Consider the following 121896-nt stretch of genomic DNA (forward strand, 5'->3'; position numbering starts at 1 on the left):
CAGTAGGGTTGCCAGGGAATTTGTTCACTCTGGGAGCCCAAGTTTCTTCTGCCAAGTGGCTTCTTTGCCTTTTCCAGGGTCTCAGGGTCCTCAATGGTTCCTTTGCAGGCAGCCCACAGACAGAGAACCTAGAACTTTCTAGGAGCCCAGGCCAGAAAGTGTTATGTCTCATTTCCGCCCACATTCCATTCTGCAGAGCTAAGTCTCGTGACCCCACCCAACTATGAAGGTGGCTAGGAAAATGTGGCTGCCTACATGTCCAGAAGGAACTGGACAGGGGCCACAGCCACCCTCGATTCCATCTTGCAGCCCCATCCCCCCCGTCCTGTCTTCAGTTGTCCTGACCTTGCTGTCACTCAACCCATAATTCAGGGATCGGTAAGCAAAGGCCTGGAGGCTGAAATCATCCCCACAGCCTGTTGATCTTGTTGCTTTGACTTTTTAATGTTCATTTTCAAGTATTTAAAATAATACCTAAAAGTATAGAGTCCAATGAGCACACATAGATTTAACAATTTTTAACATTTTTCCATATTTACTTCATACAAAATATATATATATATACACATGCATGCTATTTTTCTGGAAGGCCGGGATGGATATGTTAATATCACATAAAAATCATAAAGTGAGGAAAGAAGGCTACGTTTTTATGTAAGGGGCTATAATTCAGGGAAAAGAGCATTTAGGAATATCTGGATGCCCAATAATATGGCATCCACATTCTTTTTATACTATACATATATTAACTCCCACCTCTGAGAGAAAACATAGTATCTGTCTCTGTGTTTGCTTTGTTTCACTTATCATGATAACATCTAGTTCCTTCCATTTTGTTGCAAATGTTAGGAGTTCCTGCCTTTTCCATGGCTTTTGTAAATAAAGTTTTATTGAGATACAGCCACACCCGTTCTCACTGTCTGTGACTGCTTTCAAGCTCTGGTGACTGTTAAACAGCTTTGTCAGAGACCACATAGCTGGCAAAGCCTAAACTATTGACCATGCCAGCCCTAACCAACTCCTGGGAAACTGTGCCAGCTCTCCAAATTCCAAAGTGAGCTCTCCTGTGTGTTTTCCTCTCCTGTTTTCGGTCCCCTTGTGGGTCACCTGCTGCACTGGGGAAACCCCTGGCTGAGAGAGCCTCCAGAGAAAAGTTCCAGAGTCCTAAGGAAGAACTCGGATGCCCCCATATTCCTGAGGCTCACTGGGACATTTTGGTTATTTTTGTAACATTGTTGAACTTTTTTTATGTTTTGAGGTTTCAGGACGCTCCTTGTGAATTTAATTCTTTTCTCTTATTCAACCCCCAAATGAAGTTGTCAAACGTACCTGCTATGTGGGTTTTCAGCTAATGGAACAGAAAGCAAGCAATTTGAGTGTGGCAACTAAAGCATTAAAATGTGGTTCTAGGGCGAGCAAAAATTGGGGAGGGATGAGAACTGTCATGACAAGTCTCACAGCCTGCAACCCAGCCCCACCCCTCCCATCTCATCTCATCGCAACTGACAGCAGATGGCTGCAAAGTATGAATTATTGCTTAAACTGTGCTCTTCGTAAATTTGGAGATGATATATAACAGATTATTTTATTAACAATGGTTATATGTTGCTTCATTGTCCTTTATTCTGTATGTAATGTGTTAGACATTTTTAAAAAATTATTTTGTATTTATTTGAAAGGCAGAGTTAGAGATAGATGTTGGGGCAGGGAGGACTCTTCCACCCACTGGTTCACTCCCCAAATTTCCTCAAAGGCTGGGATCGAAGCCAGGAACCCGGACCTTCTTCTGAGTAACCCACGTGTGTACAGGGGCCCAAGCACTTGGGCCATCTTCTGCTGTTTTCCCAGGCACAATATCAGGGAGCTGGATCAGAAGTGGAGCAGCTGGGTTACAAAGTGGCGTTTGGGATGCCTGTGTCACAGGCAGAGGTTTAACCTGCTACACCACCATGCTGGCCCTGGACTCTTTAAAAAGAGAGAGAGACTTGGAGCCTTTACAGGAACCTACATCCTTCTCAGATGGCCTCTTCTTGCCTGGCCTTCTCAGCAACCCAATCCAACCCGGGGCCTCTGCCAAGCCCTTCTACAGTGTTTCTAAGTGTGCAGGTTTGGTTTCAGAAAGAACCAACACCTCCTTGTCCCTCTCTGAGCTCTGAAATTGAGTTTCCAACCTCCCAAACAGCTGGCTTTGGCAGTGCCAGGCCCTGTTGGTGGGTGTGTGTGAAGAAAGCAGGACCCCTGGCCCGCATTCTGCTCTCGGCTCCTGGGGTCGTGGTAGGACCCTGTGGCCCCTGCCTTCCTAGGCTCTGGGAAGACCCTGGAAGGTTTGCAGCCTCTTCTGATCTCCAGAGCATGTGAGGATTATTTGCTTCCAGCTTTTTCAGTTGGGACAGTTGCATCTCATGTCAGAGTGCCTGGGATAGAGTCCTGGCTCTGCTCCCAGTTCCAGCTTCTTGCTGCTGCACACAAGGGACACAGTGGTGATCATTCAACTAATTGGGTTTCTGCCTCCCACATAGGAGACCTGGATGGTGTTGCCAGCTCCTGGCTTTGGACTGGTCCAGCCCCAGCTGTTGCAGGCATTCGAGGAGTAGACCAGTCATTGTGAGTCCTCTGCCTCTGACTCTGTCTCTCTGATTCTCAAATAAATAAAATTTGGATATGGATGGCCTGTCTCAGAAATAGGCAGAAGCTTTGCCTTCAACCCTCACATATCCAATTCCTTCCCCCAATTTTTTAAAAAAGATTTTTGTTTATTTTTTTGAAAGAGAGAGAGATCTTCCTATCTTTGGTTCACTTCCCAAATAGCTGCAATGGCCAGAGCTGGGCTGATCTGAATCCAGAAACCAGGAGCTTCTCCTGGGTCTCCCACATGCATGCGGGGGCCTAAGTACCTGGGCCATCTTCCACTGCTTTCCCAGGCCATAGCAGAGAGCTGGATAGAAGTAGAGCAGCCAGGAACTGAACCAGCACCCATATAGGATGCAGTGTCTTTACCCATGACACCACAGTGCTGGCTTCCTTCCCCAATTTTTAAAAAAAATATTTATCTATTTGAAAGGCAGAGCTACAGAGAGAGAGAGAGAGAGAGAGAGAGAGAGAGAGCGAGCTTCTATCCACTGGTTCACTCCCCAGATGGCCACAATGGCTGAAGCTGAGCTGATCTGAAGCCAGGACCCAGTTCTTCTGGGTCTCCCACGCAGGTGCAGGGGCCATAGGACTTGGGCCATCTTCTGCTGCTTTCCCAGGCCACAGTAGAGAGCTGGATCAGAAGTGGAACAGCCAGGTTTCGAACTGACATCCATATGGGATGCCAGTACTGCAGGCGGCAGCTTTACCCAATAGGCCACAGTGCCAACTCCACTGACCCCACCCCCCATTTTTTGAGGGGCTGCCAGTATACACGAAGTAAATGCTCAATATTATGTCCACAAATGCATCAAGTTTGTCATTGGGAAAGATTTTGGCCATAAAGAATACTGAATCTTGAGAGATCTGTTCATGTTAGTGGTCCCAGCTAAAGTGTGACTCCTGGCTCTCTAAGCTGGGTTTCCGCTGAAACGCGGCTGCTGGGTGTTCAGAACCATGGGGGATGAGGGTCTGGAAACCTGAGCTGGGCAGTGCTGGGTCCCTGGATCAGAACAATGCTGGAAGGGGGAGAGGCGCATCTTGGAGAAGAAGGTGGCGCCATGCACTGTTTTCCTTTTTCAGACTACTTTCTCATTATCCCGATTAGTCATTACCCACCCCTGGCTCCCTGTTAGAAGGAACCCCTCCACAGAAAAAGCAACTGGCCTTTTAGAAATGTAGGCTTTAGAGGTTTAGACCCATGACTGTCCCATCTGCGACGTTCTAAAAATGGCCAGCAGTTCTGCGGTGAGCTGCGTGGACCAGAGTAGCGTTTCAGGGGGTCACTCTTCCTGATCCCTGCATCCAGGCCTATGAGTCGTCTCACCGCTTGTTCAGCTGCTGAGAACTCTGTCTTGCTCCTTTGTTCAGCCGTCTTGGTGAAGGGAGGAATAATATCTGTAAAGCAAGCCTCCTCACTCCATCCCAGGTCTCTATACGGTGTAGCAGGAGATGCCGCGGCTGCAGCTTCCTGGGCACAGAGGACCAGGGCGCTCCCTTTGGGCCCTGAAACTCCTGGTGAGCCTCCTCCACTGGGACAGGCAGCTCTCCTCAATGGACAAGGCTGTCACGGGCTCCCGTGGGAGCAGGTGGCACTGTGCCGTTCCTGGCACGCTCAGCCTGTGGTTATCAGCAAAGCAGTTTAACTTGGAGAATAAAGAAGGGACTCCTTCCTAGGGGACTTGTTCAGCTGGCGGCAGGTCTGGCAGAAAGTTACCTGTTGGCACAGGAAGCAAACAGCAGAGTAATTTTGTGAACTCTACAATCAAACAGTCATCCCTCTCCGAATGAAGGCCTAATGCTGGCGCTAGCCGGTACCCATCAGCAGGAACAAGCGGGCCTATTATGGGACAAAAATCCCCACCTGCCTGCCAGGAGGCAGCTCGCTGGCTGCCAGGGATTGAATGTGCTTTGCCTGCGTCTCAGGGCTGCTACTTTCCGGGTGAGTAACCGAGAGCAAGTTGTGTCAGCTTTCTAGGCTTCCATGTTCCCATCTGCAGAATAGAACTAACAAAACCAGCTTTGTAGGCTTTGGCAGAATGATGACGTGGGGTCAAGCATGGCTTGCAAAGTGCCTGACACATAGTAGGTCTTCATTATTACTAGTTTCTTAACATATTTGCCCTCCCTTGTGCCTTTCGCTTTTCTGCTGGCTCTTATGAAAGTGTGGAGAATGGGAACTAATTTCAGAAGAAATACAAGTTATGACAAAAAAAGGGTGCGGCTGACGCTCCGCCTGCAGTGCCGGCATGCCATATGGGCACCAGTTCATGTCCCAGCTGCTGCTCTTCTGATCTCTGCTAATGGCCTGGGAAGGCAGTAGAAGATGGTCCATATGCTTGGGCCCCTGCATCCACATAGGAGACCCGAAAGAAGCTCCTGGCTCTTGGCTTCAGATTGGCCCAGCTCTAACCATTGTGGCCATTTGGAGAGTGAACCAGCAGATGGAAGACCTCTCTCTCTCTTTCTGTTTCTCCTTCTCTTTGTCTGTGGCTCTGCCTCTCAAATAAATCCTTTTTTTTTTAATATGTATTTTATTTATTTGAAAGGCAGAGTTACAGAGAGAGGTAGAGACAGAGAAAGAGGTCTTCCATCCACTGGTTCACTCCCCAGATGGCCACAATGGCCAGAGCTGTACTGGTCTGAAGCCAAGAGCCAGGAGCCTCTTCCAGGTCTCCCACATGGGTGCAGGGACCCAAGGACTTGGGCCATCTTCCACTGCTTTCCCAGGCTGTAGCAGAGAGCTGGATCGGAAGAGGAGCAGCTAGGACCAGAACCAGCGCCCATATGGGATGCCGGCGCTTCAGGCCAGGGCTTTAACCCGCTGCGCCACAGCGCCAACCACTCAAATAAATCTTAAAAAAGGAAAGAAAAGGGTATTCCGGGCAGGGAGAAAGACAATGCTGAAAGGAAAAGTTTGAGAAGGAAAGTTTAGGATGTCCAAAAACTAGAGCAATGACAGCATTTTATGTTCTAGTAGATTCCATGGAGGATATCTCTGTGGGTTTTTTGTTTGCTCAATATCCTTTCTCCCTGTATTACCCCAAAGCTTAGCAACTCAGAGCAACACACTTTTATTTTGTCACAGTTTGTATGATGAGGAGTTTGGGTGAGGCTTTGCTGGGATATCCAGCTCAGGGGTTCTTACAATGCTACAGTCACAGAGTTGTCCAGGGCTGCCTTGGGCTCCTTCCAAGTTCACTCAGTTGTCGTTGGCAAGATGTAGTTCCTCAGGGGCTGCTGGGCTGAGTCTCAGGTCCTCATTGGCTATTGGCCAGAGGCAACCCTTGGTTACTTGTCCTATGGATCTTTCCATAAGACAGCTTATAACACAGGAGTCGGCTTCATTAGAGTGAGCAAGAGAGGAGAGAAAGAGAGTCACCAGCTTTCATAAAACAATCTCAGAAGTGATGTTCCGTGTTTTATTCAATAGAAGTAAGTCCCTAGGTCCAGCCTACACTCAACAGGAGAGGATCACCTGAAGGCTTGCATACCAAGAGAAGTGATGACTGGGGGCCATCTGACTACCCCCCTGCCCTTCTGCTAAAAGCCACCCTCCTTCCTCAGTAAAGCCACATATGCTTCTGGTGGGGCTGCCCTCCATGATACTTGCTGTCCTCACCACATCCCCATACTGGAGGAGCATGAAATCCAGATTTGGTGAATCATCATGGCATATCCCCTTGGTCATAGCAATTGGTCCAAGAAGCTGTATGACCCAAGCTTGGCCAATCAGAGCCTTTCCCTGGGACTTATATGTAATGAAACAAAAGGGGAGAAATTCTTTTTCATCTGAAATCACTAACACGAAATGATGTAAGTCTACGATTTCCTGTGCCTGTATCATGTGCTAGCCCTCTAAAGGAATTCTAAATATCCTAGGAATGGCTGGCGCCGCGGCTCAATAGGCTAATCCTCCGCCTTGTGGCGCCAGCACACCGGGTTCTAGTCCTGGTCGGGGCACCAGATTCTGTCCCAGTCGCTCCTCTTCCTGTCCAGCTCTCTGCTGTGGCCCGGGAGTGCAGTGGAGGATGGCCCAAGTGCTTGGGCCCTGCACCCCATGGGAGACCAGGAGAAGCACCTGGCTCCTGCCTTCGGATCAGTGCGGTGCACTGGCCGCAGCGTGCCGGCCGCGGCAGCCATTGTAGAGTGAACCAACGGCAAAGGAAGACCTTTCTCTCTGTCTCTCTCTCTCTCTCTCACTGTCCACTCTGCCTGTCAAAAAAATTAAAAAAAAAAAATCCTAAGAACAAGAGAAACCATCACACTCTGAAGCAGAGACAAAGGATTTGAGATTAAAAATTAAGGCACAAAAAGAAACTGGCAACAATTTTTTTGAATCCTGGAGGATAGTTTCAATTCTGCAACCTAATAGATCTCCCCTTTTTGCTTGAGATCATTTAAATTGGTTTCTGTCACTTAAAGCAAAAATAATATTGATTAATTAAGTCACAGTTTTTTCATCTATAAAATCAAGGAACTGAACTAAATGATCTTGATATTTTTTCATATTTCAAGTTCCAAGACTGTGATTAAAATATTTGATCCTTTCCTAAGAAACATACTTTTCCAAAGCGGAGCAAGAGCAGGAGGAGCAGCCTGAAGGAAGAGAAGTACAGAAGAGTGAGACTGACCACTCCCAGGACCAGTGGGAGCCAAAGACCTACTCTGCCTTCTCCATGACTTGGATAAGGCTCTCGTCTTTAACTCAGCATCATAAGAACATCACCAAAAGGACTCAGGCATCTTGTGATCCCATGTAAGGGCCAGGCATATATTTCTCTTATTTGCCTTTGGAGCCAGGATAAACAATGCAGAAGGGCATGGTTTAGATGCAGTAGCCTTGGACTCCATGATCATAGTAACAGCAGTGTTTACTGAGTGTTTACCATATACTTGACAAGACTCGGTTTCTTTATTTACTACTTGTATGACCTTATGGAAGTGACTTAACCTCCATAAGCCTTTGTGTCCTCTTCTGTAAAATGGGTAATAATAACAGTTCCCTTCTCATAGGGCTATTAGGAGAAGCGAATGAGTCTAATGCAGGTAGGGCACCAGAGTGCAGCTCTGGCACACACTGTTCTTACAATGTTCTGTGACTTTTACACCCAGCCCAAATAGCAGCTATTCCACCAGCCTTCTCCAATTACTGTCCACCTCCTCTGTTCCCACACAGTGCTTTACTCCTGTCTGCCAGCTTTCCAGCCCTGTGGCTCTGTGTCTCATTTACCTATTCACATATCCATCGCTCCTGGATCACCACACCTTCTCTTTGGGTTCCTGAAGCCTAGATTAATGCCAAACACATAGTAGGATTTGAACAAATCCAAATGGATTGAATCAACAATATTATCACTCTCAAGAAGAGCAGACAGTTTGATCAAGACATGCCACACCTCTGGATTCACCACCTCATTCAGCATTAAGGACTTTTGTCGGGTGAAACTCTGATGTGAGGTTGTAAGGCTGCTTCTCAAATGAAATCACCAATTGCTCAAGCTAAAAGTAACAATTCCTCACAACTGGCAGGCCAACCCAGTGGCAACCAGCTGTGGAGCCCTGTGTTAACGGGTGCGGCACAGCTGGTTTGGAAGTTGACCAAGGAGACAGTAAACATGACGGTTGCCTGGTGCATAAACACATAACTGCTCCTCCTCATCTCTCCCCCGGCACACTCCAGTCCCAACATCAGGGACCTGCAAGTGGCTACTAGTCAGTGCCAGTCAAATGTAGCAGCGAGGGCCTTCCACCTCCTGAATGTCAATCTTAAGCACAACATCACAGTAACTGAGGTTTTTTGGGAAGCTGAACAGTGTGTGCATTCAGAAAAAGATTTTTCCAAGGCAAGTCTAAGTCAAGGGCCTGGGTTAAGAGAGGAAGCATTTCCCCACATCTGAGACCACATTCTTTTCACCAGCTAGAGGCTGCGTGGGGCTAGAGGAACTCTGTTGGAAGCACCCACCCAGCTGACTACAGAAGGGACCTCTGGGGGACTCCATTGTGCCACATGGGCTGACTGTGGTACCTTATTTCTCATCAGTGTAAATGCTAGTCAAGGAAATAATGCAAAGACTTTTGAAATCTGTCACGCAAGGAGAGTAGGAAAGGAAGTGAGATGCGCAGTTGGCTGGGTGGTGTGGAGGTTTCAAAGTAAATAATGGGATAAAATATTTTAAATACAACTTTTATTCCCCTGCATTGATCTGAATTCAACTCCAGGGCATGGTGGTGCTTACAGAATCACAGTGGGTGGTCTCCCAAATGACTAGAAGCCAAAGTGGAAAAAAAAAGATCCAACCCTCTCTTGCCCCAGTCCCTCTTCCCCATCTGTTTGTTTCTATTTCCTGCTGAGCTCTGGAAAGCCATGAGGCCTTATGCTCTGCAGGCACTGAGGAGTTAGCAAGTTTTTAAGCAGGACACCTCCATGATCAAATATGATTTTTAAATCATCTAAAATCAGCACTGAGGATAAACTTAGAGAAGTCTGAGACTGGAGCCACCCAGATGAGTCCTGATTAAAGACCATGGAGGAGAGAGCCTGGAAATGTAAGTGGTAGAATGAGCAGAATTTCTTGGGTGGCTGAATGTGGGTGGTAGTAAAAGGGAGAAAAAAGAGGGTAAAAAATAACTAGGAAGTTTCTTGTTCAGATGACGTGGTGAGTGATGACAAAGCAGGTTGAGAAGCCAGGAGGAGAACCAGTTTGGGAGATAAAAGCTTGAGGAACGGCTTTAGTAAAACGCGCCACACAAGGGTGCTGAGATTCTATCGTGTGTCCAGGCACCAGTGTAGAGAATGTGCTAAGAGGTCAGCGGTTGCTCAGTGGTCCCCTGTGGGCTGAGCTCCAGCTGCAGTGCTTGAAGCTGTCTGTCCTACATGCACAGCTTGTCCTGAATGTGCCCCACTGGCACTAGAGGAATTTTGAGAATGTGTGAATGGAGCAGCAGAGGCCCCGGGACACCCTTAGAGACCCAACCAGAGCCACATGGGCTCTTTCACATCTTCTGAACAGTTAGAAGTTGGGCAGAAATCTGTCGGCAGTGGGAATCTAGAGTATATTAGTTGATGATGTGCAGGGTGATTGTCCGCAGGCCTGTCGGCCCAAGTGTGACTTCATAGCTTGAGAGAGGCAATGGGGAAAGGAGTCCTCCTGTCCAATCGGCCCGGTCTTCTCCCTTTCCCCCCTCCATCAGAGTCTCTGCTGCTCCTTCCGTGTCCCAGAGGTCTTCTCTCCACTGCAGTCAAGTCTAATCTCCAGGCAGTTTCCTGGATGGGAGAGTTGCTGTTATGTATTGGTGCGACCTACTACTGGACTTAGTCTATCTGCCTGTAATTGCTTGCAGAGAGAAGGCTTTTGTTTAGCTTGAGAATTTTTTGTGTGTCGTCTATTCTCATCTTGTTTTTTAAAATATTTCAGGCATCTTGGGTGTAACAGGCTTCAAAACAAAACAGGGCTGGGAGTGCCTTTCCTGGGCTGAGAGCCTAAGGTGCAAAGGTGGGGGCGCCCCCTGCTGGCTGGCTTTTGCTCCTTCAGCCTCTGTAGACAAGGCATTAGCCTTGGTGAAGTCAAGTGTAGTTTTGGGGGAGAAAGTCCCAGCATCAGAAGCCACTCCTGCCTTTCAGAAACAAGTGTGAGTGTGCTGTTAGACTGACCTTGCTAAAAACTCATTCCATCACTTTCTGCCCTTCCCTTTCATTAACTCTTGTGCAAATGTTCAGGTTCCTAATTTGTTCATTTGTAGACATTGCCTGGGCCTTGCCGCTGAGTCAGACCCTCTGCTAGTGCTGGAATCCCCAAGGCAAATGTATGAGATACATCCTCTGCCTTTGGAAGGCCAGCATCAGCCGAGCTGCCCCCTTCAGAGGTTAGTGGTCACCAGTCCAGGCTGGGCACACAGCCTAAAGGAGCCCCACGGGCTCAGGGCCCCAGACTCAGGTACATTGGTGGAAAGGGAGTATTTTAGCAGGAATCAACTTCGCTGTTATCTTGGGCCTTCCCCCAGGCAGAGGCAGGACCAGGCTGACCCCTACAGGCGGGAGGGAAAGCCAGGAATCCTGAGAGCCGCAAGCCCAACTGGCTCACCCCACCCAGGTCGCCCACCCTTGAGGGGTGCTCGGTGCTGGGCAGGGAAGCAGTCTTCCTTCTCAGCATGTGGTCTGTACATCAGCAGCAGCAACAGAAGCACCTGGGACCCTGAGGAGGGTGGATCCAGCAGTTGATCCAGAGGGCAGACCACACGGCCACCTCTGGGAGCCCTCCTAGATTGCTCAAAACTGGGCCTCTTCTGCCTCCCATCAGCCTCAAAACCACTGCTCTGGGAGGTCACCATAGCACCCCCCTGCCCTTTACCAGTGAGGATTGCCCCAGGCAGTTCCAGGAAAGGGACCTACCAGGGTTCTCAGACCTACCTGCTGGGTTCCCAGAGCCCTGCCCAGTCCCTCCCAGCTCTGCGTCTCCCTGGTCTGTGAAGCTTGGGACCTTACCACATAGGCCCTCTAGGCCCTCGCTTCGGCTTGCTCTCCTCCTGGGTGATGTTGCTTTCAGCTTTCTCCCCTTAGACCACCCTTGTCCTAGCTGCCACTCAGGGATGAAAAATGAAGGCCCCGGCTGTGAAAGGGTCACAACAGGCTTTGGGTTTTGTAGTCAATCACTTGCATCCAAAAACACTTGTCAATATCACAGAGAAAGGAAATCTCTAGAAAGACAGAAAATGTTTTAGAATGGAAACCCATGCCTTCTCAACTGGTCATGGCATACATGGCTTTACAGAAATGTGCCAAGCGGGCTAGAATCGAGGGAATGTTCTGTTCACTCAACACATAGTATTCACAAATGCTGATTTTTTAAATATATATTTTTAAGATTTATTTATTTGAAAGGTAGAAAGACAGAGACATATCTTCCATCCACTGGTTCACTCCCCAAATGGCCACAACAGCCAGGTCTGGGCCAGGCCACAAGAGCAAGGAATTCCATTTGGGGCTCCTACGTGGGTGGCAGAGACCCAAGTATTTGGGCCATCATTTGCTGCTTTCCCCGATGCATTAACAAGGAGCTGGATCAGAAGCAGAGGTGGAACTCAAACCTAGGCATGCTGATCTGGGTATCCCAAGTGGCATCTTAATCACTACACCAAAGAACCTCCCCAAGTTTGTTTTTCTGCAAGGAATGCAGAGGGAGGGGAAAAAGAGAAAAGAATTGCATCTTTTTTCTTTTTCATTCTTTTTTTTTTTTTTTTTTTTTTTTTTTGGACAGGCAGAGTGGACAGTGAGAGAGAGAGAGAGACAGAGAGAAAGGTCTTCCTTTACCGTTGGTTCACCCTCCAATGGCCGTTGCAGCCAGTGCACCGTGCAGATCCGAAGCCGGGATCCAGGTGCTTCTCCTGGTCTCCCATGCGGGTGCAGGGCCCAAGCACTTGGGCCATCCTCCACTGCACTCCCAGGCCACAGCAGAGAGCTGGCCTGGAAGAGGGGCAACCGGGACAGAATCCGGCGCCCTGACCGGGACTAGAACCCGGTGTGCTGGTGCCGCAAGGCGGAGGATTAGCCTATTGAGCTGTGGTGCCGGCCAATTGCATCTTTATTAGTAGTAATGTCTTTGTGAAAATCAACAGAGGGCTTTGGTCCCCTGGGGGGACTGGACTTTGAAGACACAGCTCTCTCTCAAAAGAAGAGAAAGACAACAGCTCACAGTGTGAGCAGGTCCACGTGGGCTGCACGGCAGCTGGTGAGGTGCTGCCTCAGTGTCAGGAGGTCTCGCCACACTTCACTCACCTTGGTCTTTGCAGTGGGTCCAATGGTCCTCCATTTGAAAACACTGCCACACACGCTCTGGCATCTCCTCCCTAACCCAGTGGGCAGGGGTAGGGGAGCACAAAGGATAAACTACACCTTCTCACTGCATGTGGGGGAGCCGGACTCTGAGGGGGCTTTTGTGGAATGTGCTAAGTGGGTTTGGGCAAGCAACTGTTCTATTGCGAGGTGTTTCAGGGAGTATAAGCACCGTGGCTGGATTTCAGGACTGTAATTAAAAGGAGCAAAGGAGAGAATCTTGCAGCTGGCTTGGGAAGGGGAGCTCGAGGTATACAAGGAACCCCTCCACACCCCACCCCCTGCACACTCAGAGCCACTTCTGCTTTGTTTCCAGAGATCCCACCTCCTCTCGTGCAAGAAGTGGGCAGCCCTTCCATTTCTTAGTCTCAGAAAGAATAGAAAGCGAGTATTTCCAGAAGATGAATTCTCTTCCTAGCCTAAATGAAAGTTTAATGCCACTGAAGATATTATATAAGATACTCTGCAAGTGGGGGAGCGGCATTTGGGGAAAGGATGGGCTTTGAGCAGAAGGAGGAAGAAGACTCATGGGGTCATCAGGGACTCGGACCCACACTCTGCTCTCCCCGTGTCCCAGGAATCCAGCAGGGCCTCTGGCAGGGGTGGCCTGGGGACGTGCCTTGGGGAGTGGGATAAAGCATGGGGATACCCAGTTCACATAAAGACAGAATGGCAGTGGGAAGAATCACATAGCCCTGCTTTGAGCCCAAGCTCTGCCCCTTCTGGCTGTGTGACATGAGTCCTCACTTCTTTGGATTGCCTCTGTTTCCTGGTCTGTAAAATATAGAATACCTATTTACTCCATGAGTCTTTTTTTTTTAAGATTTATTTATTTGAAAGAGTTACAGAGATAGGTAGAGGCAGAGAGAGGCCTTCCATCCACTGGTTCACTCCCCAGATGTTCGCAACGGCCGGAGCCGAGCCAATCCAAAGCCAGGAGCCAGGAGCTTCTTCTAGGTCTCCCATGTGGGTGCATGGGCCCAAATACTTGGGCCATCTTCTATTGCTTTCCCAGGCCACAACAGAGAGCTGGATTGGAAGAGGAACTGCCAGGACTAGAACCAGCACCCAAATGGGATGCTGGCACTTCAGGCCAGGGCTTTAACCTGCTGTACCACAGCACCGGCCCCTCCATGAGTCTTTCTTGAAGTATATGCCAAGAACATTTCTAAGGATTGGGAGACAGATGTAAACGAAACTAAAACCCTACCTTCATTCACAGTGATGGAAACTCAAAGCAAGTTATGCCTTCCGGTTCACGGAACTGTGGCACTCAGGACTGGTCCACAAGCCAGGGCTGAGACAGAAAACTGAGTGTGAACAATGCAGCATTTATAGCAGAGTCAAGATGAAAAATAAATGCTGTCCCCATATTATATGAGGACACAGGCAGGTGTGAGGCTCCCTGGGACTCTCAAGGCATTACTTAAAATCCTTTGTAGGCCATATCCCAGAGCAAAATACATTAAGCATCAACCTTGGGTAGGCAGGACATGCGCAGGGAACTGCTGAATAAGGGTCTAAAACAAATTGTGAGCCAGTGATCCATGGATGGAATCACAGCTCCAGGTACGCTCTGTCTGATCCACAGGGTGGCCTGTTTTCTAAACTCATCTATAACAATTATCTGTTGAGTGTGGTGTGCTAGGTGCTGCTCTAGGCAGATGGCATACAACGGTGAACAATGGAAAGAGGACATTCTCACCCTGAAACACTTCAATTATAGTTGTTGGAAATAGGAAATCAACAAGTTCTTAAAATCTATTATTTTGGAAGATGATAAATAATATGAAAAAAAAAACCCACAGGGAAATGAGAGCAAGCAAAAATGGGAAAGAGGAGGCACTGCAAGGGGGATCGGAAGAGGACTCACTGAGAAGGTGACACCTGGGCAAAAGCCAGACAAGAAGGAGAAACAGTTCCAAGTGTCTAGAAAAGGGCATCCCAAGCAGAAGGCACAGCAAGAGACAGGATACACATATGTTTGGGAGACAGCAAAGATGTCTGGTCCTTATTGTTTTGTTCATCTGTATTAGCTGCCAACATTTAAACATTGAGAGTTTCACATCAAAATCTGGATTTATTGCTTTTCTTGGAAAAAAAATAAAAACTAAGATCTGGCAATTCTGGTTCCATGTTATTTTAAAGAAAAATGGGCTAGATGTGAGTAGCAGCTCTTCTTCCATGATGGGACCTGCATCTCCAAACCAATGTTGTCCCCCTTCGGCACCTCTAGAGTCTTCTCTTAGACTCACTCCCAACTGCTTCATTTCAGTTACTGGGAGAGCTTCTGCAGGCTCTAACCCCTTGTGGCCGACCTGGGTCAGCAAGGCCATGGTCATCAGCAAACTCCCAGAACTCTCTTGATTAATTTAACCAAAGATTAATGTCTTGTTCACACAAAACCCAACAGAGATAGGATGATTCTTCCAAGCTGTGACTCCTGGATTTGAGTTGTTTACGTCTTGTGACTTTGTGAACTTTACAATCGGGAAAAGAGAGCTTGGCGCCATCATGTTGGCTCCTACATACTTCACCTTGTAAAAGTGGTACATGTCACTGTGCCTACGTTTTAATGGCTAGAACTAGTCACATGGCCAGCCCTAACTACGAGAGTGCTGGGAAGTATAGTCTTTGCATATACGCAGGGAAGGACAAAGAACCAGAAAAAGTATTGTTCTCTTCCATTCCCCTGTTTAAAACTGTGTTTAGAAACTTCACATGGTCTTAGCCAGAGTTACCTGGTTATAGCTTTATGCTGTGATAAGACAGACATTTCCAGAGAGCTGAGCCTCCGAGCCATGTGGCTGATTTATCTAGGCAATCTTCAGTAATTACATACCTGACACTGAGGTTAAGTACAGGGCTCTGGAATCGGAAGCCTTGCTTTCAATTACAGCTCTGCCAATGCTGATGGTATGACTTTGACCAAGTTTTTCAACCTCTCTGAGCCTGTTTCTCATCTCTAATTCGAAGATAATAAGAGTACCCATCACATAGGTTTTATGTAAAGATTAAAAGAGATTATACATATAAAGTGCTTTGAAGAATACTTAGTAAGTCCTTAATAAATATCTATTGTCTTCAATAAACATTGCATAGTGTTTTATGCAATGTTTAAAACCTCATATTATGAAATAACTTCCAACTAAGTTGCAAAAATAGTACAAGGAATTCCCACGCACTCTTCACCAATTGCCTGAATGCTAATACTTTGCTTCACTTGCTTTATTATTCTCTCTCTAAACACACAAAATTTTTCCTGAAATATTTGAAAATAAATTATAGATGTGATCCCCCTTCACTTCTAAATATTTCAGCGTGTATTTTCTAAACACAAGGTCATTTTTTTTCACAACCATAGTATAACTGCCAAAATGAAGCATGTGGCATTGAAGCAGTAGTATCGTCTAATCTACAAACCTTATTCAAATTTTGCCAATTGCCCTCTAATGTCTTTGTGTGTGTATTTGTGGTCCAGAATCTATTTGGAATTATACATCACATTTAGTTGTTATGTTCTTTAATTCTTTTTAATTTGAAACAGTTATTCTTTCTTTGTCTTTCATGACTTTGATATTTCTTTAAAAGTAAAAATTAATTGTTCTGTAGCGTGTTCTTCAATTTGAGTTTGTCTGATACTTCCTTGTGATTAGTTTCAGTTATGCTGTTTTGGAGGTCAGGAATGTTCTAGAAGCAACGCTGTACTCTTTTCAATGCTGCACACCAAAAGGCACGTGATGCCTATTTGTCCCTTTAGTGCCGATGTTCTCTTTGATCGCTCGGTTGAGGAGGTATTGGCCAGAATCCTCCACTTGAAATTGCTACTTCTACCTTTTCAATAAGTATCTTATGGGGAAATATTGCAACTGTATAAATATCCCATTTCTCATCATTCTTCCACCTACTAATTTTAGCTTCTATTGATGAGTCTTGTCTGAAGCAGTTATTACTGCAGTGGTGACCAAATGATCATTTTCTAATGCCATCAGTCCTTGTGCGTGTCTTCATTAGTTATCATTATATATTAACACATCTTGAGTCTCTTAAAGGGATAGTCCTCTGGTGTGAGACCAGGAGCCTAGTCCTTAAATTCCAGGTGGTGGAGGTAGGCTGAGCACTGAAAGACTGTAGCAACACCAAGGACCTGTGGAATATTGTCTCTATGGAAACTGATGACGTAATGTTAACATGAATAAACGTTGCCACCACCACCTCCCACAGCCTTCCAGACTGGTGAGTTAGGGTGGAACAGTCTGATGCAGACTTGCATACCTTTCAAAATCACCCAAAAGAAACTGTGCCTCCCGGGACTTAGTATACTCTTAGTCACACTGTAGAAGCAGGCCTTTTTCAGGATGCATGTGAATGAATGAGAAATCAAGGTTCTGGGTCTTGGGAGAAGAGAACCCATCCTAAAGGGGAATCTTGGGCAGATTCCACTTTTACAGCACATGAAACCATGAGCCTGCAAGAGAGAAAGACCAGAGAGGAGGGAGTCATGTTGTGCTGTGAAAACCACGTGAGAATGTGAAGCGAGAGAGAGTATCCAGTGCTGTGTTCTGCTCCTGGTATAGTCTTAGATCTGGAATAACTTGACGTGTTCAGACTAGAAAGCTTGGGGTAGCCATTATCAATGTGCCTAGGTCCTAAATTGCATCGTGAGATTGGAAAGGACATCCTGAGGCCTGAATTAACCAGGTCAGTAAGGCGGAGAGCAATCCTGGAGACGGGTGTGACATGCTCAGAGCTCCTGCCATGGGAAGATCTTTGGTACAGTTGATGAGCTGAGAGACAGCTCGGATGTCTGGAGTGTAAGAATTGAGTAACCTCCCTTGTAGGCTCCAGGATTCTTGTCTAACACCTTTTCCTCAAAACGGAAGCCACATGGCTGCCCGTCTGCTCACGCAGCGCTACACCCAGACCCACTAGAATGCACAGGACATGCTGACCCGGTTCTGGTAACATGACCTGGGAGCCAGCTCTGTCCCCTCCACTCAACACGAAAGGGAACACAATCCAAGGTCCTGGTGTGTTTGGCTCAACTTTACCTGTGTAGTGGCTGCTAATTAAATCTTCCCTTCTGCTCTGGAACCCATTCACGTCCCTCTCGCTGTCTATCCCCACTGGCCTTCTTTTCGAAGTACGACCAGAAGTCAGGAGCATTAAGCATTTCAGAGATGAGCAGGATGGGTCTTTGATTGCCGGTACTTAAACATCCATTGACAAACTGTGAGAAGCTGGTTTCAATCAAAGTGTGATGATGTCTGTCTGAAAGAGGTTGGGAAACATAAAGCCGATAAGGAAGTAGAAAAACGGACAGCAGCCTACAGTTTCTAGAATGTGTTTGTAAAAGGAAAGAGAGGATAACCATGTGACAGGGAAGCAGGGGGTGCGTGGGCACAGGCTTTCCCAGCTGGGCCATTAGGGTGTCTTCAAGGAGCTAAAGGGTGACAACCTGGGGAGGCCAGAAAGAGGCAGAGAATGGTGGGGGGAGACAGGCATGGAGAAGGATTGGCAAGGTCAGGGATTCCAGGTAAGATTCGCTTTGAAACAAGTATAGGTTGCAACTTCTCTGGAAATAGGAAGAAAGAATGGAGGAGAAACAATACACAGATGATGATCCAGACAAAATTGTGACAGTGGATTGAGAAAGTAAACTAGATGTGGAAGCCATCTGTGCGGCTGGGGCTGTGGGAACTTCTTTGGGAGGAATGAAAAGAGGTTGGCATAGCTTCCTGGAAAATTTCAAAAGAAAGTCACTTAGACAAACATGCCTGAGGATGCATCAAGTACAGGTTCATTTGTTCCAGAAGAATTCATAGGCCCCTGCTGATTGGAGCCCTTGTTGGAACATCTATCTGAATGTCGAAGTCTGATAGAAATCTTTGGCAGGCAAACTAATGGCTGAGGTAACTATTAGTGTGCACTTTTCAATACTTAAAGAAATGAAATTTTCCACTCACAGCATGCTTTGGAGAAATCCTAATTATCTCCTTGGAGCCTGGCTCTCCATTTCAGAAACTAGCTCCTTTGCAAAGGCAGGAAATCACATGCACAAGTACCCATTCATACACATCATGAATAAAACAAACCGATCTCCACTTCCCTCCCCCTCTGGTAAGGTACTCTTAAGTCACTCCTTGACACTCTGACTTGCTGGTAATCCCATTATTGATTGTTCTGGACAAAGTAGACTTCCCGCCTGTGACCGTGAGAGCAGCAGCTGTTTTCTGCTGGAGAACACATTCATGTAGCTGTGTAGAACCTTTACTCATACTCTCAATGCCTCCCCTTGCCACGTGATGGCCAGTTAAGAAGGAATTGCCAGTTCCTTTTCTCCTGGACTTTTGTGGAGAGACTGAGGAAATCATTTCCTGGAGAAATGTAAGGGAAGAGGTAATCCTTCAGAGAGGCGTAGGAACAGGTTGGTGGGTGGGGGAGGGCTGGGGGTATAAGGTATGGATGTCAGAAACAAGGTACCAATGTTCCGGCTCTGAAAGGGCTTCTCCGTGTTTTTCAGCCAATGGCAGCAGTCAAGCGGCTAAGCAGTGAGGGAAGTTGCCCTCCTTTGGTCCCGAGAACAAAAATGACGTGGCCTGGGAAACCCCATTCAAACAAGACCCTTTGGCGGGTTGTCTAAAAGAGAACCTGGAGCAGGTGTTTGGTCTGGTGGTTAAGACACTGACTGAGACACTCTCATCCCATATTGTGTGCCTGGGTCCAAGTCCCAGCTCAGCTCCTGATTCAGCTGTCAGCTGAAGTGCACCCTGAGAGGCGTTAGGTGATAACTCAAGTAATTAGGTTTCTACCACCAGCCTGGGGGACCCAGATTGAGTTCCAAGCTCCTGGCTTTGGTCTGGCCCAACCAGGGGCTGTTGCAAGCATTTGGAAAATGAACCAGTGGATATGAGCTTTCTCTCTTTCTGCCTCTTTCTCTTTCTCTCTTGCTCTCTCTGGCTCTGCAAAAAATAAAAGAGAGGATGTTAGAGGAAGTTTGGGAAGCAGTCTTGCTTGAGTGACAGGTGAGCAAAAAGGAGGGAAAGGGAACAAAAATCTTCCTCCTTGGTCACCTGCTTGGAAGATAGAATTCATAAAATTAAGAGACTCAAATATACTCTACAAAAACTTAGAATTGCAGTACTTTGTTATTTGGGAGTTGGTATAGTTAGATGTGAAGTTTAATATAGAGACTCAGATATTACAGTAATTTTTAGAGATACTTTGCCATTTGTAAAATGTGCCTTGTGGGAAACTATCATCCCCAAATATGTGGAACAGAAGGAGTGATTCAGTGAAGAAAAGAAAGTGACCATAGCTTTAGTGCTTGAAAGAAACAAATCAAGTGTGGGGGCAAAGTCACCTTTAAAGATTATGCTGATGACTTGAACAGCCCTTGTCTTGACTGTCGAGGAAAAGTATTTTTTCCCCCTTAATGGAGAATGGGACTGGGATTGGGAGAGGGAGGAGGAGGAAGAGGGGTGGGAGGGTGGGTACGGTGGGAAGAATCACTATATTCCTAAAGTTGTACTTATGAAATGTGTACTCATTAAATAAAAGGAGGGGAAGAAGTTAGACTGGACGTTCCAGGTGTGCATTAGGAATCCTCTAATGGGAAGTGGGAGGGGAAGGAACCAGCAGGGCTATGAGGATAGGGATGTTTTGGTGACATGGTCACGACAGTTAGAGTACAAAGAGGGGCGGTCATTCCGCTCAGCACTTGAGTTGCCCACACTCCATATGCGGGTGCTTGGGCTTGAGTCCTGGCTCTGTTCCTGATTCCAGTTGTTTGCTAATGTGCACCCTGGGAGGCAGCAGGTGAGGTGTCACATGAATGGGGTTAAATGAATGCGAAGGTAAATAACAACCAGACAGGTGATAAAGTGTTCTTTCCCAATGCTGGCTTTTCTCTAGTTGGACTGTTTATCTCCCAAGAACACTTAAGTAATTACAAAGCAAACTGTGAGCTGAGAATTGAAATCTCCGGCACATCCACTACCAGCCTCCTGTTGCTACAGACCCCTCAGGATGGAACCAACCATGCAGGCTGAGGTTTCAGATTAAGACATAAAAGAGTTGGGGCCGGCACCATGGCTAACTTGATTAATCCTCCGCCTGCGGCGCCACCATCCCACATGGGTGCTGGGTTCTAGTCCCAGCTGCTCCTCTTCCAGTCCAGCTCTCTTCTGTGGCCCGGGAAGGCAGTGGAGGATGGCCCAAGTGTTTGGACCCCTGCACCCACATGGGAGACCAGGAAGAAGCACCTGGCTCCTGGCTTCGCATTGGCGCAGCGCTGGCCATGGCAGCCATTTGGGGAGTAAACCAATGGAAGGAAGACCTTTCTCTCTCTATCTCTCTCTCACTGTCTATAACTCTACCTGTCAAATAAAAAAAAAAAAAAAAAGACATAGAAGAGTCAGTGGCTAAAGCATTCAGTCGGGAAGAGATGGATTAACATTGGGCCTCTCTCATCCAGCTTGGGTAACACTGATGGCCTAATAGTAGGGCGGTGGGAAGTACGAGGCCTGCCCATCTATCCAAGCATCGTCCCATCTACTCGGCTGCCCTCTCTACTTCCTTCCTCCTTTGCTCCCAGCCCTTTTCCAAGGAAGCCAACTGCACTATGGAAGTGCTTTCTGACAAGCTGAAGTTATTGTCACAGCCCTAAGAAGGCTTGCTCGCCCTTTGACAGGCTCCAAACTTACTACACTCTTTTCCTTCCAGTTTCTAGCCCACTCCACACACAAATTCTTGAGGAAGTCATGGTGTTGTTTGTCATAGCAAAATACCACAGAGACATCTTAGGGGCAAATAACATGGGGATTGGTTACAAAGAAATGTATGGAGGCCGGTACTGTGGGGTAACAAGTCAAACTGCTACTTGGGATGCCAGCATCCCATACCCAAGAACTGGATTGAGTCTCCATTGCTCCACTGCCAATCTAGCTCCCTGATAATTCGCCTGAGAAGCAGTGGAAGATGGTCCAAGTACTGGGGTCCCTGTCACCCCTGTAGGAGACCAGGATGGTGTTCCTGGCTCCTGGCTTCAACCTGACCCAGCCCTGACTGTTGCAGCTATTTGGAGAGTGAGCCAGCCAGTAGAAGTTCCTCTCTCTCTCTCTCTCTCTCTTTTTCTTCCTCTCATTCTTCTGATGCTCTGCATTCAAAATAAATAAATAAATGGTTTTTTTATAAATTATGGTTACCACATTAAAGAGTACTATGCAGCCATGAAAGAATAAGGGAAATGTATGCAGGGGTGGGGAGTGTCTGGCCCATGGGCCATATAAGGTCCATGAAATTATTTGGCCTTTTTTTAAAAAAATATTTATCATTTAAGAGAGAGAAAGAGAAATCAATCGATCTTCCATCTACTGGTTCACTCCCCAAATGGCTGTATTGGCCAAGGCTGGTTCAGGCTGAAACCAGGAGCCAGGAGATTCTTCTGGGTCTCCTACATGGGTCCAGGGGCCCAAGCACCTGGGCCATCTTTTGCTGCTTTCCCAGGTGCATTAGCAGGGAACTGGATCAGAAGTGGAGCAGCCAGGACTTGAACTGGTGCCCGTATGGGATGCTGGCACTGCAGGCAGAGGTTTAACCCACTGTGCCACAGCACAGGCCCTAAAATTATTTGGTCTTACCTTGCCAAGGCAACCACAAGTGGGATTCAAAATTCAATAAATCTATAGCAGGCTAATTTTTAAATTGCTAATTTTATATGGCCATATGACCTGTGAATGATGATGTTATAAATATACAAATGCTCCTTGGCAGAAAAAAAAAAAAAGATCCCTCATCCCTGAAATGTCAATAATACATGGATGAGTTTTTTTGTTTTCTTTGTTTCTTAAGTAGAGGCAGGCATTTGAGCCACCAATTAAGCTACCTGCATCCAAATCAAGTGCCTGAGTTCAAGTCCCGGCTCCAGCTCCTGACTCTAATGTCCTGCTACTGCGACCTTGGGAGGCAGTGATGAAAGCTCAATAGTTCGTCACTGGGTTGCTGCCACCCATCCAGGAGATCTGGACTGAGCTCCCGGCAACTAGCTTTGGCCTGCATTTGGGGAATGATGGGATTTCTCTCTCTTCCTCTCTCTCTCAAATTAATTAATTAATTTTAAATTTACCTGAAACTGTTCAGGAGAAGATGATTCCATAATGGGGCCGGCACCATGGCTCTCTTGGTTAATCCTCCGCCTGCAGCACCAGCATCCCATATGGGCACCGGGTTCTAGTCCCAGTTGCCCCTCTTCCAGTCCAGCTCTGCTGTGGCCTGGGAGTGCAGTGGAGGATGGCCCAAGTGCTTGGGCGCCTGCACACGCATGGGAGACCAGGAGGAAGCACTGGCTCCTGGCTTCGGATTGGTGCAGCGCCAGCCGAAGCGGCCATCTGGGGAGTGAACCAATGGAAGGAAGACCTTTCTCTCTGTCCCTCTCTCTCACTATCTAACTCTCACTGTCTAACTCTGTCAAATTAAAAAAAAAAAAAGATGATTCCATAAATAAAATAGAATAAAAACTATACAGATGTCTTGAGCCCTCCAAAGTTACCACTGAGGAGCAACAGGTCATCTGGCTTGGCTAAGGCCCAAGACTCTTGCCTCCCTGAGTTGGGTAGGTGTAGGAAGCAGAGAACCAGAGCCAGCTCTGGCAGGAGGCAGGACTGGGAGAAGGGATGAGCAGGAGCAAGGCAGGAGGGGAGACCATGAGAGAGATGCCACAAAGAGAAGAATTACATGCTTCGGGGCTGTCTAACCGGCTACTCTGAAAGCCACTTCAGGTTTGGGGTATCATCCCCACTTTCTAGAGCCAGTTTCTTGGTTCATAGTATTTTTTATTTTTTTAGATTTTACTTCTTTATTTGAGAGGTGGAGTTATAGACAGAGAGAGAGAGAGAAAGATCTTCCATCTGCTGGTTCATGCCCCAAATGGCTGCAACGGCCAGCACTGAGCCAATCAAAGCCAGGAGTCAGGAGCTTCTTCTGGGTCTCCCACACGGGTACAGGGGTCCAAGCACTTGGGTCATCTTCTGCTGCTTTCTCAGGCCAAAGCAGAGAGCTGGATCGTAAGAGGAGCAGCCGGGACTTGAATCAGCTCCCATGTGGGATGCTGGCACTGCAGGCAGAGAATTAACCTAGTGTACCACAGCAATGGCCCCCACAATGGTTTTTTTAGCATACTTGGAAGCAGTATTCCTTGTTGAGTTTTAGATTTACAAACTGTCGGAAGAATTTTTATCTAGTTAGTCTTAAACCACTGCAGGAGGAAAATAACGAGGCTGGCATTTGACCTGAAACACCAGAGATCACAGTGCATGGTCTTAAAGAAAAAACACCCAGAACAAGGTGGAAATCGAGAAGAAAAACACGTGTTGGATGTAGTGTGCCTATCTCTTCACGTGACGGACAGGTGACTTGTGAGCCAGCAGCATCGGCTACACTTGTTCTATTACCGCCCGTGACTGTCTGGGCCTTTATCCCAGGCTTCTCTGTGCGTGCAGATAAAAGGGGGTTGCACTTCCCACGGGTAAGCTCTGTAGAAAAACCATTTGACAACATTGGGGTCCTTGTCTCAGTATCATTAATGACAAGAGAGAAATCTGTACTTTGATGGATATCAGCCTGCAGACAAATTTACTCTAATTTGAGACCTTTGCCACCTTCCCAGTAGTCAGCTAACAGGCTTTTGTTTAGTTCATCACGTCTGCACTTCAGCTTCCTTATCAGCAAAGAGCAGGGCACTTGACACACTGGTGAATAAGCAAAATATTTTAGACTCAAGTGATTTGTTTCATAGACTCCACTTAGTGTAAATTGACTCCCTTCTTAAGGGTTTTGGTAGTTATTTCAGTATAATCTTTTCTGTATTTTCCAAAATGTTGATGATAAGCTATTTAAATTCGTAACCCCCCAGATTATTTTAAAAGACAGGAGAGACAAATAGCAAAAAGAAATGCTTTATAAAAGCTGCCGTCCTCATCCCGAGCCTGCACTGCTGTGTCCTCCCGAGGGAGAGGCGGGCGTCTCCTTAGACTGGACAGCTGATTCCGCTCTAGGATCTCTGTCGGTGACTGGGTCTGCCTGCTGTGCTGGCCCCTGGAAGATGCCATCGGCGGATTCCACTGTTGGTAAACCATGTACCCTGGTTGGAGCCTGGGGATTTCATTACTGTGCTTCTGGTTCCCACAGAAGATGAAGCTTGCAAAATGTGTATGTATCAGTCAGTGTCCACCCAGAGGTCAGTGCGGGAGATAGAACACAGACAACCAGTTACCACGGGGTTAGGACAGCTGAGCAACCCAGCCAGGGTCAGTGATGCAACCCAGTGATTAGCAGCCAGATGACAGCTGCCACACACACACACACACACACACACACCCCGCCCCGGGGCTGGAGTGACAAGACTATTGGAGGGCGCAGAAGCCAGGGCTGCCTGCTGAGAGTTGGCTCCACAAAGAGAGGGGCTCACCCACAGGAGGTGGACATGGTGGGAGGCACATCCCCTGTTGGAAAGGCCACTTGAAGCAGAGAGAGGGTGGTGAGAAAGAGCCAGTCTTGTCGCTTCCACCCTCTGACCTCCCTGCAGTGCCACCCACAACCGAAGCTGTGTGGAAGCCACTTGGCAGAGGAGCCTGAGGATCAAGCAAGGAAGCGTCACGCACCGTGCCCTGACGGTCTCGGTGCTCAAATGTCGACTGACCTCCTACACTCCTACGTCAACCCACTCCGTATGCCTCCCACTTGGGTTGTGCAGCGTCTAACCCTGACCTAGCCTCCACACTGGTCCTGCACCCCAAACTGCTGCTTACACCTTCAGTGGCTGACGCAGGCGTTCGATGCTGCAGTTGAAATGCTGCTTGGGATGCCCAGACCCCACATTTGAGTGACGGGATTTGAGTCCCAGCACTGCTTCCTGGACTAGCTTCCCCCTAATATGCACCCTGGGAGGTGGCAGACTTGAGTAATTGAGTTCCTGCCACCCACTTGGGAGACCTAGGTTGAATTCTGGTCTCCTGGCTTTGGCCTTGGTCTAGCCTTAGCAGTTGCAGCCATTTGGGTAATGAACTAGTGAATGTGTTACCAATCCGGAGTTCTTTGACCTACACTCACAAATGGAAATTGCCAAGAGCCAACATGCAACCCAGACAAGGTTTACTGGGGGCTTACGCTCAAGCATAAAGGAGGCAGCACCACCAGCTGGCTCCCCGACAAGCTGAACAGGTCTTTTCCAGGCCTGAGGAGTAGTTTCCCTCCTCACACAACCCATCCGTGTGCACCTGGCCTAGTGTTCTGTGAAGGTGAGCACAGCCTGCTGAAAATGGCAGTGTGGCTCACTACCACCACCTCAGGATGGTCGCGTGAGTCACACTGGGCTGTGGCAAGCATGAGTGTAGGCTACGGAAGTCCCTAACAGGGCAATAAGGGGTCTTTTGCAGTTCGGTCTGGATGCTCTTTGCTCCTGGTTGGTTTGGAGCTGCAGCTGGACACACAGTCCTGTTAGGAGACGGATACTTGTCAAGTCTGGAGGGGCTTAATTTGGTGAGTCCTGCTTCTGATTGTCTTAGATGGAAGGTCGCTCTCGCTCTCACTCTCCTGCTCCCTCCGTCTCTCTCCATCTCTTTCTTTCAAGTAAATAAAATTAATAAAGAAAATGTTGAAGAAAACCCCCCCTGTGTCTCCACAGGATCATCAGGTGCAATCAGTGTCAGCTCAGAGTCCTCTTGCTCTGACCCCACCACCACTCTACCCTTGCCTCTTCTGACAGTGACGGCCAAACCAAACCTCTCATTTTAGCTTTGAGCACTTGGGCCATCTTCTACTGCTTTCCCAGGCCACAGCAGAGAGCTGGATTGGAAGAGGAGCAGCCGGGACTTGAATCAGCGCCCATATGGGATGCCACTGTTGCAGGCCAGGGCTTTAACCCACTGTACCACAGTGCCATCCCCCATACTCTTTTTTAAAAAAAGATTTATTTATTTATTTATTTATTTGAAAGCAGAGTTAAAGAGAGAAAGGGAGAGATCTTCTATCCACTGATTCACTCCTCAAATGGCCACAATGGCCTAGGCTGGGCCAGACTGGAGCCAGGAGCCAGCAGCTTCTTCTGGGTCTCCCATGGGGGTGCAGGGGTCTAGGCACTTGAGCTATCTTCTGCCACTTTCCCATGTCATTAGTAAGGAGTTGGATTGGAACAGCCAGGACTCAAACCAGAGCCCATATGGGATGCTGGCATCACAGATGGCGACTTAACCCACTACACCACAATTCTTTTTTTTTTTTTTCAATTTATTTTATTTTATTTTTAAGCATTGTTTGAGAAATTTAATTAACTTTGAAGAACCCAAGAATGATACGTCTTTTGCAAGCACTTAGACATAACCATAGCTTATGCAACATAAGAATATCCTTCACTTAATACACTAAAAAGAGCTAAATCTTTGAGAACAGGTTTTACTATTAACTCTCATAACCCAACTCTTTGAGGACAGAGGTCCTGCATGGGAAGTTAATGCATAGTGACTCCTGTTGTTAATTTAACAATTAACACTTATATATGACATCAGTGATCACCCGAGGCTCTTGTCATGAGCTGCCAAGGCCATGGAAGCCTTCTGAATCCACAAACTCTGTCAGTATATAGACAAGGCCATAAGCAAAGTGGCAGTTCTCTCCTCCCTTCAGAGAAAAGCACATCCTTCCTTGATGGCCCCTTCTTTCCACTGCGGTCTCTCTCACAGAGATCCTTCACTTTTTGCCACAGTGTCTTGGCTTTCCATGCCTGAAATGCTCTCGTGGGCTTTTCAGCCAGACCAGAATGCCTTGAGCTTACTCCGAGGTCAGAGCACCACAATTCTTGACTCACTGTGCTCACTTGCAAGGATTTCTCTGGAATGTATGTCTAACCTAGAGTCGCAGCTGATTTGTGAGTTACATGCTAGCTGCTTCATTGCATATTGGCAAGTTGCTCCCAGGAATGAACATGCAGTTGACTTCCTTATCCTTATTTTTGCTTTTTGCAATTTCAGTTAGGTACAGTCAGCCGAAGTCTGAAAATATGAAATGGAAAAGCCCAGAAATAAACAATTCATGAGTTTTAATTGTACACCATGCTGAGTAGCAGGATGAAACCTCGTGTCATCTGCCTCCATCCCACCTAGAATGTGAATCATCCTTCTGTCCAGCTTATCCGCACTGTAGATGCTATTCATCCACTAGTCACCGAGTGGCTGTTCCAGTTATCTGGCCAGCTATCACAGTATTGCAGTGCTTCTGTTCAAGAATCCTTATTTTACTGAATAGCCCGAGGTGCGACAGCAGTGCTGCTGGCAACCTGGATATACCAAAGAGAAGCAGTAAGGTGCTTCCTTTAAGTGATAATTCTCAACTTAATAAGGACAGAAATAGGAAGAGCATGCTGCAATTGCTAAGATCTTTGTTTGCTAAGAGCAAAATGCAGGGTCATTGCCATCTGCGGTTTCAGACATCGTCTGAAGATCTTCGAACATACCCTCCCCCCCTTAGGTAATGCATGGTGGGGGGAAATCACTGTGTTGATTTAAATCCCCTCCAGCAGGAGAATGAGCATTCCTGTTTCTCTACATCCTTATCAACACTCAGTGTTGTAGGTTTGCATTTTTTGTTTAATTTGCTGTACCAAGGTGTTGAAATTGCATCTTAATATGTTTTTAATACTTTTTTCCTAACTGCTAGTAAATTTGGGAATCCTCTTATGTTTACTGGTCATTTGAGTTTTCTGAAAATTGTCTGTTATTTCTTTGTTCATTATATGTTGGGATGTTTACCTTTTTATCCTACTTAACTGTAGAAATTCTTTATGTATTTTAAATATTAATGCTTTGTAATTTGCATTGCAGATTTGCTCTCTGGATTTTTGGTGTATCCTTATACTTTATTTTTTTTCTTACACTTTTTTCTTAAAGATTGATTTATTTGTGTGGAGAGCAGAGCAACAGAGAGAAATTCCTCCGTCTGCTGGTCCGCTCCCCAAATGGCTGCTATGGTAGGAGATAGGCCCATCTGAGGCCAGGAGCCAGGAGCTTCCTCCAGGCCTCCCACATGGGTGCAGGGGCTCAAGCACTTGGGCCATCCTCCACTGGCCTCCCAGGCCATTAGCAGGGAGCTGGACTGGAAGAGGAGCAGCCGTGACATGAACTGGTGCCCATATGGGATGCCAGCACCATAGGCGGCTGCTCTACCTGCAACACCACAGCGCCAGCTCCTCATTACACTTTTTAAATAGTCTTTTATTGAGATTTTAAGCTGTAAATTAGAACATAGTCAAATTTATTAGGCTCCTCTTGTGTGGTTATGCTTTTGTATTATATTTAAGAAATAATGCCTTATAATGAGGTCATAAAATATTCTACATTTTTCCTAAACATTAAAAAATTTTGCTTTTCAGAACAAGCTTTTTTTTTTAAAAAAAAAAGAAGTATTTATTTATTTATTTGAAAGGCAGGGTTACAGAGAGGCAGAGGCAGAGAGAGAGAGAGAAGTCTTGCATCTGCTGGTTCACTCCCCAAATAGCTGCAACGGCCAGAGCTGGGCCAATCCAGAGCCAGGATTTGCTTCCAGGTCTCCCAGGCGGGTGCCAGGGCCCAAACACTTGGGCCGTCTTCTACTGCATTCCCAGCCATAGCAAAGAGCTGGATGGGAAGTGGAGCAACCAGAACTTGAACCAGTGCCCATATGGGATGCCAGCATTGCAGGTAGCAGCTTTACCTGCTACGGCACAATGCAGCCCCCAGGACAAATTTTTATCTATCTGGAATTTATTGCGCATCTATAACAAAATATGGTTCTGGTTTTATGACTGGATAGAAAGTGCAAATAACCAGCTTTGACCAAACCATTTTCCCATTGTCTGTTCTTTCACCCCTCATCTGCAAGGACAGCTCTGTAATACACCCAATTTCTGGCTTCCTGCAGTTGTGTTTCTGGCCCTGTTTCCCACCCCAGGGGTTTGCTTGTGTGTGCTTGAGCGAATGCATATTGTCTTTAACATCATAGCCTCTTCTGGCCCCATATCTCATTGCTTTATAGTAAGGCTTGCTTTCTTACAGGGTGAAGGGACCCATTTTTTTTTTTTTCAAATTTGTATTTTTCTTGATCCTTTCTTCTTGAAAACAAATTTTGAAATTTGCTTGTTAAATTTAGCACCACATTTTTTTGAATTATTGTGGGAAATTCATGAAATTCATGGATTTATTTATGGAAAACAAATGGCTTTACCATAGTGGATTCCTTTTCTGTGAATATGGTGTACTTCTTTCTTTGTTGAGGTTGACGTTCGTTAATGTATTTCGATAAAGATTTATTCTTTCCCTCCATAGGATCTTGCCCATTTTTTATTAGATTTACTTTTAAAACTCTTTATATTTTTGTTGCTTTTATAAATGACATATATATTTAAATTATATTTTTCTTACTGTAGCTTATATATAGCCATGCAAAGATTCTTACATGTTAATCATATGTGTAATAAACTCGTTGAGCGCCAATAATATGTAGAGCAATCTTTGTTTTTATATGGCCATTCATATTACCTTTGACTTTGTTCTCCCCATATCAATGTTATTTGAGAGGCAGAGAGACACTGAGGGACAGACAGACGGAGATAGCTCCCATCTGCTGGTTCACTCCCCAAATGCCCACAACAAAAAAGCTGGGCTGGACTGAAGCTGGGAGCCAGAAACTCAATTCAGGTCTCCCACAAGGGTGGCAGGAATCGAATTATTTGAGCCAGGTTTCACATTACCAGGAAGCTGGAATCAGGAACTGAAGCCAGGAATCAAACCCTGAAACTTTGAAATGGGATGCAAGCTTCCCAGCCCGCATTCTACCGGCTAAGCCAAATGACTGCCCTGTATATATTGAATGCATGCTTTACCCTGCTGGCTAGGGCCTCCAATATGGTGCGAAATAAAAGTAACAGCAGACATCTTTGTCTTATTCCCGGTTTTAAAGAACATGCTTCTAAAATGTCATGACTCTATTTAATGTTTGCGGTAGGTTTTTGTGACAGTCTCGTTTGATATTCTTCCTCCAGGAGGGTTTCTGCATTCTTGCTCTCTTTGTCACGGGCATCTGGGAAGGAGCAGGCTCCAGTAGTCTGACTCATGCTGACCACACTTTCAAAAGACTGACTAGAATATCAGTTAATTACGTTACAACAAGGAGGACAAATTTCAAGCAGTGTTTTCTAGGCCAGCACTTTCTGTCCATAGACAAACCTTTCTGAGAAATCAAATTCTCAGCAGAAAGTAGCAGAGTGAGGTCGAGAGTTGGCTGGCTTGTCATCACGCCGTGATCAGCTGATGCTTCCTGCTCCACAACAGGGAAAGACCTGTTTACCCGCACGGTTGAGAGCCAAGCATTCTCTCCCATGGACTAGGTATTTGCTTGCCCGGTTCTCTGTTTTCCATGTGGACAGTTCAGCCAACCTCCTTCTATGTGACATACCCTGTGGCATGTTTGTATCTTCAGTCGTATTGACACCTGTTCTCTTGAGGATAGCTTCATGTATTTCTGCTTTGATCAATAGTGTGTTGGTTTTATAGCTTGACAGTCACAAGGCAATTTTATTTCATCTAATTTTAATAATTTAGAATATAGACAACCCCAACACATGCACACCCTTTGCTATGGTTTGAACATGACTTGGCTCCCCAGCTCAAGCAAACTCGTAAGTTAATAGAACTAAAGAGGGTGGAGACTCAATTCAATTATCTGTCTGAAGGTTGGGCCTTTGGAAAATGATTAGATTGGATGAGATTGCTGGAATGGAAGCCCCAATGATGGAATAAATGAGGAGAGGACATGTGGACAGGAACCATAAGCACATTCCCTATCCCTCTTCTTCCTGGCTCTCCATATGATCTTTCCTCCGCACTTGTTCTGCCATGTACCCCTCTTCATACTTCAGACCAGTGAGGCCACCCAGTCTTGGACTGTGGACCTCCAAAACAAGAGCCAAAATAGGCCCTTTTCCATCATAACTAGCTTCTCTCAGATATTTGTATTGTCACACAACACTAATACACTCTTAGATCTTGCAGTTCCAGTTCTAGGAAGTAGTGGCACGAGTTCTCAAAGGCACAGAAGGAGAAATGTTCCAGTGTTATTTGTAATACATGCTATTGAAACATAAATATACCTCAACAGGAGATGGATTTAATTAATGTGTATTTTCAGTCAATGAAATGTTATACAGCCACTAAAGAAGCTAGAATAGGCTTTTATATCCTTACATGGGAAAATGTACCCAATATATTTCTTATAGAAAAAAATGTAGGTCATAAAATACTGTTTATAGTATTATCTTCCTTTGTTAAATATGTGTGTGCGTGTTTATAAGCTTTTGCTATTCATAGGAACTACATTGCAGAAAGGAAGGAGAGGGCTCACCAGCCAGGGGCTGGGAACACCAACCCCAGTTCCTTAGCACATGGGTTTTACAGGTTCTCTTTTACACCTTAGTATAGCCCAAGACACAGTCCTGCCTCTCCACTGTAGGAGCTACTTTGTGAACCACAGGGAGGAAGAACCTTGCAATACTTGGAATGCTGACCCCTCTTCCACTGTTAGTATTGCTGCAGGGCATAGGGTCTAGTACTCACCTATTTTTTAGGAAGACTTTATTTATTTGAAGGGCAGAGTCACAGAGAGATGGAGAGGGAGAGGGAGATTTCCATCTATTGGTTCACTCCCCAAATGACCACAATGACCAGAGTTGGGCCAGGCCAGGAGGCAGGAGCCAGGACCCAGGAGCATCTTTTAGGTCTCCTATGTGGGTGCAGGGGCCCAAGGACTTGAGCTATCTTCTACTGCTTTCCCATTTGCATTTGCAGGGAGCTGGATCCAAAGCAGGGAGCAACTGGGACTGGGACTGGAACTGTGCCTATATGGGATGCTGGCATTGCAGGCAGCAGCTTAACCCACTATGCCATAATGCAGGCCCAGTACTTACTTATCAGCAAACTTCTCCCTTCCCCAATTTGCTTTCCCAGAGTGAAGTCTAGCCTCCCAACCCTTACCTCCCTTTCCAGAGATGTGTTATCGTGAACTTTGATATGTAATATTTTCTATGCATGTTTTTATATTATAGAATAACATACATATGTATTATTTTATGTTAAATTTACGTGAACAATTTTGTGCTATGTGTTTTCATTAGCATCTTGCTTTTCTTTTCAGTTAACATTATTTTTGAGATTTATTTGTGTTTATCCATGCAGATCTAGTTCATTTTTGGTGAGTGTGAATAACCACATTTTATTTGCCCATCTCCCTATGAGTGAGCAGTTAGATTGTCACACACAGAGCTGCGGTGAATGCTCCTTGTGTGCAGGTGCCAAAATAGTTCATGGTACTCATTGGCATAGATATTTTCTGAATTTTCTCAAAATGCATATTGAACTCTGAAACATTTAGAATACTGCCTCTGTAGTTCTGTGGATATGAGTGGCCTTGAGTGTCTCTGGGTATGTAAGATTTGATCTCTCAGAGTGTGTATTACGAATTCAACAAGACTTGGCTCTCCAGGCTCCTGAAGACATTTAAGCCCCAAAGAGGTATATTTTTTTAAGATCTATTTATTTGTTTGCTTGTTTGAAAGGCAGAATACATAGAGGGAGAGGGAGAAACAGAAACCTTCCTTCCACTGGTTTTACTACCCAAATAGCCACAATGGCCAGGGCTGGGCCAGGCCTAAACCAGGAATCCTGAACTCCATCAGTGTGGGTGGCATGGGCCCAAGTACATGAGGCATCTTCCACTGCTTTCCCAAGCACATTAGCAAGAAGCTGGATCTGAACTGGAGAAGCTGGGACTTGAATTGGTGCTCTGATATGAGATGAAAGCATAGCAAATGGCAGCTTAACCCTCTGCACCATAACACTGTCCCCTAAACTCCAAAGTCTTACGTTGATGGTTAATGGTTTAGGCTAATGGTTGATGGATTACAGTGGAGGCTTGATCTAATCATGATGGCTAGGAGGTAGGCCCAATGGGAGGTCTTTCACTCATGGTGGCTTGCTCTTAGAAGGTAGTTCCCACCAGAGGGTTGGTTAAATAATAAATAATAAACAAACAAATAAACAAAGCTAGGTATGGCTCAGCTTCTCTGTGCTCCTCATTCACCGTGAGATTGTTCCTCTATACGTGCTCCACCATTGCCAACCGTTCTCAGATGCCAGACTAATGGGGCCACCAGATCCTGAACGTGAACCTCCACTCTGTAAACCAAGATCACCCTTCTTAAATTGCTTGTCTCCAATGTCTAGTTGTTGACTGATCTGGTATGTTAACTGAACCTTATAGTAAAATGAAACAGCAGAGGCAATAGTTACTATTCTTTTATTTATTTATTTTTTAAATTATTATTTGACAGAGTTAGAAGTGAGAAAGAGAGACAGAGAGAAAGATCTTCCTTCCATTGGTTCACCCCCCTAAATGACCACCACGGCCGGCACTGCGCCAATTTGAAGCCAGGAGCCAGGTGCTTCTTCCTGGTCTCCCATGCGGGTGCAGGCGCCCAAGCACTTGGGCCATCCTCCACTGCCCCCCGGGGCCACAGCAGAGAGCTGGTCTGGAAGAGGAGCAACCGGGACTAGAACCTGGCACCCATATTTGATGCCCGTACCACAGGTGGAGGATTAACCAAGTGAGTCACTATTGGGTGCCAGCCCAATAGTAACTATTCTTGTACCTTAAAAAGAGAAAGGGAAGGGGGCAGGCATGTGGAGTAGCACTTGAGTCACCAATGTCCCATATTGAAGCACCTGGGTTTGATACCCAGCTCCAGCTCCTGGTTCCAGCTACCTGCTAAAGCAGACCCTGGGAGGCAGCGGTAGCTGCTCAAATAATTGGGTTCCTGCTGGCCATGAGGGAGACCTGGATTGATTGTCTGCCTTTGGCCCAGCCCAGGCCCAGCCATTGTAGATAATGTTTGTGATGTGAAGTATTGGTAAGAGTCTCGCTCTCGCTCTCGCTCTTCCCCCCACTTCCCCAACCATGTGTGCACGTTGCCTCTCAAATTTAAAAAAAGATCCAGTGAGAGTAGGACTTCACAGTGTTACCTGACCCTTGTCCGCCTTTTTAGACATGTGTCCTAGCTCTCCAGCGAGACCACGAGCCCCCTCCTCAGCAGGAGTGACAGCATGCCGAATTTTCAGAAGTTTCAGCACCAAAAATAGTGCCCTTTCCGTAGTGTAAACTTTTGCTACTCAGGGTGCGCCTCCAACCAGTACCATTGGCATTGCCTGGGTGCTCGTTAGAAATGCAGTATTTTGGGACCGGCATTATGGAATAGCAGATAAAGCTGCTGCCTACAGCAACAGCATTTCATATGGGCACTGGTTCGTGCCCCAGCTGCTCCACTTCCAATCCAGCTCCCTGCTAATGGCCTGGAAAAAGCAGCTGAATATGGTCCAGGTGCTTTCGCCCCTGTACCCAAATGGCAAGACTCGAATGAAGCTCCTGGCTTCTGGCCCAGCCTTGGCTATTGTAGCAGTATGCAGAGAGCATCAGTGAAGGGAAGATCTCTCTCTCTCTCTTTTCTCTCTCTTTCTCCTTTTCTCTCTCTCTCTCTTCTCTCTGTCTGTAATTTTGACTTTCAAATAAATAAATCATTAAAAAACAGAAAAATTAATATCTCAAGTCCCATCCCAGACCAGCTAAATTGGTTTCTGCATTTTAATAGGATTCTCAACATTCGAGTGTGAGTAGCACTGATGTTAACTGATTGTTCCCTGGACCTCACCAATATGTGTGCTTAATTTTGATAGTGTTAACATCAACGTCTCATGTTACCTGACTTCACCTTTATTTACTTTCAGAGACCTTAATTATTATGGTGCCATGTGATTAGTGTTCCCGAGTGTGCTCTGGGGCATAGAACAACTGCATTTTCAGAACAGTGAGTCAGAACAAAGATGCTGATGTCTGAGCAAGTCTTATAGGACTTGGAGTCAATACACAGACTGAAAAGGGAACAGTGTTCTAGGCAGAGGTAAAAGAAAATACATGCATGATTGAAAAATGTGGAGCTCCAAGTAATTGAATGCATCTGAAGAAGTATGACAGGAAGCCGACAGCAAATTATGAAAGATCTTATTAAGTATAAGATTTCTGTGTTTATCATGCAGGCAGGCTGGGAGAAACTAGTGAAGTGTTTTTGGTGATAAATGACACAATTAGATTTGTAGTACAGATAGGTACTCTAGAAGTAGTTTTGAGGTTGAATTTTGGGGCTGGACTGCAAAATGGCTAGCATACAAAGAGGCGATCCACAAACCCAGGTCAACAAAGGGAGACTTAAAAAATACACCAGCAGAGAGTGGATGCCCTACCTGCCTGAGAGATTCAGAGCTGCAGAAGGTGCATGACTGCCAATCCAGATGGCTGATGCATGATGGAACTGGCAGGAGTGAGCTGTAGTAACGCTTCTCTAATTGGTTAAAAGGATGGATAACTGGGTCTCCCTGAGTAGGTGCCTCCATGAGATCAAGATGCTCAGATGGATGCCTTTCTGAGGAAGGTAACACAGATGCAACAGTGCTGATGCTGTCCAGACATATGTGCATTTATTAGGTAAGCATTTGAGTTACCCATGTGCTTAATACTGATGCAAGGATAAAAGCACTGGGTAAATCTCTACCAGCGGATTTGGCAGTGAGATGTCTCATTGGAAGTTCTCCACGCTCAGACATAGGTCCCTGGGCTTCTTGTCTGGGAAGCGCAGCAGCAGGCATCAGGGGAAAGTGAAGAGCTTCTCCAAGGATGACTTGCCAAGCCCGCGCACCTCACCAACTTCCTGGGCTCCAAGGCCGGCATGACTCACATAGTGCGGGAGGTCAACAGAACAAGAAGGAAGTTGAACAAGAAGGAAGTTGTGGAGGCTGTGACCTTTGTGGAGACCCCACTCATGGTAGACATAAGCATCGTGGGCTACGTGGAGATCCCGTGAAGCCTCCACACCTTCAAGACCATCTTTACTTAGTATATCAGTGAAGAGTGCAAAAGGCACTTTTATAAGAGCTGGCACAAGTTGAAGAAGGCCTTCACCAAGTAGCGCAGGAAGTGGCAGGATGACATCGGCCAGGAGCGGAGGACTTCAGCAGCAGGAAGAAGCACTGCCGGGTCATCCACGTCATCGCCCACATGCTGATGCACCTGCTTCCTCGATGGCAGAAGCAGGCCCACCTGTCGCAGAGCCAGGTGAATGGTGGCACCCTGGCTGAGAAACTAGACTGGGCCAGGAGGGCTGGAGCAGCTGATCCTGCTGAACCAAGTATTTGGCCAGGACGAGGTGATCTATGTGATTGGTGTGACCAAGGGCAAGGGCTACAAAGGGCTCACCAGCGGCTAGCACACCAAGAAGCTGCCCCACAGCACCCACTAGGGGCTGCTCCAGGTCACCTGTACTGGGGCATGTCACCCTGTGCGAGTGGCCCTCTCTGTGGTGCGGACTGAGCAGAAAGGCTACCATCACCACACGGAGATCAACAAGAAGATCTATAAGCTAAAGCCAAAAGAAAATAAGTGGCCCCTTGTCTTAATTCTGAACTTTTAGTACATATCCCCATCACCTGTGAAACTCCAAATGACACAGGTGCCAGTGCCCCAGTGCCTGGAGATCCTGATGCAATGGTCAAATCCTGACACAGTAGCTGGAATTGGATCATCTAAATATTTGAATTCATCTTTGATTGCATGCTCTTTTCAAATGAGAATAAGTTTGCTATGACTTCACTAAACAAGCAAAGGCTGAAGGCACCATGATACGTATCTATCATCTCTATTTCTAAAATAATTTTCCTATACAACTCTTCTACTCACATAGTTAGATTAAAGCACTCTAGAGAATATCACCTAAATGGATTTTTAAAACCCACACTTTAAACATTTTTACATCAAAAAGAATAAAAGTCATCACTGGAATAACAATGAAAATTTTTCCAGCAATACACAAAAAGGAAACAGTTACTAAGTTGAGAACGAGTCCATTTATATTATGGATAGCAGTATCACCAAAGAATTCACAGTGTTATTTTTGAAAAGCAATGTTATAAAATTTGCTCCATTTTTATTGTCAGTTGAGCCTTATCAATGCTCTCTTACAAGAATGTGAATGGTAAATCGAAACCTTTGAAATGATGCCTATCTATGTCACTCTTCTTTTTATTTTTATTTTTTTTTTCAGGCAGAGTGGACAGTGAGAGAGAGACAGAGAGACAGAGAGAAAGGTCTTCCTTTGCCGTTGGTTCACCCTCCAATGGCCGCCGTGGCAGGCCAATGGCCGCCGTGGCAGGCGCCCTGCGGCCAGCACACCGCGCTGATCCAAAGGCAGGAGCCAGATGCTTCTCCTGGTCTCCCATGCGGGTGCAGGGCCCAAGCACTTGAGCCATCCTCCACTGCACTCCCGGGCCACAGCAGAGAGCTGGCCTGGAAGAGGGGCAACCGGGACAGAATCCAGCGCCCCAACCAGGACTAGAACCTGGTGTGCCGGCGCCACTAGGCGGAGGATTAGCCTGTTGAGCCACGGCGCCGGCTTATGTCACTCTTCTAAACACACTAAATTTCATATGATATCATTCATCCAATTATTCATTCATCCAACCAATGTTAGATAGACACTATCTAACACTAAAGATACAGAGATGAAAATTTCAGCTGTTTCCTTTAAAGTTATCACTTTTACAGGGTAGGTATTTTAGGAAATTTGAAATTCCAGTGGATACAAAAAGACCAATATTGTTGATACATACAAGACCCTGCAAGCGTTTAGAAGAAGCCCCACAAATTTGGAGGTGTGATCTGGGGAAAAGATGTCAGCCAAGGCTTCCAGGAGGAGTAATTCACAAGCTTTGAAGTTTATCTTAAGAAAAAAAAAAATAGGAAGCAGCTTTTTTAAATACATGTCAGAGGTCCTAGCCACAAGCAACAGCCATCAACATTGACTGATCAAAAAGAAAAGAAATTTACTAAATGATGTTAGGGAGCTCACAGAGCTCTCTGGGTAAGAACAAGGCTCAGAGTCCACATAGCTACAGACCCTCCCAGGTCATATCAGAGATCTGGTCTAGTGAGGGTGCTGCTCAAACTGCTGTTGCCAGAACCACTGACCTTGACCTTTTGATAACAGCCCCCTACTGGTGCCTTGGAAGTTCAGTCTGGCTGCAACAGCAAACTTCACCATCAGTGAAAAGTTCTCTGTGGCTCCTTCTTCTGTATGTTATTAGGTCCTAAACCAAATCCTGAGTAGAGATATCTGATCAGCTTAGCCTAAGTCACATGTCTACCCCTCCTGCAAAGGAAGCTGGGTAAGTAGGTAGTTGCTTGTTTCATTATCCATTGCTGCATAACAAACCATCTTAGGATTTAAAATATCAGCAACCATTATTGTATTTAAATATTCTGAGGCTGCCAATGTTCAACTGGAATGTTCTGCTCTAAGGAGCACCCACGGGTCTCTAAAATTATTGAAGGCTTGTCTACCTGATAGGTCCACGATGACCCACTCACAAGGCTGGCTGCTGGCTGGGAGCTCAGCCTGAGCAATTGTTTTTCATGGGGCTGCTTCATGTAGATTGGGCTTCCAGGGTAGGCGTTTACTTTGTGAAGTGTCTCCCTCCCAAGTGGTAGCATTCCAAGCAATAAGGTTAAACACTTTGTATATCTTAAGGGTCAGCCTTAGAAGTTATACAGCACCATTTCCACTCCTTTTGTTGATCAAACTGAGCCACAGGGTAGCCCACGCTCATGAAGAAGAGAGAGACAGATAAGCTCCCTCTCCCAATATAAGAAGTGACACACACACACAAAAGTAGCTCTCACTAATTCTCCACACTGACATATTCAGCTTTTATACTGGAAGGAATGCGTTGGCTTCCACCTCAAGTCAAGTTGAAGATTTTCCCAAACATAGGCAAGAGGCTCAGATCCTCAGTTGTCAAAAGCAAACAGGACTGTCCATTGTAAAAAGCACGAAGAAGGGCATTCCAGCTAGAGGGAACAGAACTGAAAAGTCACAGAAGGCCTCAGCTGATGCTGCCAGTTAAATAGTGCCCTTCTTATAGTAATATACTTTCTACTGTTCTCTTACTAACACTGCGTTAGAACCCTTGCTTATCGAGCAGAGTTGTAATTCTACTGCATTTGTGCACATTAGACGGTTTAAGCTAATTACAATTGATTCAGAAGTCGCAGTCTGTGTTTGATTTCTCCTTTCTGCATCTTTAAAACCCTTTTCAACATCACTGTTGACAAGATCTGCTCCAAGACTGGCAATGTGTATTTGACAATGATTACTTGGGGAATGCAATCATTTGGAAATAAATAAGTCCAAGCCTCCTCTGTATACTCAGGTATTTCTTAATAGTATTTTCTTTTACTTCTCATTATGGAAAATATTACAAATAGCAAAAAAATAGACTATTTTAATAGACTTAGATTAAATACAGTTATTGCTAACATTTTGCCATATTTTCATTTTTGTCCAGGTATATGTTTTTTCCCCGATCCATTTAAAAATAAATCATGAGGGCAGGCATTGTGGTGCAGCAGGTTAAGCCACCACTTGGAATGCCTGTGTCCCATATCAGAGTGCCTGGTTTGTGTCCCAGCTACTCTGCTTCCAATCTAGCTTCCTGTTAATGCATCCTGGGAGGTAGCAGGTGATGGCCCAAGTATTTAGGTTTTTGCCACCCACAGGTGAGTCCCAGATGCAGTTTCTAACTCCTACCTTTAGCCTGGTCTAGCCCCAGATGCTATGGACATTTGGGGAGTGAGCCAGCAAATAAAAGATATTTCTTTCTCTCTCTCTTTCTCTCCACACTCTGCCTTTCAAATAAGTAAATAAGTCTTTTAAAAAATAAATTATGGACATCATTTCAAAACATCTCCAAAAAGTGAGGGCATTTTCATATATATCTGTAATTGCATTACTATATTTTAAAAATTAACAATAAACTCCCAAAAGTATTTAATACCAGTCCATTTTCTGTTTCCTCAATCATTCCCAAAACATCTTTTATAATTGGTTTATTCAAATAGGAATCCCATCAAAAACCACGCATTGCATCTGATTGTTACTTCTCTTAAGTCACTTTTAATCTCGAATATCCTTTTTGCAAAGATCAAGTTATCTGTCTCATAGAATAATCCATGTAGTAGATTTCTGTGACAGTTTCCTTGTAGCACTGTTTAACTCGTTCTTCCAGTATATCCTGTAAACTGGAAGCTAGATTTAAAGGCTTGTGTTGATTTGTCTTAAATATATTTGGCGAGAGTACTATGTACTTCTGTGAGATCTGTACTTCACATTGCATCACTTGAGGAAACTCACTGTGTTCAACTGTCATTATCATTTAGCTTAGGGGTAGGAGGAGAAGCAAAAATAATGTATATAGACTGGATGAAGTAAAATCTCTAGGAAAGAGTCACAAAGGGACTACAGGTATAGAGCAGTGATAGCCAATCCATGGCAGTGCTGTGTGCCTCGCCTCTGCGCCCTTAGCTTCTGTGAGAGGGGAGACGTTCCTTTGGTGGTATTAATGCATGGAGGTAGAGGGCCTTCCCACTCTGGTCCTGGCTGCGTGGGAGGACCAGATCCCCTCTGTGGTAGAGCAGCCAAAGGCCCTGCACGGGTCTCTCAGTAGAACCAACCGGATACAGTGATTTAAACACATTACGGAAGCACTTTTCAGCTCTTCCAGCAAATCTTCCTTGCCTCTGAACTCCATTTACTTTTATTGTCAGTCCTATGTAGCTCAGCATTTAATTGTTCTGTGTTTGATAGAGTCAGAAGTTTCAAGGACGCAATTGTTTCAGGTTTATTGGTCTTATCTCCCCAACTAGACTGTACTCTTTTGTTTCTGGCCAAGAAACAAATCCTGTTTTTTCAGACTAGTCTCTCAGCACGGTACAAAGTGCAGAAAGGTGTTCAGTAAATTGTTTATTTTCAAAGATAAATTACAAAATTAATCAAGGATGGGATAATAAATGGATTTATACCTAGATGACTATAGAACCATTAAAAGACATGATAAATGCAAAACCTCAAGAAAGCTGATTAATAGTTACATTACAATTTTTTTTCTGGATAATCTACTGACTCAAAAGCAGGTCTCTTGTAGAATATTAATCGCCATCTTGAGGTTGGGAATACAGAAGTGAAGAAATCTCCACCCTCATGCAGCTGTTGATTGCACAAAAACTTTGTTGTATCTCCTTGGACGCTACAACTACACAAGGTTAAAGACAGATGTAGGGATTTTGCAAAGATCATGCTCGAATTCAGTAATATTTTCAAAGACACAAATTCCATCTACTAACGTCTGTCAAATTCTACAGACCTTTCTAAAGATAAAATTTGAAGAATAGGCTCATGAGTGTTGGAGTTGACATAAATACATGACATTTAAGTCAACGAGCAAACACATTTCCTGGATTTAGGGAAGTACGATTAATATCTAAATTTAACTCCTGTTTTGGTGGCCTTATTAACATACTGAAGTGGCTATCACATATGTGATTGCCTAATCTAATGCGTTATTGAAAAACAACTGAAGGGGCTGGTGCTGTGACATAGAGGGTAAGACTGCCGCCTGTAGGGCCGACATCCCATACGGACGTGGGTTGGAGTCCCAGCTGCTCCACTTCCAATCCAGCTTTCTGCTATGGCCTGGGAAAGCAGTGGGGGATGGCCCAAGTCCTTGGGTTCCTGCACCCATGTGGGAGACCTAGAAGCTCCTGGCTCCTGGCTTCAGATGGGCCCAGCTCCTGCTGTTGTGGCCATCTGTGGAATGAACCATCATATGGAAGACCTCTTTCTTTCTGTCTCTCTCTGCTTCTGCCTCTCTGTAACTATGCCTTTCAAATAAATTTAAAAAAATCTTTAAAAAAAAAAAAAGAAAAACAACTGGAACTGCAATGTCCAGCATGGTAGCCACTAATCACTGAGATGTCCTGTAAGTGTGAAATACACACCACAGGGTTTTAAAGCCCTTGTACAAACACATTGTAAATTGTCCCATTAATAAATATATCTATTGCATGTTAAAATATTTTAGATATACTTGATTATTATTAAATATTAAATTTAATGTAATTATTTTAATTATTAAAATTAATTTCACTGTTTATTTTTATTTTTTTAAAGAAGTAGGTACCAGAAAATTTGAAATCACGTGTAGCTCACATTAGGTTTCTATTTTTTTTTAAGATTTATTTTATTTATTTCAAAGAGTTACAGAGAGAGGTAGAGACAGAGAGGTCTTCCATCCACTGATTCACTCCCCAGATAACTGCAACAGCCTGAGATGCGCCAGTCCGAAGTCAGAAGCCAGGAGCTTTTTCCGGGTCTCCCACACGGGTGCAGGGGCCCAAGGACTTGGGCCATCTTCTACTACTTTCCCAGGCCATAGCAGAGAGCTGGATTGGAAGAGGAGCAGCCGGGACTAGAACTGGCTCCCATATGGGATGCCGGCGCTTCAGGCCAGGGTTTTAACCCACTGTGCCACAGTGCCGGCCCCTGATTTTTTTTTTTTTTTTTTTTTTTTACAGGCAGAGTTAGACAGTGAGAGAGAGAGACAGAGAGAAAGGTCTTCCTTCTGTTGGTTCACCCCCCAGTGGCCACTGCTGCCGTCGCCCTGTGGCCCGTGCACTGCGCTAATCCGAAGCCAGGAGCCAGGTGCTTCCTCCTGGTCTCCCATGCGGGTGCAGGGCCCAAGGACTTGGGCCATCCTCTACTGCCTTCCCGGGCCACAGCAGAGAGCTGGCCTGGAAGAGGAGCAACCGGGACAGAACCGGTGCCCCAACTGGGACTAGAACCCAGAGTGCCAGCGCCACAGGCAGAGGATTAGCCTAGTGAGCCGCAGCGCTTGGTCCCCCTGATTTTTTAAAGATAAAAAATATTGCAGCTACAGATGAAGTTCTCTTTAATTCTGCTTGAAATTTTAGCACTTCTAATGAATTGATGTATATCCTTATCTATATTTATATTATCTATATATATTTAGATATGTCTATATATCTTTATTATCTGTAATTTACTATAAAAATGTACATCCATAAAAATATTTTTCTATTTTAAAATCACATACATTGTAACATTTGTCATAGTTTACTTATTTTGAAACTCGTGTTTTCATTGTTATAATTAAGTATACTGACTATCCAATAACTGTAGTTTAATTGTTGAATAGTAATTTATGAAAATGCCATTTTTTATCTACTAAAAAGTACTTGTTTAGCCAGAAAAATTTTACTGAGCTATAAAATAAAATCTTAGATAAATGTTCAGATAGAGAAGGGACCTTAGAGATCATCTGGTATAGATTTCTTAAACTGAGGCTCATAGACCCTCTTACATGAAATTGCAGTGTCTGGGGGTAGAACTGTTTTCTTCGAAAAGGGCCCAAGCCTTGACTACATTTTCAGAGATATATGCACTGGTTTCTTGTCCTTTGAGGAGTCAAAGTTTATGGTCTAGTCCCACTCTCTCATTTGACATTTAAAGAGACCGAGGTCAAAGTTAAGTAATTCATACAAAATCAGAGTTGTAATTGAGTCTTCATAGACCCAGGTCTATGTTTATTGCCTTTTTAGAACACTACATTGCTTGAGTTTTATGCTTGCTTGTTTATTGATTTCTCATATAATATAATGTGTATTAGATTTCTTTTACTTTTTAGTCTAGTCAGTCTTTTATTTTTCTCCCTTTTAACTATTCCACTGCTGGTGAGGAGGTGTTAAAATTAGTATATTCCTATATTACTGGTAGCACTGTAATTTAGTATCATCTTTTAGAAAATAATATGATTATGTGCCAATAAAATACTCACAGCCTTTTGGCTCAGTAATTTTTATATTGAGAAAAAAATGCTATTTTTTTCTAAAAGCCACATGCACAAAATGTATTATTTGTAATAGTGGAAAATATCCACTAATAGTATCATAGATAAATCATGGCATACCCACTCCTTTGACTACTTTGCAGACAATTTTTAAGTGCTTTTTTTCAAAAGACTTTTTAAAATTTTTTTGAGAGGTAGACTTGAAGACAGAGGGAGAGACATAGAAAGTTCTTCCATCCGCTAGTTCACTCCCCAAATGGCCCCACAGTTAGATATGGACCATTCCAAAGCCAGAAGCCAGGAGCTTCTTCCGGGTCTTCCATGTGGGCTGCTAGGGGCCCAAGCACTTGGGCCATCCTCTGCTTTCCCAGGCCATAGCAGAGAATTGGATTGGAAGTGGAGTGGCCTGAAGACGAACTGCCCCCCCAACCCCTGCCATCCCCATATGGGATGCCAGTACCACAGATGGAGGCTTAACCTACTATACCACAGTGTTAGCGCCTATGTAGGCAATTTTTTAAAAATATTTATTTATTTATTTATTTGAAAGGAGGAGTTACAGAGAGGCAGAGGCAGAGAGAAAGAGATTTACAGGTCTTCCATCCCCTAGTTCACTTCCCAAGTAGCTGCAACAGCCAGAGCTGTGCCAATCTGAAGCCAGGAGCCAGGAGTTTCTTCTGGGTCTCCCACACAGGTGCAGGAGTCCAAGGACTTCTGTCATCTTCTACAGCTTTCCTAGGCCATACCAGAGAGCTGGATCAGAAGTGGAGCAGCCAGGACTCGAACTGGTGCCCATCTGGGATGCCAGCACTGCAGGTGGCAGCTTTACCTGCTAGGCCACAGTGCCGGCTCCTGTTCCACTTCTGATCCAGCTCCCTGCTAATGTGCCTGGGAAAGCAGAAATATGCCTGGCCCAAATGCTTGGGCCCTTACACCCACGTGGGACACCCAGAATAAACTCCTGACTCCTGGCTTCTGCCTGGCCCAGCCCTGGCTGTTGCAGCCATCTGGGGAGTAAACCAGCAGATGCAAGATTTCTCTGTCTCTCCCTCTCTCTAACTCTGCCTTTCAAATAAATAAATCAATATTTTAAAAAAACTACTTAAATTATGATTACAACTTTGTAAAAAGTCCACACAAGAAAAAAAAATAGAAGTACACACAACAATTGATAGCCAGTCTATTTTTTAATATTCCAGCATTATTTATTTAATCAAAGTAAAATACACTTTCCATCACTATAAACTGAGCACAACTACAGTTGTTTACACATCCATATATTTTCTTTTCTTGATTATAATTCTTAGGTCATGCAGTTAAAGTGATAATTTTAAAGGAAAAAATGAATACAAAAAGAATACTGTCATGAACTCCAAATGCAATGAATATATTTCCCACAGATTTATCACCTTAAAAATGTTTCTTTTTCAATACAATTTCATAAGCATTAAAATGCTTTCTTTAGGTTTAAAAGACTGGTTTTCAATTACAAATTTGTTGATTATACCTGCAAATTAGTTGGCCAAACAGCCATTTGATTTTTACATACAAAGTTGGAAACTGATCTTTGGATTGTTGTTCTTAAATAGAATTAGTTTCTGTATTTATCTGGCAAAAAGCATTTTGTAATCATATGTATGAAATCAGGAAGACATTTTCCCAAAAGAATGGCTGCTTTTTCAATGTTTTGATGTGCAGATTCATTTTTTTCTTAAAAATTTTTATTTTATTTAAGGCAGGGGGAGAATCTTCCATTTGCTGGCTCACTCCCCTGAGGCCTCCACCTGGCTAGAGTTGGGCCAAGTTGATGGAAGCCAGGAGCAAAGGTACTCTATCTTGGCCTCCCACCTGGATGGCAGGAGCCCAAACACTTGAGCCACCACCTGCTGCTTTCCCAGGCCCATTAGCAGGGAGCTGCAAGGAAAGTGGAGCAGCTGGAAATCAAACTGGTGCTGCGATAAGGGATGCTGACGTCACAAGCCAGGGCTTAGCCTGCTATACAGAACACTCTCCGGTAAATTCATTATTTTAAACACTTTCTTAGTATAGGGACTATTTTAGGATCGTGTCATATGTTCTCATTCCAATTTTCTATTTAGTAGAGCTCAAATGAAAGCAAGCATATGTTTGTCTAAAATCAATTCATCACCAGTTTTCACACACACATATGCACACATCACACACAAATATTTTAGTTCCTGTCCTTCCTGGTTAATACACATTTGTACTGACATACATAGGAGTATTCGAGCTTGCACATGAGCTAAACCAGCAGGGGGCGAAATACAATGGGAATAAATTTGACAAGCCACGTAGATTTTTCTCACTTTAGCGACTTAAGCAATAACCAAAAAATCCCGCGTCACCACAAAGCACTTGGTACTCCGATGTAAAGGGATGCAGTCTCCGTATACTTTACAGCGACTGAGTTGTAAGGAGACAAATGCGGGTCTATTTTATAGCTGCAACTTAATTTGTCTAGGACATTGTAGGGGCGGGATAGACCGTGATGAACTGCTATTGTCCTTATCTTTCCCCTGATTTGTTTAATTCCTCCTCAGAGGGGTGCACACTTCTCTGTGGCGGAGGGTCTTCTCCAGCCTTGTCTCTTGGCGTAGCGGCTGAGCTTAGCTGTTTTGGAAATATTTTAAATTTTTCAAATGACTGATGCAGAGGTTGGGCAAACATGGGCAGACCGGGGGACCCGGCAGGGGTCATGATTCACAGAGCAGGACCCTGGGCTCAGCATCCCCGACAGTAACAACACTCTGGGGGATGCGGTCCGATTTCCACAGTGGCCAGAGTTCTGACGGAATTCACCGTAAAGGAAGGCGAAAGGTTAGAACTTGTTATGACCTCTGTTCGCGAAATGAGTTCCGATGCAGAGGTTGATTTTTCAAGTTTCACTGGCCATTGCTCTGAGCTATGAGAAACGGCCGCTGTCTCCGTCCGTTAGCTAAATTCTGGACTATCATTATTTTGCCGAAGACTATTTGTCAGTTCGGCGGCGAGCTGCAGCTTTCTCAGCTTAAGTTCGATTCGTAGCCATCCGTTCTTTGTTACTTATTAAACACCGGCTTGCTCCTCTGTTGGCTTACATAGAGAAGAGCAAGGGACTTGGACTGGGAATGAAAAAGTCATTTTTCAGGGCGAAAAAGGCAAGCCGATGAATGTTCCCTAATTGGTTTATGGTACAGAAAAGTGTGGTTCCGTATTTCCAAACCCGTGCAATTTTAATGGGAGTCTTAACTCGGTCCTGGGTTGACCAATATTTCCGACGGGCTGAGGGCAGCGCCTGCTCCTCGCCGGGAGCGCTGCTTCCTCGGGCGGCGGAGGGCGGGAGGACGTCTGTCGCCCACAGCTCGATGACTCGCAAGGAAGTAAAAGGAAAGGGCGGTTTGCCCTTACCCAAAATGGCGGCCGGAGCACGGCGCCACGGCGCCTGCGCAGGGGTAAGCGTTCTGTGACACTAATTCCCCTGGAGCGTCTTCCCCCACCCCACAGCACCCACCAGCGCCGGGCCCCGACCTAGCCACCTGCGCCCGGAAGTGACGTGTCGGTGGCAGCGGTTCCCCCGCTGCATGATGGGAGAGTGTGTGGAGTGGGCGGGGGGTCTCCGCGGAGGAGGAGGTGGAGGAGGCGGCGGCGGCGGCGGAAGAGGGCGGAGGGTAGCGGGATGGGGGTCCCGCGGCAGCGCTGAAACTCCGGGTGGGCGTCCATGGCGCTGCTGCGCTGACAGGGCTGTGAACAGCCTGTCTTCCGCTCTCAGCAGCTCTGCGTCGGAGTAGCCGGTCCGTCCCCGGGGAGCCAGTTCCTCCCCGGGCCCCTGAGCCATGCCCATCGCGGCCGCCCCAGACGAGCCAGGTAAGCGCTGCCGCTCCGCTGCCCGAGCTGCGCGGGGTGGGGAAAGGTGCGGGGACTGGGCCCGGCCCACAGGCTGGACCCTCACCCTGGCCTCGCTGCGGATCCGGAGGCTGCGGAGACGGGGACGGCTCTGCGGGCCTGCGGGCGTCGGGCTGTGCTCCCTTCCGCGCGGGTGCGGGAACGCCGCTGGCGGCGCCCGAACCGCACGGCCCCGTTCCCGGCTCGCCGGACACCGGCCGGGGGAGTGCGAGCCGTCCCTTCCCCGGCCGCTGCCGGCTCGCCCTGCCCCTTGGCTTCCACCTGCCCGCAGCTCGGCGCCGGCCGCTCCCTCCCGGGAGCGGTTGAGAAGTTTGGGGCACGGCTCGGGCTTCCTCTTCCTCCCTCCCCCTCCCTCGTGACAGGTGTAAACACTGCTTGCTCTGCCGAGGCCCGCGGCCCGCGGCTGCCCGGGGTCTCTGAAACCAGCGGATTTTGAATCCTCCAACAAGCAGGGGCGACAGCCCCCAAAGCTCGTGCATCGTTTTTTAAGGGGACCTTTTCTGCCTGCTTCTTGGGTCCCTCCAGAAATAATCTGCGTCTCTTCAAATTGCGTTTGAAAAGTTGGACCATTATTCTTTAAGCGCCCGGCTTGGCAGGTGCTGCGTGTTGCCTGGGGCGGAGACAGGGTGTGAGGTGAGCAGTGGTGGGTGCTTTCCATTAGGAAAGGAATAGGAGAAGTTGTATTTATTTTCCTGTGGGTTTGTGCAAGTTATAGCTTGGTCCCCCCACCTCCCGACCCCCAGTCTTCTACTGGCTGGGGGAAGGACTGACTCACACATGTAAATAAGTGGGGTGTGTGTGTGTGTGTGTGTGTAGGAAAAGCAATAGTTGAGTTCCAGAGTTCTACTTTAGGAGAAGGCAAAGTAGAACTTTGCTTTTGAACTTTTCCTGTAGTATAAATCTGCCCTCTCGCTTTTATCTCTTAATCGGAGTTTTCTTTTTAGGGAGGTGGGGGTGGAGTGGTGAACAGAGTTTATCCTTGATGTTGCATTTAATGGATGCTTTTGGTTAATTTCTTGGAGGTAGAAATAGTGGCATATGCTAAATTGTAGGGGAAATACGTTTGAACACTGTTGTGTTGAGTGATTAGCACAGTTTACCTGCACTTCAGGGCTGCAGCTTAATTGTTGGCTTTTGTAGTAGTCATTTTTAACACGACAGAAAGTATATTTGCTTAAACCAAGTCTCTGTGGTTCTTCTCAGTTTTGTTCATAAAGATAATTTCCATGTGGATTAAAAGTCTAGCTCCATAAAGGCACCTAATGGGCGTTCCTCTGTGTATCAAACTAGATCAATTCATCTTCAAAGTACAGAGATGTGTTAAAATCTTTAAAAAGCTCTTTAAAGAAATGCACTAGAATTTAGCTAATATTTAGGACATCTAAGTTTGATGTTTTCTGGTCATTTGACCCAGAGATTACTTTAAAATAATCCTGTATCAAAACAGAGATAATGCGTCTGTAATCCCATTGATGAATTTTGCAGAATCCAATTGTCTTTAGAAAACTCATATAATCTAGGTGCATCCTATTTAAAACATCGTTTTAATTTTTAATTTGTTCTTCTTACAGCTAGTCAAAAAGAACTAGTTCAGAAGGGGGATGAAATTTGAGTAGCAAATAGTGTTTTATTTTGTGTGACATCTGAAGTGCCTCCTTCAACAGGCGAAGAAGACTTTGTGTATCATCTCATTAAGGGGTTGCCCTTTCTTTCCCATTTCTCCCCTCAAAATTCATGAAAAGAAGTCACTAAGTATTTAGATATTTCAAAATCAGAAAGTATTTAGATCAGCTATTTATATTCAAATTTAATGATGCCTATAGATTGTAAACTAAAAAAAAAATATTTTTTTCTCTCTCAGCATTTTTAGTTCCTCTTTTTGTAGGCTAGTGAGCCTTTCCACCCTGAACTTCATAAGCATTTTTAATTTTTATGCAGTTTTGAAAATATCTGTCATGGATTTTACGTGTCATTTTGATCATCTTTTCTGAATTCACATATGTGTGTGCATAAAGATACACAGAATCACAGGTCCTCTTGTAGATTTTTATGATAGTTCCTAACACCCATTTGCATTGCTTTCTGTGAGCAAGGTATTTTTCTAAATCCTTTCTGTACTGTATATTAAGCTTATTTAATCCTCAGAACAACCCTCTGAGGGAGAAGGTAGTGGTATCCCTATTTTTCAGAGAGGAAACTGAGGCAGATAAGTAATTTGGCCGAGGCCAAACAGCTGGTAAATGACAATGAAGATGTAATGTGATCCCGTTTCTATAGTTTTGAAGCATGCAAAACTGTTCCATATGAGTGTATTCTCTGTGATTGATGGACTATGTAGCAGTGTGTATGCATAGTAGTGATATCAACACCAAGTCAGAGAAAAAGTTATTTCTAGAGAATTGGAGAGGAATGAAGAATTGAGGAAAGGCCAAGTTTTCACATATCTCTTTACTGTCTTTAAATCTGAAGTGTATTTGGTAAGTGATTAACACTTGATCACAGCAAGGTAGTGGACAGTTGATCATTCTTCCCTCTTCTGACCCCCAAGCCAGGGGTCTGTGCTGGAATCCTTCATAATGAAGTTTAGATATTTAACTTTAAAACATATATAAAGTATCACTCAAATTTTAGCATTTTTAATATATATATATGTGTGTGTGTGTGTGTGTGTATATATATAGTTGCTGTTTTGAGTGGGAGACAGAGCTCTCATCCTTTGGTTCACTGATTCCAGGTCTCCTGTGTGGGTGGCAGAAACTGAGTTATTTGAGCCATCACCATTGCCTTCTATGATCTGCAGTAGCAAAAAGGTAGAGTTGGAAGCTGGGAATTGAATCCAGGCACAGTAATATGAAGTGGGGACATGTTAACTGCTAGGCTAAACACCCACCCAAGCACTATGTATTTAACAAGAGGACAGGGAGGAAACTAGTGTTATTTTCTGTTGATTTCCTTTTAAAATATAAGGAACTTCTAACTCAAAAATACCTGGGGCCAGCACTGTGGCATAGAAGGTTAAGCTGCTGCCTGCTGTGCTAATTCGAGTCCCAGCTGCTCCACTTCTGATCCAGCTTCTTGCTTATGGCCGGGGAAAAGCAGTGGAAGGTAGCCCCAGTCCTTGGGCCCCTGCACTTATGTGGGAGACTTGGAAGAAGCTCCTGGCTCCTGGATTCAGCCTGGCCCAGCCCTGGCTATTGCCACCATTTGAGAAGTGAATCAGCGTATAGATCTCTCTCCTCCCCGCAACCCCACCCTGCCTCCTTTTCTGTCTCTGCCTTTCAAATAAATAGATAAATATTAAAAAAAAAATTTTTTTTTGACTTAAGAATTGGCTTCTCTAGGCTCCTCTGCATTAACTCCTCTTGCCTGAACTCTGATTGCTGTCAGCCATCTCATAGCCCTGATTGACACTCCCTGTTTTTCCCACCTTACCTAGGAGCATAGTAGAGGCCCCTAGGTCTGTGGACTAGACCTTTCCTTGTGAAAGGAAAAGGTCAGAAACAATTCAGTGGGTGGTGGGGGCATGAGAATCTTTGCTCATTCATTTAGGAGAGGTGAAAAGAGGAGGAAAATAGAGATTTAAGACTCCATCCTGTCACCACCACCCTTATTCCAAATTACTAACTTCCGGGTAAGCCTCTTAGAGATAAATTGCTAATAAATTGAAAGTTGTGTCTATGCACAGAGCCTGATTTGTAAGCACTGTGTTCATGGATAGTTCCCAGGTTAAAGTTACATAGTAAATTAGAAGAAATTTACTGTAGGTTCTGTTTGTGTCAGTACTTCAAGTGTGCTTAGCCATTTCAACCAGGTATCTTAACACTGCAACATCCTGTTCCTTTCATTCATACAACAAATGTTCATTGAGTACCTGCCTGTGTCAGGCTCTGTTCTAGGTCCTGGGGATACTGAAACAAACAAGGGAAAAAAGAAATCTGCCCTCATAGAGCTTCAATTTCTTGTGTTATGTGTTTGGTGTATTTGGAACACACAGTTGTAATAGCAGTAAGATGGCAGATGACATTAAGTGTGATGAAGAAAAAGAATCAATTTTGGGGCATAGGGAATGCTGACATTTTCACTTAGAGTAGCGGGAAAGCTTGCTGTTCTATGTAGCGTGGAGACAAAGAAAACTTAAGACCTGGAGGAGACAGAAGAAGGGAAAGAGTGGTAGAGGCACAGGTATGCCTAGAATAGTTAAGGAGTCGTGGCAGACAAGTCCAGTGTGGCTAAAGTAGTATGAGCAAGCAGAATAGTAGATCTGATCAAAATTTGAGGGTGAGGGGGCAGTGTTATAGAGTCTTTGTAGAAATTCTGGTGGCTCTGGCTTTTTACTGTGCGAGGTGGAAAGCCATTGCAGGATTTTTGACTAAAGATGTAAGATAATGTATTTTGAAAGGGATCTGTCTGGCTGCTGTTTAGATACAATGATAACACTAAAAGATGGTGATGGAACCAAGGTGGTAGCAGTAGAGCTACTGAAAAGTGGCCTAGCCAGTATGGAGAAGCTCATCTCCCTCTACTGCCCCCCTCCCCTAGTCCACCTGAGATATGAAAAGGCCCAGTCTGGAGGGTTCTGGACCTTCTGCCATGCGTTCTGTCTGTGTACACACTAGCTTTTAGTCGACCTCTGTGAATTTATTTTCTCTGAATAAATTGCTGCTGAAAAAAAAAACAAAGTGGTGTAGCAGTTTTCTTGACTCGGAACCTTCAGCAAGTCCTCCATTGATGAATCAAATTTACAGAGACAATCCCTTCTGAAATTTCAAGGCCCTCACAACCTGTGTTCTAGTTTACTGCCTTTTCCCTTCATAGATCCATTATTTTTTAAAAAAAGATAATTTATTTGAAAGGCAGAGAGATTAGATTTTTCTTCCATCTGCTAGTTCATTGCCCAGAAGTCCTTGATAGCTGGGGTTGTGCCAGCTGAAGTCAGGAGCCTGGAACTCCATCTGGGTCTTCCACATGAACCGAAATACTTGGACCATCACCTGCTGTCCCTTGGGTGCATTAGCAGGAAGCTAGATCCAAAGCAGAGTAGCAAGGTAACCTGGACTTCAGCCAAGCAGCCCCATATTAGATGCAGGCATCCCAAGTAGCAGCCTAACCCACCGTATTCCATTGTCTTACTGTTCTTGATAGTGGCACCATGTTTTTTTTTTTTTTATTGATAGTTCTGCTATTTCCTCTATCACTTAAGTTTTTCCAGTTACAAATTCTTTCTCCTTCTTGAAACTTTTTCTCATTTCACCATTTCTCATGAAAATATTACAAAAATGTAACAAGTCATCATACTACAAAGATAAAACTGTTAACATTTTGGTTTTTCCTTCATTTCTCCCTTTATGGATATGGAAATGCGCACACACACACACATTTGTGTGTAAATCAGGTTATATAGATTTTCCTTTTACTTACTGTTAAATAGTCTTTAAAATAGGATTTCTTATGGCTTTGTAGAATGCCATTAAGTGAGTTTCAGGTTATTTTTCCTATTTCTCAGTGATTTGGTTTTTCCAGTTTCTGTTATCACAGAAAAGCATCTTGGTGAACAAGTCTATATGTAAATCCTTGCCCTTGCCCTTGACTTTTTCCATGGGGTCGAGTCTTAGAAGTAGTTACTAAATCAAAGGAAAAGCCTATTGCTTTCTAAGAGATTGTAATAAAATCACTCCTGCGTACAGTGGTATAATACCTTTTCCCCATTAATCCTCTCAGATGATCAGTAAATACGAAGTTTTTAAATCATTTGCTTGAATTTTTATTTTGGACTTAGGTATTTCAGCCAGGATGGTGTGTTTACATAATTTAAAAAAAACTTTTAAGGATTGAAACCTGACCTATGTCCTGACTTGTTATGAAGTTAAACTTGCTTAGTTCTATGCCTTTTTTAAAATAAGTTATTCTGTTGCCAAATAAGAGGGTATTTCTAAATGCTTATAGAAAATTATGAAAAAAACTGCCATGAATTTCTTTTTTTTAAAAGGTATATTTATTTATTTGAAAGGCAGAGCTACAGAGAGGCAGGGCAAAGAGAGAGAGAGGTCTTCCATCTGCTGGTTCACTCCCCAGATGGCTGCAATGGCTGGAGCTGAGCCGATCCAAAGCTAGGAGTTTCTTCCAGGTCTCCCATGCAGGTGCAGGGGCCCAAGCACTTGGGCCATCTTCTGCTGCTTCCCCAAGTCATAGCAGAGAGCTGGATCAGAAGTGGAGCAGCTGGGACACAAACTGGTACCCATATAGGAAGCTGGCATCACAAGTGGCTTTACCTGCTATACCATAATGCTGGCTCCAAATTTTTATTTTATTTATTTGAAAAGCAGAGAGACAGAGAAAGAACTCTCATCTGGTGATATACTCTTCAAATGCCAGCAATAGCTAGGGTTGGACCAAGCTGAAGCCAGGAACCAGGAACTCCATCCAGGTCTCCCTCATAGGTGGCAGGGACCCAACTACTTGAACAATGCCTGCTGCCTCTCCCAGGGTACACATTACCAGGAATCTGCAATCTAGAGCAGGGTCAGGTCTCAAATCCAGGCAATTGGATATGGGATGTGAGTGTCTCAAGCATCATCTTAATCATTAGGCCAAACACCCACCCAATCTGCTGCTTTTTTAATGTGGCTAATAGGAGATCTAAAATTGCTTGTCTTTATTGTATTGCAGTTGGACAGTGCTGCTGTAGAACATGACCTGGAGTTCGTTCTATCTGTGGGGAAGAAATATAAGATTAAATTCACTGTTCTAGAAAGTAGTCAGTAAGTTTTTAAAAATTACATATTATATGTAAACCTGTCAATATATTTTTCATAGTAATTTTTCATAGTTTTTCCAGTACTTTTTGAATTGTAAGTGTTCAGTTACAGTCTATAGCTTATTACATTTCTTACACTCTGAAAAAATTAAGGGGAAAGGGTACTAATAAACTTACCTGAGGAATTGATTTCTCACCTAACAATTTAAGGATGTGTTGGGAATGTTTTAGGCAATGAGGCTGTAAGTGCAAAGCCTATGGTACAAGGGAATGTCACTGACTCCTTTCAACAACTGGAAGAAAATGTAGTTTAGATCATTGAAACAATAGGAGAAGACTGGAGAATGGTTGGAGGGATGGGAATGACTTACAAGTTTTGTTAAACTTGTTTTTTTAAAAAATATTTTCCACAAGGAGAGGATTGACATGAGATTTGGCTTTCAGGAAGATTACTTGTATTGCGCATAGGGGAACTAGGTGATGCAAGCAGTAGCCTAGATCAGAGTCAAGGGAGCTGGACAGAGCTGCAGGTATTCCCAAGTCAAGGGATTTGTGAACTAAGATGATTCTTTAGAGACAGTGAGGGTTGAGGACCTTTGTCAGAGATGACTCTGAGTTTGTGAGTTAGTAACTGGGTGGACCGTGGGACCATTCACTGGATTAGAGATCCCTGGAAGAGGACTAGGTTTAAGGAAAGTGCTTTAGCTCTGTTCTTGTTAAGTTCACTTTGAGGTCTTTAAGGAATTTGAGTGACAAGATCCAGTGTAAAGAATTGGATTGGTTGGACTATAGAACTAAATCTGGGAATTCGAGAATATGATAACTATAACCCTTAAGAAGATGAGATTACTTAAGGAAATTTGACTAAGGAGAGAACTGTAATAAAACCTGGAAAAATTTATACTATTAATTTGAGTGTATTTACTACTTGTGAGAAAATTTCAGTTTGTTATGAAGTCTTTGTATAAAAGTAAAAGGATTGAATAAATACTTACCACTTGACATCTGTGTAATCCAGTAAATAATCTTACACATGCTAATTCGATTCTCTGGAACACTTTACCTTTTTATTGCAACAGAAAATACACTAGGCTTCCTAACTGCTTAGGAAGCTGGCGATAGTTATGAATAGAGATTGGTATTTTGTTGTGTTATAGATCTAAGGAAAAATATAAATTATTTTTATTAAAAATATAAGTTATTATTTTAGATGCCAAAATGCCTTTCTTTCTTTTTTTTAACAAAACAAAATAAGAATTGGTATGGTGGTATTTAGCTTAGCACCTTAAGTCACCATTTGGGATGCCTGCATTCCATATTAGAGTACCTGGTTTGAGTTCTGGCTACCTTTCTTCTGATCCAGCTTCCTGCTAATGAGTACCCTAAGAGTCAGCAGATGATGGCTTAAGTACTTGGGTCCCTGCCACTCATGTGGGAGACCCAGACTGAGTTCCAGGCTCCTGAGTTCCACCTGGCCCAGCCCTGGCTTTTGGGAATAAACCAGTGTATGGAAGATCTCTGTCTCTGTTTGCCTTTTAAATTACTGTAATAGAAAACATGGATGTAAGCCCTAACAGTATCTTAATTAAGGGGGAATGTTAGATACTTGTCACCACTATCATGAGACTTCACATTGGAGGCATTGACCAGCTCAGTTAATAAGGAAAAATAGAGGTATAAGAACTGGAAAAGAGAAGCTCTGTTCCAGTTTGCTTATATCATATGGAACTTTCATTTATATAAATAGTCTTTGCTGATTGGATAGGGTGAAAGTAAAGACCTCCACTTCATAACCAGAAAAAAGATAAAATAAATAGATTGTTTTTATGTTAAGTAAAATTAACAGTTTCTGTGTTTGTTAAGGAGGTCATTCCTTGGGTGAGCATTTAGCCTAGCAGTTCATGTGCTTACATCCCTTATCAGAGTACCTGGGATAGCAGAGTAGCGGGTCTAGTACTCAGCTCCTAACTCCTGCTTCCAGCTAATGCAGAGCCTATGAGGCAGCAGTGAGGCCTCAAGTAATTGGGTTTCTGCAGCTCACAAGGGAGTCTTGAACCAAGTTCCTGGCTCTTGCTCAGCTGGGCCCCTGCTAGCCATTGCAGTCATTTGGGGAGTTGGCCCTCTGCCTCTCAAGTAAAGAAATTAAAAAGTTTAAATTATATTAAAAAGAAAAAGATTGTTTCTGAGTGATTAATGAATGATTTATCACTTTTTAACTCAGTCTAAGTTATTTTTAAAATGATAAAAATTTAACATGTTAAATGCTAATGTAATACTTTTTGAAAGCAGGATTCCTAGGAGAAGGATTTTTGATATTTTCATACATCTTAAAGAGGCCACAGTGTTTTGTTTTATTTTGTTTTTAAGATTTATTTATTTATTTGAAAGTGGAGTTACAGAAAAGTAGAGGCAGAAAGAAAGAGACTTCCATCTGCTGGTTCACCTCCAGATGGCCGCAATGGCCAGAGCTGGGCTGATCTGAAGCCAGGTGCCAGGAGCTTCTTCTGAAGCCAGGTGCCAGGAGCTTCTTTCGGGTCTCCCAAGTGGGCCATTTTCTACTGCTTTCCCAGGCCCTATAAGAGAGCTGGATCACAAGAGGAGCAGCTAGAACTAGAACTAGCGCCCGTATGGGATGCCAGCACTGCAGACAGCAGCCTTACCCACTACGCCATAGCGCCGACCCCTACAGTGTTTTTTAATAGGTGAATAGTGTTTTTACCTTACCCACCTTCCCAACCGGTTTTTGATGTTTTCCTTCCTGGTCATTGCTTCTGTTTGTATCATGTATTCTGCTGTTTCATCACCTCTCATCTTAACTGTTAATTGTGTGATGTAAAAATGTTGGCCTGGAGTATTTGCAGATAAAATACTTCTGCCTCAGTGACACTCCAAATCTGAAGTATTGATTTATTTTCTTAAGATTTTTGTTTTCAGTAGTTACTTGTAAAAAGTAATGAACTTTTTAAGAAATAATTTAACCCTTTTTTATTGGACTCTTTTTAGATATGAAATTCAAACTTTGTTTTACTTGAAACCGCTGTAGAATATTTGATACTCATTACTTTGTTTTTATTTTAGAGATTTACTTGAAAGACAGAGATAGAGAGAGAGAGAAAGAGAAAGAGATCTTCCATCTGCTGGTTCTCTTCCCAAATGGCTGCAATGGCAGGGGCTGGGCCAAGCAGAAGCCAGGAGCCAAGGAGCTTCTTCCAGGTCTCCCACATGGGTACAAGCGCCCAAGGACTTGGGCTCTTTTCCGCTGCTTTCCCAGGCCATAGCAGAGAGTTGGATAGGAAATGGAACAGCCGGGACTAACTGGTACCCGTATGGGATGCCAGCACTGCAGGTGGAGGCTTTACCTTCTACTCTACAGTGCCAGCCCAACTCATTACTTTTTACTTAGAGTTAACTCATCATATTCTCTTCTTTTCATATTGCAGATTAATTTGCCTATATCATAATAGGCCAGCAGATGACAGCTTTCTGGCTTATTAGGTTTCAGAAGTTTACTTGAAGCACAGTGCAAGTATTACATCTAAATAAAGTTAAGGGTTAATTAGGTTAACAGTAACTTGATTTCTGAAGTAGAGCAGAGTTGTTTCTTGTTGTTGCTGCTGTTTACCTATTTATTTCTTAATGTCATCTGTGGATAAAACTGTAATGTTTTAAAAATTATTTAGTTGAAAAAGTGACAGGGAGAGAGAAGGAGAGATCTTCTGTCCACTGGTTCACTTCCCAAATGCCTGCAGTAGCAAGGACTGAGCCAGGCTGAAGCCAAGAACCAGGAACTCCATTCTGGTATCCTACATGGATGGCCGGGGCCCAGACACTTCATCATCTTCCAGAGCCCATTAGCAGGAAGCTGGGTTGGAAGCAGGGTAGTTGGGACTGACACTGGCTCTCTGATACTAGATGTTGACTTTGCCAGTAGTAGTTTTAACCCGTTGTGCTACAACACTGGCCCCTGTAATTAATTTTTTATGTGTTTTTTTTTTTTCTGAAAATTCTATAGCATTAAAATGTGCATAATTATAAATGAAACTTCTAAAAGGAGTAAACAAATTATTTCATAAGCTCTGGTTCATAGGAAGTAATAATTGAATATTTATGATTTGGAAATCCTCAAATCTAGAGCTGTCTGAAATATTTATTTATTTATCAAGATTTTTATTTATTTGAGAGGCAGAGTTACAGACAGAGGGGGAGACAGAGAGAGAGAGAGAGAGGTTTTCCATCTGCTGGTCTACTACTCCCCAAGTTGCTGCAACAGCTGCAGCTGGACTGATCGAAAACCAAGAGCCAGGAGAGGAGTTTCTTCGGAGTCTCCTATGCAGGTGCAAGGGCCCCGGCACTTGGGCCACCTTCCATTGCTTTCCCAGGCCACAAGCAGAGAACTAGATGGAAAGAGGAACAGCTGGGCCATGAACCAATACCCATGTGAAATGCCCTCACCACAGGCGGAAGCTTACCCTACTACACCACATCACTGGCCCCTGAAATATTTATTTAATGTTTCAAAGATTGCATGGTAATTTGAATTTGATCATTTTAAGTAAATCTTCCAAGTTTCATTTTTAAGAAAAGTGTTGAAGATTTAATGTTATAAATTCCTTGTTTTGGGGAACAGCATTGTAGAGTAGTGAGTAAAACCTCTGCCTATAATGCCGCATCCCATGTGAACACTAGTTTGAGTCCTCGCTGCTCTACATCCTATCTAGCTCCCTGCTAATGTACCTGGGAAAGCAGTGGAAGGTGGTCCAAGTGGTTTAGCCTCTGTATCCGTATGGGAGTTCCAGAGGAAGTTCCTGGATCCTGGCTTTGGCATGGCCCATCCCTGGCCATTGTGGCCACTTGGGGAGTGAACCAGTGGATGGAGGACCTCTCCCCCCAACCCAACCCCATAACTCTGCCTTTCAAGTAAATAAAATAATCTTTAAAAATAAATAAATCCTTGTTTTTGAAACGTGAATGTTAAATTTTTTCAGTAATAATACCAGATAAATGTGTACAACTTTGAAAATATTTGTACAGTCAACTCATTGTAAGAGAAAACATTTTATTAAAAATAGTGCTTCTTTATGGCAGCTGTTTGGCCTATGCTTTAAGAAACCCACATCCCATATTAGGATGCCTGGATTTGATTCGTTCCCTCCAGCTCCTGACTCCAGCTTTCTGCTATTTCAGGCCCTCGGAGATGGCAGTCAAATGATGGCACAAGTAATTGTGTTTCTGCCACTCAAATGGAGACGTGGAATGAATTCCTGGTTCCTGTCTAGGAGCTGTTGGAAGCATTTGGGAAGTGAACCAGTGGACAATAACACATTCCTTCTTTTCTTCCCTTCCTCTTCTCTCTGCCTCTCAAATTAAAAAAAAAAGGGGGGCAGTATATGAATAAGTGCCTTACACTTTTCACATAGTAACTCAGTAAATAGAGGCAATGATATTTCACCATCCCTTCACAAGAAATTCATGCCTGAATAGGGTTTTGATGGCTTAGTAAATGGATTCTCTGGACATGTAAGAAGACGAAATTAGATGATGTGGGACAACTTGGAGTTACATGATGTCCCTGGGGGAACCAGAGGTTGTTCTGGATGGCTGGAGAAAAGGGAGAATATCAGCCATATTGGCTAGGATAAGGAATTTCAAGTGTTCTGCACTAATCTTGGTCAGAAATAATGAGGCCTTGAAATAAAGTATTGGTCATGGATGTTAAAACAAAAATAGTAATAGGTGTTGGGGACAAAGAGCCATGTGATTTTTTTTTTTTTTTTAATTTGGGGTAGGGGAGGTGGTAAGGGTGAAGAGGAAGCAGTCAGAGGTAACACTCAGATTCTAGACTTTGACTTCACAAGATTGTATATAGGAACAGGTGGTTTGAGTAGAAGTTGACTTAAGTTTTGGAACTGGAGGATATGATGTCTCTGGAACTTCTAAGTAGCAATTTTTTTAAAAGATTTATTTATTTGAAAGAGTTACAGAGAGAGGAAAGACAGATGTTCATGTGATGGTTCACTCCCCAAATGTCCGCAGCAGCTGGGGCTGGGCCAGACCAAAGCCAGGAGCCAGGAGCTTCATCCATGTCTCCTATGTGGGTGCAGGAGCCCAAGGACTTGGGCCATCCTCTACTACTTTCCCAGGCACATTGGCAGGGAACTGGTTCAGAATTGGAACAGCCAGGACTTGAACTGGCACCCATGTGGGATGCTGGCATGGTAGGTAACCTCGTACACCACAACACTGACCCCAAGTAGAGATATTTTAGAATGACATTTGAGTAGACAGATCTGGAGGTTAGCAGCCTGAAAATGGAGGTTTACACATTGTGAACATATTAAAAAAAAAAAAAGTGCATAAGAGTATAGGGAAGCTATGACCTTTGGAACACTGGCTGTTCTGATAAAAGCCAAAGAAGCAGACCCAGGGGCTGGCATTGTGGTGCAGGGTGTTAAGCCGCTTCCTTTGATGAAGGCATCCCATATCAGAGTGCTATTGGGAGTCCCAGCTGTTCTTCTAAGGATCTAACTCCCTGCTAATGTGCCTTGGAAAGCAGCAGATGAAGGCCCCAGTACTAGGCTCCTGGAACCCGTGTAGGAGACTTGGATGGAGTTCTGAGCTCCTGACTTCAGCCTGGCTCAGCTCGGACCATTACAACCATTCAGGGCCTGAGTGAGGCGTAAGGTGGTGGATGGAAGCACTTTCTGTGTCTATTACTCTGCCTTTCAAATAAATAAATCTGAAAAAAAAAAAAAAAAAAAAAAAAGGTAGTAGGTCTATTGGAGGCAGAGGGATCAAATACGATTAAATATAAGAATGCTTTTCAGAAATGTGTTTTCACTTACAAATGTATTTTAGATGCTTTCCCATATTAGCAGTTTAGCTTTATTTCTGAATGCCTGAACTTTTCATTTTCCTTATTGATAGGTATTTCAGTTGTTTTTATTTGCTTATAATTAAACAGTACTGCAGTTAACATTTTTGTGGAAATGTCTGCATACTTGCATGAATGTATCTATAGGAAACATCCTTGTAGATATAGATTAAATTGCTTAGTCTAAAGATAGAAATTTTTGATATATTATTGGATTGCTCATGGTATATAAGCCATTGTTTGTTCCTTCCAGTAGTATCTTTTACAGAACTTTGACTCTTGTAGAGAATATTTGTAATTTGTCGAACATCCATGTTTTGTGTAATGAGTGTTTTGGTTTTTAAAGATTGATTGATTGATTTGAAAGGGTCACACAGAGAGAGAAGGAGAGGCAGAGTGAGGTCTTCCATCTGCTGGCTCACTCCCCGTTTGGTCAGAATGGCCGAAGCTGTGCTGATCCAAAGCCAGGAGCCTGATCTGGGTCTCCCTTGTGGGTACAGGGGCCCAAAGTTTTGGCCATCTGCTGCTGCATTCTCAGGCCATAGCAGAGAGCTGGATCAGAAGTGGAGTGGCCAGGATTTGAACTGACGCCCATACAGGTTGCTGGCACTACAAGTGGCGGCTTTACCCACTATGCAACAGGGCTGGCCCCAGTGAGTGTTCTTTTAAAAAAATTTCATCTTTGGCCGGCGCCGTGGCTTAACAGGATAATCCTCCACCTTGCGGCGCCGGCACACCGGGTTCTAGTCCCGGTTGGGGCACCAGATTCTGTCCCGGTTGCCTCTCTTCCAGGCCAGCTCTCTGCTATGGCCCGGGAAGGCAGTGGAGGATGGCCCAAGTGCTTGGGCCCTGCACCCGCATGGGAGACCAGGAGAAGCACCTGGCTCCTGGCTTCGGATCAGAGCAATGAGCTGGCCGCAGCAGCCATTGGAGGGTGAACCAACGGCAAAAAGGAAGACCTTCCTCTCTGTCTCTCACTATCCACTCCGCCTGTCCTAAAAAAAAAAAAAAAAAAAAAAAAAAAAAAAAAAAAAAAATTCATCTTTAAAGTGGCTTTCATCCCAGATTGAAAGTAGTATGAATTCGAAGGAAAACAAATAGTGTTTTATTCATTACTTTGATGCAAAATAAAGAGAAAAAGAACACTTTAATTTATCTAATTACTTGGTTATTAAATAACGTAATTTAAAAATGCGTTTTGTTCTTGTGAGCATCAGACTGGGAGGAGTTCTTTGTTTTTAAACAAACTCTGTTTCTTTGACTTGTATGCCGGAAGCAATAATTAGATTTAGAGGGATTGGATTAGAAGGAAAAGAATACATTTTGTACTTTGGGGTTACAACTTATTTCTGGTTTGTAAAATCAATTTAGGGAGTCATGATCAGCTTTTAAGTAAAAATGAAATAGAAGTAAAAATAGAGTACACAGAGAGGAAGGATAAAAACTGTGAAACTTTTCAGTTTGTGTTGGGTCACCATGTAAGATGTATCTTCTGTGAATTCTGGGCAGAAAGTGAAAAATCCTACTTTATATGACAGGCTAATTTTGAAATAATTTCTAACAAAGGTATTTGGTAAGTTGCAGATAATAAATACTAATCTGTTTTTTTCCTTTTACCTTTTAGCATTTCTCCCTCTCAGGAAAAAGTAAAACTTTAAACCAAGCAAAAACACCATTAAAAGGTCAGTCAGTTAGAAATTTGTTTGTCATGGAATTCCTTCCATAGTTTTCACAGGGTTATCAGTTCAGGTGGACCTACTCATTACCTGCACACAGACATTACCTGTCTATACCATGCACATGAACCATTATGAGCACTATTTTGGGATGTGTTCTTACTTGGTTTTTTAAATATGCAAAGATTTTGTTTAATGATAATTCCCCCCAAGAATGTTGTTTGTTACTATCTGGATCATTTATGACAGTTTTTAAGCCTGGTTCATTATCTTATTTCTTCTTTTTATTTTATTTATTTGAAAGGCAGCAGGAGACAGAGATCTCCGACCCAGATACCTGCAATAGCTTGGGTTGGGCCAGGCTGAAGTTAGGAGCCAGGAACACAGTCTGGATCTCCCACGTAGATGTCAGGGACCCAGGCACTTGAGCCATCACCTGCTGCTTCTCCCAGGGTGCACACAGGCAGGAAGTTAGGATTGGAAGCAGAAAGGACTTGAACACAGGTACTTTAATAAGGGGTGCAGGCATCTTGCTAGGGCAAACACCTGCCCCGTTGCTCTCTTCTGTCAGTCACTTCTTATGCCTGTAGGTCATCTTTTTCTCCTAATTGATAAGTGGTCAAACAAATTAAAGTAAAACTAAAAATACCTGACAAAGACCTAATTTGTAAGGTAAATGAATATGCTGTTACTTAGTTCATATTTTAAGGCCATATTTGTGAGTTTTAGATTACCTAGGAAGTTGTCTACTTTTTATTAGCTCAAATATTTGAGTTCTAACTGCATTTGCAGTTTTATGACCTTTAGTAGGTGCCTGTTTCTGTGAAAGGTAAGTTACCTCTAAAGTAGACATTTACAATCATACGGACAGTAGCACTGTCAGGAAGGGCAACTGTCAGGACCTGCCAAGGTGTACATTTTTTAGTTACAGACCTGTTGTGTCTTTAGTTTGAAAGTCCACACGGTAGTTATTTTTTTTTCCCCCTTTAGAATATCCTGGGCTTTTGAGGTTTAACTCATCAGTCTTGACCAGAATGCTAATATGAAGCTGTACAGTAAGAAATTTCTTTCAAGGCATGTCAATTGTTCATGTCAGCTGATTGCAGAATCTTTTGGGGAAATTTTTCGTGAAATATCAAAGAAAGTTGCTGGGGGGTTAGAGAATGAGAGCAAGGGAAATTATCTGGACTGTCCATAATAGCTGACAGCTCCACTGACGCTGAGGAGTTGACTTAAAGCGAATATTCACTTTACCATGTCTGTTAAAAACACTAACAAGGAGTGGGCATTGAGGCTTTAAGGCACTGCTTGGAATGTCGGCATCCCATTTCAGAGTGCAGGTGCTGAGTCCTGGCTGTTCTGCTTCCTGCTAATGGGAAGACAGCAGATCGTGGCCTAAGTCCTTGGGTCCCTGGCACCCATGTGGAAGACCTGGGTGAAGTTCCAGGCTCCTGGCTTTGGCTTGCCTTAGACTTGGCTGTTGCAGGCATTTGGGTAGTGAACCAGCAGACAGTCTCGATCTCGCTGTCTCTCGCTCTCTAGCTGCCTTTCAAATAAATTTTTTGAAAAATAAAAACAAATTTTAGTTCATTAGTTTTTTCTTTTCCAGCTTGCATATAAACTTTATCTCTAAACACATTTTTTGCTTCAGATTGGTTGTAATATAAATATTGAATTTGCTTTCTTCCACATTTATTACATTTCCATCCAGCCTCCCTCTGGGCAGACTTCCTTGACTGAACCAGGATATTTCCTGTCTTCTTTGGTGGAGCACCAAGTGACTAGATAGGCTGTAGAAATCTGAGGGGGTAGGGTGGGGCACAGTTGAAGAACAATTAGTAGAATAAATGCCCCAGGAAGAACAACAATGATGTATTCACTTCCCACTGTGAGCCAGGCCCCAAGGATGTCAGGGCAAACAACAAAGGCCTGTGCCTGCACAACATTTACAGTCTTTTGAGCTCAAATAAAGGAACTCTTGCAAGAGCAGTTTCAGTGGAGTGGTGGGATAGAAGCCAGATTACGTTGGGTTGAGGAATGAGTGGGAGGTTAGGAAGTAGAGATAGTGAATAGACAGGTCCCTTTCAAGAAGCTGAGTGGTGAGAAGGAGGGGAGCTGAAGAGCACGGAAGGAAGGGTTTAGTTTCATTTTTGTTCTGTTTGATGGAAGAGTCTTTAATATTTCCTGGCTGAAGGAAAGCATCAGTGGTAATAGAGAAGTTCAGTGAGCTCTGAGCAAACAATTGAAGGAAAACAAGTTGTAGGGATGATCTGTTGATTGTGAATGCAAACAAGGTTTTAGTAAAGGGCATAAAATCAAGGGTATTCCTGGCTTTCAGATTGTATTTTCATTGTAAAGCTTTAGGAACATGAGGGTGGAGAATTAAGAGTGGCTACTTTTTTCTGCAGTATACGATAGAACAGAGTACTGGGAAAATTGTTTTCCAAGGGCGAGTGCATCTATCTTCACTGCTTCTTCCATATTGTAGCCCTTGTTATTAACAGTTCTCCAGAATTATTTGCTAACTTTCAAGTTGAAATTTGGGAAAAATAGCTAGTGAACTCTCAAATAATATAAATTAATAGGTCAAGTTAGGGGCTGGCACTGTAGTGCCAGCATTACTTGTGAGTGCCAGTTTGTGTCCAGCTGTTCTTCTGATCCAGCTCTCTGCTAATGGCCCGGGAAAGCAGCAGACGGCTCAGGTGCTTAGGGAGACCCGGAGGATGCTCTTGGATCCTGGCTTTGGATTGGCCCAGCTCCAGCCATTACGATCATTTGGGGAGTGCACCAGCAGATAGAAGATCTTTCCCTCTGTCCCTCTCTCTGTGACTCTGCTTTTGAAATTAATAAATATTTTTTTAAATAGGACAAGTTAAAGGTAAAATAATCTCTAATGTTTTTATTAATTTATAACTTATGTAAAACTATCAAAATATTAATAAAATACAGTATTGTGGATTTGAATACAAGGTTATATTAAAGGAAAACTTTTTCATGGGAATTTTTTTAAAACAACAGCTTCTGTAAAATAACTTTTATTGCTGTATAACAAGGTAATTAGCACTTGAAGAGTGAATGTATGTTGCTGCTTCTTATAATTGACTTTTTTTAAAGATTTAATTTATTTGAGAGGCAGAGTTACAGAGAGGCAGAGGCAGAGAGAGAGAGAAAGAGGTGTTCCAGATGCTGGTTCACTCCCCAGATGGTCGCAAAGGCCCAAGCTGTGCCAATCCAGAGCCAGGAGCCAGGAGCTTCTTCTGGGTCTCCTACTCAGGTGTGGAGGCCAAGGACTTGGACCATCTTCTGCTTTCCCAGGCCATAACAGAGAGCTGAATGGGAAGTAGAGCAGCTGGGATTTGAACCGGCTCCTATATGGGCTACCGACACCACAGGTGGCCCTTTACCTGCTACGCCACAGTGCTGGCCCCCATAATTGACATTTTTTATTGCACTGTTTTTACTTTGGGTTTATCCATTGTGGTTCTTTGGTTTTACTCGAGAGACGGAGATCTCCTATCCACTGGTTCACTCCCCAGATGCTATCAATAGCCAAGACTAGGCCAGGCCAAGGCCAGGAACTCGATCTGGGTGTCCCACTTGGCTGGCAAGGACCCAACTACTTGAACCATCACCCACTGCCTCCCAGGTTGTGCATTAGCAGGGAGCTGGAATCTGGAGCAGAACCAGGACTGAAACCCAGGGACTCCAGTATGGAACACAGGCATCTTAAGTACTTCTTGACAACTAAGCGTATGCCTACCTCCTGTAAATTGACATCATATAGATGTCTTTATTGACATTCAAAACAAGGAAGACAAAATTTTTGTCATGTTTGATGGTCTGGTTTTTCAGTCTGGCTTTTTTGGGGTATTAACTAAGGTATAACTTAGTTTAACTTAGGTATAAAAATATTTTGTTGCTTATTTTCATTGTTTTCTCACATTTGGCACTACTTCTGTTAATATGAAAATAAGAGACTGAGGCTGCATTGTGATGCTACAAGTTAAGCCACTGCTTGCTAGGCTAGCATCCCATACCCAAGCACTGGTTCAAGTCTTGGCTGCTCCATTTCTTTCTTTTTTTTTTTTTTCAATTTTAATTACTCATCTTTATTGATAAGCTCTTATGCTGTAGGTACTCTCAAGATAAATTTAAGGTTTAGTTTAAAAAAAAAAAAAGTATGGGATGGAAAACTGTTACAAAAAACAAACTGAATGTCTTACAACACCAAGACCATAAAGATATCCAAGCAAGAAGACCAAGAATAAATGAACTTACTTGTTCATAAAAATAATTATTTTATCAAGTAACATTTGTTAACAGAGGTGCCTCAGTGTGCTGCCTCAGACCTAGTCTCAGTTGGGTAGCTTATTTTCTTTAATCCTTTCTTGGGATAAAAACTGTTTCAGTGAATGAGCCATCAAATTAAGGGATACTTGCCCAAAACCAATAGAAAAGTTTAAAACTAAGAAGTGCCATTTATTTATAAAATATCAAGTTAAGGCCTCTGAATGATCATAGAAATCCAGTTAATGTCTGGGCTACTAGCCCTTTTGTGTTCAAAAATTTAGTTAATGTCTGGGCTACCAGCCCTTTTCTGTTCAATCAGTCCCATTCCCCCAACCTTAAGATAGAAAAATTCTGAAGCAAAAAGTAGTTTTGCATTGTACCAGTATATGAAATTATATGTAAAAGTTGCCACGGGAAGTAATATTTGTTTAATAAATTATATACTCCAAAGTAGAGTCTCCTACTTGTGCTAATTTTAATATATATTTATATAAATGCATATATTTAATTGTATTTGACATTCATCCTTTTACTCTATAATTACCATGGAGTAAGAAAAATTTAGGTTTCAGCTAATGTTAAAGCTTATTTCTATATCTGGTGGTTTTTAAAAAATTTACATATTGTGTACTTGGTATTTTTTAAAAACAAAATGTATTTTGGAATCCACAGACTTCCTTTCCTTTCAACTGAAGTTTTGTAAGAAAAGTCTTACAGGTTGTAAGACCAGGTCAAGCTTAAAAATTGATTCAGAAAATTTTTTTGAGATTTTGATTTACTTTTTCTGTATCTCAAGCTAATTACTTTTGATAGAAGGGTGCTATGAGCCAGAGGAATTCCCAGCTTACTTTGAAATTACTTTGCTTATTTTGCTCTAGCACATTTTTCAACTGTAATATCCTCAAACATCAACCAGAGAAAAATCTCATCTTTGTTACTTAGAAGCAAAACTTATTCTTTCCAAGGAGTAGTTTAACCTACTAAATGTTTTTTATAAGATTTTTCTTTCTTAGAAAGTAATATTTCTTCTCTTTCATTCCTGAAGTGATATTTCATACACTTAATGCAAGTTATAGACAGTTGTTAGGTACATATCAGGACAAAATTAAATCACCTCTGTTAAGGTGCATGTAAAACATTCCTACATCCTTTAAAACTGAATTTTCTTTGATAAAAATAGAAATTAATGGGCAATTAGATAATCCTTAAAGCTGAAGTATCAAGGTCTATAAGCTATTTAACTTTTGACACCAAACAAAAAGGGTAAAATTTACTAAGAAGATCTTCCACTTGTAGAACTATGGCAAAAATAAATATTTTATTTTATTTTATTAAAGATTTATTTATTTTACTTGAAAGTCAGAGTTACACAGAGAGAGGAGAGGCAGAGAGAGAGAGAGAGAGAGAGAGAGAGAGGTCTTTCATCCGATGGTTCACTCCCCAATTGGCCGCAAGGGCCGGAGCTGTGCTGATCTGAAGCCAGGAGCCAGGAGCCAGGAGCTTCTTCCGTGTCCCCCACGCAGATGCCTTGGGCCATCTTCTACTGCTTTCCCAGGCCACAGCAGAGAGATGGATTGAAAGTGGAGCAGCCAGGACTCGAACCGGCAGTCATATGGGATGCGGGCACTGCAGGCGACAGCTTTACCCACTATGCCACAGCGCCGACCCCTCGTGTTGCTCTTTTAACTTCACTATTATACCGGGATCTTTTTTGCTACCCATTGGCAATCTAAACATCTGTTCTCGATACATTATAAGTTCCAAGGCAGACTGATGTTCTTACAGAGATGTACGCAATTATTCTTCATTGCTTCTACTCACTTGTTGAGAGCTGTGGTTTGCTCAGAGATTCTGCTGCATCGTTGTGATCTCTCAAGTCTTTCAACAACATCTTTAGCAACAGCAAGTGCCTTCTCCGTTGTGCAACTCATTTATAAAGGAATGTCTCAGTTCCAGGAAGAGGAAGAGGACGAAGCCGAGGAGAGGAAGTCGAAGCCGAGGAGAGGAAGTCGGCTCGCAGGAGTAGAGCGCTCCGAGGGCTGCGGCAGCCGATGGCTCCGGAGCGGCCCAGCACTGAGGCGGCCAAAGCAGAGCAGGATCCTCGCTTGCCTCCCTGCACTTCGTCCACTTACTTGGTTCTAAATCCCTCACAGACGTCAGCTGTGGAGACTGGGACCCAAAGCCTCCGCCAACCCCGACCTATGTACCCTAAGGGTAGACTTCACGGCCTGGATCAGTTTCTTCATCTAGCAGACACAGAAACGGGCAGAGCCACCGGAGAGGTAGCCAGGGAGCCAGTGGGGCTTGGCCCCCTCACTGGCCCGAGGGGAGCCTCGGCTGACCACTCGGCTGCTCGTTTCTGATCCAGCTTCCTGCTAATGTGCCTAGGAAAGTAGCAGCAGATGACCCAAGTACTTGGACCCCTGCCACACATGTGGGAGAGTTGGATGGAATTTCAAGCTCCTGGTTTTGGCCTGTTCCAGCCCTGTCCATTGCTGCTATTTGAGGGGTGAACTAGTAGACAGATCTCTTTCTATCTCTCCCTTTCTGTCTGTGTGTCACTCTGCCTTTCAAATAAAGTTTTAAAAAAATAAGAGTAGCTTCTCAGCATTTTTGCTGATAATACTTTATAAAAAAAAAATCTTGCTTCCCAGTTACTGTAGAAACTTTAAAAACTTTACTGTACAACTCAGAAACCTTTTAGGGAGAATTCACTTAACTCTCATACTTGCTCTCAATTTCATAATATTTTAAGACTTATCTGATATTTAATTAGCTCATGACTGAGTCACCACATGCCAGTTATGCTGCCTTGAGAGATTACTTAACCTGTTTAAGCTTTTATTTCTTCATCTGCAAAATGAAGATAATTTTTGTCTCATTTACTAGTATAAGAAGTAAATGAGATAATTTGTGAATGCTCTTCATATAATATTGGCACTTAGCACTCAGATATTAACCTGATACTGGTATAAGTTGGAAGAGAAAAACAGAAGATACAATATTTTAACAAATGGCTTAAATACTACATATTAAATGGTTGATGACATTGACATACAGTATAGTGTGGTATTTTGAGTTTTTGTTTTTAAGTTGGCAAGATAATTATGAGATCTTGTACAAGTATTCAGAGGGTGGCATTTGAACTAGCAGTTAAAATGCTGGTTAAGGCACCCATATCTGAGTTACCTGGGTTTGTTTCCTGGCTCTGAGTTCCGATTCCAGCTTCCTGCCACTGCAGATCCTGGGAAGTGTGTTGGCCTAAGTAATCGGATCCCTGCCACCCACATGAGAGACCAAATTGAGTTCCCAGATGCCGGCTCTGAAGTCAGTCTTTGTATCTTCCATTTGCTGGTTCACTCCCCAGATGGCTGCAATGGCTGGAGCTGAGCCAATCCGAAGCTGGGAGCCAGGAGCTTCTTTTGGGTCTCCCATACTGGTTCAGGGACCCAAACACTTGGGCCATCTCTCCTGCTTTCCCAGGCCATTCCAGAGAGCTGGATCAAGAGTGGAGCAGCCGAGACTCGAACTGGCACCCATATGGGATGCTGGCACTGCAGTGGCAGCTTTACCTGCTATGCCACAGTGCCGGCCCCAATAATACATTTTGACACTATTTTAAAACTCGCATAAAGATTTTGGAGAATTTGAGCTACTGTAATAAAAGACAACATTTATAATGTAAATTAATGCTGTTAATTGATTATATAATATTTTCACTCATTTTTCTTTTTAAAATTTATTTATTAGAAGGGCAGAGTTATGGGGGAAGTGGGAGAGACAGAGAGAGGGAATTTTCCATCCACTGGTTCACTTCGCTACTGGCTGCAATGGCTAGAGTCGGGCTGTTCTGAAGCCGGGAGCCAGGAGCTTCTTCTGGGTCTCCCACGTGGATGCTTTTCCAGACACATGAGCGGGGAACTGGATTAGAAGTGGAGCAGCCAGTGCTTGATTCAGCACTGATGTTCGATGCTGGTGCCACAGGCAGCATCTTTACCCACTATGCTACAGCATGGCTACTTTCACTCATTTTTCTTTTTCTATTTTTTTTTTTTTAAAGATTTATTTTATTGGGGCTGGCACCGTGGCTCACTTGGTTAATCCTCTGCCTGTGGCGCCGGCATCCCATATGGGCGCCAGGTTCTAGTCCAAGTTGCTCCTCTTCCAGTCCAGCTCTCTGCTGTAGCCCGGGAGGGCAGTGGAGGATGGCCCAAGTGCTTGGACCCCTGCACCCGCGTGGGAGACCAGGAGGATGCACCTGGCTCCTGGCTTCAGATCGGCGCAGCACGCCAGCCGTAGCAGCCATTTGGGGGTTGAACCAACGGAAGGAAGACCTTTCTCTCTCTCTCTCTTTCACTAACTATGCCTGTCAAATAAAAAAAAAAAAAAAAGATTTATTTTATTTATTTGAAAGCCAGAGTTACAGAGAGAGGTAAAGACAAAAAGAGAGGTCTTCCATCCACTGGTTCACTCCCCAGATGGCCGCAATGGCCGGAGCTGCACCGATCCGAAGCCAGGAGCCAGGAGCTTCATCTGGGTCTCCCACGTGGGTGCAGGGGCCCAAGGACCTGGGCCATCTTCTGCTTTCCCAGGCCATAGCAGAGAGCTGGATCGGAAGAGGAGCAGCCAGGACTAGAACTGGCACCCCTATGGGATGCCGGTGCTTCAGTCCAGGGCTTTAACTCACTGCGCCACAGTGCTGGCCCCTCACTCATTTTTCTGAAGAAAATACAGATTCTCTTTTTTTCCCCACTCATTCAGGTGCCTTAACAAATGAGTAATTATAAAACTCGAGTGTAATGTGATTAAAAAGGCAGTGATTATTTCTCATTATTGTTTGTATAATTTGTACTACTGAAGTAAATAGCATAACTTGAGATGTGTTTTTTTTGTCGTCTTATCACCGTCCATAATGCTGGTGTTCTCCTCTACCTCTCATCTCAGTTCCTATAAAAGTAAATTTAGAGTGAAGGTTCCTGTTTAAAACTCGATTGCATGTACAATCTGAGTCTACTTATCTGGCCTTGAAAGGTGGTGCAAACATCAGTGCATCTGGGCTGGGGTCCTGTAAAGGTTAGGAGTTCCTCCCTATGGAGTGATGCGTGTTCTGTTTTTAGTCTTTTAGTTTGGAAACTCTAGATGTTTGATTCAGGTGATGGTAGACATTGACACACAACACCACCAAATGTGAGCTCAAGGATCTTGAAGATGGGTAACATTGTGTGTGTGGAGGATAGAGTTTAGGGAAGTGGTTAACCGTCAGAGGAATGAGTAAGGAAGACCTTATGTATTTCCTACACACGAAGAACCCTTTCCATCTGGACCAGGCACCTTCACTTATATAAACCTTTATTCTTTGATCTTTCCTCTAGCTGGATAGAAGCTACGGCCAGTTTATGCCAAGATTCTGCATTTTCCTATTGTTCTTTGAGCCCTCCATCTTGCAGCAGACTGGTAATCTTTGTACTGATTTGAAGATTATGGTCTCAGTCCTTCAGCCTTGGGCTTCAGATTTGATCTGTCATGAGCCCCTCACCCCACCTTTATATATAAGTCAAGTTTTATATTTTCTAGGGGTCAATTATAAAAATTAGCAGTAGCTGGGTCAGGCATAATTCTGTCAGTTGAGATGCTCACATCCCACTTCAGAGTACCTGGGTTCCCAGCTCAAACTCCTGCCACCAGCTTCCTGCTAACGCAAACCCTAGGAGGCCCCAGTGATGGTTTAAGTGATTGGGTTCCTGCATGCTAATGGGAGACTTGGATTGCACTCCTGTCTGGCCCCTGCCCATCTTTGGGCATTGCAAGCATTTAAGGAGCGAACCAGAAGATAGGAGATATCTCAGTCAAGTAAAGAAATAAATAAATAATTTTGTTAAAAAATTTTAAGATAAAAATTAACAATAAAGTCTTCATGTATCTTTAAAGTGGTTATAAATATTTTTGTTAAATGACTTACTTTGACTTATTCTTTCATTGACCTTTTAAAATACAGAGTCACATGAAAGTTTATGCCAGCTGAGCAAACATTGGCTTATATTTGTTACAGGTAGATTATTATTTGAGTCACATACTTGGTGAAAGTTAAAATGTGATGATAGTTGATAACTTACTGAGTGCACAAAATATGCCAGGTACTAAAGATCTAGTGGTAAATATTTTCAGTTTTTCAAATGCATACATCAGTTTATACACCCAGCAATAAAGTATGAGAGAATCCCACTTGCTCCACATCTGTGTGAGAAGTAGCTATGATTAGAATAGTTGTATTTTAATTTTAGCTGTTCTAGATCTTAATATACATTGGTATTTTACTATAGTTTTATCGTGCATTTCCCTGATAATTTTCATACATTTATTGCCCATTTGGATAGCCTCTTTTGTGAAATAACTTTTCAAATATTTTGGCAATTTTCCTGTTGTTGTCTCACATTAATCTGTAGGAATTATTCACATAAAGCTGGATTTGGTTCTTTGACAGTTATACATGTATTGAGGATCTCTTCTCCCAGGCAGTGCTTGCCTTTTCACTGTGTATTAATGATGTTCTTTTGATGAGCAGAAGTTTTAAATTTTAATGCAGCCCAATTTGTCAATCTTTTCTTTCATGTTTAGTGGTTTCTGTGTCTTGTTTGAAACATTTTTGCCTTCCCTAAGGTCATAAAAATGATCTTAAGTTATCTCCTAGATGATTGATTTTTATTGTATTTTTTTAATCTTTCACATTTAGGCCTGTGCTCTATCTTGAGCTTATTTTTGTGTAAGATGTTAGAGAATCAAAGATTTTTCCCCTCTGTGGGAATAGCCACTTAATCTAGCACCTTTTGTCAGAAAGGCTGTCCTTTCCCCCACCACACTGCAGTGGCGTCTTTGTTATCATATAATGTGTGGCTTTAAACCAAGTCTTGATATTTGGTAGTTTGTTCTCTAACTCTGTTCCTGAGAAACTTGTTAAATGGCCAGAAGTCTCAGATGATGGATGGTCCCATCCCTTCTTTGTTCATCCTTCCCAAACTCGCCTTGCCTCTTGACCACAGAGCTCTCAACCTACAGAGTCCTCATATCAACTCTTATGACCAATTCAGAGTTGAAGCTAGATGTCCTTTAAACAAGTGCAGCTCTCTTCTGGTGAAAGATTAACACCTTCACCCAGTATGCCCTGTACCCTGGCTCTTAATCTGGCCCAGGGCTTGAGTTGCACTGTTGATTGCTATTGCTCCTGGACTTCTAGATTATGCCCCTGGCTCCTTTGTTTGGACCTCCTACACCAGATTTCCCAAACCTTGTAATTTTCCTGGTTTGTAAAGCCCTAAATGCTTTAGCCTGCATTTTCAATTACTGTAGTCACCTGTACTGTCCCCACGTCTTCTTGTGAAGTGTTATTTCCCGTGGACGAATCTCCACAATCCAGGAAGCCTGCCCAATTTCTCTGTCTGTATGCTCTCACTACGTTCAGGATACCTCTTTACCACCTACCTAGTCACAAGGTATTTTTGTTAACTATTTGTGTATAATGTAGCTTGAACGTTCCCAGGCTGCCAAAATGATAGCCCCATTACTTGTTTTCGCCTCTCTTACAGGTCTTGTACTAAGCAGAAATAAAGATATCAAGTAGAATACAATCCCCTCTTCATAAACACACATGCACAGGCACGTGCGTGCTTGTTTGCTCAGGTTATAAAGAAATCCAACAACTGATTGGAACACCTTGTGGTGTGGTGCAGGTAGTCATTAAGAAGGATGAAACGTTGTTGAGTTTGCTATGTGTCAGAGACAACATTAAAGTAGCATATCTATTACTCTATTCTTTCCTGTTCCCCATCTTTTTAACTGTTGGTCTAGCTATTTAAACACATATTTTCTGTGTTTAAAAAAAGAGTGGATTATCTAAGTCAAACATCATTTGCAAATTCATTTTACAAATAAATTAACATGGCCGGTGTCGTGGCTCACTAAGCTAATCCTCCGCCTGTGGCGCCAGCACTCTGGGTTCTAGTCCCGGTTGGGGCACCGGTTCTGTCCCGCTTGCTCCTCTTCCAGTCCAGCTCTCTGCTGTGGCCCGGGAAGGCAGTGGAGGATGGCCCAAGTGCTTGGGCCCTGCACCAGCATGAGAGACTGAGAGGAAGCGCCTGGCTCCTGGCTTCAGATCGGTAGCAGCCATTTGGGGAGTGAACCAACGGAAGGAAGACCTTTTTCTCTCTCTTTCACTGTCTAACTCTGCCTGTAAAAACAAACAAAAAAATAAATTAACATAAAGCTCCTTTTAAGTTGAGTTGGCCTGAACACAGAGGAGTTATCTGGGAAGTTTTGAGCTTCCTCCACGCTGGTTGGCTGGCTGAAACTTAGAAGCAGTGGCACTCTCAAGTTTCTGAAGGGTGAGTTGGGCAGGGGCAAAACCTGCTGGAGGGGAACATGTAACAGCCCAAGTTCCACATATGAATAGGTGACTCATTTTTGAGAAATACGGAAATGTCTGGAAGGCTGATAGAGCCTTTGTCACCTAGAAGGGGAAATAAAGCATTTGACAAGGTCAACAGGAAGAAAATTACTCTGTGTTAGTCACAAAGTTCCTGATGCCGATCTTTGTATTAACAGCTGCGTTTGAAATAGGCCTTGAACAATCAATTATACCATTTTTTCAAACATCACACATGTTTTCTAAAAAGTATTGTAAGGGTGGGTGTTTGGCCTAGTGGTTAAGCTGCAAGTTGGAATGCCTGCGTCCCATATTGGAGTGGGCTGAGTTCAAGTCCAGCAGATGGGAACTCTGTCTCTCTGCCTCTCAAATAGTTTTTTTTTAAATTTCAAAGAGAACTAAAAGAAAAAAATAAAACTGAATATTTGTGAAATTTTATGCCTATATGATAGCAAAAAAATGAAGAAAATTGCAAATAAAAAGATCAATTGATTTGATTCTGTTACTGGAGAAGCAAAGGGTCCTTGTCTTCATGCAAGAAAGCATTCAGGCGTGAGACAGAGAATAGTGGAAAGCAAAATAGCAAGGTTTATTAGGGTAGGGCACCTCTCCAGACTGGACCTGAGAGAGAGTGCACAGTGCACATTTAGGCTGGGGCTTTTAAGGGGATAGGTCTTGCCTTCCCTCCCCCTCTCCTTCTTCTCCTCCCGAACAAAGGACTTGTTGATGTAAATATGAAAAATTCCTACTGAGTTTTCCCCCTGAAGCTATCAGACAAGGGAAGCCTGGCTGGCGTCGCCCTGCCTTAGAGGAAGGATGGTTATCGGGTAGAAGGGGCAGGACCCCCTGGAAGATCATCAGGATCCAGGCAGGGCGTTTGAAGTGCAGATACTGGGCTGCACCTGGAAGGTTATCAGGATGGCTTTGAGATGTGGATGCTGGACCTAGATGTCCATTTGTTAGGCCTTTGTCAAACACACACACAAGCTCATTTCTGACTTCCTACCTAACAACTCCATAAAATTAAGTTGACAAAACAGGCGGTTTTTTATAAAACTGAATATACCATATGACCCAGCATTCAAACTGTTGGGTATGATGTCTTAGAGAAATGAAAACCTAACAGTCTGTACCCAAATGTTCATAGTAGCTTTATTTGTAGTAGGAAGATACTGGAAACAATCCAAATGGACACCCTATAAGGAGTGATTGGACAGTCAGTTGTTGATACATCTATACAGTGGAATACTACTGAACAATAAGGATTGTACTAATGATGTATACAACAGCCTTGTGGCTCTTGAGCATTAGACTGAATGAAAAAAGCCAGCTTCACAGGATTACATATGATGTGATATCAATTATGTAGCATTCATAGCAAAATTATAATGACAAAGACTAGATCAGTGGTTTGCAAGGGTTAGTGTTAGGGGAAGTATGTAAGTAGTAAGGGGTAACATGAAAGAGTTTCTTTGTGTTAAAGGAATGGTTCTTACTCTGATTGTTGTAATGGTTACTCTAATGTAATCTACACATGGGATAAAATTTCATGAAACTACACACACACCAACAAAACTGGTGATACCCACACAAAGGGATTTCATGGTCATGTATTGTACTTTCGTCAGTTTCATCATTTAACCATGTGCCAACAGTCCCTGTGTGATTATGGATTAACTTGGGATTTTTCAGCTTGACAGTGGCATGAGTGATATGTGTTCAATAGAAACCATACTTTGAATTTTGCTCTTTTCTTGGACTAGTGATATGCAATATGGTAGTCTCTCATGGTGCTGAACAACAGCAGTAAGTTTCTACTCCCAGTCAGCGCTGTGATCATAAGATTATCACTGGGGAAAACTGGGTGGAATATACACAAGTGCTCTGTACTGTTTTTCAATTTCTTATGAGTCTTAAACCATCTCACAATTAAAGTATTAAAAAGTTAACTGCGGATGGATGCATTTGATACAACATTTAAACTGCCACTTGAGATGCCCACATCTCATGTCAGAGTGCCTTAAGTCCCAGCTTCTCTGCTTCAGACTCAGCTTCCTGCTAATGTGCACCATGGGAGGAAGCAGGTGATGGCTTAAGACCTGGGTCCCTGCCACCCACATGGGAGACCTGGGTTGAGTTCTAGGTTCCTGGCTTTGGCCTGGCCTAGCCCTGGATGTCACAATCATCTGGGTAGTGAACCAGTGGGTGGAAAATCTCCGTGTCTCTCAGCCTTTCAAAGAAATTAAGAAAAACAAAAAAGGGAAGGGAAATGGGAAAGGGCAAAAGGGAGGGAGGAGAAAGAAAAACATTTTTAAAAAGATAACTTTTAAAAAATACGGTAAATCTTACTTTTAAATTTTTTAAATAACAGGTCAGAAACAAATATTGAAAAGCAAAGTTAAGAAAATATTTGTAGCAGTTTATTAGATATAATTGTCATGTCTTTTATAAAGCACTCATACAAATGCATAAGGCAAGTACTGAGTCCTCAGTGAATTTGAAACAGAATATTTAACAAAGCAAGCAAGCAGAAAATTTCGAAAGTGTACTTTTGTAAGAATATGTTTAAAATTTTCTGGAATCCCTAAATTTCCTTAATGTACTACCAATGCCCTTGGTAACATATATTAAAAGAGATCATTTTTCCCCATTATATCATAGCTGTGTAAAGTAATCTCATCTAAGTGAAAAATAGTTTAAAAGATAAAAAACTGAGCAGTATAAATTTACATTGTTTTTAAAGTAGCTTTGAGAAAACTTTGGAAGACATTTTAAATCTAAACAGCTCCCTCCCCAAAAAAACTCCTTTTGTGTTTTTTTTTTTTTTTTACAGATATAAATTAATTATTTGAAAACAACTCAGCAATGGAGCCAGACATCATTCGAATGTATTCTTCATCCCCACCACCACTAGACAATGGAGCAGAGGAGGAAGAGGAGGATGAATTTGGGGAATTTGGTGGGTTTTCAGAAGTCAGCCCTTCTGGTGTAGGGTTTGTTGATTTTGATACACCGGATTATACTCGTCCTAAGGAAGAGTTTGTACCTTCAAACCATTTTATGCCAATTCATGATTTCTCAGAAAATGTAGATAGCCTTACAAGCTTTAAGTCCATTAAAAATGGTAATGATAAGGACATCACTGCTGAACCTTCTCCTCCTGTGAAAGGACAGTCTGATGTCTTGCTTTCTACCACCAGCAAAGAAGTAATTTCATCTAAAACTCTAGATTCTCCCAGAAATCCAGGAGTTTTAAATAAAGTAATGGAGCAGAGACAGAATGTTGGAACACCAGAAAGTTTCTCTCCAGATTTTAGAACTGACATGAATGTTCATGAAAACAAGTGGTTAGAGAGCTGCAATGGTGAGAAGCCGCCTTGTCTGGAGATTCTAACAAATGGGTTTGCAGGGTTGGAAACTGTAAATCCTCAGGGAACAGATGATCTGGACAATGTAGCTGATTCAAAGGGACAGAAGCCTCTTAGCACTCACAGCACTGAGTACAATTTTGACTCTGCACCTAGTCCTGCTGAGGAATTTGCAGATTTTGCCACATTTTCCAATCAGGAAAGGATACAACTGGAAGAAATAGGATACGCAGTCTTAAGTGATAGAGAAGCACTTACCATTCAGGAAAACAATAAAATTAACAGAGTCAGTGAACTGAATTCCGTGAAAGAAGTATCTTTGAGTAGAAGCTGTGACAATAAAGGAGACACTGATGGTGACGATCAGCTTTGTGTTTCAGAAACAAGTGTAATGACCAGCAGAGGTTTCAGTGTTGAGCAACAAGGACTTCCAACACTGCAACAGGATGAATTTTTAAATTCAAGTACTCAGTCCAAGACTTGGAGTTTGGTAGACTCAGCGGATAACTCAGAAGCTATCCGGAGAGAACAATGTAAAGCTGAAGAAAGACATGATTCACCCAGTTCTAAATGTGATGACCTATGCATGGATTCTGTTAACACTTCTGATGCTGGTGATGCAGTTGGTTTTTCCAAAGAAGAAAGTAGGAAATTTACTAATTCTGAAAATCCAAACATTGATCCCACAGAAGAAAATGTTTTGGATGATTGTGTAAGTGTGAAAAATGGTGATAGTAGTAATGACTTTGTGACTTGCAACACCAATGAGGATGATTTTGGTGACTTTGGCACAGCCAGTGGCACAACTCCGCCTTATGTTACTGGTACACAAGATTCAATGAGCGATGTCACTTTTGAAGAGTCCTCAGAGCACTTTCCACATTTTAGTGAACCAGGTGATGACTTTGGAGAATTTGGGGATACGAACACTGTTTCTTGCCAAGAGGAAATGATATTTACTGAGTCAGACCTAAGACAGACTTCTGACAGTTTATCAGAGGAATGTCAGTTGGCAAGAAAGTCAAGTGTAACAGGCACTGAACCGGTTTTCAAACTGAAAAATGGGCAAGAAGGTGAGTTTGGAGATTTTGACTCCGTGCCAGATACTCAAGAGGCCTGCAGTGCTTTTCAAGACTCTGATGACTTTGCGGACTTCAGTTCAGCGGGTCCTGGCCAGGCTGTGGACTGGAATGCTTTTGAGAATGAAGAAAAAGACGGTTGCTCTTGGGCTGCTTTTGGAGACCAACAGACTACTGAATCTCATCATCGAAAGGAAGCCTGGCAGTCACATAGGACAGATGAAAGCATTGATACTCCAAGAACCCCTAAAACGCACAGTGCCCCTTTAGCAGCTTCCAAAGGAACAGTTGCTAGGGGCCATTTACAGGAATCAGCCACTTCAGTTCAGGTATTTACTGATTTTCTTTATTTCATCTGACATTGCTGTGGAGGCTTCTAATGCAACTTAAGAAAGTTTTTTTTTCCTATGGAAGGCATCTCTGTGATATGTAGTACTTGATTTGTTGGTTAGCTGCGTTTTTTATAATGCTTTGGAAAACTCCAGACGGTACCATAGTAAAGTTTGGTAAGCTTGTTCTTTCTCTCACTAAGTTTGTTTCTATTTAGAGAAATTAATCAACTTGAGGTTTTGGCAAAGGTAAATAGCATGTAGGTAAGCAGTCGTTAATTAATTAACTCTTTCATAACTTCTTCAATTTTTATCTCTACAGTGATTTGAAAAGAAGGTTAAACAGAAATTTAGGAGTTTGCGTTTTTTTTTTTTTTAAGCTTCAGGAAAAGTCTGTTGACTTTATCTGTCAGAGACCTAGGAGATTGAAATAAATATAGTTTTTATTGCAGGAAAGAGCAAGCAGAATTTGAAACTTCAACCTGTGGTAAGAATACAGTGAATTAAAGGTTAGGGGAAAAAAAAGAATTAGAAAAAAGCAAATTTGGGCCTCATTTAACAGATACTAAAAGACCTGTGGTGAGGCTGTGAGATGAATTTAGGTTTAGGTTCTAGGTTTTTCTACAACAGGAAGTGTCTGTTTATTGATTTATAGTAATTGTATTTATTTGCTTCTAATGTCTCACAAATGTGCGCTTCACATTTCGTGTGAAGCAGGTTTTTCAGGGAGAATATCTGCCCCCACAGGCTTTCTTTTTTAACCTTTTCTGGTGCAGACTTTCAGAGAAGACCCATTAAGATTTATTTTGACTTGAAGCAGCCCGTAGAGCTGCAGCTTGATATCCAGGTTGTTCCTTAGTCTTAAGTTGTGTCCTATGCTAAATTCATCTTTCCTCAACCCGAGGGCTTGTACATAACACTTGGTCCATGATTATTTTAAAAATAATGTGAATAAAATCAGAATCTACAAACTTTACTTCTCCAGCTATTTTTTGCTAAGTAAACCATTTTCAATTGAAAATATTTCCAAAGTCTGTGTTAATTGAAATGATTAGACATCATTGCTTTGATATTTTTTACATGTTGAGGTGTTAGAGAAATTAATGGTCATTACCAATTGGTTTGCATAGCTAATCACTTTCCAGTTGGCTTTGGGCATCTGAATATTTTAATTTGCTGATTCCGTTATTACATGGTTTAGCTAAATGTGTATTATTTCTATTGAGTAGTTTACTGAAACAGAACCTTGCAATTTTAAACAAGTGAACTAGTTACAATGTAAAATGAAGGCTGTTGGTTTTGACCTAACCCTTTCCCTATTAAGTTTCATCCTTACTCTAAGAGTATAGGGTGACACTAGTATTGGATGATCTTGAATTTGTAGCCTTAGAACTTTTAACATCATCAGATAATGAATTTTTTAAAGTATGACCACTTCAGATAGGAATTTGTTCCATCATGCAATTTGAAATTATATCTAGTTTGATAACTGGATACAAGAGGTAATAAAGCACATGGGCTTCATGGATTTGGACAGATGTGAGTTTGAACCTTGACTCAGCCTCTTTAAAAGTTCTGTGGCTTTGGGTCTTAATCTGAACTCAGTTTTCTATAGAAAGGAGGTAGCACCTACTTCAAAGCAATTTTGTGAAGATAAAATGAAAGTAAATTTTTAAACCAGTGAAAAAATAAAATCAATCTGCAAAAAAATAAGAATTTTGTAATATTCTAATTTTTGTAAAAAAATAAACCAAAAACTGCATAGACTATGGAAGGATGCCTTAAGACTTACTGAAATTTGTTTGGCTCAGACCTCAGGCTTTTATTTTTGGTGAAGGAGTTATACAAAATGATTTGAACATGGATGCTGAGAAAGAGAAACTGCCAGAAGTTTGCAAAAACAGGTGAGGTAGGGAAATGGGTAAGCCCTACTGAGTAAAGGATTGAGAAGTGGACAGATTGAACAGTGACTTTAGTTCTTATTCTGCTGTTACGAAAGAAATTTAGGGCCTGTACTTTTCTTTCTTGGCATTCTGATTCTGTTGAAAAAGTACATTAGCCTCATCCTTTTGTAGAGGATTAGATGTATTAGTATTTTTCTTAAGATATTTTACCAGTTGTTACAGTATTCAGGATAGCACAGAAATTCTCACATATTAAATATTAGATTCTCTTAATGGTATACCTTAGATGATTTATTCCTGTTGAGTGTTACCTGGATATAACTAGTGTCCTGAACAGAATGCTATCAAATGAGTTTGTTCAAATTTTGCTTTGTGAAGGACTTTTAGAATTCAGAGTTTAGTTAATTTAATTAAATATTGGGAACAGTTGTTTGTATTGTGAAGTCACATAAATGGTGTAGCTGTCATTCCAGATTTCAGTTTTCACTATATTTGGTATGTGACATTGTCTAGATCCCTATTTATTTTTTAGAACTTTGCCTTTTTAACCTACCAAAAAGGTTTCTTAAGTTTTTAATAAATACATTTTCCTTGATTTTATAGTGATAATTTGTTACTTGGGTAGGGAAAATTCAGCCAAGAAAAGAAATCTTTCAAAGTTAAAAAATGTTCTTAGTCAAATTAATTTTCAGTCGTGGGTCCAGCACACCTCAAGAGGTTGAAGCCATGATGTAAAAGCTGTACATGTACATTATTTAGAGAAGGATATTTTTCTCCTCTCCGTTAATAATCTTTTCTGAGAACCCAAAGTTCAGTATGTTTTGTTCTCTTGTTAACATTCTTATAAAATGTAAAGAAAAGTAAATAAGTAGTATCTCCATTGTAAAAATGAGAAACAAGTTCAGACTGTTCTTCACTTTTTTTTTTTTTAAGATTTATTTATTCATTTGAAATTCAGAGTTACACAGAGAGAGAAGCAGAGGCAGAGATAGAGAGTTCTTCCATCTGCTGGTTCACTCCCCAGATGGCAATAATGGCCAGAGCTGCGCCGATCCAAAGCCAGGAGCCAGGAGTTTCATCTGGGTCTCCCATGCAGGTGCAGGGGCCCAAGGACTTGGGCCATCTTCTACTGCTTTACCAAGCCATAGCAGAGAGCTGGATCTGAAGTGGAGTAGCTGGGACTCGAACCAAAGCACCCATATGGGATGCCAGCACTTGAGGCCAAGGCTTTAACCCGCTGCACCACAGCACCAATCGCAAAAAAAAATAACTTCTAAGCATTGTATTTAACCCTGGGCTTTAGTAAAATTTTAAAATACTGCTTTGGATATTATTTGGGAGTTTAGGTAATTGAAAAGTTATCTGTTTATATTAATTGGCTATAGGAAAGAAGGCTTTGTGTCATTTTTTGTTATTAGTGATCTAATTAATAATGCTACTGGGAAAATATTACTAGCTGACGATTTGAGAGCTTTAAAAATTAAGCATGTCACAAAAGATTAAAAAGAAGAAAATTACTAGTACTTTGGCTTGTGTTGAGGCAAGCTTATTGGATGTTATTCACCAGAAAGATCAGCATTCTGAAAAACTGAATATAACCAATTTTACATTTTCACCTTCATTTAATCATCTACTTATGATTTGTGCCAAGTTTTCCCATCTGTGACTGAACACTTGAAGACTGAAAGCAGAAATAAAAAGCAATGAGGGAATTAAGAGTTAAGATTTTGGCCTTACAGATCTTTGCTTGCTTTAAGTATTCGGATAACATTTGTTTTTGCTCTTTTTCCCTCAGCAAATTTGACACTCTGGTGTTTAATTGCAAAACAAACAGAAATACTTTATTAAATTTATCCAGAAATTAGGCAGAAGGAGCATGCCATCTTTTTAGAGCACAGTGAATAATATACTTGGTCACTCTTTTTGTATGGTTTGAAATTGGAAATCAGTAAGTATACAACTGTAGATTGTACTTGATATCTTACTTAATATTTAATGGTGATGAGGCATAAGGTATCCTCTTAAGTGGAAGATTAAATTACTCAGTGGATTTTACATTTCTTCTAAATGTCCACTTGAGTGCAAGATCTAGTGCTATCAATATTAGAACTAGTGACATTAATGAGCTTCTGTCCCTAAGCAAGAAAGGAAAACTATCAAAAATATGTTGAAGAAATTTTAAGAGTTAGCTTAAATACAAGATACTATAAAGGAGATACACATCTGAGTGCTGAAAGAACCAGAATCTAGGATCCTAAGTCTGGTCTTTTATACCTTTCCAGAAATGTTACCTTTTTGTAATCCATTATAGTCATTTACAAAATAGAATATTAGTTAAGATTTTTTCAGAGAAACAGAAACAGTAAGATGTGTATGTATGGCTAGACAGAAGGAAATTTATTGGAGATTGAGAAATTGTCATATGATGGAGACACAAGGGAACTAATGGTACAGTTCAGACAGCGTCTGAAGACCTAAGAGGAGCCAATGGTATCAGTTCCAAAAACCTGCAGGCTTGAGACCTAGGAAGAGCTCAGTTTTCAGTTTCAACCCAAAGACTTAAAAATTCTTAAAAATTGATGTCTCAATTTTTAAGAAATCAGACAAGTGCCCTCTTAACTAGCCTTTTATTCTATTCAGTTCTTCAGTTGATGGATGACACTCAAATTAGGGAAGGCAGTCTGCTTTAGTCACTTAACCAATCTGAATGGTAATATCACGTGCACACCAGAGTAAAGTTTAATCAAGTATCTGGATACTTCATGGCCCAATCAAGTTAATGGATATAATTAACTGTCATAAGAGGGGGAATACTGTACGTCTATAAATAGCTTTCAGGATTTTTGAAGACTTGTAACCTATTCATACCAGTTGGGAAGCTCTGCATTACATATATGGTTTGTACCAGTGGATAAGTGAAGTGACTGCATATATACCCCAGGATTTCCCTTACCCAAGACAGAGAAATGAATAGAAATGATTCATTTATGATGTTTTGCTCCAATCAAACTCCAGTTAAACTCTTGGATAGTTAATCACTGTTGTCTCCTACAGAAGTCTAATCTGCTTTGAAAAAAATAATTATAGAAACATTCAAGGAAATAACCCCAATAGAAAATAAGTACATATGTGAGTAATGAGAAAACCATAAAAGCCAATGTACTTGAGGAGATGTGATATCATCTAGGCCACATTATGACTTCATGAGCCCCTCTATAAAAGATGCTTAAAATTATATTATGGCTTGGTATAAAGATAGATATATGAATATTAGATATTAAAACATCTTCGGGAACCCCTAAAAGTATTGTGGGCCCTAGTCCCTGTGCTTATGGTATAAATTGGCCTTGGGTATACAGTATAGTGATTAAAAACATGGCTCTAGAGAAATATTGCTCGATTAGATCCAGGCTTCTGAAATAACTTGAATTGGCAACTTCACTGAGCCTGAAGATTTAGAGAGTGATATGGTACTTACTTTGGAACTCTCATCATGAGGATACATGAAATTGTGCTTGTAAAAGTGTATGGCATGTGGTCGGTGCCATGGCTCACTTGGCTACTCCTCCGCCTGTGGTGCCGACATCCCGTATGGGCACCGGATTCTAGTCCCGGCTGCTCTTCTTCCAGTCCAGCTCTCTGCTGTGGTCCAGGAAGGCAGTGGAGGATGGCCCAAGTGCATGGGTGCCTGCACCTGCATGGGAGACCAGGAGGAAGCTCCTGGCTTCAGATCGGCATAGCGCCAGCCATAGCAGCCATTTGGGGAGTGAACCAACGGAAGGAAGACCTTTCTCTCTCTCTCTCTCTCACTGTCTAATTCTACCTGTCAAATAAATAAATTTTTTTTAAAAAGTGTATGACACAGCATCCTGCACATAATAGGTGCTCAGTGAATGTTAGCTGTTACTGAACAACCTCAGAAATGAACTTTTTTTTTATTTAGCTTAGTAATGCGGTTTTATTGGGGACAGGGCAGCCATCAGAATGGAAGGGATAGTGAGTGAGTGCCCAGACGCTTGGACTGGGGGAAAGCAAGGGTTCCGTGGTTGAATGGAGAGGATACACCTGGACAGGCCTGGCTGGCAGCTCAGCAGAGAGCTGAGAGCATCGTCTTTGTTTAGACTCCTGGTGTTTAAGGGAGTCTCTTTATCCTCTTTCCCTTCTCTTTTAGGATAAAGGGTTTTGTGGAGAGTAAATTAGCAAATTTCTCCCCAGGTTTGCTGGAGCCCAGCAGAGGAGAGGAGAGGAGAGGGGCTTCCCCTAGGGCCTTATTGCCCCATGTTATCAGGTAACCGACGAAATTAACTTCTTGAAAGTGGTCCTCCAAGGTGCAGCAAATAGTGTGGCCAACTATTTTTTTTGTTGTTGTTACTGTGGAAAGTAATAGAAAGGCAAATGAATTTGTGCAGGAGTGCCTCTAGTTCTGATTCCTTGGCAATGTACTCACCTTTCCAGCTATTTTGAGAGCAGAAGCTCCTGCTTTGGCGGAGTTCCCATTCTCAGAATGGTTTTGACAGTGAGGAACTCCTCTGAGCACAAGTGCACTTCTGTGCAAGTAGCAGACCTCTGCTTGACTTCCCAGAAATGGATACCAGCCTTGAAGAACATTTTAATTTTCAACCCTATGTTTATCAAAACCCTAGTTCTTAAAATATTTAGTGGGCCAGATGTGCTGCTGTTTACCAGGCATAGAATTTGGTATTTGAATGGAAGGTCAGGATTGAGTATTCAGCTAACCAGTCACCAGGTTTCCTTATTCCAGATTTAAGGAAGAACTGATGAATATTTATCCTCTTGGTGCTTTAGAGTTGCAGACATTTAAAATTGAAATAATTGCTGTGAATATTGTTTTATTCAGTTTGCCACTAATCAGTATTGTATCCGCGGCTAAATACTAAGTATGCTGTGTTTTTGTGTGCACTTACTCGTTACTTTCATGTTCATTTTGTGTGCAACACTGACTCTAGTAAAAAAGATTACAGCTAACTGTTGAAAATGATTAATTATAGTATTAGATGAAATTCGTTTGCTTTTTATAAAGTATAGTCATCACCCCCAGCAATTAACAAGTGAATGCTTTATCTAATGGCTAGCAGTGTTTGAAAAACCACAGAAAGTGGGTCAGAGCATGACTTGTGGGAAAGAATCTAGGCTTTGGGCCAGCGCCACGGCTCAATAGACTAATCCTCCGCCTGCAGCGCCGGCACCCCAGGTTCTAGTCCCGGTTGCTCCTCTTCCAGTCCAGCTCTCTGCTGTGACCCGGGAGTGCAGTGGAGAATGGCCCAGGTGCTTCGGCCCTGCACCTGCATGGGAGACCAGGAGGAAGCACCTGGCTCCTGGCTTCGGATCAGCGCAGCGCACCGGCCGCACGCAACATGCTGGCTGTAGTGGCCACTTGACGGGTGAACCAATGGAAAAAGGAAGACCTTTCTCTCTGTCTCTCTCTCTCACTGTCTAACTCTGCCTGTCAAAATGAATAAATAAATAAAATCAAATAAATAAAATTAAATAAAAAGAATGTAGGCTTTGGAGTCAAACTTTGGATCAAATCTTGCTGTGCAGTATACCAGCATTAAGACAGTGGTTAATTATCTTATTCTTCCTTCATTTCTTCAGCTGTAACATGAAGACAATTTAGTTGCCTTACAGGGGATTCTTTTATAGGATATATCAAATAAAACATGCAGAGCATCAAGCATAGGATAATGTGTAGGATAATGCATAGAAAGCATCCAGTCATACTTCTCTGTTTTATATAAGTATGACCAACCTATAAATGAAAATTATTTAGATGGCTTATGGTAGGGTAAACTTTCATAAATAGAACAATTATGCCCCCTACAGTATTAACTAAAAATGAACTGCTTTTTTTTTTATCTAGTACACATTGATTTAGTTATCATTCCTCTACTAACCGTGTACAGGAACACAGATACTGGAAATTCAGAGGTTAAGGCATAATGCTTGCCCTCAAATTGTCTGTAGTTTTTAGAAATTGGTCTTGGAGCTGCTTTGATGTCAAAATAATAGTTAAGAGCACCTACTTTGAAGCTGTATGTCCTGAAATCTAGCCTGCCTACATAATATTCATGTGCAAATTAACCTAACCTCTCTGCTCTATTTTTCTGATCCATAAAATGGAGATAATATTATTGTTATTACTTACATATGGACCTTATGAGACTTAAATGAACTAATACTTATAAGCCAATTAGAATAATACCTGGCACATGATAAGCACTAAACAAAAAACTGATACAGTGTACCACATTCTACCTTTGCATCTTTAAAATTTTTTTATCCATTTGAAGGAGTTAGAGAGAGAGGGCTAGACAGAGAGAAATCCTCCATCTTCATTTTCTGGTTTATTCCCCAAATGGGCACAACGACTGGGGTTGGGCCAGGCCAAAACCAGGAGCTTCTTCTGGGTCTCCCACGTAGGTAGTAGGGGCCCAATCACTTGGGCCATCTTCTGTTGCTTTCTCAGGCCATTAGCAGGGAGCTGGATCAGAAGTGGAGCAGCTGAGACATGAACCAGTGCCCATATGGGATGCTAAATCTTTAATTAAAAAAAAAAAACAAATTGGGCAGTGTCCCCATTTATTCAAAAACCAGGAGTAGATTTCCCATTAGGTCTGTGTGAGTTCATATCAACAGGGTAATATAAACAGTTCCTTTTTGATCAAAAATATTAGAACATGTCCAAGTATAATATTTTTATTGGCTCTAGTTTTGGTGAAATGGTGAATTTCATTGTTTACTTAATTTAACACTATTGCATATATTAAATTGCTCTTTTTTTGAAATTTTAGTATCTAATTGTAATCTTTCAGGAATTTTTTTTTTTTTTAAAGAAATCTCAGGTCTCAAGAGAAATTATTCTTGTGGAAGATTATTTAAGTTCCCTTTTTCTGAGAATTTTATTAGTTACATTCTTGTACCTGTTATAAATTACTTGGACTATGTTTCATCACACTTTTAAACTTTTTTGTTGTATTTCTTAAACACACTTAATGTGCTTTTTGTTTCATAATGCAACCGAGATTTAAGTCACAAATGCCAGTACCCAAAACTTAAAATATATAAGGCACAGCATTAGCAGATTCCACTTAAATGAGAGGCTCCTAAAAATAGTAACTTGGAAACTAGGTTTATTCCGAACTCATCAGAAGATCTTGGGGAGGATGCAAAAATACTTGGATTATTTAATTTCCTGTTGAGTCATAACATGATAGAAATTGATAGACTGAGACAGATGTTTTCATAATGATTTAGAATGCTAAATAGTGGTAGAACAGCCTTAGTGACCTTTGAGTCTCTCTCTTTTTTTTAATTTATTTATTTGAAAATCAGAGTTACGCAGAGAAAGAAGAGGCAGAGAGAGGTCTTCCATCCGCTGGTTCAATCCCCAGTTGGCCTCAGCGGCTGGAGCTGCACTGATCCAAAGCCAGGAGCCAGGAGCTTCTTCCTGGTCTCCAATGAGGGTACAGGGACCCAAGAACTTGGGCTGTCTTCTGCTTTCCCAGGCCATAGCAGAGAGCTAGATTGGAAGTGGAGCAGCCAGGACTCATATGGTGCTCATATGGAATGCCAGCACTGTAGGCGGCAGCTTTACCCACTATGCCACAGTGCAGGCCCCTGAGCTTGGTTTTGATAATTATTGGATCTCCTTGCAGGCCACTGTGTCTATATGTATCATCTCTTTAATACTAATAATGACAAAAGCTGCTACCTCTGACACACACTAAGTGCCACATTTAATCCTCTAATTGGTCATTTACCTTATGAGTTAGCCTTTGATATCTATAATTTATAAATGCAGAAACTAAGTCTTAGCTCCTGGGCTCCTGGGTCTGTAGCCCTCTCTTGAGGTGTTTTAATTATATCAGCCATTTATTTATTGGAATTAACTAGTAGTAAATGAAATTTGGCATTATTTATTGCCATAAACAAAATAGTAGTGAGAAGCTGCTTTTATCAGATGCCTTTAGTATCAAACTGATCTTATGGGTAGTTAGATATGCTTTTAAAAGTAAGATGTCAGAACAAATTTAAATGTGTTAAAAAATCTTTGGTAATTCTATTATTTCCTTTCTTGCTGAATTGTTGAGTTCCTTCCTTGTGATGGGTGTTGCTGTTAGTGGGTGCTGGAAAACTATGGCCCATGGGACAAATCTGTTGTGCTGCCTGTTTTTCTAATAAAGTTTCATTGGAACACAACTACAAAGCCTAAAATGTTTACTATCAGCTATATCTAGAAGATTGCTGACCCATGCTCTCTACCTTATTCAACAAAATATTTGAAGCAATCAGATTTTATATCTAATCCTAAAATACATGAATCTGTCTTTTAAAAGTTTCCTGTAATTTATATCCTTTTGGCAGAGGAAGTAAAAATTGGGTCACTAGGTTACTACTACTTTTCCTCAAGTGCATTTCACTCATTTGAGCATCTGTTGTTCATTGGTGACCCTGAGTCCTGGCAGGTAGTTATGTGTAATAATGTCCAAATGAATGCAAATGTTTTAGGGTCATTTTTTTCCTGTGACCACCAGTTTTTTCCATTCCATTTGAACAATAACAAAGAGTACATATTTGATTTTGTTCACCTTCCCTGCCCAGGAGGAGCCAACAGTCATCATGTTTCCAATTAGTCGGTTATCTGATCCCTTTAAAAGTAGTGTCTGCCCTCTGTTGAAGCAAGTAAGTGTTGGGTCCCCTTGACACACTCAGGTCTCACATGCCTTGGGATCTGGGATCTGCCCCTTGCTTTAGGGCTCATTATTGATAGTGAGCGCCTTTTCCCATCTCACACACGTGGATATAATGAACATGTCAGAATGACTGTAGAGTTGGCAGAAGAGTGTCCTGAGACTAATTATGCAGTGTTAAGCTTTGGGCCCAATAGAGCTTCCAGGAGAAAGACTTGTGGTTTGGAAAACATGTTCATGAAAATTTTTGTTTTTATTTTCCTGCTTTTTCAGTACATGGTACAACAAAACTAGTGTTGACTTGTTTCTATTAATTGGCAGGAAGTACCACCCTGATGTGGCATTTTTCTTCTACTTTGGTTAGTACACTTAATTTTAAAACAGGCTTTAACTTATTAGCAGGTTTTTTTAATTCCTTGATATTTAAACAGTAAATGGATATTAGTTGGATGCTATCTTACATATATTAGAAATATAGTTGAGAAAATGGGAATAAATGTTATTATAGGTTGCATGTATATAATAAATCTAATGGTGTCTGAAAGTAACAGGTAAGGTAATCTAAGTCCAACAAATTTTAATTAATGAAAATACTTTAAAATGCCAAAAAATGTATCTGACCATTCTTAGTGAAAATCCTCTAGGCAATATGTAGCTTTATTTGAGGGAAAGTAGTGTTCTATTCAACAATATACATATTCGTGCAACAAAACAGAAGGAATTTCTAAAAGATAACAAAATAAGTGAGCTGTTGAATTTCTTAGTAAAAACTGAAACATTCTTTCTTATATTAGTGTATACTGTTAGCAGCAAGGGTTTATATCCAAGAGAAAGGTTCTGTTCAGCCATAGTAGTATAATTCTTTTCACAAGCATCCTAAATCTAAAGCACATTGATGAATGGTAATAAAAACATCTTAGTGTCATGGAAAGAATATGAGGCTGTTTTTTTTTTTTATTTTGATTTTGCTTTGGGAAGATTATTCAAACTTTGAGATTAGTTTCTCACTGTACAATTCAGTAATAATTTCTTCTTCATAAATTTTGTAATGAACTAAGTAAAATGATGTGTCTAATGTACCAGTGTGGTGCTTGGTGTGTAGCTGCATGTAACTGTTACCTATGTATCGGCACCATGATGATTTAATCATTTCGAGTGATTGTGCCATGAGTAGTTATGTTCCTTGTACTTACTGTTTTCTGAACGGTAGTTTCCCTCCCTCTCTGTCATTAATAGTGTGTTTTAAATACAAAACTATTACATTTTTAAAATCAGAGAACTGAAAATAAACTTTTGGTGGGGGGATGTTTTGATGCAGACAGCTTTACTAAACCGCCTGGAGCGAATTTTCGAAGCCTGTTTTCCCTCCATATTTGTCCCTGATGCTGAGGAGGAAGTTATTTCCCTGAAGCACTTGCTGGAAACAAGCACCCTGCTAGGAAAAACGAGAGAGGCCTTAGCTGAAAGTGGGTAAGTAGTAGACAGCTTTTAGATAACAGGTGTTTTGTTAGTTTCAACAAATCTAATTTAAAAGGTTACCTAAAACATTATTGCCTTAAGGCTTAATGATGTTGTGCTAAAAGACTAACAATGAAAAAATGTCCTGCTTCTCCACTTCTTAGCTATTTGACTATTTCTAAGTTGCCATTCTAAATCTGTCAATGTTGAATATTATCTTTTGTCTTTCTAGTATGATGGGTGAGAATTTAGATTTTACCCCTGCTATTTTACTCTCTGTTTTTCCAGTACACTTACATCATAGTTTTTGGTTACTTATTTAGTATTTTCATTTTTATAATGTAATTATAGTATTATCATGTAAATATTGTTCACTGCTAAGCCACTGTTACCTTTATAGTACAACTTTCTCCTGGACTTAATGGTTACTCTGTTTTGTTTTCTGCATTTCTCTCTACCCTCCAACAGCCTGTCAGTACAATTTTAGGGGCCTGTGTTGTGGCACAGGGGTTACACCACTGCTTGCAATGCCAGCATCCCATATCAGAGCATCAGTTCCAGTCCCAGCTATTCTGCTTTCTGTCCAGCTTCCTGCTAAAGCATCTGGGAGAGCGGCAGATGATGGCTCAAGTACTTGGGTCCCTTCCACCCATGTGGAAGCAAGAGTGGCTTTCGTGGCTCTTGGCTTCAAACTAGCCCAGACCTGGCTGTTGCAGCCATATGGGGAGTAAACCAACAGGTTGAAGGGCTCTTTCTATCTCTCCCTCTTCCTTTGTTGCTCTGCATTTTAGATAGATAGGTAGATATAGATCGATCAATCTTTTTTTAAGAAAAACAATTTTATTGTTTACATTTTCCCCCCAGAGCAACCCTCCCACACACACACTGTCCTATTTCCACCTAGAATGGTTTCATTCTAAGCTCCTTATATGTGTGTTGTCTTGGGATTTCCTTTCACTTAAATTCCATTTTTTGTAGTACATCTTATTACCCTCCTGAAGAAAAAAAAATGTGGAAGATAATTTTATTTTATTCCACTCTTGCATTAAATTTGTAGCTGCATTCAGTCTGGAGAAATCGGTTCTATTTTATTAGACATTTCCCTTGTCCTGTTCCTTGGCTAGTACCTTCTCTCCATTCTCTCTGTTTTCTTCTTCTGGAACTCTTATAAATTATTGGATGTTAGCAGTTCCAGATTGATTTTGTAATTTTCATTTCCAAGTTATTATCCTTGGGTTATTCTTTTTCATTTTATCACTCACTAACTCTGGAAGCTTTCTCTGTCGTCAAGTCTCTCCTTCCATTGAGCTAGGTCAGTTACTCCTTCATTCCTCCTTGTGATGTCTGTATTTATGGTATAGGGTTTGAAGTGTCTCTTGACTTCATTCACGGTAGAGATTCTGTTTTTGTTCTTTACGAGGCTTTTGTTTCGGGGTGATTTCTATGAAGATAAAGGAACAAAAATTTTATATTTTTTGCTGTCTTTAAACTGTGTTTTTTTTTTTTTTAATGTGCTAGTTATAGATGGTTAATACTTTTAGGCCCAGTAATTTCTCTTCAAGAGATTGATTCTAAGGGAATAATATAGTTGTATAACAACGTACATCATAAAATACAGGAAGATATTCATTGCCTCACTAGTAATAGGAGCCAAACAGTAAAATGGCTTTAGACCTGTAGGATTATAGCTAAGCAAATGATAGTGTATCAATCTAGTAGAACATTACACAGCCATTGAAGAAAATGTGGGAGTCCTCCCACCCCAGTCCACATACCTTCATACTGAACCTTCTGTATACTATGTTTTTTCTTATATGTGTATACCAGTGATAAGTTTGATTTTAAACTTAAGCACAGTAAGAGATTAGGAAAAAAAACAGTAAAATAGAATAATAAGCTACATCAGTGTTGTAGCTCTCTCAAAATATCTTATTATACAGTACTTACCCTTCTTTTCCTTGTGATGTTATGATACATTGCCTATCTGGTGAGATGAAGTGAACAGTCAGAACAGTGTGCAGTTTAAAGCTGATGAATTATTTCAATTTTCTATTTAATATTTTTTGGACCACAATTGACCACAAGTAACTGAAGCTGCAGAAAACAAACTTTGGGGCCATGTGTAGACTAGGAAATGCTTAAAATCTGAAAAAAATACAAAATTTGATATATGCTTTAATTGGAACTGTGTGTGTGGATCAGAACACAAGAAGAAAACACAGATATGGAATAACTATTTTTTTTTTTTTTGAAATGCATAGAGACAGAGCAAGGTCTTGCATCCACTGGTTCACTTCCCAAATATCAACAGTTGGGGCAGGGCCAAGCCAAAACCATTAGCCCAGAACACAATCCAGGTCTCTCACATGGATGGCAGGGACCCAAGTACTGAGCCATCAACTGCTGTCTTCTAGGGTGTGCATTACCAGAAAACTGGATTGAACACACAGAAACCAGAATCCAAACCAGGCATGCTGTTATGGGATGTGGGCATCCCAAAAAGTGACTAGTGCTGCACCAAAACACTTGCCCCTAAATAGCTATATCAAAGTAGAATGCTGAGTGATTTGCCCTTTTTTTTTTTGTTTTTTATAATAATCACACATGAGCTAAATGTATGCTTGATTATTGCCATTTGATGTGTACTTTTCTGATGACTAAGTATTGCTTGTATTCAAATAATAACTGTTTATTCATGTTAGACACAAGATTAAGTGGAATTTATGAAATGTTGTAGTCATATTCAAAGTGAAAGCTATTGAGTAACCTATAATGTTGGTGGTTTCATCATGGCCCTCTGCAGAGAACTGCTGGATGTATGGACTGAGCTACAGGACATCCATGATGCGCATGGCTTGAGATATCAGTGGGGTGGCTCCCACAGCAACAAGAAGCTTTTGTGCTCCTTGGGAATAGATACCCGAAACATTGTGAGTTTGTTAGACCTTTAAAACCCCTTAATCAACTTTTGCATGTTTTTAAATTCTGCTAACTTTTCTTCAGCCTGTGTTAAGCAGTTCCTCAGAAAAACAAATATTGGTCCACTTAAATTTCATTTATTTTGAACATTTTGAGTTTTAAAATTTTTACTTATGAGAAAGAGGGTGCTTCACATGCTCATTCACTCCCTAAATGCCCACAGTGGCCAGGGGCTAATCCTGGAGCCAGAAACTCAATTCAGGTCTCACACGTGAGTGGCAGGAACCCAACTGTTTGAGCCACCACTGCTGCCTCCTCAGGTGTGCACTAACAACAAGCTGGAATCGAGCCAGAGCCAATGTAGGGCATAGGCACTCTGATGTGGGACTCCAGTGTTCTAACTGGCCATGTAACCACTAGGCCACATGCCCAACCTGTGCTTTTATATTTTTTTAAGATTATATACTAACTTGACAGAGTTACAGAGATAGAGAGATTATCCATTTGTTGGTTCATTTCCCAAATGGCCACAATGGCCAGCACTGGGCCAGGAGCTTCATCCGAGTCTCCCATGTGGGTGTCAGGGACCCAAACACTTGGGCCATCTTCTGCTGCTTTTCCCAGGCCATTAGCAGGGAGCTAGATGGGAAGTGAAGCAGCTGGGACACGAACTGGCACCCATATGGGATGCTAGCATTGCCGTTGGCTACTTGACCTTGTTATACCACAACGCTGGCCCTGCATGCTTGTAATCCAGAATTTTAGAAAAAAAAAAAAATCCATATTTTTATAAAAAGTTGTATTTTTTCCTTAAATATAAGATAAAAGAAAACTGGACTAGGAGATAAAAAAAATTTAACCCGATATGGGTAACTTACCAGTTTGCTCAAATTAACCTTCACATCAGGGCTGGCGCTGTGGCATAGCCGGTAAAGCCGCCACCTGCAGTGCCGGCATCCCATGTGGGCACCAGTTTATGTCCTGGCTGCTCCACTTCCGATCCAGCCCTCTGCTATGGCCTAGGAAAGCAATTGGGGAGTGAACCAGAGGATGGAAGACCTCTTTCTGTCTGCCTCTCCTTCTCTCTCTGTGTAACTCTGACTTTAAAATAAATAAATATCCTTTACAGTATTTGTAGTAAGCATTGTAATCATATTTTGAACATATTATATTACAGATCTTTGTCTAAATATATGTTCTTTCTTTCTGACATGTGTGTAGCTCTTCACAGGCAATAAGAAGCAGCCTGTTATAGTGCCCATGTATGCAGCAGGACTGGTAAGTATAGCAATGTCTCTACGTATATTTTATTACTGCATTTACTCTATAAAATCATCTTAAAGAACATAATAGAGGCCTTATTAAGAGGCATTTAGTAGGAAAATTAATGATATAGATTTTTGATCTCACAAATCCCTTCAAATCTTGATCCCAGGACATTTTTCTATTAATCATAGATACTTGAAAATTATTTTTATCCTAGTAATATTAGCACATACAACTCTGCAAAATGTACATTTGGAGACTTTTTTCCATTTTCCTTTTCTAAACATGCTTTTAAAAAAAAGCTGGGTATGACATCTGACCTCACTGTTAACACACTTGCATCTCATATTGAAGTCCAGTGCCCTGTTAAATTGCAGAACCCAGCTTCCTTCTAATGCAGACCCTGGGAGACAGTACTGATGCCTCATGTAGTTGGGAGACCTGTATTGCATTCCCAATTCCTGGCTCCCGGCCTGGAGGCTGTTGTGAGCATTTAGGGAGTGAACCATCACATGGCAGCACTCCCTCTGTGCTTTTCTGTTTCTCATATGAAATGTAAAAAGACGGTGGGGTGGATGTTGTGGCACAGCACGTTAAGCCTCTGCTTGGGATGCCTGCATCCTATATTGGAGTGCCCAGAATAGAGTACCAAGTGACTTGGGCTGCTGCCACTCATGTGGGAAACCTGGATGGAGTTCTAGGTTCCTGGCCCAGCCCCGGCTGTTTGCAGACATTTGGGAAATGAAGCAGTAGTTGAAAGATCATTGGCTCTCCCTTTCTGACTTTCACTCTGTCTTTCAAATATAAATGTTGGGGGGAAAAGGGAAGAAGCTGAATGGTCTGAAGGTAATGAAGTATTGAGGCTATGGATATAGAAAAGCTTGGAAGTACCAAATTATAATAAATTAAAATGGACCGGCGCCCTAGGTTGACCCACAGTTTTTCTAGTAATGTTTTTTAAATGTGTTGGATTTTGTTTTTTCAGATATGCCAGGTAGTTCCAGAAAACTGAGGCGCTTTCATTCTGTTCCTTATCAAGACTCAGTCCTGTTTTAAAGTTTGATGTGTGTGTTTTTGCTGTGTCTTTGAGTTGTTGGTGAATAAAAAGTCATCTCTGTTAAACCAGTTTAAAATGAAAATTTAAAAATATCTATTTATAAATTAAAAATAACCAAGGAGCCCTTGGTCTAGAATTTAAATTATACAATCTATTATATGCATGTGAAAGTGAATTTGCTGTGGTACGTGACCTTTTATCTACCAACTTTTTCCACAAATAAGCACTAATTATTGATAGTGAATTGAAATATTTTATGTTTGCAGTTTTATTTTGTGGAATTTTTTGTGCCCGTTTTTGTTTTAATCAGTTTCTACACCTTTTTGAGTGGTTAAGCTGTATTTTAAAAACCTTGATTCTTGCACTCTTTTCTGTTGTTTTGGTAAAAACCATCCAGGACATTACCTTAGCTTTTTGGTTGTTTAAATTTCAATTTTTTTTTTTTTTTAAATAGCATACCAGAGGTTACGGTGTTGGTGTTGTTAAGTTCTTAGTAGGAATGGGGTATTTTCATGGGTCAGCTCTTTGATTCCACATACTGGGGCAGCGACCTACTTAATGCTTATACGTAGCTTCAGCACATTGGCCAGTGCTTTGAGGCTTGTGAGGAGTTAGAAAAATAAAGCACGTGTTTTCACCACTATCTTGACTAGAACTTTTCCATATAGTTTCAGTGTTTTTATGATGTCTTAATACCAGAGTTTATTTAGTGGATCTAAGTTTTCTTTCCACCTTCATCTCTAATGTCTTTCACTTGAAAATTCATTTTTAACATAAAATTTTAATTATACCTGAAGTTTTTCCTTGGTACGTTACCCTGTGAGATGCTCACTAATCTCTTGATCTCATGGGGTGGTGCAATCCTTTAAGTCACTGGTTCTCAGACTTGAGTGTGTGGAAATGGCAGTTGCTGGCCACTACTCTGACAAGTTCTAGGTCATGCAGAAAGAACCACTGGTTTAAGATGATAGCACAAATTGGAACACTTCACTAAGACTAGTCGTAGTTTGCCAAAGTACACAGTACAGATCCTGTATAATACATATGGTATTGAGTTAGATCATGAATTTATTTTCATCTTTCTAGCTTTACTGTTTTTATGATTAAAGCCTTTGATGTGCATCTGTAAGTTGCTTTTATTAACTTATGGGGTGGGGGGGGAAGCAGTCTCCTGAAAGTTCATGTTTAGAAATTTATAGATTTTGACATTACTGACTTGGTAGTTTTGATTTTTTTCCCCCCAGTTAAGGGTAGTCTTTGTCTGGAGTATAACCTTTAACTGATTAAAAAAAAATACTTGATAAGCTCTTGAATTTTTAAGATTTAGTTGACAAGCAGATTAACAGGGAAAGGTCTCCCATTTACTGGTTCACTCCTCAAATGGCAGAAACAGTCATGGCTGCCTCAAGCCAAAGCCAGGAGCCTATAACTCCATCCAATTCTCCCACATAGGTTGCAGGGGCCCAAGCACTTGGGCCGTCCTCCACTGCCTTCCCAGGCACATGAGCAGGGAGCTGGAACAGAAATAGAGCAGCTGGGAGTATAACTGGCGCTCCAGTATAGGATGCCGATTTCTCAAGCAGCAGCTTAACCCACCAAGCTGCAACACTGGCCCTAAGAATTTTAAAATAGTAAAAGGTTGATTTTCTTCCAGGCCATTAGCCTGAATTATTCCTATTTTGTTAAGTGTTGATATAAAAACACAGATGTGTGTGTGCATTTCTGTACCCATCCTGAATATCTTTCTCTTTTTCAAAAAGTGTTACATTTATTGGAAACCTAGTGGAATACGCAAGTTGTTTTCCCTTAAAATGGCTGTCTCTCTGACAGTCCAAAGAACTAAGAGGAAACCTTAAGTGCTGATCAGGACCAACCCTAAATTCACACCTAAGGATATAGAAGTCACAGGATTTTATGGCATGTTTGAGAATCAGCTCTCACTTCCCCAAGTGCCACTACAGCATACAGTGTATTAAGAATGCCCCTTCCTACAGTTTCAGTGTCTTGAGATTCTTGAGGCCTAGATGTGCTAGATTATTGTGTTTTCCCACAACCACATCCTAAATTGTGCTTATACTTTCCTGGGACAGTGATAACTATGCACTTTAAAATGTCCCATTTAAAATACTTTTGGAATCAAAAGACTGTGTTAATCATAGTGCTTTGGTAAACAAAATGCTAATAGTTACTTTTAATCTTTAGTGCCTTCCTTATTCCCTAGTTTTTTCTTTCCTCTTTCTGGTAGATTAACTTTCTTATGAGGTTTATGGGTTGGTCCCTCCCACCCCCAATTAATGGCTAATACCTTTTTCAGGGTATGTTAGAGCCCACCAAGGAACCATTGAAACCACTGTCTGCTGCAGAAAAAATCGCTTCCATTGGCCAGACAACCACCATGTCACCGGAGATGAACACATGTACATCTGATCAGTTCCAGGTAAAATGTGTGTAGATGTGTTTATGCATATATATGCACACACATTTGCACATTTCCCCCTTAAAAGTATCTTAAGAACTAAAAGTTGTTAAGATTTAACTTAATCTGTATTAAAAACAAATAATTTGAGAACTGGGTGATTAGGGATAAGTTTCTAAAACTTCCCAGGCCTTGTTCTTTTGACTTTAGAGAAATATCTGCTTCAAACTTTGTACTATAAAAGTACCTTGCATTTTGACCATTGAATGATCATAAATATTGATACACATCTGGTAAGTGCTAGATGCATTTAAAAAAAGAATGGAAAATACTTTACATTTGTATCAACTCTTTAAGTTTGCCATTGTGTTTTTCCTGAAACTGTGAAATTTTATAAAGCAATACATTAGGTGTGTTTAATGCCTCTAACTGCTCATTGAAGTTGAGATGATGTGACCTTTAGCAAAACATTATATAGATGAGGAAAAAAAAGACAGCTCTTATTTACCTCCTTGGCATAGTTAAGCACAAATTTATTAGTTTAACAAGTTTAATACCAAATTCTTCTTTCTCTTTTTACCTGAGAAAAATAGACCATTTTGATTTGCTAAGATTATTTATTTGAAAGGCAGAATTAGAGGGTGGGGGGAGAGACAGAGAGCCATCTTCCATCCACTGGTTCACTCCCCAAACGGCCAAGGCTGAGCTAGGTCTCCTTTGTGGGTACAGGGGCCCAAGCACTCGGGCCATCTTCCATTGCTTTCCCAGGCATATCAGCAGGGAGCTGGATTAGAAGTGGAACAGCCAGGTCTCAAACCAGCACCCTATGGGATGCTGGCGTCACAGAGGCTTAACCTGCTATGCCACAACATTGGCCCTGTTGCTCAACACCAAAATGTTTGGGAGCCTTCCTTTCCCAAAATTTATGTTCCATTGAACACTAATCTCTGTAAGTGGTCCACTAAAGAAGGATTTCAGAGTCAAGTTAAGGTTGGGAAATGTCATACCCTCCTGTATACCCTTGGAGATTCACAAGACACGCTGAGGACTCTGTAGAGTCCAGCAGTAAAGAATCCTAATTTTAATTCGTTTCTCAACTTTACTTGGTCACAAGAGCTTTTGCTGTAGGAACCATCTGAAGAACATCCTTTAGAAAATATGTAAAGCATAGGCCCTATCAGGTGTATTTTAAGAAACATCTAGGGTTGCTGCCATGCAGCACTGTATTTTCTACTGGGCACAGCATGAACATTACTGTGAAGCCAGCTTATCATGGGCACTGAGCCTCCTTGATGGTTGGCAGCAGACAAGGTGGTGTGGACAAAATGTTTCAGGAGGTAAAATTTGTATAATTATGTTCCTTTTGTTTTCCTGATATAATCCTCTGATACCAAGTACTCTCTTAAGCCTGCTTTATCTATGCCAGTTCCAAAATTACCTCTCCCATGGCGCATTTGCACCTTTTCCTCAATCAACATTCTTAGTCCTAGAGTGTTTGGAGTAGCTACTAAGTACATTTACTGAAAACAGAGCTTATTGAGACCATTTGTTGCTATGTTCTTCCTCTTTCTCCTCCATCCAGCTATTTCCAGATCTTACAACCCTATAAATTTGTTATCAGTTAGCTTTTGCCTGTCACTTTTTCCCCTAGTTGATTTGATCTTATTATATACAGTCATGTTTTGCTTGACAAATGGGAAGAGTTCTGAGATTTCAACATTGTGCAAACTTCATATAGTACATGTGAAGATGGCTGCTATGCCAGAGGGCCATCTATTCTTATAGGATACTCACATATATGCAGTCTCTTGTCCAGCATGTGATTAGTGCCTTGTAGTTATATGTAGTTTATCCTCTTTCTTACTTGATTATGGGCTTAAGAGTTTCCGGTTGACCTAATAAAAAATGTGTTATTTTCAAATTTTGTGCTAAGATGCCTGACATCCATCTTGGAACCGTATCATCCCAGAGAGAGGGAGAGATAGAGAAGTCTTCCATCTACTGGCTCTACACAGATGGGCGCAACGGCTGGAGTTGGCCTGATCCGAAGCCAGGAGCTTCTTCCAGGTCTCCCACATGGGATGCTGGCACCACAGGCAGAGGCCTAGCCCACTCTGCCACAGCGGCAGCCCCTGATCTTGTTTAAAATAAAACAGCCACAACCTTTAGTGCTAGATGCTTAGTAAATTGTATTAGCAAAGACCTGTTCAAGCACTTTTTTACACCGCAGCCCCCCCTCCCGCTACCCCCCCCCCCCCGCCCCGGAAAAATATACCTTGGACATCATTAGTAGTAACTTCTTGAACAGTTTCCTTAATGACTGCATGCTTTCCTTCAACCCCAGTTTTGGTGCTTCATCCAAACTGGCTTGTGCTCATCAGTCTTGTAACCATTGCATCTCTTATTAAAGACTTCAATAACGTAATAATGGTATGTTTTCTTCTAAGACATTTTTACCTGAAAAGACAGCTTAAGGACAGAAAATAATGAAACTTAAAAAAAAGTCAACTGAAGTGCCACACTGAGTTCCCCTCTTAGAAAGCTCAGTGCTTTAACTGTACATTTTTCACTGCCGAATATAGTCAACTCTGATTAGCAGTTATCAAACTAGCCAACACTACCAACTTTCTCAGGCTACTTGATGTCTTACTTGTGGAACAATCTTAGAGCTAGAAGGAAAAATGATTATCTAGTACTGTGCTTCTTTTTACAAAAAAGGAAACATCCTTGGAAAGGCTGAGTGATTTACCCAAAATTATATATGAGTAGGAGAGCTAGGACTAGAATCCAGGTATTTAAAGTGTTTTCTCTGAGTTGTCATATCATTAGCCCTTTTGCTTTAAGGATTTTCTTTTCTTTCTTTTTTGTTCTTTATGTTTTGCATTTCCAGTTGTGTTTAGCACTTCATTATTACTATTTGGCTTTGTCTTCAAAATGCCATACTCCTGCATGAAAAGCTAAAATTCCAGCAAATCACTTCAGTGTTTGAGCACCTTGCTACTTGACATCATTTAGATAAAGTGTATTAATGAAAGAGGTTGTTCATTTACCCAGAAATTCTGTTACTGCATAAACTTAGCTTTTCTCCATCCATTCATTGTTGAATATGACGAAGTATCGCTGCTGGAATGCTTAGAGCTTTTTTTTTTTTTTTTTTTTTTTTTTGACAGGCAGAGTGGACAGTGAGAGAGAGACAGAGAGAAAGGTCTTCCTTTGCTGTTGGTTCACCCTCCAATGGCCGCTGCGGCCGGCGCACCGCGCTGATCCGATGGCAGGAGCCAGGTGCTTCTCCTGGTCTCCCATGGGGTGCAGGGCCCAAGCACTTGGGCCATCCTCCTCTGCACTCCCTGGCCACAGCAGAGAGCTGGCCTGGAAGAGGGGCAACCGGGACAGGATCAGTGCCCCGACCGGGACTAGAACCCGGTGTGCCGGCGCCGCAAGGTGGAGGATTAGCCTAGCGAGCCGCGGCACCGGCCAGAGCTTTTTGTTTTTCAGATTAACTGAAGAAAATCTTTGCTAAGTTTTCTGTTAGTTTTGTAGTTAATGTACAAAGTAGATTTTCACCAGCAATATTTTTTTTTAATTTGTATTTGAAATAAGCATAGATAGTGCATAGTCGTCTCTTATACCCTTAACCAGTTTCCTCTGCATTTGCATGTGACATAGTATAATCTGAAAACCAGGAATATGACACTGATATAACGTGTGTGTATAGTTCACTATCATTTTGTCCCGTAGGTAGTTTCATGTAACCAACATTAACACCACAGGGAGCTCCCTTTATAGTCCCACTTCCCGACCGCAACCTTCCCTTATCCCTGACCGCCATTGATGTTAGCGTTTTACTTGGTTTATACCTCCCACCCTCAACCACCAGTTTACACCTGAGATTTAGAAACTAAATACTTGTGTTACTTCATCTATCATTGCTGTCCCAGTTATCAAGGCAGATGTTTTATATAATGGGATTAGATTTCCATGTTCTTCTCCTAGAAGGAACAGTGTCTTTACCTCCAAGAAAAAACAAAACAAAAAACCCTCGTGAACAAGATTTTACTAGTGCCTGTCTTACACTAAAGCATAGTGATAAGCAATACAAAGAAAAAAATGACACATTGGTATTAAAAGTGTACAACAGGTCATTTCAGTAAGTTATGTCAACTAGAACCCCTAAACAGTTTAGATAAATTAGTTTTCTAAGACTATTCTTAAAGTACATACTCAAATATTTTTGTATTGTATCCCATCTTATATTTACTGTTTGCTTTATCTTTATATTTGGCAGTAGTGAAATTTAAAGCCTAGAATAGACAAGTCAGTTTTGAATATCCTTTATATTGTTTTAAAAATTGATTGAAATCAACAATGTAGGCGCCATTTAATAGGCTCAGAATTTGGAAAATTATACAGAATGAGAAATCTTAGAACTTCTCATTTTATGTATGACAACCAGCTGAACTAACTGAACTATACAAGGTCATACAACTAGTTATTTAGTATTGTCTTGAATAACCTAGATCTCTCTTTGAACATGGGACCCTTCTTAATTACATTTTTATCTGTTAAATTGTAAATGGCTAGTCCTTTAAAATAAATTTAATCCCTCTTTAGCAAAAAGTCAATGTTTTAAAATATTTCATTTTTACTGGAATCAAGCCAGCAGTTGATATATAAGTCATGGTTTGAGAGTAGATCAAGATCTTAATACGTATTCAGTCCATGCATTTGTTTGAAAATATAAAGGAATTATATTTTTTTTAAATGTCAATAAACTATGCTGTTTTGTAAATTTGCAATTTCAGTTTGTGTTAATATTTGCAGGTGAAACTTCTGAAATTGTGAATTATCCCAGTTTTGTCTTTAGGTACTTGTTGCCTAATGGTCTTGTATAATAGTTTTCTTTTAAGCAGTCTTTACATTGCTACAACCTGTACTGATTAATTTTGATTTTTTGGTTTTCAACTCTAGGAGTCTCTACCACCCGTCCAGTTTGACTGGAGTAGCAGTGGCCTTACTAACCCTTTAGATGGTACGTCTCTCCGTAGAGCCTCTAGCACCAGAGCTAGAGTTAAGAAAGCTACCAAGTTCAGACAAACTTCTCTCTGCTGATTTCTTTTTCTTTTTTTGTTTGAACATAACTTCCTACTCTTACCTTTGGAAATTCAGGCTTTCTTTCTGAATAGCAATGCTCAAGAAACCAGCCGTTACTATCATTATTAATGTCCAGAGACAGGTAGTGGTATCTAGGTAAAGTTTTGGTTTATCTTAAGCTGATTTTTGACTTATTTTTGACAAATATCTGGGTAGTTTAAATGATATTTTAGCTAGGACCAGTTTACTTGAATTTTTTCCTGTAAGTTTAATTTTTGGAATTTTCTTGGATGCAGAGTCTTATGGCTAGAGGCTGCTTCAAAGCACAATTATTTAGCCAAAAACAATGTGCAGATAGATCCCTATGTACTGACCTAAAATATTGTATAGCATAACTTACATGCAAATGGAGAAATCATTTTCTTGATGTTTTTCTAAAACGATCTCCAAATGCTAGTAGGCAGTTCTAGAAATAACCGATTTTACTTAATGGCTTTAAGAGAAAATCCTGAAAAAGAATTAACATTCTAGTAACTTGGGGGGTCTTTAATACTAGTTTCTAGTGTTGACATCAAGAGTTTTAAATAGACCCTGAGACGATTGCTCTCACTCCTTGTGCTTAAGTTGTTTGAGCCATTGTCTAAAATACATGTCATAGTCTAAATGCAGTTGTTACTGCCATGGTCTGAAACCCTCTGTCAGCTTTGCCTTATAGTAGAGGTACTGGGGTACACGGAAAGCATCTGTTTGAAAAACTATGCTGAAGGAAAGCCTGGATGCACCTTTTGCTGTTGTCTGGTGTCTTTAGTCAAATCATCTTGTTTTGATTAACAGTTTCTTTAAAAAATGTATACTTTTTCTGATTACTGTTTCAGAGTTAAAGGGGAACAGTACAGCTTGAGGTTGCACATCAGGGTAGGGCAGTTATGACATTCCTTATGTTTTAAACTAAGCTGACGTATTGGTGCGTGTCCTGAAACTGACAACTTTGTTGTTTTAAGAAAAAAAAGTCATTAGAAAGCAACATTACTAACATGAAAGATTGATTTGGGCATGTACAGTGATTGAATGTTGGGTTGATTAAAGTATTGTTTCCCTTTAACGGGTATACTTTCCCTCTGGTCTTTCTGATAGCGTTTCCAGTTTTGATCGAAAGAACTGAACTAACGAAAACCTTACTAAGTGTTATATTCTTTACGTTGTACATGAGAATATGTACATTGAATTAAATTGTTACTTTAGAAATGTCCTTAGTAATGAAAAACTAATACTGTACACATTGTTTTAATGTTGATTTTTAAAATGTGTAATGACTACTAATTATAACCTGCATGTTCAAGTGTGTGTCTTACCCCTTTTTACACATCACCCCTCCTCCCCTGGCTTACCTTCTGTGTGGCTGCCTACCAACACGGTCACTGAATTTCAAGCTAGTGGAGGTTCCACTCTTCTGAACCTTGATTTCTTTGGGCCCGTGGATGACAGTAGCTCTAGCAGCAGCACCACAATCCCAGGTCAGCCAAGTGTTAAAACCACAATTCTAGTGGATTTACTAAAAGCATGACCACATCACTTGACTTTCCTATAAACAAGGAAACCAGTAGATTGCATTCTCTCTGTCTTTTTAATACATTTCTTTTATCTCTTATTTTCTAGTATTGGACTTCAACAAATGTTTTAAGAAAAACTTGAAGTGTAATATTCAAAGCTGAAAGTAGTTTTTAGGAATAAAAACAGCCCTAATGTCATTAGACAGTAAACACAGGGTTTCCATGCCCCACCCCTAGTGGAAAATGTGAGATTTTATATGCTCATTTTTAAAGGTATATTCTATAAAGCTGTTTGAAAAAGATACAAGTTTAGAGATAAAATATTTTAGTATACAACAATAACTTTACATCGTAGTACCTGTAATAGTATGACATTTACAAGTGCTAGCATTCAATTAATTATTAGTGCTGCTGAATATTAGGTTCCAAAATACTGGAGTCCAGCACATAGTCTCACATAGAACTATTACTGTTTTTATGTAGCTCTTAAGAAGTAAGTATACTGTTTTTGATGGAGGAAAAAAATGTTAACAGAAGTTAATAGAAAATAGTTGCTATGAAATACTAAAAGCTAGAATTTAAACTTACCGGAGTGCCTGTTAAATTAATGTTTAGCCCTGAAAAAGTTCATTGACCAAAGGACTAATGTATTTTGTCACTTTCAAACTGAATAAAAGATTAAAATTATAATGGCATTTTTATGTTTATATTTTATTTAGTATGATTTTAATGAGTCCTTTTCGTCCCCAACTTGTGATCTGGTGATCATACCCCTCGATTGCCAGACACTTGTTGGGGTGTTGTGCAGATGCTGATGCCCAGAATGCAAAGCCAAGATCCCTTTCAGTGCCCACTAGTGGCCAGTTTCACAGCCAGTCTGGTTCCTGAGAATTTGCTGGTTTTGTCCTGTATCACTAGATAACCCTGCTACCCACTTATGAGTGCTCAGGAGCAGTGGTGGGATATGAGAAAGACTAAACAGTCAGCTAAGGGTGAACCCAGGACCCCTGATGCCCTTGTCCGAGATCTGGTTATGGAAACCTGGCCCTTCCACAAAAAGTTCTAAGTCCATTTGGTATACTAAGCCCCTGGGTAGCATTTTCATTGTTTTCAAGATTTAATAAGCATATGAACAAATAATCTGGTTTTGACTTCAAACAGATTTAGAAGTAATTTAAGTAAACAGTAAATATCATTTTGATCCAAGGAATGACCTGGGTGTGCTAATTAGTTGTCTTTCATTTCATGAAATTTAATGTGGGGTGGGGGGAAACCAAAAACTTGTGTGTCACTTTCCTTATCTCTGTATCCCTAAGAATTAATCATCAGATTCCCATTTAAAATTTGCTTTCAGCTTTGTTTTGTCATGGACTAAATAATTTACATGAAGTCGCTGTTTTTCTTCTTGGTGCTTAAAATCCTGGCTTAATTTTTTTACATTTCAAGCTCATTTAAAAACCATCTATAGGAGCACAAATAACCTGGCTATATAAAGAAATACAGAAATGACCTGATAATCAGGCTCAGCTTACCCAGTTACTGCCACAGCAAATGGTTTCAGAAGCTCAGAACTGTAATGGAAGTGACATTAGCATGGTCAAATGCAGTCCTCATTAGTTTGAAACTTTTTAAATATTTTTGTTTATTTTCTTTAATATGCTCTAGCTGCTATGTAAATTTAATTGATAAATTTGCTTTGGCTTCTTTTTATTGCTATGGGTTTTGTTACAACTTATCATCAAGCTACAGGTATCAACACTTTCCTTAGTATTCCATTTCACCACTTGCTTGCACTTTTTCCTGACTTGTTTCTGGGAAAGTCATTTTGTCCTAGCTTGCAGTTATTTTGTGTGTGAGACTTAGGAGGTTGGCATAGAACTTGGTTGGCTAGCTTTAGTTATGTAACTGAACTATGCCTCATTAAGGTTCTGTTTAAAAAAAAAAAAAACTATTAAAAATTACTCTCCAATTATTGGTGTATAGTAAGCCACTATCTTTTTTTTTTATTTAATGATGTGGTTTTTGTTGCTCTTTTTGGTGTGGTGGTGGTGGTTTTGGGCTTGGGTTTTTTTGTTGTCTTTTTTCGTTTTGTGTTTTTGTTTTTTACTTTTAATCTACCACTGTACTTTGTGACAGCCAAGTGGCCATTATTTTATAGACCCATTACGTTTGTACTAGCATTTTCCCATTAACAGGCAGAATGCAGTGTATTCTGCAGTGTACATTAGACATCAACTTAAATTTTGTGGTTGCTTGGAATCTTACCTTTAACTTGGAGGAGGAAAGTACTTTGGGTTCATTTGATCCCTTTTCAGTCATCTACAATTTTAATTGCATCTCATAAACTTATCATAGAAAAAGAAAAGTCTTATGTGTGCTTTGAAACTATACCTTAATGAAATATTCAGAACTTGGGAGAGTCAACATACATTTTCTATAGCCTTCCTCCCTTGTTGGACTTGGTAACTGTGGAAGCTGCTTTTGCTCGTTTTATTTCTGTAAACATCTGAGATCTATATTTATATTTGCTGACAATCTGCAAAGTTAGTTGATAGAAGGCAGTTAATTATCTGCTAAGCTTACATGCTCTTAAAAGAAATAAGTAAAACTTGAGGAAGCTATAAAACAGTCTTCCTTACAGTCATCTTTTCTGTTACACCTTAAAACTACTGACTTTTTTTTCTCAAGTATTCTGGTACCAAGGAGAATACAGCATTTAAGACTTTTTAAATCTATCTATATTCAAAGATTAACTTGAGTTTAAGATTTTTAACTATTAATTGTCATCACTGTTATTTAAGTAAAATCCACATGAACAGTTTTTAAAAACTATATTGCAGTGAACTAACTCAGGTGGGGAAAAATTTTCTTTATAGATGTCCAACCCTCATAACTCAGCTTCCTTTTGAATTACTTCAAGAATTTCCTATAAGACTCAGTTATGAGACTGGAAATATAATTTACCCTGGACGTAAGAATTTTCATTTTGTCCAAAAGTAGAGCTTTCGGTTTCTGAAAATATTTTACCCTCTCCATTTCTTACTGAAGAGAGAACAGTGTGGTTTATGTTTATCTTTAGTGGTAATTTCTTACATAGTCACAGTGTATTTAAAGTAACCAAATCACTCACCATATTTAAAACATGATGCTTGTGTTGGCTTCCATATCTGTTGTGGAAGTAAAGCACGGAGAGAAAATTGTCAAGGAAGTGGTAGAAGAGAAGAGGGCTTTAAAAAATGAGGCTAATCAATCATTTTACTAGTTAGAGATGTCAGACAACAAGTCATGTGCATTCCATTTACAAAACACTAATAATAACTTTAATAGCACAAACTAATCCAAAATTATGGGAATTGTCTATACCACATAGGAATTTTACAAGTATTTGGGTGGCATCGGTGACATAAATGGTTAGCTAAATTCAGGATATATTTATTCCAATGTAGAATTTTGAAAGCATTTTGCTGTTTCATAAGAACTCCAAAAAGTGGAATATTTATAAGTTAAAAAGTAAATGCAAAGATACAGTTTTCTAAAGATGTGTTGTGCTTGTGAAAGACTCAGATGTTTACAGAAGATTGCCTTTTGCATCTTGGATTGTGGCTAATTGAGTCACCCATTGCAGCTTGCCATCACTGACTATCATTTTATACTATAAGGTGTGGATCCAGAGTTGTTTGAGTTAACAACTTCTAAGCTGGAAATTGCCACCTCAAGCCTCAAAGTGACTGATGCATTTGCAAGACTCATGTCTACAGTAGAGAAGACAAGCACATCTACCAGGTAAACAACTAGTGTTAAAATTCTTTGTAATTATTAAAGACCAGTAGATGCCTAAGCCTAGAAAATAGTATTCAGTTATGTTAATTATGAACTTTATTAGATAGATTTATTTCATAACAGACTGGAAAGGGCTGACAGATACGATTTTTCTTTCTCCCCCACTCTAGAGAAATAATTCTGATTAAGTATTGAGATCACAAAGCCACTGTGGAGATACTGCCCCTTTCCCTTAATAATTACTGAGAGATCTTTGGGAACTTATTTTATACTAAGAGAACATAGCCTTTTTTGTTTATGATTTTCAGTAATATACACTTCTGAGTTGGGACATGAAGCCTTTCCTTTTAGCAAGCTTTCTGGGGGTCCATTTGGGGGCATGCCTTTTAAAAAAGCAGTTATCTCCCAGTGTTGGAACCAGAGCAAGACAAGGAATGTCACTTGGGCTTCATCTTTAGTAACTTAACTAAAAGTTTCCTGAACCCTAAACAATCGAATAGTTCATTGCTTTGACATGCTAGCCATAGAATAGCCATTTCCTAATCAAAAGGTCATCATTATGAACCAGGAAATCATGAGTACAAGAGCAGATACTAGTTGGTTAGCATGCCGACTCTGCCACCCCAAATCTATGACTCATCAGCGTTTTAAAGTGCAGTATCTGTTACTCACTTGGGAAGATTGTGATACCTTTCTCCTGAATAAATACATTCTACTTACATGCTAATTCAAACTTACCAATTTTTCCATAGAAATACATCCAAAAAACAATTTTCTCAATAATACTTGTCTTGAATGTCTAGTGTGATAGTCTACGCTGTGCTTTATCATGTGCTTGTATTGATTCAGCACATATTTACTGCTAGTATTATACTTGGAGATATCCTGATTTTACCCAGATGGAGTTGTAGCTTGCACATCCTTATCTGTCCAGATTCTCTCCATTGCTCCCATTGCCAATCTATTTTTACTTTATTTTGACTTTAAAAAAATAGCCTTCCTGTGCTGTTTTTAGGACAGCTCTTTCTGGAATAGCCCTACCTCTTCCTCACCTTTCTTCCCTTGCAGTTGTCACTGACCCGACTGTAGTACAGCTGGGGAAGACCCAGTGGTGCAGATACATTCTTTGTGCCATTAGGAGGAGCTATAAACCACATTGTTAACTTATTTGCTCCGCTAATTTTTTTGCCTCATTCTTGAAACATGCTGTGCACTAGGGAACTTTTCCAACCCGTCATTTCAGAAGTTATTTTCATTTTCCCTTTTTCTGTATTACTTGAGAATGAAGTCGAACTATAGCAATTATGTTGAGTTCTGTTACATAGTTAATATTAAGTACTTGTCCAGCTTCATATTTTTTAAAAAATTGAAAACACATTGCCAGTTCTGTGTTTTCTGTTTTGAGCAATGTGTATTATTTGAAAATAGCTAAAAGTATAAATACTTGCAAGTCTTCCGAGTACTAAATTTTTTTTTAAAATATTTGAGAGGCAGAGTGAAAGAGACGTTTTCCATCCATTGGTTGACTCCCCAAATGGCCACAAGGGCCAGAGCTGGGCCCATCCAAAGCCAGGAGCTTCTTTTGGGTCTCCCACATGAGTATAGGGTCCCCAAACACTTGGGGCATATTCCACTGCTTTCCCAGACCTTAGCAGGGAGCCGGATCAGAACAGGAACAGCTGGAACACAAACCAGCACCCACATGGGATGCTGGCACCATAGGCTTAACCTACTATGCCACAGCATTGGCCCCAGTAAAGTCTTAAAATACTATAAAACATCTCCATGAGTGACTCTGTTATATGGAGAGACAGGTGGGTAGTATTTACAATTTCAGAGAGCATTTTCAGTATTTTGGCATTTTCTCGAAGTCTTATTTCATTGATATTTCAACTACAGAAAGTAAAGCTCAGCAAACTCTTCCTAGCTTTTGACAGAATGCAGAACATAGAGTGCAGACACGGGGCCTGCAGAGGAGAGAAGGGTTCAACAGTGGTTGAGGTAGAACAAGTCTGACAGGCACAAACCATACCTCCCACCCCTCACCCCTAGCCTGGCACTTCTAAGTGCCCTTGACTATGTTGGAGCGTACTACACAGTCTCTTCTCTTCCAGTAGATTAGTTGCAAAGGTAACTTCTATGAGGGTTTTGCCTTTTTTTTTTTTTTAAGAAATGCAGGTTTTTAGCTTTAAAATATATCAATCTTCTTGCTTATCTCTCCTAATAGGAGAAAAATTACTTCCTAATCTAAATTGGCAGGTGAGCAGTTAGTTGCCACAGATCTCCAACTGAAGTTTATAAAAGAGAAAGGACCAGTTGCCAAAGGGAATATCTTTCTTTTCAGCCTTTTTTTTGAAATATAATTCATATACCATAAAAGCCACCCGTTTTAAATGTATCATTCATTTTCTTATCACCCCACAAAGAAACCATGTAACCTAGTAGGCCAATCTTACACTTCCCTTTCCTCAACCCATGTCTACAACCACTAATTTGCTTTTTTGTCTATCAATTTGCATGTTCTGTTTATTTCATATAAATGAAATCCTAAAATTTGCTTCTTTTTGTGTCTGGCCTCTTACAGGTTTTAAGGTGTAACATGCATTAGTATTTCATTCCTTTGAATGGCTGCTTCATAAGTCGTTTGTGTGGAAATAGCACATTTTATTCATTCATTCATCAGCTGATCAACATCTGGATTGTTCTCTTACTGTTAACCTTGTATGGACAAATGTTTTCAGTACTTTGGGGAGTAGAAGTGCTGAGTCATATGATAACTGTTTTTGCTCTTTGAGGAATTGCCAAGTTTTTCCAAAGTGATGGTACCATTTTACATTCCCACCAACACGTACACATTCCAGTTTCTTCACATTCTTAGCAATACTTACTATTATCCGACTTGGGTGGTGGCTATCACATTTTGATTTGCATTTTTCTGGTGGCTAATGTTGATAAACTTTTTATCTGCTTATTGACCATTTATTTATCTTTGGGAAAACGTTCAGATCCTTTGCTTTGGATAATTTGTCTTTATTGTTCAGTTGCAAGGATGGTAGACCTTTGTCAGATGTGTGAATTGCAAATACTTCTCATCCTGTGAGTTTTTTTCACTTTGTTGACAGTATCCTTTGAAGCACACATGTTTTTAGTTTTGATGAAATCCAGTCAGTTTTTTTTGTTGTTGCTTGGGCTTTAGGTCTCAGATCTAAGAAACCATACCCAAATTCAAGGTCAGGTAGATTTATAAATAGGTTTTTGCATAAGTTTTAGTTAATTTTTATATTTTTATAAAATTAAGTCTTTGAAAAAGCTGTGATATTACTTCTTTTACAAATGTTCCTCATAATGTGACATCATTGCCCAGTGACTACAGATAAATGCACAAAGTGTAAACTTTTAAAATACAATTTCATACTGCCATCAAGTAATGCCTCTGAAATAAAGCAGTTGCAAAAAAGTCCACAATAATTTTTACTAACTCTACTCAGCTAAGAGTTCCTCCTTGCTCTGCTTTCCTGTACCCCAACTGTACTCCACAAGTGGGGAAGGCCATCAGGGATCGGTTTTATTACTGTTTACAGTAATTTCTATCATTACAGAAACAGCAAATCTCTATTGTAGGTGGTTAGAAAATACAAAGTGTATTACCATTCAGATCACCATGAAAGTGATTCAGAAAGTTCGTGGAAAATGGGATGAATTTTGATTTTAAAAAAATTGAGATCTATGCATACATTTTTCATCATACTCGTTTTCCCACCAAAAAGAGGTGCTAGGAATTTAACCATGTCAGCGTGGCCATTTACATGATTACCTGAAGAAAGGTGAATGCCCTTTAGACATTTAAGATGAGAAAACAGAAGTCGTCAGGAGTTAAAGCGAGGCTGTAAGACGGACGCCTAATGATTTCCCATCAGAACTCTCACCGAAGTGTCCCTGTGTGATCAGAGGAATGAGCAGGAGCGCCATCACGGTGGAGGACTCTGGTGACGCTTTCCCAGGGCCTCTGCTGCCACAGCCTGGCCGTCTTTCTCACAATACTGTCCTGATGAGCAGATGTTGTTCTTTGGCCCTCTAGAAAGTCAAGCAAAATGCATTAAGCATCCCTCCAAGAGAAATGTTATGTAAGCTTGGCTCTTGACTGGTCCACTTTTGCCGTGACTAGACCACTGCCACCGCTCTCTAACCCTTGCTCTTTGTGCTGTGTCTTCAGGATCATACTGGTAAAGCCATGTTTCATCTTAAAATCCTTCCAAGAAATGCTCAGAAAATTGATCCCACTTGTTTAAGTTTTTCATTGACATCTTTGGTCTGGACATAAGGTTCTAGTACCCACCCAGTAGAAAGTTTGCTCCACATTAGTTTTTCAGTCAGAATTGTGTAAGCTAAACCCATTGAGTTGGCTGATATTTTTGTTGATTGTCAGACCTTTTTTTCTTTTTTCCAAAAAAAAAATTTACAATTGAAAGGCAGAGCAAGCTTCCGCTCACTGGTTCACTACCCAAATGCCTGTAACAGCTGAGCTTTGGCCCGGCTGAAGCAGGAACCCAGAATTCAATCTGGGTTTCCCACCTGGGTGGCAGGAGCCCAACCACTTGAGCCATTACCCACTTCCTTCCAGGGAACACACTGGCTGGAAGCGAAGTCAGAGCGGGTCTCAGTCCCGGGCGCATGGTTGAGATGCAGGCATCCTCTGTGGCATCAAAGCTGCTGCACCAGATGCCTGCCCTGCGGAGCTCTAGGGCACGAGCAAGTGGAGGGGCTGTCTTCAACATCGCCTCATCCCTTTTTGAAGTCACCCATTTCTCAACTGCTTTCTCTCAGGCATTGTCCCCTCAACTTTTTATAAGACATCAGTGATTTCACCCTGCTTATGCCCAAGCTTCACTGAAATTTGATGTTCTTGCTTTTTAGCAGAATTCGTGTTGCCCTTAGGGACTCTTCATTCTAATGCCTTATTCTTTTCAGTGCCTCAAACTAGCTCCTGTTCAGACATGTTATAGCGAGGTAGGATGAATTTTGGTGCAAAAAAACTTTGAAATTCATTCATGCTTTTTTCATTATAAGCATTTTCCATAAACCTTTTGAAGCTCCCACTCCATTTGTAAACAGACTTTATAGTCCATACTGAAGCAAAGTTAACTACTTTGGTTAGTGGCTTCCATCTGTCCATTTAAGCAAGTTATTTCATTTCTAGGCTGTGTTCAGATTTCTCCAGTAATAGCCTTTCTCTATGCTTCGTGCAAATCAGTATTCAGTCCAGGCCTGCTGTACCTGGCTATTAGGGCTCTTCAGTGCCTTTTACCCTTGCTTGTCTTCTCCATCCTTTGTTTTCTGTGCAATAACACTTGTGTGATAAAACGCCAGTCCATGCCGGCACCGAGGCTCACTAGGCTAATCCTCCACCTGCGGCACCGGCACCCCGGGTTCTAGTCCAGGTTGGGGCGCCAGTTCTGTCCCGGCTGCTCCTCTTCCAGTCCAGCTCTCTGATGTGGCCCGGGAGTGCAGGGGAGGATGGCCCAGGTCTTTGGGCCCTGCACCCACATGGGAGACCAGGAGGCGGCACCTGGCTCTTGGCTTCGGATCAGCAGCAGATGAACCAAATGCTTGGATCCCTGCATTCAAGTGGGAAATCTGGAAGAAGCTCCTGGCTCTGGTCTAGCCCAGCCCTGGCTGTTGCAGCCATCTTGGGAGTGAACCAGCAGATGGAAGATCTGTCGATCCTTAACTCTACTTTTCAATTAAATAAATCTTTAGAAAAAAAAAAAAAGTTAGATTGCTTTGCCAGTCTTTTTTTGACAGGTAGAGTTACAGATAGAGACAGAAAAGTCTTCCTTCCGTTGGTTCACTCCCCAAATGGCTGCTACGGCTGGTGCTGTGCCGATCCAAAGCCAGGAGCCAGGTGCTTCTTCCTGGTCTTCCCATGTGGGTGCAGGGCCCAAGCACTTGGGCCCTCCTCCACTGCCCTCCCTGGCCACCGCAGAGAGCGCTGGACTGGAAGAGCTACCGGGACTAGAACTGGGCACCCATATGGGATGCCGGCGCCGCAGGTGGAGGATTAGCCAAGTGAGCCACGGCGCCAGCCCTGCTTTGCCAGTCTTCTAAGAAACTCTAGAACCAAGTTCAGTATTGTTTGACCTGCTGAGAGTTTGAAGCTGTTTGCCTGCTGAAAAACTCAGGCCCTAGTCTGTTGTTGGGTTTTTCATTCATCCTACAGAGTATTTCAGCTTGGATTCAAAAGTGGTAACAGCAGAGTCTTGCTATTAAGTAAAGGCATGCATCTATCCTTCCTTCCCACTCCCTATCCTAAGAAAATACGTAGAGGGAAGAAATAATTTGTGTCACACCTAACAGAGTGCCAACTATCCTTTACTGTAAAAAAGATTGGGGCAATTTAATTTAAAATTCTCTGTGGTGTTGATTTAATTAGCTATGTGGCTGCAACTACCCCTTCAGTGTATTGAATAGCAGAGAATACAGTGTGAATTTTAATCACGTGCTCAAGTGGAGCCACACTTGAGGCTCACTTGGCGTTATCTACAGCTCACCTACTGAGAAGGCCTGGGTCACCAGGGTTTTGCCGTTGTTTTTACTACCCATGCTACTCCCAGATTTCACTTCTCATACTGGGGTCTAGTATCACAATAAGTCAACTACAAAGCTGTAGGATTAGAGAGTTCCCTTTCCTGGGTCCATCCCTACCTGATGGCACCTCGGCACTAGCAGCCAACCCTCATCGGCCTGCCTTGGGACTTCCTTTTTGCATCAAAGTGGGGCTCAGAGTGGGTGTTTTGAGCTAAATGCTCTCTCCAGGAATTCCCCGTTGGGGATAAAGCCAGCCTGAGATTAAAATTGCAGGTCTTGTGCCAGACCCGTTGTAGGTTGTGGCGACTTCGGTAGTTTCAGAGGGCCGGGGTGGGGAAATCTTCGACAGAGTGGGACGAGGACACCAGCCTTATCTTTCTTCTTATGCCTGGATGATGCTTCTGGCCTTTCACAGAGCAATGAGCTATATCTGTGGGTACATGCCTAGCCTAATGAGCATACAGAAACAGACTGTCACTCTTCATGAGGTCTGCCATCTAGCACAGGCAGCCAGCGACATACAGGCATCACCAGGATCAGGAACCAGCAGAGGAGCGGATTCAAGTCCCCACAGAGCTAACCGCCTATGGTCGCTAGCAGGGATTTTCTCCCATCTGACCTACCACAGAGTCATGCTAACACACGGATCTTTTCTCCATTTGTCAATAGGAAACCGAAAAGAGAAGAGCACTTGAGTGAAGAAGCCATCCAGGTGATCGCCAGCCTTCCCGACTTAACGTTCATGCATGCCAAGGTGTTGATGTTCCCAGCCACACTGACGCCTTCCACGAGCTCCCAGGACAAGGCAGACTGAGAGCTGATGGGAACTGCAGAGTTGCAGTTGCTTTTCCTTTCCTCCAGCCCCTCCCTACCTTAAAGCATCCTTGCTCTAATTAAAGACATTCAAGTTCAGCCGATTTGGTGGTAAGCCGCACTAGAAAGGTATACATAGTAATGTATATTTATTTACATACTGAAGTCCTAAATTTATATTAGAAAAAATGTAAATAATTGGGGTGAACATTTTTGAAGATTTATTCTTTTTGTGTTGCTGGGGTGTACACATTTATGTCTTTGTGAAATACACTGGTGGTGTCCTTCTTAAAAAACTTTTGAAATAAAAAAAAATTAAAAACTCCCATCTCCATTGTTTGTGAAATCCCCTTCGGTCTTCTCAGATTGCATTGAATGTCCTCTTAAGTTTTCCTGTCTCATGTTTGAATTTTGCTATCAGTGTGCTCCAAAGTCTGTTTAAATTTTTTCTCCTTTTAATTTTGCGTGTGATGGGTTTCTTTGCGATTGGGCTCTTTTCTACCCTTGTCAGTCTGCCTTATTGTTTGACCTTTTGCAAGGTCCTTCATCAACTGCTGTTAAGGGTGTGGCATCGGCAGAAGCTGACCGGAGGGGTTTAACAGGATTGTCTTTCCAATCAGCTTGATCTGGAGAAGGACCAAATTATATGAATGTCTTACAATGAAACTTACTTGTTGCTGATTTTTTTGTTCTATTGTACCACTATTTTTTGAGGATTTTGCACAGTGTAAAATGACATAATCATAGATTGCTATGGTTTAGGCTGTAAATACAGTAAAAACTATGGGTTTTAAATGTTTGGGGAAATTCCTATGGAAAAAAAGAGAGACATGTAGAAGAACCTCTACCAAGGTTAATGTGCATGCCCAAGGTCTTTTGAGATTTCAGTGTGTAAATTTCCTTTTAGCTTACACAAAAATAAAATTTAAAAGAAACATAGCTTTGTGTCTTTGTGTCTTTGTATTTTGGTATTTGAGAATGTCATGAGTTTAATACTGAATAACGTTCACATCCAATGTATTTTCATCCAAGGGAAATGATTGCTAGGGCATCTACCTTGTTGAAACCACGAACATTTAGAATCTAGAGAAATTCCCAAAAGAAAAAAGCCTAAGGTTGCCACATAAAATTCAGATACGTAATGAATAACATTTTTAAACAAATTCCCATAATTCATTGTAACATATCTTCATCAGAATGTTAACCAAGTTAAGTAGGGAGTTTTTTTCTAAGAAACTACATAGAAGGGGGCCAGTATACACAGTGAGTTAAGCCTCCTGTGTTGCCAGAATCTCATGGCAGAGCACCAGTTCCAGCCCTGGCTGCTCCACTTCTGATCCAGCTTTCTGTTAATGTGCCTGGGAAGGCAGAGAAAGATGGCCCAAGTGCTGAGGCCGCTACCATCCATGTAGAATCCAGGATGGAGTTCCTGGTCCATAGTGTTTCGACCTGGCCCAGAGCTGGCTGTTGCAGCCATTTGGTGAGTGAACCAATGGGTGGGAGATGCCTGTTACTCTGCTTTTTAAATAAATAAGCCTTTCAAATGTATATGTACATGCATGAAATTCAGATGAGCAGAAACTTCTAAAGGTGTTTTTGAATGGTATTAGATACTCTTGTGAAAAGTCACATGACTAGGCTGAGTGATTGACCTAGCAATTAAGCTACTGGTTGGGATGCCCACATGCCCTATCAGTGCCTGGTTTGGGTCCTAACCCTGCTCCTAGTGTGCACCCTCTAATAGTTGGGTCCCTGCAACCCACATAGGAGACCTGGACTGAGTTTTTAGTTCCTGGCTTCAACTGCAGCCGTGAGCCATACAGGTATCTGGAGATGGGACCTCCATGCCTCTCAAAAAGAAAGCTGTGTGACATGTCCCACGGGATAGGCTTCAGCCTGACAAGCAGCTGCCACCCACACCGGGGGAGCACCCCAGCAGCAGGCTAACATCGCCAGCATGTATGGAGGCGCCAGGCTACTGCATGGGCCATCGGACCACCTACCTTGCCTGGATGTAACAAGAGTATGGCCTGGAGCAACGCTGTTTTTGTCTTTTTCTGAGAAAGCTTTCCTTTAGAATAGTTAACAAGTTTCCAGTGTTGTCTAGCAAATTTTCTGAATGGAAGGAAGAAAATTGTAATAAAACCACTTACTGGCTGTGTTGCTGGGAAAAGTTTACTTTTCTGCCCCTTAATATTATTTCTAAAAAGAATGATACTATACTATCTACACCCCCATAGGACTAGTGGACTAGTGTCAGGTTTGTGGGTTTTTTTTTTTTTTTTTAAGATTTATTATTTATCTGAAAGGCAGAGTTAGAGAGGCAGAGAGAGGTCTCCCATCTGCTGGTTCACTCCCCAAATGGCCCACAGCAGCCATGGATGGGCCAGGCCTAAACCAGGAGCCAGGAGCTTCCTCCTGATCTCCCACACAGGAGCAGGGGCCCAAAGACTTGGGCCATCTTCTGCTGTTTTCCCAGGCATATTAGGAGGGAGCTGGATCAGAAGTGGAGCAGCCGGGACTTGAACCAGCACCCGTATGGTAGCACTGCAGGGGCAACTTTACCCACAGTGCCACAGCACCAGCCCCAGGTCTAGTTATTAAGTAATGAATGTAGGAAACTTGCCCTGGGTTTGGACAGTCAGTAAACAGTAACCAGAGCACAGCATCGGAAAACCCTTTAAGGCTCTTGGAGTCCTAGTGTATTCAAGAGGCAGTCACTGAAGGAAGGGTCACTTTAGAAAATGCAAGAACCTGTTAAAAATGGGCTGCTCCTGGCTTCGGGTCGGCCCTGCTCCGGTCATTGTGGCCATTCGGGGAGTGAACTTACAGACTGAAGAGTAGCCCTCTGCCTCTGCCCCTCTGAAACTCTGCCTTTCAAGTAAATAAGTCTTAAAAGAAGAGCTGCAGTGATTCATGGAATGGATGTTCTCATCTCGAAGACCTCCGTTTTGTCGTCGTGGGTTTTGATGTTTTACTAACACTTACTGATAGTGGTCATTACAGGTTACAGCGCTGCAGTACTGAGCGCTGAGAACACTCGGCTTTGCACCAGAGCAGGCTCCTATCTCATCAGGAAGCGGCAGCGGGGGCTGCTGCGGTAAGGATCTCAACTGCCTGCCTGGCAGCGCTGCTACATGGAGCCCGTCAGCTCCAAGCCGGTGTAGCTGCTCCTAGAAGCACCCACCCAGTGTCTGTCCCACAGTCACCCAGGGAGACCCTGTGGGACTGCGGAGTGGAAAACCAAGGAGGAGGAGCCCCAGTGGCCACATCACAAACCAGTTTAAGCACCAGTTTCGTGTCCTTTACGTCTGCAAGGGCAA

The 121896-nt window shown here is 42.0% G+C and overlaps 1 protein-coding gene and 1 pseudogene across 5 annotated transcripts; both read left to right on the forward strand.

Annotated features, from left to right (window-relative positions):
• Nucleotides 1–36156: 36156 nt before the first annotated feature.
• Nucleotides 36157–37052, forward strand: LOC133772342 (large ribosomal subunit protein uL3-like; annotated as a pseudogene).
• Nucleotides 37053–47995: 10943 nt separating this feature from the next.
• Nucleotides 47996–119503, forward strand: AFTPH (aftiphilin). Of its 5 annotated transcripts, none has more exons than XM_062209534.1 (10): nt 47996–48201; nt 54907–54998; nt 79081–81023; nt 92957–93108; nt 95900–96026; nt 97237–97293; nt 100653–100775; nt 105723–105783; nt 111055–111178; nt 118430–119503. In XM_062209534.1, exons 3-10 carry the CDS (start codon nt 79113–79115, stop codon nt 118572–118574), a joined length of 2700 nt encoding a protein of 899 aa, XP_062065518.1. In that variant the 5' UTR covers nt 47996–48201; nt 54907–54998; nt 79081–79112; the 3' UTR covers nt 118575–119503. The 5 variants fall into 5 exon arrangements, with proteins under 5 accessions (XP_062065518.1, XP_062065521.1, XP_062065515.1 ...); XM_062209537.1 differs by lacking the exon at nt 54907–54998 and adding an exon at nt 107276–107359; XM_062209531.1 differs by lacking the exon at nt 54907–54998.
• Nucleotides 119504–121896: the final 2393 nt, after the last annotated feature.

The sequence above is a fragment of the Lepus europaeus genome, chromosome 13 (assembly GCF_033115175.1).
Source record: "Lepus europaeus isolate LE1 chromosome 13, mLepTim1.pri, whole genome shotgun sequence".
NCBI classification, from domain to species: Eukaryota; Metazoa; Chordata; class Mammalia; order Lagomorpha; family Leporidae; genus Lepus; species Lepus europaeus.

Excerpts from the sequence above, each read along its gene's own strand:
- AFTPH (XM_062209537.1), top strand. The coding sequence starts at position 79,113 with ATGGAGCCAGACATCATTCGAATGTATTCTTCATCCCCACCACCACTA. Across the intron at positions 96,027-97,236 it reads GAATAGATACCCGAAACATT|CTCTTCACAGGCAATAAGAA; the intron begins GTGAGTTTGTTA and ends ACATGTGTGTAG. Across the intron at positions 107,360-111,054 it reads CAGCAGCACCACAATCCCAG|GTGTGGATCCAGAGTTGTTT; the intron begins GTCAGCCAAGTG and ends TTATACTATAAG.